We start from the raw sequence: 130,803 nt of genomic DNA on the forward strand, positions 1-130,803 counted from the left end.
CCCAAATACGATTGCAGCAGAGGAATAGTATTAATCTTATATAACATCTCTTCTTCACAGGATTGATGGATGCCTTACAGGGAATACACTCAGATACTAGGTAGTTTGGAGTCCATTCATCAACCAGTTCCAGTTCCTTCCCAAAGAAATGGGGCCCAAAGTCTTTTGGGGTATAGGGCAATGATCTCATCTTCTGAAACTACTTCCCTCGGAGAATGGACCAAGGTCATCCTATAGATCCCATTTGAAAGCTTGAACTGATTGAAGATCCAGTGGGTTAAGTCAGACCCTTGAAGCTGGTCAATACACCTGTCTAGTGCTGGTCATTTGATGGTGAATTGCTGAAATCCTAGAGGAAAATAAACCTAAAAGAATTAGAGAGAAAGAGCAAGGACAAAGAGCAGAACTCATTCTTGGGAAGTGTGTTTCTACATTCCCTGAAAATTCTGTAAATAGTTGGGTATCGTTTCTTTTTTAGAGACTACATTATATTCCAAAAGCAATTTTCAGAAAGGGAGAATCCTATCAAAATAACAGAAGTATTCACAAAATCTTTCATTAGCAGGTTTCATTTACCTAATTATAAGATATGACTACATATTTTCAGATCAAAAACAACAAAATATTACATAATTCATCTGTGTTTATAGTTTCTATTGACCACTTACTCTGATTATAGAAATTTGCTATAAGAAAAAAAAGAGCAAGGGCATAATAACATCAAAACTGATCCTTCAGGGTCTCAGCCTGACTGCACAGTTGACAACCAGTCATATAGTAATAATCCCACTTTAACCAATTCAGCCCTCAAATGGTGAGTTACTAATTTATTAATTCATCAGATAATCATTTCCAAATTCAAAACTCAAAACAATAACATTTATAATCCCAAGAGATTTCATCTCAAAATCAAATTTTACTAACCAGGTTTTAAATCCTAAACTATCTATCCCATGTGCCTGTACAGCAAGAAATCTATAGATCATATTTATTAAACAATGAGACCATTATGCATTTAATAAATATTAGATCATTTGCTGAATGGGTTTTTAAATAACCACTTTCATTTGCAGTTAACCAGAAATTTAACAAACTTCTCTTAGAAGTTCCTTGCATTGCTAAATAGTAGAGCCTTTGATATAGTATCACAAATGATTTGCCTTAAAACAACTACAGATTTGAAAAATAAAAACATTCAGTTGTTAACACCAAGCAAATATAAGCTAGTCCTTTAAACAATAGAAGCAATTAATGTTAAATAATTTCATTTAACCAGTAGGGAGAGTGGCAAAAGTTGGGGATGGGGGGGTGGAGCTCTAGTGTTTTCTCACTTCTAAGGAGCAGCTTCACTCTCTGAGGGAAGGGTGAAGCCTTCATCTTCCCAAGGCAATACATCTTTCTCTTTGCCCTTTCCCCATGCTACTCAGTGTCTCTCCTAATTCCACTATGCTTTCCAACCCGACTTCTTACACCTAACTCTTTTAGGGTGCTAAGTCCCTTTCAAAATTTAGCTTGCCAACTAAGGGCATGTTTCATCCTCATGGGATGTTTCCTTTCTCCTGGCAAATGTCAAGTTCCACTAAAGAATTTGTTTTTTCCATCATAAATCTACCTTTGCCAAAGATAATGACCAATGTGAATTCTTCATATTGACAAGGGAGTCCGAAAACTCTTTAAAACTCCTTTAAGGAGAAAGTCTCCTTGAATCAGGCTTCTGTAGGGGACCCTGCCCGAGGGAAACATCCTAACAGCTTTATTCTGTTTTCCTGAGAGGCTCCCACCACCCCATTGATAGCACTCACTACTGATTAAGCTTTCCATTGAATTAAAGATCAAGCCCCTAGAAAGACTCATTCAATTCTATTGAAATTCCAGCTCAAGCTGATCAGCCCCCATCAGGAGCAGGCCTAGGCTTGTAGCTAAGGCTTCTATTATAAAAAGAGACAATTTTATATTCCTTGCAGAGGACCATCTCTGGCATAGCAGCAATATCTGCCTGCTGAAATGATATTCTCTTTCAGCCTTACCCTTTATCTCCCTCAACTATTTCTTTAACAAGACTTGATACCTCTCTGGTGGGATTTCTGCTAAACTTCACATCTCTGTCAGGACCTTGCCATAAGGAATTCAGTCTTTCTAATCAGCAAAGGCTGACTTCCCAATGCCAATAATAAACCTCTTTTTATCAGTCCAGCTTTTCAGGTTTGTAAATTACTTTACAAAAGACCTTTGTGCCGCCAGAAGGCGGTTCCCACAACTCCCTACCTCACGCAAATTCTAAAGGAGATTTAGGGGAGCCAAACCTTTTCATCTGGTTCCCTGAACCCAAAACCTACCACTAATCTCATCATTTAATGCCCTGACCACCAGGAACCCTAATCTCATCATTTTGATTTCCTGAATCTAATCTCATCAAAATGACTAAACCCCAACTTTTGGTGTCTATCAGCATTTGGTGTCTACATAACCCACATAATACCTAACACTTTTAGGTTTCAATATTATGACAATCACCTCAATTAACTTAATTAGCAATTTTACAATTTTCATAAGTGATAGCCAAATAGACATAACATAGGCTATGACAAAAATGGATAGGAATCTCATAAATTTACAGATAAGTTTCTAATTTTAAGATACATACCAACTGAGAAAAAAATTATTTAAAAAATCAGTACTTTAGCTTGTGAGATTCTAACTGGATGTTTCATTCAAACTATCAATTGCTTTTGCAAATCAATCTTTCTTGTCCCTTTTTTTTTAAACAACCTTTTTTTTAAACTTTTAAAGATTCACACTATAAGTAATATCTAAAAACTTTGGACCAATTTTCATAAAACTTAAAACTTAAATCCAGCAGAGCTGACTAAATTTTAAAGCATAGCTCTTAATTTTTAAATTGCCCAATATATAATTTAGAAAGCAACATATTTCATCTAATTAGGAGACACAAATGTTATTTCTTTAGATAATTTACCACTTAGCCATTTTTAAACTTCAAGTCAAATACAGATTTAGACTTCTAGTAGCAATACTACGATGTTAATACACACATATTTCTAAAATCTTCTCAAATGCATCAATTGAAAGTAATTCTATCACATGTATTTCAATTTAATTTCAATTTAAATACAGTAATTTAGGTCACATTTTTGGGAGAAAACTTTTCTTCCCCTGCAAAAATTCCATTCTCCTAAACTGCCCAAAATTTCTGAAATGGCAGTAAATTATGTGAGATCTGAGATGGCCCCTGGGAGAAAAATGGCAATAGCTCCTATCTTCCCCCCTAAGTTTTGTACTCTTTCCTATGTGGATTGCTATCCCCAAATCACATGGAACCACCCTTTTACAGAATCCAGAGTCCCCTTAGAAGTTGGGATTATGGAGGTTGAGGAACATAGGAACCCATCTAGAAAGAGAGTGAGACTGACTCCTGAGCATTGGATTTTGGAAGAGTTTACCATTCTTTAGAGAGATTAGACTGGACATAAGTCCACATGACAACAGCTCTGGTCATTCCCAGTCTTGTGTAGAAGGAGAAACTTTAAAGCTTAAGAAAAATGCAGGTTACTTTGCACCAAAATGCACAAAATAAGTGCTTTTAAATCCCCAAATGGCCATTTACTTTGTAATTCATCTGAGAAAAACATAGAAGGCAAAACACAGGCTCACACTTACACACAAATACAAACTGCTTTTAAACTTCTTTTCTTTCTGTCTGGTACAGACAGTTATTTTAATTCCCTTCTGAGGGAATGATGGAGAGGTTCCTTCAAGGTTATTAAATATTTTCCTTCCTCTGGAAGCACCAAAAGGCAGGAGCTGCTGCAGTAGGAGGAGGGAGTGCATATGGAGGTGAGAGAGATAGAAACAGATCCCACGGATAGGTCTTCAGTTCCTCTTCTTTCTACCTTCTTTTTTTCATTAGTAGCTGTTGTTTTCCTAGCAACCAAAGTGCTGCATAGAGGTTTCTTCCAGATTGAAAGGCTCCTTAGCATTTACACATGAATTTAACTTTTTACATGCCCAATCCTTGGAGGATACTTGGGCCAAATAGGACTTCCTCCTAGATCATGTCCTCCCTATATAGAGCAACAATATTTTATCATTTTCCTTTTATCTCTCCTTTTATTTTTAGGGAATCAGTCCCAATTCTGAGGATTTTTCAAGGGGCTTTCTACTGGTATCTCAGGTTTAGACTCTGACTTAATGGACTTAGATTGCCCATTTTACTGAATTTGGTAAGGAACCTCTTCCTTTCAGGCCAATTACAGAGGGTCTCCCTCTTACTCGAGTCACTTGGAGGCACTTCCCCTTTTGTTCAATGATAATTCTCCCAAGGCCTTGCTCAACATACCTGCAGGTTATATAGATATATCTTATGTGGCTGTTTCCCTTACTGGCTACTGGGCTATTCTTCTCTTAGTTTGTTGAAGCTTCTTTTTGGTTTCTGCTTTGACGAATCCATCTCTTTAGGATTCTACTTCCCCACAGAGTGATCTCCCCTGTCAAATTCAAAGACTATTAGGACTCTGACAGGGTTTGCCTTTGGGAGTGACAAGAGAAAGTCACTGGTGAGAGAGCACAAATCCCGGACGAGCCCCCCCCCAAAAAAAACTGTGTAGGACAGTGACCACCAATCCAAAATAATTCAAGTAAATGTTTCTTAGAGCCAGAGCAGAAATCAGTTCATTTACTTCCTGCAGGAATATAGTCCTCCAGTATAATCTAGTGGAGGAAGGCAAAGCACTGCCAGCAAAGCAGGAATTTTTATACCCTGAAACAACTTTACTACATTGTGGGCCCCAGCTGTCTCTGACTTAGTATCAGGGCTCACAATTTGTGACTGAAACCCAATCCACCCAAAGCAGTTTGTGTAAGATTAAGCAAGGACATAAGGGAGGATTTTCCTGGAACTGTAGCCCTAAATTATGGCACTCTTCCAGAGGTCAATTTTCTGAGAAGGCCTCACATCCATTCCACTTAAATTATATGGTCTTTATATAGAGATGGCAGAAACTGTGTTTTATTATTATTATTATTATTGCTGAGGCAATTGGGGTTAAGTGACTTGCCCAGGGTCACACAGTTAGGCAGTATTAAGTGTCTGAGACCAGATTTGAACTCAGGTCCTTCTGACCTCAGAGCTGGTGCTCTATCCACTGCACAACCTAGTTGCCCTTAATTTTTTTTATTTATATTCCCTAAGACTGTCTCACAACAATAGGTGGTTGGTTTTGTTCAACTGATCTAGCATTGGGAAAATAGTATTTAGATCTCTAGCAGTCAAGAAATAATTATGCTTTCAAAGAATAACAGAAGAAAATAACATGAGGGTATGAAACATAAAAACAAAATTAAAGCAGTAAAAACATTTGCACTCCTAGTTATTTTATTATTATAAAACAGTTCACTTGAAAAATAAAGATTAGGTGAAGTCATGTGATAAAGGCTGAGTTTCCTCGTGGGTAGATGGGTGGGATGCTGTAGATTATATGACAGCAATTACTCCTTTATGTCAATTATTGTCCCCCTGGTAATATGGGGTGTTGCCATAGTAGTTAACCATAGGACTTGGTACATGTTTGAGGAGAGCAGAAATTATTCCAGGACCTCTGCCCTTTCTTCCTCTTCTTCCTTCCTTATTCAAATATGGCTCAAACACCTGTCTGGAGTCAGGAAGACATCTTCAAGAGTTTAAATCCAGTCTCAGATATTAGCTGTGTGACTCTGGGCAAGTCACTCAACCCTCTTCTCAGTTCTAGATGGAGTCATCAAGAGTTGGACAGAACTAAACAGTAACTAATAGGATACCACTGGGTATTGAGAGAAAGATCTAGAAAGATAGGAAATTGGATATAACTCTTTAGCAATTTCTGGGGGTGGAGGAGGAAGAAGGGAGTAGAGATTCGAACCTGACATCTGACATTGTAATGCTGGAGAAACTGAGGCAAGATAGAGATTAGAGAGTTTTTAATATTTTATTTGAGAGGAAGAGATTGTCTGGGGCCAAAATAGGATCTACATTGACCCCAGCAGACTGAATGGGACTCAAGTCTCAAGGCATTCAGCAATAAGTGAAGAATTTCAGAGATTCTTTATAGGGCTCCAGAGATCAGGAGAAACAGAGGGAGGAGGGGGGATAGAGCACTAGAGAGTGGGAATTATCAGAAATGGACTATAAATTCGGTTCTGACAGATTGGGGGTGAGGACCATAAATTCTTGGTAAACTAGGAGCCAGGATGTCTGAAATAAAAGATATGCTTATCTATCTCTAAATAACCTATCTACAATTTATGGTTCTATGGAATACTAATGATCAGAGCTAGTTATCTCTGTTCTAATTTATATCAGTTCTAATGGTCAGAAAGGGGGATTGGAACCAGGGGGATTAAGGCAGAACAATTTAGGGAAACTGAGGTAAAATGACTAAAAAAAGCTGTGGCATAAACATTACCCTTCCAAATTGAGACCCATGGTGTTGTTGAGGGACTGGGAACTGAATTGATGGTTTCTATTTCTTATACCCATTTTTTGTTGTTGTTTTTTGGTTTTTTTTTTGTTTGTTTGTTTTTAACATATATAAGCCTTTACTTTTATTTTGGCTTGCTACCCTCCATAAAAGACAGCTATCAAAAAGAAAAAGAAAATGGAGTTCTTAAAATCATTATCTCATACTTTGTCATCTGTTTGGTTTTCCCAGTAACTTATTTGCTTGCTTGGCAAATATATTTGTTTATTCTCTGATTGCCTTTATTTAATTACAAGCTTCTTTCAGGTTTGGGCTGGAACAATTCCCCTACATCCAGAAATCAGGGAAAATAGGTTTTATCCTAAATCTCAAAAGAATACCCCTTTGCCTTCAAATGTCAGCTGTGTAAAAGATATAATTCCAGGTAAGAACCTTTTTTGAAGGTGAGTGGGAAGGAGTGATTGTTCAGCCAAAATCATTCTGATGAGATCCTGGGTAGCCAGGTAGGCATTGGCAGAGAAAGACAATCTCTAGAAGCCTAACTATCCCAGAGGCAAGCTGGAAAGTGCACAGTCTTAGTGGATCTTTTGTTCTTAAATAGGCCTTTTGTTCAAGTGGACTTTTGATTATAATCCCATCTCAGGTGGAGGTCTATATCCAATCAGTCAAGTTATAATGTCAACATTCCCTCCCTTTTATTTTCATTATAAAAGGTCTGCTCATACTGTAAATTCCCTGCTAAACTACTCTGTGAATTTAGCCCAATGGGTATTCTATTCCTTATTAAGACTAACTCCTTTTTAGGGCTAGTCCTCCATGGTGTACTTTCATTGTCTCTCTCCTTGTTATAGCTAATTCCAATTGTTAAATGTCACAATTGCTAAGGTCTATTAGGACCCTAAATTCCTTTCAGGGTTAGTCCCCCACTTGCCATGTTTTAGTCTTCCTTTAGATTGTTAGTTCCCCTATGGAACTTGTTTTTCCCCTTGTTGATTGCTAAAAACCCCTTTCCATTCTGTTGTGGATACTCTTAAGAGCTTAATAAAATATTTACTTCTTAATTTGGAGGTCTGTGACTACAAATTATTTTGGGACAACTCAACACGGACCTGTAGCTCCTATGTACCTTTGGGGGGGTCTCACTCCATCATTTTAGTGGGAAACCCCATCATTTTGGTGACCTGGTAGAGAAAGACTCTGGCTGCATTCTGTAATTCAACATTCTACTAACTATCCATAAAAGTGGAAACTGTGGCTTCCCTTGGGAACTTAGATTGAAGTATTCCATATTTCAATATCTTTTGCCACTTCTTAGGAACACTTATCAAGGATTACAATATGTATATATCCTTGTTACATAGATAAAATTGAGCAATTGTTTATGAAGCTTCTGATTACTATTAGATATTCCTTGAAGGCAGTACACTAGTCTAGTTTCTCTCTACATCTCTCCAGTTACCTAGGATACAACTTTGCACATGATAGATATTTGTTGAATGATTATAATTCTACTAGAAAGAAAAAAAAAAATTACTATTAATCTTGTTTGAATTCAAGGGGAATCGATTCCAGATGGTAATGATGAGGTAACAGGGAGCCAAATAATTGAAGTAAATACCTAATGATGAGGTATATACCTCAATAGGATTACCTGACAGGTACAGGGAGTCACATGGAGCTCCCGTGCAACCCCTTAGGATTCGGCGCAAAGATTCAAAATTAAATCAGGTCTAGTGGCGGTGAGAGTCCCCTGTAAATGAATTTACAGGCCCGAAACCTAGATGGGTAAAAAGGTTTGGAAGTAAGGTTAAAGTCTGGTTAGTAAAAGGCATTAGATAGAGGAAGATATATGCCGAAAGCTGCAGGACAGAGTCTCCGATGCAAAGCATCTTGGCTGGCATCTTTCAACTCTCTGACAAAAGATGATTCTACGTTTGCAGTTTTTATCTGCTTGAAGGAGCATATGGGCAGAGCTCAGGTTGATTCCTGGAAGGCCAGATTTTTGGCGGGCTATTCATATAAGGAAGAAACTGTTTTGGGGAAACCTGAGCAGATAGTTGGGGGTTGGCTATTTAGGCCCAAACTGGCTCAGATATTGATCTTGTAAATCAAAAGTCAGTACCAAAGGAAGTTGTAGAACAAGGAACCTTAAAGGGGGCTACACTCGCATCAGTCTCTCAAAAAAAAAATAGGCAATCTCAGACCCATCTCCAATTCAAGGAGCAAAATTTATTATAATTGTAATGCCAATTAAAGCAGGCTAAATTCCAAAAGAAGTTAGCAAAGAAAAAGGAGCAAACAGGTAAATTTGTAGGGGAAAAATGAGAGAACCCAGCTGCTTCTTGTAACTGATATGCTAATATATGGCTTAGAGGTGAGAGTTGAGGAGTGATCAGATTCTTAACTTTGTACACAGTGCCCTACCCATAGTTCCCTGGGCAGAGCGCACCTGGGGGAGGAGGAAACATCTTGGAATGTCTTTAGGCTTGAATGCTGGGGATATTCCACATTAATGCAGAGCATTAACTTTAAGCACCTCATTATTAAAGTTCAAGAGATTCAAACATTGTCATAGTCCCTCCTACCTCCCCAGGCTGTTATCTAACAAAACAGCAATCTTTAGGACTCAGTATCCTGGATAAATAAACTAAGGTAAGATGGCCTAAGGGAAGAAATACAACATTCCTAAATCAAAATAGCTGTGGATTGTACTACAGCATTCCTAAAGCCAGGTAGCCAGGGAGTTATTACATCATTCCTAAGGGCTCTATCACATTGATCTGATTAAGCCAATGGCAAAAAAAAAAAAACAAAAAACCCAGCTAGACAATCACCGTGGTTGGCTAAAGAAAAGGATAAAGTCCTTTGCACAAAGGCTAGTTTTTCTCCAAAAAGTCATTGGGACTAAGGAACCAGTCACCTAAACCCAGTACATGAATAGTCAGGGCTCCTGATAGTTGATTTCTCACTGTCAGTACTTTGTTAATTAGGATGCTATAGTGACAAAGGTGGAAGGCAAGAAGAGCTGCATCCACAGTTTTTGTAGATTATTCTTTCCACACTATCACATAATAAATATCTTTTGGCTAAAGATTGCCTGGTTTTCATGTATCTCATTTTGTTCCATCCCAAGTCCAAATCACTGTATTAGCTTAAATATGATGAACTAGGCAATGAAAAAAAAAATACATTTTTAAAAACCTTTGAAATTTGATACCTCCAATGAAAATAGAAAAGAAAAAGACAAAAAACTTCTATTTGCATTAATTTAAACATATATGTAAAACTAATTTATAATTGCAACAATGATTTTTGTTGGTACTCTAAATAATGATGTAAACTGCCAAATCCTGTTCATACAATAGAATATGTGAATATGTGAAATAAGATTCTATTGTTGATTTTTCCATTGTCTCTAATGTAGTTAGCATCTTTAAAGACATTCATAACATCATTTGAGATAATCTTGATGAAACTTAGTTTTCTCAGTCTGTCTTATTACAATATAATGTAAATTCTCAATCATAATTGCATGGAAAGGAAGTTAACTTTTCTAGATTATCTTGATTGACAAATCTTTGGACATGTCTGAGATGTGGTTTGCCAGGTGCAGACCACCTAATTATCTTACTCTCCCTCTTGAATTCCTTGGTTCCTGAGAAACCCCCAAGGCTAAGTTTCTCTATAAAAAAATTGCTTCCGATGATCTGATGATCTTTGCTAAGTTCTCTTTAGGCCTAAGCCCATTATGAAGTACTCTCTTTCTCTCCCTCACCCCTTTCCTTTAATGACACCTTTTCCCATATTCTAGCTAACTCTGGTTAGTCTAACCTTCCAGACAATGGCTTTCTTCTACCTCATAGAGTATTTCCTTTCTCCTGGTTGTGAGCTCCCCTGGGGAACTTGTCTTTTTCCTTAGTCCAAATATAGGCTCTTCTCATTTTATTTCACATTTACCATTCTTGGTATCTATTGTATCCCTTCATTTTGTTTGTAACCCATTCCCCTAAACAAACCTTCCTTTGGCAAAAAGAATGGCTATTGCGAATTTGTCATATGTTTATTTGGAACTAGGTATTGCTTCTTCAACCTCATTAATAGATTATATTTATATACTATTTCTAAGTTACTATTTCATTTGATCTTCTGAATAACTCTGCAGGGTGGGTAAAATGCATTAGATAAATTTTGCAGTTAAGAAAACAGGTTCAGAGATAGGAATTATTTTATTCAAGGTTACAGGACTGGTAAGCAGGATTCAAATGCAAGTTTTCCCCACAAATCTGGTGTCTTTATCACTATATCACTCCATCTTCCCAAGTAGACTGAGTTCAGCCAGACCTCTAAAGAGAGGTCAGTCTCTTTGTTATGATTCATGACGTTTTGGCTCCACCTTGGATTATAAGGAAAATCAGATACCTGCAAAAAACTAAAAAACTGCCTATCTGTAATGTGCCAGAACTCTGGAGAACTATACTTGAGGCAAAGATTATTACAAGGTGTTAACTCAGTGGAATACATAAGACAATCCTTATCTAGTTTAGCATGCAAGTTCTCTAGTTCAGTAAAATTGATTTAATCTTACAACAAATAATGGTTCCCTAGAGATATAATGATTGGCTTATACTCAGTATGATGAATGGATTTAATTGTAATAAGAGTATTTGAGAGATCAGAGTCAGACCTAGAAGACAGACTCTCAAATAGAGAAGATTTTACCAGCCTTCTGGTGGCTCTCCTGCCTTCATCATTTCTCCACTAAGAACTCAGGCTGGTCCTGAGATCCTCCAGAGAACTAGTCTGGACACTATTATTTTAATCCACCCCGGTGTGGGGCTCTAGAAAGCAATGGTATATTTTGTCACCCCAACTGGGGAACTCTAGAAAGCCAGACATTACATTGAGATATGCAGATTTTTGACTGGCTGACTGACAGACTGCTGATGCAGACTGGGAATCTGAAGAAGACAATAAAGACTTTGGACTTTATCCCTGACTATTCTCGTGATGATTATTCTGCTGAGACCAAGGCTGGTCTAAAGCCCCTTGAGAAAGCTAGTCAGAACATTACACATATGCTTTTGACCCCAGTAATACTATCATTTATATCACAAAGAGATCAGAGGGGAAAAAGATCTATTTGTACAAAAATGTTTATAGCATTTATATATTATATAGCATAAAGTTTTTGTGTGGTGGTGGCAAAAAATTGGAAATTAAAGGGATGCTTATTAGTCGCATAATCCCTGAAGAAACTGTGGTATATGATTCTGAATAATACTGAACTATATGAAATGACAAGCACATTGGTTTCACAAAAATCTAGGAAGATTTATATGAACTGATACAAAGTGAAGCGAGCAGAAGCAGGAGAACATTATACACAGTTACAGCAACATCACAAGGATAATCAACTGTGAAAGACTTGGTTACTTTGATAAAGATAATGATCCAAGACAATTCCAAAGAATCCATGATGAAAATGTTATCTACTTCCAAAGAGTGAAATAATGAACTCTTTTTTTTGGGGGGGGTATTTACTAATATTTTGTTAATTATTAGGCACTGCTAAATGTTGTGGATACAACAAAAGGTAAGAACATAACTTTGCTAATAAGGTCCTAACATTCTAATGAATGTTGTAATGAATTAGTGTAAAAAAAAATTAAATCCAAAAAACATCTAGTGTAAATATATTATTATCAGAGACTGAGAGACATAGCATTACCAATGTAGAAGAAAGGGATGAAAAAAACCCTCTCACAGTGTTGTGCCAGAGTTTCCTTTTATTGTCCTGCCTCAGTTTCCCTAAATTGTTCTTCTTCAGTTCGTTGCATTGTTCTGCCTAAATCCCCCTAGTGGCAATTTCCCCCCCTCTCCCCACTTTCTATTAGGACTGATATAATTTAGGACTGGCTACTCTAAAGTCATAAATTGTAAATGTTTCATCTCAGATAAGGAGAGTTCAGAAATCTGGGTCCTAAGTCTGCCCAGTTTTATCAGAATTTATAGTTCTACCCCCAACCTGTCAGAACCGAATTGATGAGTCCATGCCTGAAAATTCCCACCGTTTACCAATATTCAGACTTCAACTTTTGCCTTTGTCTCCCCTAATCTTAGAGCCATACATAAAAATCATTGGAATCTCACATTTGCTGCTGGATTCTTTGAGAGGAAAGTCCAATTCAGCCCTGGAGGCAGAATGGATTCTCTCTCCGAAAACCAAATAAAATATTAAAACCTCTCTAATCTCTATCTTGCCTCAGTTTCTCTGGCATTACAACAAAAGGTAGAATTTGAGCTGAATCTTGAATAGTCATGGAAACTAGGAGTTGATAAGGGGAGAAATATTACATGCATGGGGGAGAGCCAGTGAAAGTGCAAAGACGTAGAAGATGAAGTATCATGATTAAAGCTATAATTTGTAGCTTCCCAATAAATATTGCACATCAGTCTCATGCTTAAAAAGACACACAGTATTTTCGAATGGGCCTATCACTTCTACCGGAACCTTGCTAGTAATGAGAAATTCATATCTTTGTGATGGAGTTGATTCACTTTTGGTGATTAACTTTTTTTTTTTTTAATGAAAGCTTTTTATTTTCAAAACATATACAAGGATAATTTTTCACTATTGACCCTTGCAAAACCTTGTGTTTCAATTTCCTCTCCTCGATGGCAAGTAATCCAATATATGTTAAACAGAATAAAAGTATATGTAATTGAATATAGGCATATATATTTATACAATTATCTTGCTGCACAGGAAAAATCAGATCAAAAAGAAAAAAAAAAAAAAAGAAAAAATTCAATAAAACAAAAAAACTAGTGAAAATGCTATGTTGTGATCCACACTCAGTTCCCACAGACCTCTTTCCGGGTATAGATGGCTCTCACCATCATAAGATCATTGGAACTGGTCTGAATGATCTCACTATTGAGAAGAGCCAAATAATAAATTCTTGAGTAAGTATTGAAGCATACATTTTTAACTTTATTTTTCTTTTTTTTTTTGAGGTGTTTTCTTTTACAACATGGCTAATATGAAAATATGGTTTGCATGACTTCACATGTATAATTGATATATTCTTCCTCAAGGGTTGAGGAAAAGAAAGAACAAAATTTGGAACTTAAAATTTTAAAAAGGTTATGTGCATGTAATTGGGAAATATTTAACAAAATATATATTTTTTTAAATTTAGGATTTGTGCAGTTGATGGGAATAACACTTTAAAAAAATGTATGATTGGCTCATGTCTAAGTCTCCTCCAAAAGAGGATCAGATATTCATTATACCATTCATACCAAAGAAATGTTAAAAGTACTAAAGACTTATGAACATATATTCATAAAGTCTTAAAATATGATATAGTATTCTACTATTATGCTCATCCAAGAAATTGATTATTAAAATATGGCACATTTAGTGGGACTATCCAATTTCCTTGATTCTAGACAACCATCTTGAAGTTCATTTCTTCTGGCAAGTCAGATTTTGTCTTGGGCAAAACCTTCTGTTAGTGGTTATCACCTATAAATACTCTAGTAGTTGTAGAGAGTTTATCTTACTATATAAACAGCACCTACCTACAAGGAACATGGTAGCATCCAATTTGTTGAACTCATGAGGCTTCTAAGATTAGAAATATCCATATATGGACATTGTTCAATCATCAATGCTCATGCAAAAAAACAAAACAAAACAACAACAACCAGAAAAACACAAAGCAGAGGATGTAGTCAGATCTTTAAAATTCTAATTTAGGTTTACCTAGATAAGCACATGCTCAAGCTGCTTTTTGGAAAAATCTACAGCAGCTGCAATTGCTGAGGAAAGCCTAAAACTCTAAAAACCACCTTGGACTCTGCCTCAGGGAAGGGACCCCACCCCAAGCACAAACAGTTTCCTCCTTATCTAAAAACCCACTGACTTCTATTCAAATTCTAACCCTGGCTGAAACTCAAGCAGGAAGCCAACCTGGTACTCCACCCACGAGCCCCTTCAGATAGTCCAAAGCCCTTCTATTATAAAAAGAGCCAAACTGGAGCCAAACTTTTTGCAGAGGCATCCTTACGCTGGCCATGTCAAGGATTTCTGCCCACCAGAACCACCCTAGCTCTGGTGTCTTCCTTTTAACCTTACTTCTAAACCTCATAATAAACCTCCTTTATCAATCTAGGTTTTCGGAGGACTCTTGTGCTGCTACTAGACCTCATTTATCTCTGTATCCTTGCACCGAATCCAAAGTGGTTGCAGGGAGCTCTATTTGACTTCCTGTACCTTGACCTCTAAAACCTAATTTCATTTAGGTACTCCTTATCTAGTTCTAATCACAATGGGGTATGGAGAAGGGAATTTCACTATCCCTTCACAAAAAGTCCCAAAGACACTTTTATGCCATATATTTATAGAGGGGAAGAAGAGATTAATAATAGAAGTCATATCTCCTTTTAAATCACACTTAGTGGGCTTGTCTTGAATAAAAAAATGACTGCATTATTTTAAAGGATGGATCTTTCAGTCCTGAACCACAAACACCAGAAAAGGCCAGAGGTGGTTCAGAGGTGGTTAGTTGGGTTCTATGCATGTTCTTATAGGAGCTACAGTAGATGGAGGAAAACAGAACTGATTATTCCCATTATATATAAATACAAACTATCTAATTGTGGTTTAGAAATATCTATAAATGATCATGTCCCAACTCTTTTTCAATCATGACCAACTCATCATGACCCCATTTGGGGCTTTCTTGGCAAAGATAATAAGAGTGGAGTAGTTTGCCATTTCCTTCTCCATAACATTTTATGGTGAGGAAACAGAGTTAAGTGACCTGCCTAGGGTCACACAGGTAGCATTTGAGACAAGATCTGAACACAAAAGGAAAGCCAGGGTGCTCTATCCTCTGCACCCAGCTGTCCTAGAACAACTGGGTCAATATGAAATAACCTGGGAAGGAAAGAGCACAATTGGGATGGTGGGGATAGTAAAAAATAGTCCTGTATTCTATGATCCAGAAAAATTTACTTTCTTTTTCTTCATATAGGACACTATTTCCTTCTTCCGTGCCTTTCTTTTGACCATTTCCCATACTTGGAATACACATCCTCCTCACCTGTGGCTCAAAAATCTTTCTCTTCTTTTTAAGATGCAACTCAGTTACCCTCTAAATGGAATCTTTCCTCATTCCCTAGCTGCTGGTATCCTCCCTCCCAAACTACCTATTCTTTAACTACTTTGTAATAATTTTTTGTTGGTTCTCTTTATATTTATTCGGTATATAATTATGAATGTAGTTGTCTCCTAAGAATGTGAGCTCCTTAATAGTAAGGACAATCCTTGTTTTTGTTAAAAAAGCATCAATGTTAAATTATTATAACTTTTTAGAACTCATGTACATAGTCAAGTAGCTACAGAAAGTAGCAAATATATACTAAATTCTATAATCTGAATGAACATAAATATTTAATACTTTTTGAACCTTTACCTTCCAATCTATTGTTTATTGGGCATATTAGCAGTTCTATTATTGGCTCTTATGCTTAGTAGCCAATAAATAACTTCATCTCAAAGCTCTAAACCTTTGTATTTAACATGTAATTGCATATATCTGTAGAGTCTCTGAAAATTTCCAAGAAAACCCTAGCATATACTTCATGGGATGACCCATTATAGGCCCCTTCTCTATCTATATGAAATATATCCCTTATTAAAGTTTTCCTGAGATAAACTATTGCTATCCCAGTTAAATGGACTGAAGAGCAACTGTTCTTATCCCCATTTATGGAAACTTTTCTGTATCCCTAGGGAGGCCCAGATGTTCTTTCAAGTGTCCTCATCCTTTTACCCATCTTGTCTTGTACTAAAGAATCTCAAAAGGTATAATTCAGTTCTAAAATAATACCAAACATACAGTTTTTAAGGAGGGCCCAAGCTTTCCACAACTTCATTGAGTTATAAGATCATAGATCAGGGTAAGAAGGGTCATTAAATCCAACTGCTTCATTTTACAGATGAGGTAGCTGAAGCACAGAGTTACTGGGCATAAAGATTACAATTCCCCCCCATGTATATACATATTCAACAAGTAAATGACACTTTACAAAAGTTTTAAGTACTATAATGTCAAATGCTATAGTGCTATCATGAAGGGCTCTAGTGCCTATAGGAGACATAGGAGATGTTTCCTGTAATGCAATAGACCAGCCCACTAGAACTCACAAGATTACTACCCTCAAAGGCTAGTCACATCCATCTTATGATTGCTGTTCAATGCTCATGAAAGAAAACACAAAGACAGAAAATGAAGCCAGGAAGTTCAAGTCCTGAGCTCAATTCACCTAGTACAACCCATGTGACAAGAACTCACTAGGATGGACAAAAAAGCAAATCCTTCCTCTTCCCTGGTTTTTTATACTTAAGAAGAGCCTGTATTATCAGAATAGAACATATAGACTCTTTCTATAGGGATTAGGGATGGAATCAACTGGAAGTCCCTTTAAAATTCCTCTGGATTTCTGTAACAAATAGAATACCTAGCATTTCCCCACAGTGTTTCAGTTAATGCGTGGGGTCATTCAAATTAAGTTCCAATTCTTATCCCAGAGTAGGACAAAAGGAGCTAACTCATAAAGAAAGCAAAGTGGAACACAAAAGAGGTTATCAGAAAGAATTAAGCAAAGGGATTTAGAGGAGTTGGCCCTTCAAATATCAGTTTCTCAAATATGACAATAAGACTCACTATTGGGTTCAAAGAAGGTAGGAAGCTAGGCCCTCTCCTATTCTGCAAAGGAATTCTCTCAGTGTTGAACCCATTTACGGGGACCAGTTTCAGTTCTAAAGAAGCCTGACCTCTAAAGAACAGGGTTAGGATCTTTTTTCTCACTTAAAACTGAAGTTTGATTTGTCTAGGGTTTAGGGTTTCCCATTTTAAAGTTTAATGCAGTCCTCTTTAGCCGTTATAAGGGAGAAACCAAATATCTGTGCAAGTTTCTTGTGTCATCTCTAATGTATAAATTGTTCAGAGGCATATGCTTCCTCAAAAGTGACCAGAGCAACAAAATGAACTCTTCATGGATAGACCTAGCAAATAGCTTCCCACATATGGTCTATGAGGTATAACCCCTATTACGCATGAAACAAATTTTCATTTATTATGTGTTTTATTTAAATCATATAAGCCATTACATGAATTTCTCCTCAAGAAATTTACAATTATTTCATGTATATAAGTTAGACTCCTACTCTATAGATACTGAAGTATATAAAAAAAAAATTCTAGTAAAGGTTAATTATGTTTGATTTATTTTGAATTAAAAGTATGTTATCAATTAAGAAATATATATATTTAAGGCCACTGATGCTTAGGTTATTAAAAAACCCAAGCAAAGAAATCTATCAGTTCACCTACACAATTTAAAACTAATTTGGTTTTTCTTCATACTATAAATTAATACTATCTGTAATCACTGATATGTAAAATATTTAGTGACAATCTAAGAGCAAAACTAACAAGATATGAGATCTACATTTTATTATGTGAACTACCAATAAGTACTCCATCTATATCCCTTCCAAATTTTACTTTGCTTGTATTGATCATTTGCAGAAACAAAGCCTGAGAGAAAGCTGGCCTTGGTGTCAGGAAGATCTGAATTTATATGTTGCTTCTAACACAAACTGGTTATATGAGTTAACATCTCACTTAATATTTCAGTTTCCCAGGCAATTCTAATATTATACATTGCAGAACAGCTGTTGATCTGCATTGGTAGAGGAAACTTACTCATAAAGAGTTCCCTGTACTCATAAAATTATAATCTAGGCCAAAGAAAAAGTCATTACCATGTGGCTTAGAATAATGGTTTTACTAAATAAATAGAACATTTGTTTGAAGGGAAATAAAACTGTTTGCCCAAAATACGAAAAAAGAATTTTTTTAAAGCTATTTTTTCAGATTACTATGTTAAATTTCTCTCTAGTTTTTCAAAAACATGAGATATTTTCAATTTCACTCCATTTCAGGGTTGTTCTTGAAGAGATACTCTGCCTATAATAGAAGTAGAAATAAAATATTAGCCATTTTCAAAAAAAATTTTATGAGACACATTTTTATACAATTAAATTTTGGAATTTTATGACATAAACAAAATTTTTTAATATTCTACACAAGTGTTAGATATATTTAAGACTCTAAACCAAATTATAACCAACATTTCTCCATATTAATTAATTTAGATTTTTTGTTTTCAATCAAAATACCTTCAGTGTGTGAGCTACATGTTCTATGGAGAACATTTCTATCACAAAAACTGACAAAGTGAATGGGTTAGAGACATCCATAATGGAAGGGTACCTACATAAACAAAATCAGAGATCTTTTTTCTATCATCTATTTTCTTCTTCTTTTTTTTTTTTACTTAATTTTTTTTATTTTTTCCAATTACATGTAAAGATAATTTAAAACATTCATCTTTATAAGAGGTTGAGCTCCAATTTTTTTCTTGCCATCCCCTGCCCCCTTCCTAAGACAGCAAGTAATCTGATGTTATATATGTGCAATTATTCTAAAATCCATTTTCAAGAGGGTATTTTTTGAAAGTTGACTTTTTCCTTACCAGAAAATCAACAGGATCATCTGGTCTGACCTTGCAACATTCATTCAGGCCTCTCATGAGTGTCGGCATCACATTGGTCATTAAATAGTTTCTAAGTGGAACAGACTGTGCCTCCAATAATTCTCTTTCTTCTCTTTTTACTTCCTCTAGTCGTTTACTCTGTAAGGAGAATATTTGAGAAAAAAAAATCAACAAAGTATCAAATATCAATGAATACAAATTACCCTTCTAGACCTTGGAGGGTGTGGGAGATGATGGCGCCTGTTTTAGACTGTGTACTGGGAAGGGGAGGAAAGAAGGAGGAGACAGAGCTTGGCTTCTCTCTCTTCTTGGGAGCAGCATTCCTTTTTCTCCTCCTATCCATACTTGAGAAGTGCTCCAAAGCACAATGATGTAATGAATAGAATACTGAAGTTGAAGTCAGGAAGTCTGAGGTTCAAATATGGCCTTAAATACTGGCTAGCCATGAGGTAAAGAAATAATAAGCCACTGTATCTAGAATCCGATGACCTAGTTTCAAAATCTAACTTGGTTACTTATCTGTGTGACCTTGTACAAAGCACTTACAATCTCTTGGCCTCAGTTTCCTTATCTATAAAATAGGATAACCACAGCACATTACCTCACAGGGCCATTATGAGCATCTGTAAGCCTTACTGAATGATGTAAATGTTTGCTAGTGTCTTCTGCAATGATTATTGTAATTATCTACCTTCCTTAGAGGCTCCCATGCTCTGCAGACTCCTCTAAGACTAATGCAAATTGTCAGATCTTTTCACTGCTTTCCCTCCATTTAATACTGTCATTCACCCCAATTTTATACCGAGCCACAGTTAAAATGATCATGAATCCCAGATATTCTGTAATAATACAAACTTCAAGGTTGATTGACTTATATATGAGTTTATAATAATAATGACAAATCTATCAATCAACAAGCATTTATCAAGTGCCTATTATGTACCAGGCACTGTGGGGATATAAAGTCAAAAATGAAAAAAAAAAAAAATCCTGCCTTTAGGGAGAATATATTCTATCAGAAAAGACCATATGTACATCTGTAAATAAATATGTACAATTTTGGTACAAATTGGTATTTTGATGTGGGAAGTTATTATCAGCTTGAGTTAGGGTAGAATAAGGTGGGAATTTTTTTTAAAAAACTTCATTGATAAAGAGATACTTTTAAATATCAATGGCATTAAACTTAAGTGTGGTAGAGAACAATAAAGAAAAGACAATTTCTGAATGATACAGGGCCGGAACTCTGAAAATGTATACTTAAGGCTCAGTATGATTAATTTAACCTTACAAGATATTAACTCAGTGGAATTGATGAGATAATTGGTTCCCTAGTGTAATAAAGTATTTAAGAGGTCAGAGTCAGACCTAAATCAGAGCAGAGACTGAGGTGTACAGACTGCTGACTGGCTGACTGATGACGCAGACTGGGAGACTTAAAGGAGACAATAAAGACTTTGGACTTTATCCTGACTATTCTTGTGATGATTATTCTGCTGAGATCAAGGCTAGTCCGAAGGCCTTCCAGAAAGCTAGTCAGAACATTACACTGAATGTTCATCTTCTTTAGGCATTTATCCTTATGCTACCTAAAAAAAAATTCCTGAGGGAGAAATTAAAATTCATAAGCATCAATAGCTTTGATTATGGATCCACAATTCAATTCACAAAATGTTTCTTTATCATTGTACCTCTCAAACTTTTGTTTGACTCTTCTTAAAGTTTTCCATATAAACTGATTCTAAAATAGACTAGATCTCCAACATTATATTTCACTATTTCTCAACACATACATATCTTTTTCTCTAATTAGGGTCGTTTCTCTGCTGGTCCCTTCACATTATGCTAAATTCCAGCTCCTTGTCTTTGTTCATACTATTCTCCCACACCTGAAAAGATTTCTATTTGTTTAGCGGTAGCACAATAAAAATGTTTGTAGCAGCACTTTTTGTAGTGGCAAAGAACTGGAAAGTGAGTGGATGCTCATCGGCTGAATAAGTTATGATATATGAATGTAATAGAATATTATTATTTTATAAGAAACTATCACTAGGATGATTTCAGAGAGGCCTGGAGAGACTTACATGAATGATGCTAAGAACCAAGAGAATATTGTACACAGTAATAACAAGATTATGCAATGATCAATTCTGATGAATGTGGCTCTTTTCAACAATGAGGTGATTCTGGCCAATACCAATAGACTTGTGATGGAGAGAGCCATCTGTACCCAGAGAGAGAGGACTATAGGGGTTGAATGTGGATCATAATATGGTATTTTCACCTCTTTTGTTGTTGTTTGCTTGCTTTTTGTTTTCTTTCTCATTTTTCCCCTCCTTTTTGATTTGATTTTTCTTGTGCAACATGATATATGTGGAAATGTGCATAGAAGAATTGCATATGTTTGACATAGTTTAGATTATTTGCTGCCTAGAAAAGGAGATTGGATGAAAGGAGGGAGAAAAATTTGGAACACAAGGTTTTGTCAAGGGCAAATGTTGAAAAATATCTTTGCATATATTTTGAAAATAAAAAGCTATTACTAAATTAAAAAAAAAAAACACAGTATCCTGGAAAAAGGAATAGGCTTGGCTTTAGGAGTAACCTAGTTTTGAATTCTGATCCTGGTACATATAAGGTGGATATCCTGGGTACTTCATCTAACTTTTCTGAATCTCATTTTTTCTCATTTGTAAAACAGGGATAATAATTCCTCTGTCACCTAACTTAGAGGAGCTGCTATGAAGATCAAATGAGAGAATCTTTGCAAAGTGGTTTGCAAAACTTAAAGCAATATATGTTAACTATTAATGTTATTATTCTTCTTTGCTTATCCAAATACTATCTACCTTTCAAGGTTTACCTTCCACATGCCGCTGATAGCTCCAGGTGATAATGATTTTATATCTTTTTTTCTGCAAATTCCTACTACAATTATACTCGGCAATTAAGTCAGGGGATCATAGATCAGAAGCTGAACATTTCACAGGCCACTCACTCCAACCCCTACTTATTTTATAGGTGAAGAAAATAAGACCAAGGAGACAAATGGCCATTCTGGGCAACCCTCTTGAGTGTCTAAGGCCAGCACTCTCTTTGATCTGTCCTGGGGAGATAAATGGAGAAACTTAAGAGAAGCCAAGTTTGAATCCTTCTCCCATTACACTGTTACATACAGCTCTTGGGGTCTTTAATGATCAGGCTGTAGCCACAAGGAGAAAGGTCATGGAATTAAAGCGAGCTTTGGAAACATTTCTCCACCCTTGGCTGCTAGAAAATCCTGGGAACTATAGGGGTTGGGCAATTTCCTTCATGTCTTGCTCTCCCAGCAAGATTTTGGAGTTTGGTTAGCTCCCCCTCCCTCAAGTTCCAATGAGGAATCAACAGAGAAACCCTCACTATTCGGGAAGCAGCGGAGTAAGAACATAACATTGCATTTCTTTCTCCCTCACTCTACTGGCACCTCTGGTCTTTCCTCCCCCTACCCCATGGAGTGCCGATCCCAGAAGAACTCAAGGCCTGTTTCAGACCTCTTCCACATGGCTTGGTAACCTGTCATTTAAATGCTCCTATCCTGACCCCATATTGGGATACTGTACAGTGGGGAGATTGAGGACTCAATCTTATCTTCTCAAATCTCCTGAAAAGTTTTCCACCAACTTTTGAATAGAAATTTACTTGCAATCTGGACAAGTGAGCCATGCCCCTCCCAGAATCTTTGCCTGGCTCTTAAAGGAGCTGCAGCTTTCAGCCCTCTCAGGAAGCATGTTTGTCCCATACATTTTAAAACTGGACTTAGTTTCCCTGATTTGGTTATTCTGCCTTAGAGCAGTGCCTTCTGTCACAGCCTTTTAATTCTGCAAGCCTCAAAACTATGCTTTTGCATGCTCACAGGGCTGTCTACCAAAACAGGGGGTTCCAAACTGCCCTTGGTTTTTTCTTAGCCTCAGAGTACTTACTTAAACTTTCCTTAGCTCCTTGTGGAGAGATGAATAGCCTAGCTTTCAAAATGAACACATTGGGGAAAGCAGGCTACCTTTCTCTCACTCTCCTACCCAACTTTAGAGGTGGGAACTCTTCCCCCTTAACTCCTAATTTTCTCAGTCCCAAGAACTTTTGCTCTTAGCATATTCTCTATTTTTCTGGATTGGCATTCTATACACCTGCCAGCAATTAAAGGTTTCTTTCCTATAGGGTCCAACCCTGGCCAAAGTTGTAGCTTTAGGAAAGTCCTTTGGAATGATGGGAGGAATAAAATTCCAAAACAATTCAATTAAATTATTAAGAAAGTGAAGATAGCTTCTTTCTTTCTTTTCTCTTTTCTTTCCCTGACTGCAGCAGGGAAATGAGGAGTTAGAAGGAGAGACTGAAAACTCCTTAACTACTTTAAATTTGAAAACATCTTTAGGCTGCCTCTTAAAAAGGAAAAAAAAAAAAATCTTCCTTGTTGCCTTTTCTCTAGCTTGCAGAATTCCCTTCTGGGAATTCCTCACTCTCTAGCCTTGTTCTCTATTCTATAGCTTGTTTCTGACAAATTCTCCCTTGCTCAGAGAGCATTTTGTTGCTCTCTTTCTCTAGAGAAGGACAAGGGCTATAGAATCTGGACACTGTCTAGAGTCAGGTGAGGAACTACTGAATGGAAAACACTAAAGCTTTTTTTCCCCTAGAAGTCAAAGATTTCAGTCTTTCTAGTGACGGCTGACCATTTGGTGACTGTTCACGAGTTTTTTCCGGTAAGCCAACACCCCACTCTTTCTATAGCAGGAAGGTACAGCTCAACACCCTGGGCATGGTCGAAGCTGTCTGGAGCAGTGGTCCTCAAACTTTTTAATAGGGCGCCAGTTCACTGTCCCTCAGACTGTGGGAGGGCCGGACTATAGTAAAAACAAAAGCTCACACTCTGTCTCCGCCTCTCAGCCCATTTGCCATAACTCAGTGGGCGCATAAACGTCTTCAGTGGGCCACATCTGGCCCTCGGGCTGTAGTTTGAGAACCCCAGATCTGGAGCTTCTAAGCTCAGCAGAGTTTTTGCCTGGGGGCACTCATGGTATAAAACTCCTTGGAATTGACAAAAAAATTTTTTTTTGGTCATAGCTTTCTCTCTCTTAGAGACACCTATAGAGAAGGGAAAAAGCTAAGACTTTGGAAAGCTTAGAGCCAGTTTCTACCTTTAGGCTGTCTCTTAATGAAGAGACACTCAGCTTGAAAAATACCTCAACCTCAAAATTTGAAAACTTGAACTCTGATTAGATTAGCTGAAAGGGAATCTCCCTCTACCCACCAACTCTCTGGAGTCAAAGGAGCCCTGGAAAGAGCCTTCTTTGCATCTTAAAAGTGCACTCTTAAAGTGCCTTCTTTTTTTCTTTCAAATCCTGGAACTGACACTGACTTTTGCCCTCAGGCAGAAGTAGCTGGCCCAGACATGCCCAGTAGAAGTATCTCCTCTGAAGCCAAAACCCTCCCAGCCTATGGAGAAACCTGGGACCCCCCCCAACTTTTTCAGGAGTCCAAAGCAATATACTAAGGCCAAAACTGCAGGAACCCATTTTGAGCCCTCGCTGTTTCTCCCACTCTGCTGTTACAAACAGCTGTTTGTTTGTTTGTTTGTTTTTAACTCTCACCGGAACTAAAACCTGAGACTCCCCAGCTCCTTTCTTTTCCTCAGGGCAACTTCTGCCTTCTGGGAAAGACACTCAAAGCTGAGGTTCCTTTTTAATGCAAATCCCTCCCAGATTTAGGCTGGGAACCCCAGAGGTTTGAGATGTAGGTGTCACAGAAACTGTCCAGAGACCCCAGTCCCTGTCCTGAGTTTGAGCAGGAGGATCACTGGAGGAACTGCCTTTCTACCACAACAGCAAATACCACAGGAGTTGACCTGCACCTCCCAGTGTCCTGCTCTCTGGTAGGAATTTGGGATTTGGCCCAGTTCCCTCTTCACCACCTTGAGGCCCATAAGCTGGGCAGAACTGCTCTTTGGCCCTCTGGTCTCTTCCCTCCTTCCCCCCCTAAGAGTGGGGATAGTAGGGGGAAGGCTCAAGATCTTTTGCCTAAATTATCTTGGTGATTTTATGGTGAGATTGAGGAACCAACTCTCTTTTCTCAAACCCCCAATAGGTTTCTTTAAAAAAAAAACACAAACCTTTAGCACAGACATTTAAGAGATTTGAAAAAGCTTAAACTGCATCCTTCTCTTGATCTGTAGCCCTGACAGGCAGGGACATGCCCATCCCCCAGACCCTGCCTCACAAAAAAGAGAAGTGGCTATTTTTAATTGAAAAAGCCTCCTAACTGAAGAGGTCTAAAAATTAACCCTGGGATATCCATTAACCCCAGGGATGCAGAGATTTAAAAAAAAGCCAATGGCCATCAATGGCTTATTAAACCTAATAGGTATCAAGGCCCCCTGCCTGGCCTGACTCTCAGAGTCCATCACACCCTTAATCCCTGCCACCCTGAATCCACCCCAGGAGAAATTAGCTTTCCTGGAAATTGGAGTGAAAGGGCTAAACATTTTTACTATAGACCAAGAACTTTTTGCTCCTAGCATTTTCTCTTGTACTTTTCTTTGGTATTCGGTATTGTTAGATGGGCTATCAGCTTTCTTACAGGCAGCCCGCAGAAGGAACCTGATGCATTTCCTGCAAAAAGGCCCCATTCCTAAAGGTCCTCATTTCAACCCTGGAGGTCACCCCACTTTTAATCTGCTCCTGAAATCTGTTTCTCTCTAGGTTTCAAGCTTTGGATTTTCCACTGCCCTTCAGCTGGGAGAACTAGGGACGACTGACTGGGACAAACACCCCTTAGATACCCTGCTGCTGTTTTCAGACCCCATACCTCACACCTCACCTCCTGGCATGAACCCCCCAAAATCTCTACGACCCTTGCCAGCTTGAAGCAGTTACATGAAGAAGAGATCTCCCCTTTATTCCAAATGCTTTTGGAGGTGACTGCTTGAGGGAATAATGAAAAAGGAATCCCAAAACTCTAAAACTCCTTGAAGGAGAAAATCTCTTTCAACTCTTCCTCAGTGAGGGACCCAGCCTGAAGGAAACAAGACAGTTTCACTCTGTTATCTAGCAAAAGAATTCCAACTCTATTCAAGAAACTCATTCTATTAAAATTCCAGCTCGAGCTGAAACCAAGCTAGCAGATGAGCCAATTTAGGACTCCATCCACAAGCCCCCTGCAGCTAGTAGCCAAAGCTCCTATTAAAAAAGAGCCAATCTAAAATCCTCTCTTTGCAGAGGTTCTAAACATGCCATGCTATGCCATGCCATGCCATGCCAAAGAAACCTGCCCGCTGGAATAATATTGTTTTCCAGTGTTATCCTCTCTTTACCCTCACCTATTTCCCTAACTTGACCTTATGCCTCTCTGTCAGGACTTCTAACCTTACTTTCCAATCTCTATAATAAACCTTTTATCAATCTACGTTTTCAGGTCTGTAAATTTCTTTACAGAGAATCTCTGAGTTGCCAGAAGGGAGTTCCTCAAAACTCCCTATCCTTGCGCTGAATCCCAAGAGGGTGTAGGGGAGCCAAACCTCTCCATTTGGTTCCCTGAACCCCAAGCCTGCCACTAGACCTTATCATTTAACTCTCTGACCACCAGAAACCCTAATCTCATTTTGGTTCCCTAAATCTAAAGCTTATCATTTGGTTCCCTACGAGAGTGAACCCCAAAATCTAAACCTTATCACAATTACATGCCAATAGCAATGTGGTTACAAAAATATAAATATCTCAATTAACAAAATGGAAAATAAAATATTCAAAACAATGTGATCTCAGAGAGTTAAACTGAGCAAATTACAAAAAGTAATATTCATAAAATTAAGAAAAAAGACCACTAATCAAATTCTTTCTATGAGACAAATGTGATCCTGAGACCTCCAAACTAGGGAGGAAAAAAAAAGTAAAAAAAAAAACAAATAAACTAGACACCATTATACTTAAGGACTACAGATATAAACATGTAAAATAAAATACCAATAAGGAGGTTAGAGTAATATGTTTTTTTTAAATGTTTTCACTATGTCCTGTTTGGATTTATATAAAAAATACTGAGATGATTTTGAAGGGGGAGGAGAACTGTTCCCTTTAAGATTATCACTCTGAGATTGTGTCTCCTTTGATCAGGATCTCCCAGGCTCTAAGGAATCCAGACAGAGCCCAAACCTTTCAGGATAAGAGAATCAACTCCCATAGAAATTCTAAATTCTCATTTTCAATTGAGGAATCCTGATCTGATCTGTCCCAGTCCCCAACCTGGTCTGATCTGCTTGGGCTGTCCCAGCCCCCATTAAAGATACCCAGTATAACAACTTCCCTCCACCAAAGCCTTTGCAAATGGACCTAAATAGCTCACTCAGCTGTCAGGGTCCTTCGGCCCACTGAGAAAGCATTCTCTTAGCGCCAAAACTCCATTTTCCTATAGATCTGCTTGGTAAACTGATTTCTATTCAACAATAAACTTTCATTTTGCAACTAATAATTTGGGAATAAGCGAATTCTTTCATTCATAAAACCTGTGGCCGATTTAAAAGAAATTCTTAACAACTCTCTTATTGCCACTTGTAAAGGACTGGAACTGAGCAAATGCACTTAGATAACAGCACTTAAAAGCTAATTACTATTTGGACAATACTCTATTAGCAAGTGGTTGGAGAATGATCTTGCCCAACTATTCTGTGCTGGTTGGATCTGTGGGTGTAGACAGAGAAGTGTAAGAGAGATCAGAGGGTGGAGTAGGATCATTCTTGGGAAGTGGAGAGAGAGAAAGGAGGTATGGAGATTCCCACATCTAATCCCCTGACAGGGACCCCAAAAGACCAAAAATAAAGACTTTTGCTTATCCTGACTCTGGCTGACTCTAAAGTATCTAGGGTACTAATGCGGTCAATACAGCCACTAACTTCTCGACCACCAGAAATTGAGACTACTCAAGCCATATCAATTTCACTTTGGCAAAATTATAAATTGAATATATCATATGAATACTACAATTAATAAAATTGATTAGATAAATAGATGTAGAAGATTCTAACCACCATAGCATTCATTTATGATAAAATGGCTAAAAAGACAGGAATTAAGTACCTTTCACTAAAATGATAATCTTAAAATGCATAATGTTTAAATTTAACAATTCTAATGATTAACAATAGATTTTGTAAAGTTACCAGGAAAAAAAACCCCTCCAAATATAAAGAAAAGGAAATTTCAATCACATAAGACTTTCTATACCTTCTGGAAAAAACAGAAAATGATGGAAAAAATTATTTGAAAAGTAAAGGAATTAAGGATGTAATACAATACATACTCTAAAAATATGAACCTACTCATCAATAAAAAAAGATGGATATTCCATAAAAGAGAGGCATTTGAAAAAAATGTGAGCAAATTATTTGATTTTCAAATACCCCATGAAAAAGAAACACAAAAAGATAATACAGTTGCCAAAGAAAGCAACAAAATAAGTTATTTCATTTTTAAAGACTATTCAAAAGGAGATGGATACCTATGGAGAGAAAAAGACACGTAAGAGAAATGACAATAGTGTTTAAAAAAAAAATCTATTAAAGTATTTGTTAAATAAAACAACTTACCCATTCCTCCCAACGAGCTATTTTTTCTGCTGTTTCAACAGCCTCCTTATGCTCTCGCTCTGCTTCCTCTGCAACCTCCTTTGCTAAGCGTTCCTCTGCAGCTTTACGTTCTTGTTCTGCTTTTTCTTCATCTGTTAAGCCATAATTTCGAGGCTTTCCAATAGCTTTGATAATCTGTCCAATGGCAAGTTTATTCTCAGGGTGGTCAAATCTTCCTACATCTTTAAATTTTAGAGGCAAGAAAGAAATGGGTGAAATCATATTTCTGTCTATTATATGCATACTCAGATGTTGCTTGGCTTTGGGCAATATATTATAGAAGAATGACTGGCCTTCACTTATTTTTTAGCTCCTGAAACATTTCCTGTTTCATGGTCCAAGCTATGGCACTTCATTTCTCTCTTCCTTTCTCCAAGCTATGGCAGGGGGACATCTTAAACCCTAAGATGTCATAAAAGTTTGTTAATATTGCATATAGTTAGTCCATATTTGTCAATATTTGTGAAAATAAGTAGTTTCTTTCAATTCTAGCTGTTATAATTCTTAATGGAGTTTCTCTTTTTTTGTGACCATGAAAATTCCAGTTCCTTTTCAGTTTTATTTCTATACAATTTTTTATCACAATTTGAGCACTTAGTATTGATTCAATAATAATGATTATGATGAAAATAATAATTTAAAAAGTCTACAAACTCTTTAGCTAATGGGTTTGAGGAGAGTAAAGAGACACTTTCATACCATCTAGGTAATGTTAATATCAACTAAAATAAGGAATAAATAAGAGCACGTTCATTGCTATTATTAAAGCAAAACTTCTAGAACTTCTTATTTTAAAATCATCTGGGTAAGTGTAGTAAGTATAGAGTTTATTTCAAATAAGGCAGATCACAAGATTTTGTGGACAAAGCTAGAAAATGTCACTCCCTTAAACTCATCAAACAAAAGTCTATATAAAATAGGTGTAGCTGTAGACATCTATAGTTTAGCCACCATTCATCCTGAGTTTGTAATGGAAATTTGTAAATGGGTTGATGGAACTCAAATCCAGTCAAATAGAACTGGGTGTTTTCGAATTTTTAAAGCTACTGGCTACTCCCACCAATCTAAGATATAACTAATATAAAGTGAGTTAATTAATTAATTACAACATGCAAGAAATGTAGATAAGTAAAAAGTAAAAAATTAAAACTTATTTTTGTATCTCTAGTGTTGTCAAGAAGAAAAAGTCCCTAATTCTAATTGTAACACTTCATAGAATCAGATTTTTTTCTTTTTTAAAGTTTGAAGGGTCCTTAATAACAATTTACCCTACTATCTTCATTTAAGATAGCAATAAAGGGGGCCAGGGAGAGTTAGTCAGTTAAGCCAAGGATTAGATTGGATCTGTACATAATGATTAATCTGGCAAGAGTGTGCAAAATGGTTTAGGGGAAGGGAGAACAGAGGTAGTTGTAACTCATTACAAGTCCCTTCAAATAATCCATTATGTTCCAGGAAGAAGAAATAGTTATAGGAAGTGGATGTGTGGTTTCATTGATATGATATGAGGAACTCCCAGATAAGGAAATTCTCTCTACCAGTGCAGTTGGGCATGTTCCCATAAACCTAAAGTACTGAGTTATGAAGTGATTTCTCCATGATGATCTAGTTTGTGTTAGAGGTAGTATTTAAACACTGGCTTCTGGTTTTTCTAGGCTTCCTAAATATTCAAGCTGCATTCCATTAATGGAGACAACATGCACACATTTAAGTATAAACATACTTAATATAAATATAAATAAAAAGAATAATTTTGATGAGGATCTCCATATCAGACATCATTCAAATATTACAAATGGCTCCTAATTGTTCATCCCAATAACTTTTTCTCAGCCCTCATTCTCCTTGACTAAAGCATAATATACTGTTGACTATTCTCTCCAAGACACTGGTTTGGTTCTCTCCTAGTTTTCTTTCTGTCTGTCTGTAATATCATCTTCTTTGTAACATCCTTATCCACATTCCACTGTCTATGACAGGGCTCAATCCTAGGTCCTCTAATCTTTTCTCTATATGAATCTCAGTGATTTCAGCAGTTTCCATGGGTTCCATTGTTATCTCTCTACAGAGAACTACCAAATCTATATTCATCCCCACTATCTCCTGAACATTATCAGCAAATAGATATTGGATATATGTCTTACAGGCATCTCCAATTAAACATATCAAAACAGAATACATTATTTTCCTCCCAAACCCATCTTTTCTCCTAGCCTTCTTATTTCTTTAGAAGTACCATCTTCCTTCTGGTCACTCAGATTCACAATTTAAGAAGCACTCACAATCCTTTACTTTCTTTTACTTCACTACCTCTACATCCAATCAGTTGCCAAATCTCATTGATTCTACCTGAAATACTGGTCATATTTGTTCCCTTCTTATTACTCACATAGACCCACCCTAGTACAGGCTGTCATTACTTCTTATACAGATAATATCAAAAGCATCCTAAATAATCTCCCTGCCTCAAATATAGCTATATCTATATCTGTATCTGTATCTATATATCTATATGAGGCAGGGAGACTATTTAAGAAGCTTTTGCATATAATCCACCTTCCATGTAGCTGTCAAGGTGCTTTTTCTAAAGAATAGATCTTACTATGCCATTCCCTGGCTCAAAAAACTGTAATGTAATACCTCTCTTTGGCGGGTAAAGCCCTTTCAACCTGGCATCAATCCACTATCCAAGACATATTGGGGATTATGCCCCCTCATGCACTCTATAATGGAACCAAACTGGCCTCTTTACTTTTTCTGGTATGTAGCTTTATCAATCTTCTTTCTCCAGGCCTTTGCCCAGATAATTCTCCTCATCTGCAATTCATTCCCACCTCATCTCTGACTCTTCAAATCTTTTTTTTTTTTTTTTTTTAACCTGAGGCTGGGGTTAAGTGACTTGCCCAGGGTCACACAGCTAGGAAGTGTTAAGTGTCTGAGACCAGATTTAAACTCGGGTTCTCCTGAATTCAAGGCTGGTGCTCTATCCACTGGGCCACCTAGCTGCTCAGACTCTTCAAATCTTTAACTCTGTTAGAGTTCAACACAAGGGCTATTTCCTATGGGAAGTCTATCTTGATCATTTCATCTACCAGTGAAAGTCAATTTCCTTACTCCTATTAATTCCTTCACTTTTATTTTGTATATATTTTTATTTTTTAGTACACATGAAAGTACAGTATAATGTAAGCTTCCAAAAATATTCTTATTGTGGGCCCCCAAGTGATTCAGGTACTGAAGTTTGCATAGGAATTTATATTTCATGCATTAATTAAATAGTTTCCCTAAATTTTATATATGAATTTAATTTCATTCCTTACCAATGTGGAATGGATGGATTTCAAGTTCATCAAAATAGTTGTAAACAGTTTCATCTTCAGTATTTAAATCACGATAGTTACTAAGTGATCTCAAAAATCTATCCTGGACATAGTGGGTTCCAGCCACAATGGCTTCAGGAAGATTCATGACTCTCTCCTTTAAGAACTCATCAGATGCATCCAAAGCAAAAACAAATTCTGTGAAGAAGAAAAAATTCCCATGTTTACTGTATCAAAAAGTCTATTACAAATATGGTGACCTCATATTTTCCACAACAAAATTTGGGTCATATAGTCATATGAAAACTTCCTGTTGTAAAATTACATTAAATTTTTTTCTTACTTTTCCTGAAATTACTTGGACTGTCCTCAAAAATTCAAGACATATCATGAAGGAAAGGGAAATAAGAAGGATTTGGTTCTTACTTCTCATCCACCATAATATTTTTGTAGTATTTGATACAATTTACCATCACCTATTTTCAGGATGGTCTTTTTGGTTTCCATGACATTGAAATTTGCTAGTTTTCTTCTATACTTTAAGAACTCTATATCCTTGGCTGGCTCTTTCTCTTTCTGAATTCCCTAAAGCTCTGAACTTGCATTCATATTTCTTTTGCGTACAGTATTCTTTGACAAGTTCATTTATTCTCATTGCTTTCAACCATCACTTTTATGCAAATAGTGCCCAAATTTGTATTTCTACCTTTGATTTCTTTCTTCATATCTGTGTCCACTTGCCTACTGGGTATCTCTACTGGGGTGTCCTACTATCATCTCAAGTTCAATATTTCCAAAATCGAATTTAGTATCTTTCTCCAAAATTACTTCTCTTGGTTTTCCTATTTCTAACATTTTTCACTATTCATCAGGTTCAAAAACTTGGTATTTCTTTTCTCTCACCTCCAGATCTAATCAGTTGCATGTTCTATTTTGCATGATTGTGTGTGTATGTTATTTTTTGTGTTCCTCTAAATAAAATATAAGCTACTTGAGGGCTGAATGTTTGGAATTATAAAGCCATCCGTATTTGAAATTTAATTTTTCTATTTTTATTCCCTTAAGGTCATATATTTTTAAGTAGCAGTTGTGAAAAGAATCATACTGAAAACAGTAAATAACAGTAGTACAATAAAATGATTTGAAAATAATATGGAATGCTACAAGGCAGCAGATGATAACAGATTTAAATGTTTTGTTGCTTAAACTGGTTCATGCTTATTAGTTTCATAAGATAGATAAATAACAATTAAAAAAGGGTTGTTATGAAGAAATCATTTTGTAAACTTAAAAGTACTACATAAACGTGCATTATTATTTCCTCTGTGTATTTTGAATATTTTGTCTGAAAAATAGTTTGTCTATTTGATAGATACCATCCTTCATCTGACTCACAGAGCTCATTCATTCATAATGAATGAAAAGTGTTGAGAAATTCTATTTAATTTTATTTTTTTCAGGATCTACATTTTGTAGGAATTTTGGATGAAAAGCAGAATTCTTATACATCTCTCTAGATGCTTTTTTTTTTTTTTTTTCCTGAGGCTGGGGTTAAGTGACTTGCCCAGGGTCACATAGCTAGGAAGTATTAAGTGTCTGAGACCAGATTTGAATTCGGGTCCTCCTGAATTCAAGGCTGGTGCTCTATCCACTGCACCACCTAGCTTCCTCCCACCCCAAGATGCTTTAAAAAAAAAAAAAAACCAAAAAACAACCCAAACCAAACCATTATGGATGATAGCATAGACTACCCATGTCTGTTCATTTGCAAATGTGAAGAGTTGTGTCAGCAACTACAAACACATACAAGCCTATTTTCTCATTCTTCTCCTTTTGAAAATACAAAAAAGGAACAACTTTGGCTTCTGCAGATGATTTTCTAAAATACATATATACATATAAGAATAAAATTCTTACAAGTAAGTTAAAAATATAAAATCCTACTGTTAAATATTGTTCAGTTATTTTATGATTTCATCAAATAAAATAAATTTTCATTAAAAATGAAAACTTTCCTTACACAAGGTTTATCCTATGCAAATGTTAAAACTATACAAGATTTATTTATTTATAAGATGGAATTATAGTGATGCTTATTTCCTTAGTACTGACAAAATATATGATATGAAACATAAAGGTATAAGGGCTATGAATGATATAATGACATCCTGCATGATGATTAAAAGGAATCCTTTTGAAGAATATAGGAGAAAAACAAGAACTACAACCACTTTGCAACATTTTGATGGATTAACAATATAGAGGAACCCATCCCCAAAGCTGGTGGCCCAAAATGGAAAGTTCTTGACCCCTAATTAAGAAAAAAAAAAAGCAATATAATTATGTAAGGACACAGTGAAAATGGATGGTTCAATCCACAGTAGTAAAACCCATTTGATTTTTGGAGAAGAGACACACCATTCTGGTCTGAATTCCAACCCTGCAATTTTGTCTAAAGGATCCTCTTTCACAATTGTAGAAGTATTTGCTTACTGCTCCCTGCTTCCAGCCCTTAAATAACATCTTCCCAATGAGATAACAAATCCTGCCAGTTATGTCCCTTTTCTCATTCCAGCGATTCCCCTTTTCTCTACCCTTCCCTCTCCTGTGAAAGATGTTAAACTAAGTTGCCACAAAATTTTGCTGATTGAATACTATAAACAGATCTAAAAATAATGAAAACTAAATCAGCATTGTAGAAAGTTAAAACTACTCCCTGTAGTTTCCTTTGCATACTCATATTTCTTTGCTTTGTTGGCCATTCTATCTTTGACCCAAGTCATCAGATTCCCCACTGATGGGTATGTTTCTCCCAAGAGACCCCATTTCTCTGAGTACAGAAACTTCTGCAACAACAGTAAAGTTCTTCAAATACTAATCACAGATGACATTATATTCCTGGCATTGAGGCTACAAAGCCTTCTCATTGAAATCCCTAGCAACTGGATAAAGTAAGATTGGAACACACTTGGAAACTGTGCAGTCCTTGTTTGCTATCACAGATTTCAGCCTTGTATATTATCTATTTGTTCTCTATGTTAACAAACCAATATGGTCCTAGACCGAATATGTTTTCCTCTCTCCTTACTTTGAGTCACACCATTAATATCAAAAGCTTGGACACATTTTCCTAAATTGGTTTATTGATACAGAGAACTTCCTAAAACTCTGCTGTTTATGCTTACGCATTCCCTAGTTTTTAATTATTTCCCCCTGAACTATTGGAGTGCTTTTAAAAGTCAAGGTTACTCTTTTGTTGTGAAAAATATGTTAAATAGTACACCTTTAAAAATAATCCTTTAGAAATATTGTAAACTTACCAGGTATGGTTATTTTATCAAATGGAGGAATTTTGCCTCTAGATTCTTCTTCTTCTTCCTCTTCTTCTTCTAATAACAGAAAATCCATAATTTGCATTATGATTATTGAAAAATGAGCATACTACTAATAATATATACTTTTAAATTGCAAATACTAATGAAAATATATTCAAAGTAGACCACATATTTAAGAAATATTTTCTCTTATTTGCTTTGGTTGAAATATTGTTTTTGTAGTGAACTATTTACCTAACAAAGAAAACACTGACACTTACGATTAAACAAGTCTTTTGCTTGCTCATAGGTCTTTGGGAATCCATCCAAAATGTACCCTTGGTTTTTGCATGGCATAGATTTTAGTTTATCTTTCATGAATCTAATTACATACTGATCTTCCAAGCGACCTAAATATAAACAGAAAATATGTTGTATATAAAATACTCAGGTGTCTAATATACAAAATTACAGTATCAAGATTAACTTATTTAAGGAATAGATTTCTGAAGACTCCCAGCTTATTTTTTCAGGAATTATAAAGTTTCAAATTAGCAGGTTCTTAGTCATACTCTTTATTTCATTCTATAAGCAATTAAAAAATGGTACATTTCATTTTTTTATACTTAAATTTCATACATATGTATATTCATATTATGAATGTATCTTTTAGAAAATTATCATATCTTTCAATAATTTAAATTTTATGTCAAAGACAAAATTATTAACATATGATTTTATTTAAATTTATGGAAATATGTTTCTATCATCTCTCTAAAAAGCTTTTTTTAGTTTTAAAGAAAAAAGAACCAGAAAGATTCAAATTGATTTGAGTTTTTGTTTATTAAATGTTTCAAGATTATTTTTATTAAACAAATTTTATTTTTTAAATGTTTGTGTTCAAATGAAGTGAAAATATTCAGGATGTTAAAAATAATCCTGGCACTCAGATTTGCTTTTTATGTTTTTTCAACAAATATTAAGTGGTACAAAAAAAAAAAAAAGTATGATGTATTGAGTTATCGGTGTTTACTTTACATTTTAGTAATATAGTCATATTTTTAGGAATGGATTCACTGGTCTTATTTTCAAATGCCTTTATTCTGTCAAAATACTAGTCTCTTCAGAAATACACCTAATACACATTAGTCAATATCAAACTTTGTGAGAGGGAGCTTTAAATTCTTGCTTCAAAACCAATAAACACAAACCCAATTGGGTGACTTACAAAAATTCATATAATCATTTTATTATACAAATTATTATGCAAATACAAATATCATATAAATTCCAAATGAAAAAATTACTAATAAAATCAACCTATCACCTATCGTGCTTTTATAGCTCAGCATGAACTGAAAGCCAACAGATTTGTCTCTAAAGAGAAATTTAGATGATAACCTAAAAGGAAGTAAGCACTTGAGTAATCTAGAGATAGATAATTTGGTGATGGTATATAAATTTTAGGGATGACCTTGGTCTCAAGAATCCATCTAAGTGGGGGCAGCTAGGTGGCACCACTTAACCCCAGCCTCAGGGGAAAAAAAAAAAAAGAATCCATCTAAGAATCATTCCCTTATTTATTTATTTATTTTTTGGCCCAATGAAAATAACATCTTTTTTCTCCTTTTGAAGCATAGATGTATATATATAATGAACAATATATATATGTATATATATGTATATATATATATACATATATATATTGTTTATATATATTATGAAAGCTTACTGAACTGTATTAAGTAAGAAAATGTGTCCAAGCCTTTGATATTAATGGCATAACTCAGTTTTTCCCTTGATTCTCTGTTCAGTACCAAAGTGAAGTGGAGGAGTTCTCTACATGTAGACAGTAGTGGGAGTGTATCTGCCTGTATGTGCACTCTTGCCTCCCACCAACAGGGAGGCTACCTAAGCATGTCTGCAGTGGCTTAATAGGAAATAATATTGGAAGTTACAAGCTGCTGTTATCCTTCTCAAAGAGCACCCACAGCATCAGCAGAGTAATGTCTTGACTTGCAAGAGAATTGGACTAAAGTGAGGCAGAGCTGTGCAGTCATCAGCCTCAAAAAACAAAACACAAAACACACACACACACACACACACACACACACACACACACACACACACACACACACACAGACAGTCATCAGCTTCACGCTCTTCTCCACAGTGGCTAGACAAAGGTGAGGCAAGTGGCAACTCGCCAGAGGCAGTGGGAGACCTTAGCCTTTTTTAAACTAAGATTTCCCCCAGGTCTCAGTTTTTTCTGAGGCAACATTCAAGAATTCAAGATTAAGTAAGAATTGAAGCATAAGATGGCCAAGTTTGCTTAGCAAGAATCCATCTGGGAAAAGGAGACCCTCAGTTCTGACCAGAATAGAAACAATATTTATTTACTTTCACTCTCAGTCGTTCAACCTAAACAATGAGCTAATGAGGCTTGGGTTGGGACCTGTTATTGGCCAGTCAATGAGAGCCAGTGTGATCTGGGTTACATGCTTGGGGAATATGGTAGACACTGACTAACTACAATCTGAGATGGAGAATGAGGAATGGCAGACTCTCCAACTAGAGGCTAACTGCTTGGGATAGTTATAAAGAGGGAGGGTAAAAGGAAAAACTTTTCTCTGGATCACCAGTCATGAGCTGTGTGGCTGTAAGATTTCAGCTCCTCCTGTGAGACATTGAAGGCAGGGTGCTGGGGAGTGCTTCCTTTCATAAAGCTATGCTTGTGAGGATCATGCATAAACAATTGGGGAGAGAGAATGAAAAATACAGATTTTTAATAGGAGCTGTTGTGTACAGTTTCTAGAGAGTTTTAATGCTGTACCTTCAACTAGCAATTTCATTCAAAAACCACTCTCTTGTCTACATATGAGTGAATAGCTGCATAGTCAGGGAGATCAGAATCTCAGGGAGATAGGAGCAGGTAGATGGTACAGTGGATAGAGTACTGGTTCTGGAGTCAGGAAAATTTCAACTTTGGCCTTAAATACTTACTAGTTTTGTGATCCTGGATAAGTAACTTAACCCCAATTGCCTCTCCCTCCCCTAAAAAAAGAATCTCAGTAGGATGAGGACGACTACAGATCATATAGATTATGAATTATTGTTGGGAATATATCCCTATCTTTAGACTATAGCAAACCCTCACCAAATCAATGAGATGAAAAATCAGAACCTGGGCCCTATCTTCACATGTGCAGAAGATTTGAAAGAACTTTGGATCTGAACAATGAGTCCTTGCTCACTTCTGTGTAAAGAGCAAAGGAGTTGATTCTGCTTGAGCTTGAAACACTATCTGTTGATTTTCTGCAGATTACATGGACCCTGAGCAGCTGCTCCAGCCTTAGGTCCCCCCCCCCCCTTTTAATGTCAGTAAAAAGAAAATACTCTTATGCATGGGAATGTTCTTGCCTCCCTATCACACATGCTTTACATGATAATTTGAAAAGAAGGCAGTGGGTATTAAAAACCAAAGGGGTAAAAAAAGACAAACAATTGCAGGAGTTATGATGGATCTTTATTTGGTTACTATATCATCACAGAGGTGCATTTTAACTCAAGAAATTGTGCTTTTCCTATGACTTCCTAATGAATGATTTCAGCAATTGTTTTCTAATTAGGCTAGATTTTCAGATAAGTATTATGTATATATCTTGGTTCAATTATAGTTTATGGCATATGTTGTTTCTGGTAGATGTGGTATTTAATTTCCACTCCCTTAATAGTATTTTATTTTTTCCAATTACATTGTAGAGATCGTCTTCAACATTTACTTTGATTTCCATTCTTTTTCTCTCTCCCTACTTTTTTTCTCTCTTTCCTCCCCCTTTCTCAACATAGCAAGCAATTTTTATAAATTATATAATATACATAGTATTTAACACAGGTTTTGTAGACCCAAAGATCATGGAAAGAAGAACAGTACATGTAAGCAGACTGGAGAATAGGACTAAACAATATAAAATATCTATTATTATTATGACTACGGCAATGGTTCATATAAACAAGTTATATCCTATTACCAAAATGATTTGTACATAAAAGGAGACATAATTGAAGATATATGATCATCATTATCATCATTAAAATAACAGATATTAATGATGTTTTAAAGTTTTACAAAGATTGTCTCATTTGAGCAGATTTATAAAATTGTGCATAGAAATGCAAGTGAGCTAACTCTGCAATGAATTTAGACTCAGATGTAAAACACAAGAAGTATATAGTTATCCCTGTATTATAAAAAGACCAAAGAGGAGAACCGCTGGACAAGAATCGGTTTGGATTTACTGAGAAAGTGATGCTTAAATATGAACAAAATTCACAAATGATGAGAAGGTAAAAATGGCTACTACCTATACTGGTAGAGGTAATACCCATTCCAGTGAAATAACTCAAAGTATCAGATTTCGTAGTTTGAGAAGGCAAGAAGGGAAGAAATAAGTTAAAATTCAGGGAAACTATTTTTCATATGCTTTCAAAAAGTTGGTTTATACTCTTTCAAAATTTATTTATAGATCTAAAACTTCTTGTTTTTAAGGAATATTTTTTAGTAAAGAAGTTATCTGGCTAAGATGACAGGAAAGGATAATGACAAATGTTGGTGGGATTGTGGGAAAACTGGGACACTAAGGCATTGCTGGTGCAGTTGTAAAATGGTCCAACTATTCTGGAGAACAATTTGAATTTTTAATTTTTTTTTTCCTAGCTTTTTTAGTTGCATGCCCAATTCACTGATCTCCTCTTTCTCTATTCATTTGGCTCATCTCACATAGGTTTTCGTAAGTTGTCTCATTATTGTCATTCTCTTAGATGAAATTAGTATGATTTGTTACTTGACCCACTCATTCTTTAGAATTAGATTATTTAATTTCCAATTGGTTTCTAGACTATCTTTCCCTGGATTATTGATTATTGAATCTAATTTTTATTGCATTGTGACCTGAAAAGGAAGCATTTACTATTTCTGCCTTTCTTCATTTGACTGTAAAGTTTTTATGCCCTAATACATAATTCTACCTTCCGTGTAAGTACCATGCACTACTGAGAAAATGGTGTATTTCTTCCTATCCTATTTGATTTTCTCCAGAGTGTATCATATATAAGTTTTCTAAAATTCTATTAATCTAGTTTCTTTCTTACTTGTTTTGTGATTAATTTAATTATGAATATGAGAGGTTGCAGTTTCCCACAAATATAGTTTTCCTGTCTATTTCTTCCTGTAACTAACAACTTCTCTAAGAATTTGGATGCTGAACCACTTGGTGCATATACATTTAGTATTGATATTACTTCTTTGCCTATGTTATTCTTTAACAAGATATAGTTTCCTTTCTTATTTCATTTAGTTAGATATATTTTTACTTTTGCTTGATCTGATCTGGATCAGAATTGCTAATCCTGATTTTTTTTTGCTTCAGCTGAAGCAGAATAAATTCTGCTCCAGGCTCTTACCCTTACTCTATATTATCTCTCTATTTCAAATTTTTTTTTTCCTTGTAAACAAATATTATAGGATTCTGTTTTTTAATCTACTCTGTCATTCACTTTCTATTTTATGGGAGGGTTCATCCCATTCACATTCATAGTTATGATTACCAGCTGTATTTCTCTCTATCCTATTTTCTCCCCTTTATATACTTTTGTTCTCTTTCCACCCTCTACTTTCATAATAGTGTTTTGTTTCTAACCCAACCCACCCTCAACCTGCTCTCCCTTCTATCATCCCTTCCTCTTTTCCCACTTTCTCCTAATGTTTCTACCCTTCCTTCTATTTAGCCTCTCCCTTTTCTTTCCCCTTTCTCCTCCTACTTTAAATTTCTATACCAAATTGAGAGAATGTTATTCCCTCTTTGAGCCAAAACTGCTATGACTAAACTTCAGACAATCCTCATCCCCCTCTGTTCTTTTTCTTTATTGTAATAGGTCTTTTGTGCTTCTTCAGGTGATCTAATTTATTCCATTTTATCTCCCTTTCCTTTTCTCCCAGTAAAACCTTTTTCCCACCCCTTAATGTCTTTTACTTTGATATCATCACATCACACATAGACATACCCTCTTATCTATGTATGCCTGCTCTAACTGCCCCAATAAATGAATACAGTTTTTTTTTTTTTTAATGGCAATTGGGGTTAAGTGACTTGCCCAGGGTCACACAGCCAGGAAGTGTTAAGTGTCTGAGACCAGATTTGAACTCTGGTCCTCCTGAATTCAGGGTTGGTGCTCTATCCACTACACCACCTGGCTGCCCTTTGAATACAGTTCTTAAGAGTTACAAGGATCATTTTCCCATCTAGTCTTGTAAATAGTTTAACCTTTAAACATCTTTTTTCCTATTCTATTTGCCTTTCTATGCTTCTCTTGACTTGTTTTGAAGATAAAAATTTCTGTTTAGTTTTTTCAGTAGAAATTATTGAAAATTTCTTACATCATTGAAAATTCATTTCCTCCCCTAAAAATGATGCTAACTCTTCCCCTGAAAGATGATGCTCAGTCTTACTGGGTAGTTGATTGTGGGTTGTAATTCCAGGTCCTTTGCCTTCCAGAATATGGAATTGTAGGGCCTCTGATCCTTTATTATAGAGGCTGCCAGATTCTGGGCAATCCTGACTCTTGCTCTTTGTCCAGATCTGCTCACTGGAGGATTTCGGTACCAGCCAAAATCCTGAGTGAGGAGTAAAGGGGCAGAACTCATGAGGATGGTCAAACAGGAGCTTGTTTATTGCAAATTCTCTTGGTCTTATATACCTAATACCCTTACCTAACTATAGAACAGTGTGCATGGGCTAATTATAAACTGCGCATGCAGGACCACACAAACAACTTGGTATTGTGTGTAGATGTCCCTTTGCCACTTAGTATCCCTCTGCTTTAATTAGTAAATAAGTTGTTATGCTCCCTGATTTCTAGGGAAGACTGAGATAACCTTGGGGGATGGGGAGCCAAACCAGACACATCAGCAGGTTCCCTGGCAGGACTGGAGGGTCTTGAATCTCACCCAGAGTTCCCTCACTATCTGTGACCCTTTATACTCCTTGATACTTAAAATTGTCTTTTTCTGGCAGCTTGTGGTATTTTTTTCTTGAGATTATAGTTCTGGAGTTGTCCAACAATATTTTGGGGGTTTTTCCTTGTGGGATCTTTTTCTTGAGGTGATCAATGGATTCTTTTGATGAGTATTTTGCCTTCTGGTTCTAGTATATCAGGGCAGTTTTCCTTGATGATCTCTTGAAGAATGATATCCAGACTCTTTTTGATTTTGATCTTCAGGTAGACCATGATTTTAAAATTTTCTCTCCTAGCTCTATTTCCTAGGTTGGCCATTTTTCCAATGAGATATTTTACATTTTCTTCCATTTTTTTCATTGCTTTGAGTTTGTTTGATTTGATGTCTCATAGACTCATTAGCTTCCATTTTTCCAGTTCTAGTTTTTAATGTATGATCTTCGTTTAGTTTTTGTATTTCTTTCTATTTGATTAAATCCACTTTTGAAGGTATTGTTATCTTCAATGATTTTTGTTGTTGTTGTTGTTTTTTGCATTTCACCAACTATATTTTTTAAGGAATTGTTTTCCTTTCCCATGCTGTTGACTCTCACTTGCATATTTCTTGTTTCTTTTTTCCAATTTTTCCTTCTACCTCTCTTATTTGCCTTTTACAATCTTTTATTGACACTTCCAAGACGACTCTTTGGGCTTGAGACCAATTCATATCATCCTTTGAGATTTTCTATGTGAGCATTTTGTTTTTGTCTGAGTTGGTATTTGGTCTTCCCTGTCACTGTACTAGCTCTCTATGGTTTCTTTTTTTTTTTTTTTCTTGCTCGCTTTTTTCTTTTTTCCTATTTTGTGACTTTAAGGTTGAACTCTAAATATATGAGGTACAGAAAGTGCTGTCCCAAGCTTCTTGTGCTTGTGTGAGCCTTGGTTTTGAACACAAGGGGGTAATCCTATATGCTTTGTTCAAGCAACAACCTGATTTTCTAGCTAGGAATTTGCCTTCTGTGCTGGGACTGGGGGCTGCCCTACTAGTCTATCCTGCTACTAAGCTACAACCGTGGGTATCAGTTATTGATCTGCTGTGATCAATACTCTCTCACTGGCTTTCCAAACATTATCTGAGATGGGCTGAACACCGTTTTTGCTCCAGTGAAACTGACCTTTCTTGAAGTCCTTGCCATCAATCTTGAGTTGGAAAGTAGTTTCATTTTGTCAGACTCTAGAAGTTCAGAGGCTGGATTTCATGTGATTTCAAGGAAAACTGGGAAAGCTTGAGCAGCTTCCTGACTTCACTTTGCCATTTTGGCTCCACCCCCCAAAAACCCACATGGAGAAAGTATGCATAATCTTTGATCCAACAGTCTCATTAGTGGGATCTGTATTCCAAAGAGAACACAAAAGAGGGAAAAGGGCTCAAATATGTAGAAATATTTATAGTAGCTATTTTTATAGTGGAGAGGAATTGGAAATTGATTGGATGCTCATCTGTTGGGGAATGACTGAATAAGTTATGGTATATGAATGTTATGGAATATTATTGTTCTATAAGAAATGATGAGCAGGCTTAGAAAAGCCTGGAAAAACTTACATGAACTGATGCTAAGTGAAGTGAGCAGAGCCAAGAGAACATTGTAAACAGTACTAACAAGATTATGTGATAACCAACTACAATGGACTTAGCTCTTTTCAACAATGCAGTGATTCAAGGCAAAAGCATTATATTTTCATTTTTTGCTTATTTTTTCTTTCTCATGATTTTTGCCTTTTGGCCTGATTTTTCTTGTACAACATGACAAAGATAGAAATATGTTTAAAAGAATTGCACATACTTAACCTATATCAGAGTACTTGTTGTCTTGATAATGGGGGGAAGTAAAAGAGAGAGGGAGAAAAATTTGGAACACAGAGTCTTTCAAAAATGAATGTTGAGGGGCAGCTAGGTGGCACAATGGATAGAGCACCAGCCTTGAATTCAGGAGGATCTGAGTTCAAATCTGATCTCAGACACTTAACACTTCCTAGTTGTGTGACCCTGGGCAAGTCACTTAACCCCAGCCTCAGGAAAAAACAAACCACAAAAACACAAAAATGAATGTTGAAAACTATCTTTACATGTATTTAAAACATAAAATACTATCAAAAAAAATTTTTTTTTAAAAAGAGGTAATCTAGGGTAGAGGGCTAGAATTGGAGTCAGGAAAACCTGGGTTTGAATATCATCATCATTTGCTTGCTGTGTGACCATAGACTAGTTGTTTAATCTTTGAGTCTAAGGTCCCTCATATGATAAAAATACCTCAGTATTCTATGAGGCTTGGAGGAAATAATGTATACAAAGTGATTTGCAAACGCCAGCTATCATTCTTATTATTGTTTTTGTTATCTTTTAAAATTGTTACATGTTGTTATTATACATTCTGGGGAGAGATACATAGTTAAAAGATAAAACACTAAGGTCAGCTAGATGAGGCAGTGGATAGAGCACCAGTCCTCAAATCAGGAGGACCTGAGTTCCAATTCGGTCTCAGACACTTAACAGTTATTAGCAGAGTGACCCCTGGGCAAGTCACTTAACACCAATTACCTTGTTCCCACCCAAAAAAAAGGAACACTACAAATTATAAGAGAAAAATGAATGATCTACTCGATATTTTGCTAATTTTAAAAGTACAGTGCAACTTGGACACAGATTTACATTGTTCAAAAAGAGAATTATTTTTGGAAAATTTTCCTATAATCTTGGCACAATTTTCCTGCTTAAAAAAAAACAAAACCCAAAACTTAACTTCAAATGCTTACACATTACCTCCATTCTGTTCCATGCTTTCTTTGACTCCATCTAAGAGTTCTTGAATCTCTTCTAAGTTTTCTTCTTCCTCTTCATCATCATCGGTATCTTCTTGTTCTTCTACTTCTCCTTCTTTTGGGGCAATAAGAAGCTCCTAGATACAAAATGAGGATTCAAATTGAATAAGATCAAAAATTCATTTTCTCTGAAAAAGTTATCTGAGACATGTTTTAATCCTCTATCAATTACTAAGCGTATCTGTCTACCCAAGTATTCTTCTTGCCTTCTTCTAAAGGCATTTCTTCTAAATGCCTTTCTCTGTTGGCATTTTCACTCACTTCCTGGTTTTTAATTATCATCTCTATTTGATGACTTCCAAATTTGTACCTCTAGCTTCTCCTTCTCCTTCAAAAATTTTAGCTCCTCATTTCCAATAACCTGCTGGGTCTATCTCCCTGAATATTCCTACTATAACCACTAGCTTCATCCCTTTTATCATTTCTTACCCTGGACTACCATAACAGCCTTTTAACTAGTCTATTTGCCAACAATCTCTCTCCTTTTTCATTCATCCTTCAATATATTGTTAGGGTAATCTTCCTAAAGCACTAATCTGAACACATCATTCTTCTAACTTGAAAATATTCATTTATAAAGCTGAATTAAAGAACTGCCAAAATCTGATTTTTACTACCTTTTAAGTTTCCTATTCTATTTCTACTTTATACATTTTTATTATAATAGAGAAATCATCTCCCATTCTTGTCCTATCTTATTTCACTTTGATATCTTAACTCACATTGTTACCCATACTTAAAAAATAATCTCTCCAGCATATCTGCCTATTGAAATTCCTCCCTTACTTTAAGATACAGTTTAAGTGTTGTCTTCTCCTCAGTTTAATGTTATTTCAATGACTTCCAGGTTATAAGCCATAGATTATCATCTACCATTAGAACAATAAAGGATTTTTAGAGTCCATCTAGTCCAACCCATTCATTATACATACAAGAAAATGGGTCTAAAGAGATAAATAGATTAATGGGTTCAAGGTGTGAGGGATAGAAAATCCTATCCAAAAATGACTACTCAGAGATCACTCATAGAAAAGCAGAATTATTTATTAGAATCTCAAGAAGTGGACCCCATCCTGGTTTGTGAGCCAGATTCACAGCAGGAGAGAGCCACTCCCTTGAAGATGCTCATGATTTTTATACATTTCAGACAAAGAACATTCAAAATCCCACCCTCCATAGATTGTGATTGGTCTATTTGGTCAGTGGAATGCAATTGGCAATGTAATTTATAGCTTCTTCAGCCACATATAGGTTAATCCCTATTTGGGCAAAGGAATGCAGCCTAGGCCTTCATGTGACTGGGGCCTATAGGCCTGATTTTACATTAGCTAGCAGTCTCTGATCAACATGTGCTTAATCTGTAAGTTCTTCACCATACCTTACTTCACACAAAGGTAAGCTAATAGTCCAAAACTAGTCCAAAGATCTTTTGCTAATAAGGACTTTGGAGACCATCTTTCAACCCCCTCTTTTATATGTAAACCTTGACTCAAAGGGCCAATTGCATGGACTATCTCTTGTATGTTACAAAATGAAATCTCTAATTTTCTACCAAAACTCACCCTATTTACTGATTTTTCAATTTCTATTGATGTTCATCTTTCTATTCATTTCATTTGACAACTTTGGAGTCAGTCATGCTTCACCTCTCCCTTTCTAACTACTCATCCAATCAGTTGTGAAATCTTGGAGTTTTTGCCTCTGCAACATCTCTCATTCTGATTCTCTTCTTTCTACTCAAAGAGCCATCTCCTAATTTTCACTCTCATCAAGAGAGTTTTCAAAAGATTTCTGATTTTCTCCCATTATTCAAGTCTTGCCTCTCTCCAATTAATCCTCTACCTGGCTGCCCCAGTGATATTTCCAACTCATATCTGACCATACTAGTCCCCTGCTCAATAGATTCTAGTGGTTTCCTCTTCAAAGATCAAATACAAACTCATCTTCTGCTATTTCAAACCCTTTACAATCTTTGTAGATTTACTATACATAACTTCCCTTCATGAAATTTATAATTCAGCCAATTCATCTTTCTTGTTTTTTCTCAAATACAACATGCTATCTCCCATCTCTGTGTCTTTGCAAAGATTGAACCCATGGCTAGAATACATGCTTTCATCACTTGCCTAATTTTCTTAATCAGCTCCAAGACTTTCTACATAAGGGTTTTCCTGATCTACATGCCCTACCTCCTAATCCTTCTCTTTACTGGTAACAAATAACCCTGTAATTACTTTGTTCACACTCTCTTCTAAAATGTAAGCTTCTTGAGGGCAGAAATGATTTCATTTTTGTTTTTGTATTCTCAGCACTTAGCATAGTGCTTGTTCATTGATTGACTTGACTAAAGTCTCACAGGCTGACTCCAAGATCAATGCTTAATCATACTGAAAATCATTTTGATCATCATACCTACATCATTTATGTTTTCAACAAGTCCTTAAATACAGGGGTACTCCGCTATCTTTTCAAAAACTTTTTAAAAACTTGAGTCAATTCAAAACATTTTGATAAGTGTTCAGAAAAACAAAATTAATTTTGTTTTCCTTTTTGCTGAAGCAATTGGGGTTAAGTGACTTGCCCAAGGTCATACAGCTAGGAAGTGTTAAGTGTGTGAGGTCAAATTTGAACTCAGGTCCTCCTGACTTCACGGCTGATGCTCTATCCACTGTACCACCTAGCTGTCCCCAAAATCAAATTTTTAATAGGTTCATTTTAAAAAAATCAAATAAATTCTTAGGATAAAATAAGATAAAATGGTTCGTTTCTTCCTTTTTCACTTTTTGTAAGCCAGTAGGTCACAGAATATTTAGAATGTATATATATTACTTTAACTTTCAGTTTAAGACACATAGTAGGCACTTAATAAACACTTGTACAACACATCTAGGTCTTTTAAGATAAGCCTTCTCTTCCTCCTCATTTTTCTTTAAGTTCAGAGTTAGAAGAAAAACAGATTTGCATAGAACTCTTAAGGGTGATTTTTAAATTAATGGTTGGTCCCAATTTTTAAATTATTAGAGCTGAAAGAGAATCACAGAATGATAGGATATCAGGATTGGAAAGGTTCTAGATGTCACCTAATTCAGAGCTTCTTAAATTTTTTCTACTACTGCCCCTTTTTTGCCCAAGACATTTTTACATGATCTTGGGTATATAGGTATATAAGAGATATACAAATCAAACATTTCACAACCTCTACTTTTAGTTATGTGACCCTGCATGGGTCACATGTTGATTTTTTAAAAAATTGGAAATGAAAATTCAAAGGAGGGTCTAAATGAACAAATATGAATTTACCAGCCTTGCTATGGCTTCAGTAATCACATCCTTTATTTTAATATGGTGTAATTTGTAGTGCTTGCACACTTCTTCTGCAATAGATGACTTCCCCACAGCAGGAGGACCAAGAATACAAATTTTAACAGGCTAAAAAATAAAAGAAAAAAAATACAGAGATTAGGATGACAGATTTAGGTTTGGAAATTGCTTTATAAATCATCTGTTCAAGCCTCTGTCACAGAGGAGAAAACTGAGGTTTAGCAGTGATTTGTTCTTTTCCAAAGGTATTAAGTATAAAAATTGGGAAGTGGGTTCATGTCCTAACTTCAGAATCAACCACTCTTTTCACAGTAATGTTGGTAACAGTGCATTCAAGGATTGCTCATTGATACCTCATTTTCTAAGGAAGATAAGTTTTATCTTCTAAGGAAGATAAGTTTTATTTATGTCAATATTTCTTTTAAAATTATAAACCTCACTGTCTGTCTCCAGAGAAAGAAGTAGTGGAGTCTAAATAAAGATTGAAGCACCTTGGTAAATTTATAATAATACCATAGAGTCCTGGAAATGTATATATAGATTCCATAGTTCTTTAATTTTTTTTTTTCTTTTTTGCTGAGGCAATTGGGGTTAAGTGACTTTCCCGGGGTCACACAGCTAGGAAGTATTAAGTATCCTGACTTCAGAGCTGGAGCTCTATCCATTACACCACCTAGCTGCCTCATTTCTTTAATTTTTCAGTAATAACCCCAACACTGGTTCACAGAGAGCACTTTATAGCTTATATGTTCTCCTTTGAATAAGGAGATAAGTTGTAGAAGCTTGATCTTTTTTTTACACAGAGGAAGAAAATGAGTCTCAAGAAGTGATTAATCCAGCTATAAAACTGTTAAATGTCAGAGCTCTATTCAGGTCTTATTCGAAATGTGACATTCCTGATATAATATCAAGAAAGTAGAAGAGCATCTTACACAAAACAATAACAACTTGGTATGCTGGTTAGAATTTTCAAAGGGCTAGATTGAAACCTACATGTAAATGTTAAAACCTTCAAATTCTAGTGTAATTTAACAACTATCCAGTCTCTAAAAATCAGACAGTATCTAGTGACAAAAAAATGCCAACTTTTCCCAACCCCTCCTAAGCTTCTCTTATGCAGACAGACAAAAAGCAGTCATTTTCAATTTGTGACAGACTGATGGATGTTAGTGATTCTTATTTTTTATGTTTGATCTCAATTCTTGTTACTGTTTATGTTTTCAAATATATCAATTCTCCTGGATTATTAGAATTGAAAATATATCTTTATCTTAGCACTTTAAATTTTAAAACATTTATTTTTTATAAGTCAGAAGTTTAAACAACATTTAGGAAATAATTACCAATAATCCTCTACTTTGCTTGTATTCTTTGAGGACATTCGCTATATTTTCCACAAATCCTGCTTGGGCAACCCACCTAATATTAAAATTTTCTTTCACAAATAAAGCTTCCATTCTCAAGTTGACTAACAAATGGTCAAGCTGTCCTTGCTAAAAGATAAAGAATAAGTAAATAATTAATAAGAAAATAATTAAAATGTTTCATTTAATTTGGTAAATAGTAATCATTCAGTTAATATAACTCCTTAATAATAGTTTATCTAGTATTTTCTTACAACAGCATGAGATAGTTAATAAAATAAGAAGAAAATTAATGAAGCAATTAATATTTACTATTATATCAATTATAAATTATATTTCTAAAAGTTCTATCTATATTTACTATCTATACTATATTTCCCCCCCTAAGGTAATTGGGATTAAATGACTTGCCCAGGGTCACACAGCCAGGAAGTATTAAGTGTCTGAGATCAAATTTGAACTCAGGTCTTCCTGAATTCAGGGCTGGTGCTCTATCCACTGTACCACCTAGATGCCCCCAATATTTGGTTTTTACAGGTAATGAAATAGCATGAAAATAGGAGACATGCTTAAAGACTAACTATGATATTCTTAAATATACCACAGTCATGCAATTCATTCCTTAAAACAAATTAAATTATAACTTATCCAGTAGAGGAATAGGATACAAACACAGCTAATTATAATAAGCCATACTGTTTTCTAAGTGTATTAAAAATTAGAAAGCAATTTCCTCTAAAGAGGAAGATTATTACCAACTTCAGAAGATAAGTGAAGAATTTTGAGGAAGCTGAAAAATCAACAGTGAAGTAGAAGGAAAGAGGACATTCAAGACAAAGGGAATAACATAGTCAAAAAGGCAAAAGAGTATGTGTGTTGGGTAGATTGGAGGGAGTGAGGAGAGGTCCAGGAGCTGGAGGTAGAAGTGGGGGACAGAGAAAGAGAGAGAAAGTCAGAACTGCTTGAAGGTTAGCAGGGAGGAATTGCATTAAGAAGAGTAATAGGAAAAAACTAGTATTTTAGAAAATAGAATAGTGCTAGATTGTAAAGGGTCTTGAATTCTAGGTAAAAGAGTTTGAACTTTACTTAGCATGTAAAAGTGAAATTTTCTGAGCAGAGAGATGAAATGACAAGAGTATATGGATTAATATAGCAGCTTAGCCAGTGATGACCAAAATCCAGTAATGACTGGTCATTTAATTATCTTTTCCAATACCTAGTAGAACACTTAATTAGAGTTTAACAAATGATGTTTAATGAATGTTAGGAGATTTACATGGCAGCAAATTAATGAAATATCAACTGATATTACCTTAACAATTTCTATTTGTATTACTTGAACTCAAATGAATATGATTTTGTTACTTCAGGAGTTCCCTTCAATGATGCACAGAACCACCCATTCTTGGCTGGTCTTATCCATGTACTCCTAAAACTCCTCATACAAGTTCCTCACCCCCTACTTGCTGGAAATCTTCCTTACTTTCTGGTGCCATCAAGAGTTTATCATTGAAGCACAAATAACAGTCCTGTTATCCTTGCATTTATGCAATAACATAACATAACCCATTATGCCATTCTTATCTATCTCAATTATATTATAATTTATGATAATGTAGAATATACAGTATAGCATATTTACTCCAAATGCTGCCCCTTGAACTATAACTAGCTTTTAAAAGTTTTTTCCTCAGAGGATTTAAGTCAATACATATCCTGCGTAATTTGTCTTCATTTTGCATTTCCTGTTCTATCTGATTTCAACTTCATGAAACAAGACTGGTACCCTGAGCATCACTTTCCCCCTTTTTCTGTCTCCTTTTGTGTATCAATCTATTTCCCCTTATCCCCATTAGATCATAAGCTCCTTGATGGCAGAGATTGTCTTTTTTAAAAAAAATCATATCCCCAGCATTTAAGACAGTACCTGGCATATATATAGTAGATGCTTAATACTGTTTATTGGATTGGAGTGGATAATCTGGAATTTATTTGGTGATAGTTTATCTTTGACATAGATGTTAAAAAACTTCATATTTAGCATTTTTTCAATAATCCTATTTTAACAAAGTATAAGGAAGCTAGTAACTTTATACTCACTGTTAATTCTTTGCTTAAAAATGCATTTTCTTTTGCATATTTTTGGATTTTTCCTGGACCAACATTTTTACTGATGCACTATTAAAGAAAAACAGTAATATTTATATGAAGATATGATTTCATATTATATTCAAGTAAGTGGAGATATAATTGAAAATTTCAAGAAATACACCTTAGTATGCTAAATGAAAAGGAATGTATCTTGGACAAAGCAGGTATGGCCAAGGGAAAGAGTACTGGCAGTTTGTCTCCCAGTATCCTTGAAAGTATTATTTTAGCTTTAGTGAATCTGGGTCATGATACAGCCACAATTTCAACATATGCCTATAGATACATCCTAATTTTTCAAAAGTGTCACCTGTGCATGTTGGGGTAAGAAACTAGTCATTTCTTAACATGGCAGTTTTATTTTTGAAACACCTATTTCTAGCCCCCATCCCATCATATATTTTTGGTTTTGCTTCCATCTAGGTAAAAACCAATTTAAGATTAAACATCTGCAGAGGATGATTCAAAAAGTAAACCCACATATGGATATTTACTAATTGATTAAATTTATATTTGCCTTAAGACAAAGACAGAAGAAACCCTTAGTCTCTATATCTCCACCATCCTCCAGTCCAGCTTCCTCCTGGAGTTGCCATCCCTTTTAGAATAAGCAAAGCAAAAATAACTTTTCCTTAGTTCTAGTAAGGGGTATTCATTTTGGTTAGCTGACTTCATCCATCTACTTAATATAACATTCCTCAGGGCATTTTTGCCCCCTCTCCCCCACTTCTACTAGTGCAACAGTCTAAGACCTTCAGAGAATGCGTCCCTCTTCACTACCTCCTCTGTGCTTCTTTGTATAAGCACTCCTTGCTCTCCCCCATCCTGTTGTCCATATTCATTTCAACTTTCTGTCCACCCCTTCTTCCCATTTCCCTACTGAGCTGTTATCAAGCAAAGCTGTAAACATTACTGTATGTATGCTCCACAGAAACTCTCTCCCTCTCCCTAAAAAAAGAAAAAAAAAAAAAAAAAGCCTTAAATTACAGACAAGATTTCATGACTGTTCCATTTTATAATTTGCATATTTAATTTCTTAATGGAAAAAAAAGAATATTATCAAAATATGGTCTCCCATAAAAAAGTTCTATTTGATTGTCTAGTTTCCTAGCATAAAGATGACCCAGAATCCCTGAAGGTTATCTTAATGAAACATAAGCTCCGGAAGTCAGAAATGCAAATACCAGACTAGTTACTAAGGTGTAAAGAGGTTACAATCTGCTTTAGTGGAGGGAGTACCTACATTCATAAAACCACAGGTTTTTAAAGTAAGTATCAACTGAAGTATTTTACCTTTAATATATCTTCTTGTGTATGTAAAGCTTCATCCATTGCAATTAGGTAGTGAACCTTTGGCACATGGTCGACTATATTTTGTAAGATCCTGCAATTCAGTAAGAACAATGATCATAACAGATGTGCATTCCCTTGAAACCTAAAACTGAAAAATTCCAAAAGAAAATACTAGCAAATTCAGATCTCACTCTATTTAAGAGATTCAATTTTATTTTATTATTTCAATAATGAAATTTCTAAAATGAAGATATGTTCAAATGAATTGTCAAGACTTTAGATATGTGGTAAATTTTTTATTAAAAGCCTTTCATGGACAATTTTTCATCATTGACCCTTGCAAAATGTTGTGTTCCAATTCCCCCACCCTCTACTTCCTCCTCAACATGGCAAGTAAGTCAAGTTATGTTAAACATGGTAAAAAATATGTGTTAAATCCAATATATGCATACAAATTTATACAATTATCTTCCTACACACACAAAAAAAAATCAGATCAAAAAGGAAAATAAATAGGAAAAAAATAAAATGCAAGCAAACAACAACAAAAAGAGTGAAAATGCTAAGTTGTGATCCATATTCAGTTCCCACAGTACTCTCTGGGTGTAGATTGTTCTCTTCATCACAAAATCATTGTAACTGGTCTGGATTATCTCACTGTTACAAAGAGCCTCATCATATAATCTTGTTGTTGCTGTGTATAATGATCTCCCGGTTCTACTCATTTTATTTAGCATCAGTTCATGTAAGTCTTTCCAGGCCTTTCTGAAATCATCGTGCTAGTCATTTCTTACAGAACAATAATATAATATAACATATAATATTATAATAATAATATAATATTCCATAACATTCATATACCATAATTTAGTCAGCTACTCAGTTTCCAGTCTCTTGTCACTATGAAAAGGGATGACACAAACATTTTTGCACATGTGGGTTCCTTTCCCTCTTTTAAGATCTCTTTGGGATACAAACCCAGTAAAGACACAGCTGAGTTAAAGGGTATAAACAGTTTGATTGGCCTTTGGGCATGGTTCCAAATTGCTCTCCATAATGATTGGATCCATTCACAACTCCATCAACAATGTCCCAGTTTTTCCACATCCCCCCCAACATTCATCATTATCTTTTCCTGTCATCTTAACCAATCTTACAGGTGTGTAGTGATATCTCAGAGTTGTCTTAATTTGCATTTCTCTGATCAATAGTGATTTGGAACACTCTTTCATATGAGTAGAAATAGTTTCAATTTCATCATCCAAAAATTGTTTATTCATATCCTTTGACCATTTATCAATTGGAGAATGGCTTGATTTCTTTAAATTAGAGTCAATTCTCTATATATTTTGGAAATGAGGTCTTTATTAGAACCTTTGAATGTAAAAATGTTTTCCCAATTTATTGCTTCCATTTCTAATCTTGTCTGCATTAGTTTTGTTTGTACAATACCTTTTTAACTTAATATAATCAAAATTACCTATTTTGTGTTCAATATTATCTCTAGTTCTACTTTGGCCACAAATTCCTTCCTTCTCCATAGATCTGAGAGGTAAACTATCCTTTGTTCTTCTAATTTGCATATAATATCACTCTTCATGTCTAAATCATGAACCTATTTCAATCTTAACTTGATATATGGTGTTAGTTGTCAATGCCTAATTTCTGCCACACTGGTTTCCAATTTTCCCAGCAGTTTTTGTCAAACAGTGAGTTATCCCAAAAGCTGGGGTTTTTGGGTTTGTCAAACACTAGATTACTATTGTCATTGACTATTTTGTCCTGTGAACCTAACCTATTCCCCTGACCAGCTATTTATTTCTTAGCCAGTAGCAAAGGGTTTTGGTGAATGGTGCTTTATAATATAGTTTTATATCTGGTACAGCTAGGCCACTTTCATTTGCTTTTTTTTTTTTCATTAATTATCTTGAAATTCTTGACCTTTTGGTTTCCCAGATGAACTTTGCTATTTCTTTCTAGTTCTGTAAAATACTATCTTGGGAGTTTGATTGGTACAGCACTGAATAAGTAAATTAATTTAGGGAGTATTGTCATTTTTATTATATTTGCTCAGCCTCTCAATGAGCACTTGATATTTTTCCAGTTGATTAGATCGGACTTTATTTGTGTGGAAAGTGTTTTGCAGTTGTGTTCATGTAGTTTGTGACTTTGCCTTGGCAGATAAGACTCAAAAATATTCTATATCATCAATAGTTATTTTATATGGAATTTCTCTTTGTATCTCTTGCTGTTGAACTTGCTGTTGGTAAAATATAAAAATGCTTATGATTTATGTGGATTTGTTTTGTATCCTGCAACTTTGCTGAAGTTGTGAATTGTTTCTAGTAGTTTTTTAGTTGATTCTCTAGGGTTCTTTAAATATACCATCATAGCATCTGCAAAGAGTGATAATTTGGTTTTCTCATTACCTATTCTAATTCCTTTAATCTCTTTTTCTTCTCTTATTGCCAAAACTAACATTTCTAATACATTATTGAATAGTAATGGTGATAGTGGGCAACCTTGTTTCACCTCTGATCTTAGTGGGAATGGTTCCAGTTTATCCCCATTACATATAATGCTTGTTGATGGTTTTAAATAGATGTTACTGATCTTTTTTTTTCCAACATTTTTTTTATTTATAATTTTTTTCACAGTATATATGCATGAGTAATTTTTTTTATAATATTATCCCCTGTATTCATTTTTCCAAATTATCCCCTCCCTCCCTCTACTCCCTCCCCTTGATGACAGGCAATCCCATACATTTTGCATATGTTACAATATAACCTAGATACAATATATGTGTGTAAATAACATTTTCTTGTTGCACATTAAGTATTAGATTCCAAAGGTATAAGTAACCTGGGGAGATAGACAGTAGTGCTAACAATTTACATTCACTTCCCAGTGTTCCTTCTCTGGGTGTAGTTATTTCTGTCCATCATTGATCAACTGGAAGTGAGTTGGATCTTCTTTATGTTGAAGATATCCACTTCCATCAGAATACATATTCATACAACATTGAAGTGTACAGCGATCTTCTGGTTCTATTCATTTCACTCAGCATCAGTTGATGCAAGTCTCTCCAAGCCTCTCTGTATTCCTCCTGGTGGTCATTTCTTATAGAACAATAATATTCCATAACCTTCATATACCATAATTTACCCAACCATTCTCCAATTGATGGGCATCCATTCATCTTCCAGTTTCTAGCTACTACAAAAAGAGCTTCCACAAACATTTTGGCACATACAGGTCCCTTTCCGCTCTTTAGTATTTCTTTGGGATATAAGCCCAATAGCAGCAATGCTGGGTCAAAGGGTATGCACAGTTTGATAACTTTTTGGGCATAGTTCCAAATTGCTCTCCAGAATGGCTGGATTCTTTCACAACTCCACCAACAATGTATTAGTGTCCCAGTTTTCCCACATCCCCTCCAACATTCATCATTATTTGTTCCTGTCATCTTAGCCAATCTGACAGGTGTGTAGTAGTATCTCAGAGTTGTCTTAATTTGAATTTCTCTGATCAGTAGTGATTTGGAACACTCTTTCATATGAGTGGATATAGTTTCAATTTCATCATCTGAGAATTGTCTGTTACTGATCATTTAAAGGAAAACTCCATTTATTCCTATACTCTGTAGTGTTTTTAAGGGAATGGGTGTTGTGTTTTATCAAATCTTTTTTGTGACTCTATTGAGATAATTTGATGCTTTTTGTTAATTTGGTTATTGATATGGTCAAATATGCTGATAGTTTTCCTAATATTGAACCAGCTCTCCTGCTATAAATCCTACTTGGTTATGGTGTATTATCCTATGGATAATTTTCTGTAATCTCATTGCTAATATTTTATTTAAAATTTTTGCATCAATATTCATTAGGGAAATTGATCTATAATTTTCTTTCTCTGTTTTTACCCTACCTGATTTAGGTATCAGCTATGTTGTAAATTTTAAGGGACCAAAAGAATCTCTAGAGCCATGGAAATTTCCAGAGGCTATTCACAATGTGAATAGAATAACCTTCTATCTTCTCTCAGCATTTTTTTTTGTCCTTTCTCCTTTTCTTTTCCTCCTCTTCCTAAACTCTGGTCCCTTATCCTCTTCTTTCCTCTACCTACCCTCTAACATATACAAATACACAAATATTTGTTTTGATACCTGGAAGGAGATTACATTTTAGAAAAATATTTAACAGCTGTTCTGTTGTCAGCAAAATTAGTGGAGGTTATATGAATAAATGACGTGGGGGAGCAGTGTCTGTGTGTGTGTGTGTGTGTGTGTGTGTGTGTGTGTGTGTGTATGTGAAGAGAGAAAGAGAGAGAAAGTGTGAGAGAGAGACAGAGACAGAGAGAAAGAGAGAGAGAGGAAGAGAGATAGAGATAAGAGATATATAGATAGATTAATTATCATTGCTCTACTTCATAGAATTCTGTGGACAGATGAATGAGAATATAGAATTCTGTGGACAGATGAATAAATATACTGACTTCAAGGACTACATCTACTTAATTTCTTAACAGCAATGTAGTCTACAAACACACATGAAAATTCCCCTCAACATGGCTACCCTCCAGCTCCCTCTCAGAAGTCTGTTGGGTTCAAAGTCAAGGAAACTTAGGGAACAGTATGTAAATGTTTATGAGGAGATATTTCTATTCTCCAGTTTCCATGGTGATGCCTTTGGGAAAAAGTGAGCCTGAAATTATGCCTATATTTTTATTGTGTATTCCCATATCTATTTCTAAAACCTACACATAAGATTCTTTTATAGAATTTTGCCTAAGCCAGCCTAATGTCCTCTCTGGGAGCACAACTGATGAGGAAAGTAGCTCAAAGAAAGGTTCAATACTTTGAGAGGTGGAAAATTATAAGCATAACTTACAATTTGTAAAGAAGGTCAAAGATTTACACACCATTTTTAATCTTTATAGGACCCTGATGGCTGCGAATAAGAAGAATGGTTCATTTCTCTTTAAAAATTGCAGCTCGAGCTGCTCATCTGGCAATTTGGAATAAACAAAAATCTCAGGGCTTGGAAAGAGCAGGCATAATAATAATAATAGGTTATTTATTAGTAATGCTTACCCTGCTAAATCAACGACATGAATTGCTGGAATTATATTTGTGCCCTCACCAAAGACTGGTAATGTAGTAGTTTCACCTAACCATGCCATCTGTAAAAAAAAATAAAAGTAACAAATGTCATCCATGCCATTCCTTATCTGTTTGTCCTGGATAAATGGTAATTTATTCTAAGCAGCAAGTGCTACATGATGACGCGATACCTAGAACAAATGCTTTGGGATCATAAAACTGCTCAATCTTTAACATCTAGTCCAATGATATCAAACTCAGAAACAGATCCCCTTGTGGGCCATATAATAACTTAGAAAAACACAAATTAATATGACCTATGTTTTATTTTTTCATTTTATCTGGTTCTGGCCAGACTGCGGAGCCTGTGAATTTGACACCTCTGATATAGTCCACCTTTTACATGAAATATAACTATGTTTTATATATTGTTTAATAAAACATATTTATCACTAATTTTTGTTCTCATGTTATATTAGTACTATGTATTATATGGACGTTAAAGATGGTTTGGATATAAGAAATAGAGTAAAAATAACAGCAAAAATGTGAGCCTGAAAAAAAGAGGTAAGCTTAACATGTGAAAAAAGGGATGGTAACAGAAATCTGTCAGCAACTTTCACCGCAATTAGTGCCCAGTAGTGGCATCCACTAAAATAAAAGTACCAGAGGACGGTCTCCAGCACTTTGATATATCCTTCGTGGAAGATTTATAGAAATACATTAAAAAAAATACATAGGATAAGAAGATATGAATAGGTTGTGATATATACCACTGGAAAGAATATTCATATCAACAAGATCAGTAATAGTTTTTCATATATAATATTTTTCAACATATCTGGAAAAGCCTTTATAGAAATTCTATTAAGTCTTAGTGAGTACTGCTGTCCCTCTGCCTTTCTCATGGTATACTGCTTAAGTTTGGTTCTCTAGGCAGTTTTAGCATGATTCCTTCTATCCAGGAGCTCAGAACTATATTATCGGGATCCTTGGAAAGGATGAAGTAAGATGGGGCACAGTCGCTATCTGATGTGATGGAAAGTCCAGGAGGCTCTGACATTCACTTACTATATGATCCTGAATAAGTCATAACCTCTTTGAGCCTTTTTCCTCATTCATAAACTGGAGTATATCAAATTGCATTGTTGATCTCAAAGGGTGGGTCTGAGGAAGGCAAATAGTATATCCTAAAATTCCATAGGAATGAGTTACTATGATTATTTATCCACATTCTCTTCTTCTCTCCCCCTCCCAATTTTATTTAACCAAAATAAATGATCTGATTAAGATACCTAACCAAAGACTTCGATCCACCCTCTAATATTCATCTAAAAGTCATGTTTTCCCTGTTTTCAAGGACCTAAGAGAAATAAAACATTCATTCTATACCTAACTATTAAGATGATGATGTCCAGGTGGTTTGGAGGGGGGAGAGCAAATTGGTAAAGTAGTCTAGGATTCTAGGGTTACAGAAAGAAATACATCATCTATATCAAGCGTATGCAGAATGAAAAAGCTAATGTCATAAATGTGCATAGCATGGGTGGTTATTACTAGTCTAAATCTGAACAAGGGTCACAAAAAAATTCTTTTTTTTTTTTTTTTTTCCTGAAGCTGGGGTTAAGTGATTTGCCCAGGGTCACACAGCTAGAAAGTGTAGAAAGTGTTAAGTATCTGAGAACAGATTTGAACTCAGGTCCTCCTGAATTCAGGGCTGGTGCTCTATCCACTGCGCCATCTAGCTGCCACCCACAAAAAAAGATTCTTAATCATAAACCCGTCTTGACAAGATGGAAAGTAGAAGTGTTAATATAAAGAAGAGACCATTAAGAAGATGCCAAAATAAAATTGTCTGTTGTGCAACAGTAATTAAAGAATGAAAAAAATTTTTAAAGAAGTATTAAACAAAAACATATGAAGCACTTACTATAGGTGCTAGAAATACAAAGATGAATAAGCAGTCTTTAAAGGGAATAGAATCTAGTAGGGGCCAGGCAGTTTTCAGTTTTAAAAAAAATGAGGAAATCTTGGAATATAATATTCCAAAAGGCAAAAAATTTAGCCTTATTACCAAACATAGTTTAGACTGCAAAGCTGAGTATAACCCTATAGGGAAAAAATTGGACTTTATAGAAGAGAAGACTTTTATTTTTTTTTAATTTTTTTTTTCCTGAGGCTGGGGTTAAGTGACTTGCCCAGGGTCACACAGCTAGGAAGTTTTAAGTGTCTGAGATCAGATTCGAACCCCGTTCCTCCTAAATTCAGGGCTGGTGCTCTATTCACTGCACCACCTAGCTGCCCCAGAGAAGACTTTTAAATATCTGATAAAAATATACAACCTGCTAGGAACTTTGAAATGTAAATCCAAGAATCCAGAAATATCTAGAGAAAGATATTTGAGAAACTGGAAGGAGCTCCACAATGCTATAATGCTAATACCAGTAGAGAGAGAAGAAATGAGTATGTCTTCAGAATCATAATATCTTCAACTTGTATTGAGGAAGAAAAATGGAAGTCCACTTGTGTGAGTGAATTAGTTCTGTTTTGAGAGTTTTAAGAAAATAAAGAAAAGGGAGAGTAAAAAGATTAGAAGGTGATGGAAATTTGTTATTTCTCATAAATGGGTAGGGAATATACTAATATGGAAGAAGGAATGAAAGGAGTTTTAGAAGCACACTCACTTTCATCTGAAATGGTCAAAGGAAGTTTGAAAACACAGACACACACACACAGAGTTTAATGAAGAAAAATATCAAAGAAACAAAATGATAGTCTTGGGTTAAGAGAGAAGATAACACCAGGGAAGAAGTAAGCAGAACAAATTCACTGATCCTGAAGATGGTGATTAAAAGGAGTAATGGTAGGATAATAGAGAAAAAGAACTAATCAGCCAGTCCATCATCTCACTGTCAACCTCACCCCCTCCATCAATTGCCAGGTCTTCATGATTTTACCTTCACGGCTGTCATACATGTCCTCTTCTCTTCACTCAGGCAGTTACTACTCTAGTTCAGCTTTTATCACCTCTCTCTTGAACTATTACAAGACCGTTTCAATTGTTTTTCTTCTAACTCAAATCTTTTATACTTCACTAAAACCCCCCACTTAGCTGCCAAAAGTGGTTTTCCTAAAAAATAAGTTTGAATGTTTCACCATCCCAATCAGTGGACTCCAGTAGCTCCTATTACCTCTAAGATACTAACTTTGAGATATAAAAGTTCCTCATAATCTGGCTTCTTTCTTTATTGTATAAATAAAATTGTTGTATGTTCTCAAGATCTATGGACCTCAGAAATTATAACAGGTGCTGGCAGCTACCCTAAAGAAGAATGCCCAATGTCCTTCTGGGTGGGTATAATGTACCTACATAAGTAAAAGGTACTCAAAATGTGCTTCAATTTTCTGTGTTACAAAGGAGCCTCTGAGACAAAAGTTATAGGTAAAAATATTGAAATATATTTAAGTATAATTCAAATGTTGCTTTATTGAGTCCCCTTGGTCAGTAGAGAGAGAGAGCTCTATTTCTTTGTATCTCACATGGTGCTTTATTGGACAGCTCTACTATGATCTAATTATGAAATGTTGAAAAAGGGAAATAGAAAAGAAAGAATGAAAATATGAACACTTCTTGAAGCAAGTTATTTAACATCATCTACAAGCAATTTTTTTTGACAAGTCTTGTTTTTCTGTCTAGTCCTGATATTTTATTTGCATAGAGATCTCTACAGTCAGTCACTAAGTTAATAAACACTAAATGCTAACTATGGGTCACTTATTGTGCTAAGCATGGAGGGGTGTCAAAGAAAAACAAAAGGCAATACCTGCCTTCAAAGAAGCTCACAGTCTGATAGGGAAGATAAAGAGCAAGTTGTTTTAAAACAATCTACATACGGGATAAATAGCAACAATCAACAGAGGGAGGCACTAGAATTAGGAAAGGTTCCTGTGGAAGGTGGGATTTTAGCTAGGTGAAGCAAGAAGGCAGAGATAAAGAGGGCATGGAAGATAACCAGTAAAATTCCCATAGCCAAGAGATAGTGTTTGTTTGAAGAACAAGAAGGCCAATGTCACAGGACTGAAGAATGTATGTGTGTGAGGAGAGAGGAAGTATAAAGAAAAAGAAGACTGGAAAGGTACAGATTCTGTGTAATAAGGGCCTCTGAGTGCCAGACAGATGATTTTATATTTAATCCTGGAGATCAGAGGGAAATACTGTCTAGTGGAATAGGAGGATAATGGGATGAGACCCTTATTTTAGGAGTGGACTGGAATGGGGAGAAATGTGGCAGGCACAGATATGGTCATGCACGAGAATGGTGTTAGTTTCTGAGGAGAGAAGAGGGAATATTTGAGAGATAACTGCAAAGGTAGAATTGATAGGTCTTGGCAACAGATTGAATATAGGAGGTAAGAGAAAAGGAGTTGAGGATGACACCTTGCAGGACTTAGGACTTGGGAGGATGCTGCTGCCTTTGACAATAATAGGGAAGTTTGGAAGAGGGGAAGATTTTAGGGAAAAGATAATAGGTTTAGTTTTAAACATACTGAGTTTGAGATGTTTACAGGATATCCAGTTCAAAATGTCTAATTGGCAGCTGAAGATGTAAAACTGGAGGTTGGCTGAGAGGTTATGGATGGATAAATCGATGTGGGATTCATCAGCATAGAGATGATAATGTAATCCATGGGAGTTGATAAGATCATGAAGCTAAACAGTATAGAATGAAAAGAAAAAAGAGCCTAAGACAAAAAACAGAGTTCTGGTGGGATACCCAGGGTTATCAGTCATGACCCAGATGAAGATCCAGTAGAAGAACCTGAGAAGGAATGATAAGACAGGTAGGAGGAGAACCAGGAGAGAACAGTATCCTGAAAATCTTAAGGGAAGAGATTATCAAGCAGAAAAGAATGGTCAACAGAGAGGCCAAAAAAGATGAAGACTGAGAAAAGGTCATTGGATTTGGCAATTAAGAGATCATTGCTATATCTTTAGAGGCTTATTTGAAGAAAATAGAGAAAGAGAAGATTAATGAATTGGGCTTGCAACTTAAAAGGCTAGAAAAAGACCAAATTAAAACCCCCCAACCAAAAATTAAACTTGAAATACAAACATTAAAAGGAGAAATCAATAATATTGAAAGTAAAAAAACTATTGAATTAATAAATAAAACCAAGAGTTGGTTTTATGAAAAAGCCAATAAAATAGATAAACCTTTGGTAAATCTGATCAGAAAAAAGAAAGAGGAAAATCAAATTGTTAGTCTTACAAATGAAAAGGGGGATCTTTCCACCAATGAAGAGGAAATTAGAGAAATAATAAGGAGTTACTTTGCCCAACTTTATGCCAATAAATTTGATAACTTAAGTGAAATGGATGACTTCTTCCAAAAATATAGGCTTCCGAGATTAACAGAGGAGGAAATAAATTGCTTAAATAGTCCCATTTCAGAAAAAGAAATAGAACAAGCTATTAATCAACTCCCCAGGAAAAAATCCCCTGGACCAGATGGATTTACATGTGAATTCTACCAAACATTTAAAGAACAATTAGCCCCAATGCTATATAAACTATTTGAAAAAATAGGGAATGAAGGAGTCCTACCAAACTCCTTTTATGACACAGACATGGTACTGATACCTAAACCAGGTCGATCGAAAACTGAGAAAGAAAATTATAGACCAATTTCCTTAATGAATATTGATGCTAAAATCTTAAATAAGATATTAGCAAAAAGACTTCAGAAAATCATCTCCAGGATAATACACTATGATCAAGTAGGATTCATACCAGGAATGCAGGGCTGGTTTAATATTAGGAAAACTATTAGTATAATTGACCATATTAATAATCAAATTAATAAAAACCATATGATCATCTCAATAGATGCAGAAAAAGCATTTGACAAAATCCAACATCCATTCCTACTAAAAACTCTTGAGAGTATAGGAATAAATGGATTATTTCTTAGAATAATCAGGAGCATATATTTAAGACCTTCAGTAAGCATAATATGCAATAGAAATAAACTGCAACCTTTCCCAGTAAGATCAGGAGTGAAACAAGGTTGCCCACTATCACCATTACTATTCAATATAGTACTAGAAACGCTAGCCTCGGCAATAAGAGCCGAGAAAGAGATTCAAGGAATTAGAGTAGGAAATGAGGAAATCAAACTATCACTCTTTGCAGATGACATGATGGTATACTTAGAGAACCCCAAAGACTCTGCTAAAAAGCTATTAGAAATAATTCAGAATTTTAGCAAAGTGGCAGGATACAAAATAAATCCACATAAATCCTCAGCATTCTTATATATCACCAACAAAATGCAACAGCAAGAGATACAAAGAGAAATTCCATTCCAAACAAATGTTGAGAGTATAAAGTATTTGGGAATCCATCTACCAAAGAATAGTCAGGAATTATATGAGAAAAATTACAAAACACTTGCCACAAAAATAAAGTCAGATTTAAATAATTGGAAAGACATTCAGTGCTCTTGGATAGGTCGAGCGAATATAATAAAGATGACAATACTCCCTAAACTAATCTATTTATTTAGTGCTATACCAATCAGACTCCGAAGAAATTATTTTAATGACCTAGAAAAAATAACAACAAAATTCATATGGAAGAATAAAAGGTCGAGAATTGCAAGGGAACTAATGAAAAAAAACTCAGAGGAAGGTGGTCTAAGTGTACCTGATCTAAAGCTATATTATATAGCAGCAGTCACCAAAACCATTTGGTACTGGCTAAGAAATAGAACGGTAGATCAGTGGAACAGATTAGATACAAAGGACAAAAAAGGGTTCATCTATAGCAATCTAATCTTTGACAAACCCAAAGATACCAACATTAGGGACAAAAATTCATTATTCGGAAGAAACTGTTGGGAAAACTGGAAATTAGTATGGCAGAAATTAGATATGGACCCACACTTAACACCATATACCAAGATAAGATCAAAATGGGTCCATGATTTAGGCATAAAGAATGAGATCATAAATAGATTAGAGGAACAGAGAATAGTCTACCTCTCAGACCTGTGGAGGAGGAAGGAATTTATGACCAGAGGAGAATTAGAGATCATTATTGATCACAAAATAGAAGATTTTGATTACATCAAACTAAAAAGTTTCTGTACAAACAATACTAATGCAAACAAGATTAGAAGGGAAGTAACAAATTGGGAAAATATTTTTAAAAGTAAAGGTTCTGACAAAGGTCTCATTTCCAAAATATATAGAGAACTGACCCTGATTTATAGGAAACCAAACCATTCTCCAATTGATAAATGGTCAAGGGATATGAACAGACAATTCTCAGATGATGAAATTGAAACTATTTCCACTCATATGAAAAGGTGTTCCAAATCACTACTGATCAGAGAAATGCAAATTAAGACAACTCTGAGATACCACTACCACCTGTCAGATTGGATAAAATGACAGGAACAAATAATGATGAGTGTTGGAGGGGATGTGGGAAGGCTGGGACACTGATGCATTGTTGGTGGAGTTGTGAAAGAATCCGGCCATTCTGGAGAGCAATTTGGAACTATGCCCAAAAAGTTGTCAAATTGTGCATACCCTTTGACCCAGCATTGCTGTTATTGGGATTATATCCCAAAAAATACTAAAGAGTGGAAAGGGACCTGTATGTGCCAAAATGTTTGTGGAAGCTCTTTTTGTTGTAGCTAGAAACTGGAAGTGGAATGGATGTCCATCAATTGGAGAATGGTTGGGTAAATTGTGGTATATGAATGTTATGGAATATTATTGCTCTGTAAGAAATGACCAGTAGGAGGAATACAGAGAGGCTTGGAGAGACTTAAATCAACTGTTGCTGAGTGAAATGAGCAGAACCAGAAGATCACTATACACTTCAACAACAATACTGTATGAGGATGTATTCTGATGGAAGTGGAAATCTTCAACATAAAGAAGATCCAACTCACTTCCAGTTGATCAATGATGGACAGAAATAATTATACCCAGAGAAGGAACACAGGGAAGCGAATGTAAATTGTTAGCACTACTGTCTATGTACTCAGGTTACTTATACCTTCGGAAGCTAATAATTAATGTGCAACAAGAAAAAGGTATTTACACACATATATTGTATCTAGGTTATATTGTAAAACATGTAAAATGTATGGGATTACCTGCCATCGGGGGAGGGAGTGGAGGGAGGGAGGGGATAATTTGAAAAAATGAATTAAAAAAAAAAGATTTTAAAATTATAAAGTCAGAGTTAATATATGACAAATAAATGTTTTATATCTCAAAGCTAAAAAATATATTTTGATAAATTAACAAAATTATAAAAGATCATACCTTAAAAAATAAATGTAAGATGCCTTCTTCTGCTCCATAAATTAGTCCAGAAGCAACTACATAGGTTGAAAATTTTTTGTTCTATTAAATAAAGTACAAATGAAAGTTAGGAAAGTATTATATATTATATAAAAGATATAATATAATACACAGATTCTATAGTACAAAAAATTTGGCACTTTAGAAGCTTACATAACTCTATTAGGATATAATCTTATGAATTAAGATAGAAATAAAGTATACTAACAAAATGCTTAGAGAAAAGGGATAGAGAAAAATGTGAAGAGGGAAGGAGTTAATAATTGCAACTTACATTTACATAATATTTATTTACAAAGTACATGGTTACAGAGTGTTTTGCATCTGATTCTGAGAGCAATCTTTAAGAAAGATTACATTATCCTGTTTTTAACAGATGAATGGTTATATAGTCACATATTTGGTAAATGGCAGAAGTGGAATTGGAATACATGTTTTCTGACTTTGAGTAGCACTTTTTTTGGAGTAGGAGAAAGAAAAAGGAGGGAAAGTACCTAGGCATATATACAGCATCAATCAATTCAAGATGTATGTTTTGTATTTCCTAGTTTTCATAACCTTTAAATCAGGAACGTTTAATGAACAGTAATTACTGGCATAGCTATAGTCAATGAATAGAAAGAGTCCAATAGTACTGAACTACTACTTTTTTTTCCCCCCCCTGAGGCTGGGGTTAAGTGACTTGCCCAGGGTCACACAGCTAGGAAGTGTCTGAGACCAGATTTGAACTTGAGTCTTCCTGAATTCAGGGCTGGTGCTCTATCCAGTGCGCCACCTAGCTAGCCCTGAACTTAGTACTTCTAAGTACCAGTTGAGGCATTATGGGATTCTGTTTCAGTACTTAATCACTTGGAAGCCAAGTAACTGAATGTAACATAGAATTGAATCTTTTTTCATGAATTCAACAAAACTTAAAAACACATTTTGAGTATTATTGATTCATTTATAATGCAAAATGTTATTTGGTTTGTATTTGTTGAGGGATATATCTAACAGAAACCAAATATGATATAATTAATCCTCTAAAATTCTTTGGTAATAATTCTTTTTTTTTTTTTTTTCTATTTTTTCAGGTCTGTATTCCCTCCCTTCTACCTACCTTTTATTCCTTTTCCACATTGAATAAGTAATAAAAACAAAACTCATTAAAAAAAAAATATATATATATATATGTAAACCAAAATAAATTCCTAAATGTCATGGTAAGAAAAAGTTTCCATAGTAATTTTAAATCCATCATGTTTTTATCTCAAGTTGGAGATTATCTTTCATCATGAGTCCATTAGAATTGTGGCTGTTAGATTGATCAGAGTTCTTAAGTCTTTCAAAGTTTCTTGTCTTTATAATATATAAATTGTTCTCTTAGATCTGCACACTTCACTTTGTATCAGTTTCATTAAGTCTCCTCTGAGAGAAATGATCTCTATTCTTTCTTATATCACAGTAGTATTATATCACATTCATATACCATAGCTTATTCAACTATTCCCCAATTAATGGACTGTCCCTCATTTTTCAATTCTTTTCAAATTTTTTTTCACTTTGAAATTTCACATTGAATTTTCAATTCAATTCAGAATTAAATATGCTGTTATGTATGTTTTTGCATATTTAAGTCCTTTTTCCATTTCTCTTTGATCTCTTTGAGTCATCAACTTTGTAATAATTCTTAAAATCTCATTAATTTTTCAGGAGACTACATATATTTTATTTTCTCGTATTTTCCTATGATTTACTAGCAAAAAGTTTTAGGACAGGCATTCAATGAACATTTATAAAATTTAACATGATTTATTTATTTATTTTTATAGCTTTTTATTTACCAGATATATGCATGGGTAATTTTACAGTATTGACAATTGCCAAACCTTTTGTTCCAATTTTTCCCCTCCTCCAGATGGCAGGTTGACCAATACATGTTAAATATATTAAAGTATAAATTAAATACAATATATGTATACGTGTTCAAACAGTTATTTTGCTGTACAAAAAGAATCGGACTTTGAAATAGTGTACAATTAGCCTGTGAAGGAAATAAAAAATGCAGGCAGACAAAAATAGAGAAATTAACATGATTTATTTAAGACATTTATCTATTCAAACTGACTTAGTAATGAAAATAAATTCCAAATAGTAATTACAGGTGAGTAAGACATTACATCTGAATTAAAGTAACAACAAGGACAGCCTACTTGAAGGCTTGGCCCAGAGTCAAAAGAAGTATATAGAGGACGGTATAAAACTATTAAGAAATAAATCCATCTGGGCCAGAGGTTCCAAACATGCCAGCCTTATGCCTGACTTGCCAAGGATCTCTGCCCACTGGAACACTGTTTCCAGTGCCTTCTTATCTCTACCTTCACCTTTTACTAACTAGACTTTACTTCTAAACCCCATAATAAACCTCTTTTATCAATCTAAAAAAAATAATAAATCCACCTGGGCAATTTATTCAGTAATTAAGGAAAAAGTAATTTTGATGAAGTATACCAATAAATTATATGAATGAGTGTCACAATGGAAATGATGTTTTTAAACATCATTTACAGGCTTACAGGATCAAAGCTTTTTTTTTTTTTTTTTTTTTTGGAGCTAGAAGAAATCATAATGGTCATCTAATAAAGCTTGCCAAAGAGAAACCTGAGGCTCAGGAGACTCCCTATAATTACTCATATTTAAAGATGATGTTTTCTATGCATACCTTTTGATCCAGCATGCTACTACTGGGTCATTATATCCCAAGGAAGTCATAAAGGAGTGAAAAGGACCCACATGTGCAAAAATGTAGCAGCTTTTTTTTTTTTTTTTTTTTTATGGAATCAAAAATTGGAAAATGAGTAGATGGTCATTAATTGGGGAAGTTATGATATAAGAAAGTAATGAAATATTATTGTTCTATTAAAAGATGATGAACAAGCTAATTTTATAATAAAGGCCTGGAAAGATTCATATGGACTGCTACTGAGTGAAAAAGCTGAATCAGGAATACATTATACACAGTAACAGCAAGATTGTGCAATGATCAACTATTAAAGACTCGGTTCTTCTCAGCAGTTCAGTGATCCAAGGCAATCCCAATAAATTTTGAATGGACAAAGAAAAATCTATGGAGACTTTAATGTAAATCAACACATGCTATGTTCATTTTCTTTCCTTTTTCTTCTGTTTTTTTTCCCCTCTTGTGGTTTTTCTTTTTTGTTCTCACTTTTCTCTCAAATTCATAAGGTAACGTGTTTAAAAAAAATGTACAACCAGAAAAAAGTAAAACAATAAAAAAGATGATGTTCTTAATTACATTAAATCATAGATTACTAAAGATCTCCTAAATGAAATCCTTAATTACATGAAATAGTTCAACTTAATTATGTACACAGGAATAACAACTGGAATGTCTTTTATCTATACTATGTCAATTGTATTTGCAACTCTCAAAGCTGGTCTCTCAATTCAGATATATTAGATATTAGGTTAAAGGCCAAGATATGTGCTCTCAGTGGGGTGATATTGCCTATAGAGATATAGATTTCAATCCATCTATGCCTGCCCATTCATTGTGTGATTCTCAAAGTTTATTTCTTCTCATAAAGTGACCACAAGTGGTCTATTCAACAGGCTGCAGGTCTTTGTCCCTTCTTCATGACACTGCAAAAACACCAACAGAGTAAATGGACTTTCAAATTCTCCTAATTATTCTCTTTAGCTAGATTATTATCCATCTTCTATTCCCTACAGATATTCATTGTGAGGAAAACTATGTAAGCACCTCAAGTCAGCCATGTTTTCTGATCACATTAAGTAAAGATGAGGGATTTTGACATTAGATACTTTAACTTCTTTGCTTGCCAAATGGTTAAAAAAAATTTGTGTGTATATACATTGTAACTTATCCTAAGCTTCCTGCTTGTTTGTTAAAAGTTCAGAGTTTTTTTTTTTTTCATTTCTGTCTGAAATTCCTGAAATCCATGGGAAGCAATCTCCAAGGTCACTAAAATAATAGTTGCCATCTCCAAAGCTATTCCCTAAGACAGTAGTAAGAAACTGTACTGGGCAGGCTGCCTATCCTGAGATAACAGTTGACTCCTCACATTGCTGAATGTATGCCAATGGATGGGCTGCCTAAAAGTACAAACATTTATCACTCACAATTATAAGCAGAAAATGTATTTTTGAACAAATAAGGGATAGAAAAGCTCACAGTTGATAAAACAGATACATTTAATTATATAAAATTGAAAAGGTTTTGCACAAACAGAACCAATGCTCCTGGAATAAGAAGAAATAACAGTTAATGGGGGAAAAATCTTTACAGCATATTTCTCTGATAAAAATCTGACATTCAAGACATGTAGGGAATTATATAAATGTAAGAATAACAGTCATTCCCCAAAAGACAAATGGTCAAATGATATTGACAAGCATTTCTTAAAAGAAGAAATGAATACCATTAATAAACCATATGAAAAAATACACTAAGTCATTCAAAATAAAATGTGAATTAAAATGACTTTCTGCCCATCAGACTAGCAAAGATTAAATGAAAGGAAAATTACAATTGTTTGTAAAATATGAGGGGACAGGCACATTAATGCACTATTAATTCAGCTATGAATTAATGCTTCTAGGCCAATTGGTTTCCTCTGCAAATTTCTAAAGCTACATAAAAAGTGGGATATTAACACTTTCATGAGGCCACTGAGGTTAAATGCTAATGTACATAAAGTAGTTTAGAAACTTTAAAGTGCTAGATAATTGTAGTTCTACTGATCATATTTAGAGCCTATTATCTTTTCTAAGTACCAGATGGAAGTTGAGAGGAAATGGAAGCCTTCATGGAAAATTATATCACAAGCATTGAGATCTGACCAAATATATACAAAAAAGATTTGTGCAGAAAGTGACAAGTTTTGAAAACATTTAAGGACATTTCTCAAAGAAGATTCTCCAAAACTGGAAAATTGTATATAGTTGATGTTATTCCCAAAAGGAGACAATCAAGACATTAGCAGTAGTAACCAATATACTTCAACTTTCCTACAACAAACTACATCTTTATTTTCATACAACTAATTAAGAAATGTAGAGAATATAAGATTCTATTGTTTATTGTTTATTGAGTACAAAAATGCATTTTACTTATTAGGAGAAATTACAAAATTAAACGTCTTTTTCCAAATAAGGTACATATGTGAAGATCAAATAAGATTCCATTATAATGTCACCAAGAAGGCAACTATTCAGTGACCCATTGAGTGTCAACCTCAAATGAGGCATATACTTACCATATGGCTCTTTATTTCAGAATACTCAGTATTCATCAATGTTATGGAGATAGCCTGGTACAAGATCAAAACAGAAGACTGATCCACTGTTAATGGAAAATTTCCACACATGCTTCTGTTTATAGTTGGCCCTTTGACAATGTCCTGGGTAGCCTTTGTATTGACCAAAGATTTATGTGACTGCTATGATCTGGTTCATATTTAAAGGTATAATTGCTTTATTAATTTCTACTTACATAAATAAAGATAAGTGAGTATGCAATTCCCTGCCTGGAATTGGATCCATTTATGACTTACTATATATTGAAATTTTGAGTATCATGCCCAGTTCAAGAAATTCCTGCTGTTGCATTAGAAATATTCTTATTAAGCAGAGTTCATTTTTTACTTTTTTCTGTTTGCATTTTGAATTAAAGGTTTTTTTGTGATGTATAATTGCTTGTAATTTTACCTATTAAAAATTAAACAAGAAAAAAGTGAAATGCTGGTCATCTATCAGAAGCAGGGCATTTTCTATAAAGGCAAAGAAACAAAACCTGTGTTAAGCAACTTCTACCTCAGACAGATGTGGGAATTTGCCAGTGCTGTGGAAATATTTGGACTCATTCATCATAGGCTTTAGAGCAATGTTGGAGACAATAGTAATATTCCAGTATCTTTCTTCACTCCTAGTGGTTTAATGGAAGACCACAGTATCCAACAGTTTCTCTATGTTGAGGCACAATCTGTACAGAAAAATTCCCAGGAGTTTTTACTCAAGTGTTATTGTAGGGTGATAATATCTTCTGGCAAATCTCAACCCTCCACAAAACTGATTCCCTTGATTTTTTGCATCATGAAGGTTACTCTGCACTCTCAAAGGCAAAAGGTCTGGCAGATTTTACTATGCTTGAAGGGCTTTGGTTACAATCCCATTCATGCAGTAAAATTGTTGCTAAGTAAGAGCCATTCTAATAGAGCTACTACAGCAATAGACTGGCCACTATGTAGGGGAAGAATTCTTTGGTCATTGCAAGTAATGAAACAAAGAGAAATACAAAATTACTCTGTTTTTGAGGCCTTCTTTGGTTTTTGCAATGGTGATGGAAGAATGGAAGAAAAAGAAAAATGAAAATGTGGAAATTTTCTATAAACATTAACTGCTGGACCTCTAAATGTGAGATCCTTGCCTAATGATGAGTGAGTAGACCTATTATAGGAATAACTATCAAATCTTGGTATTCTTCTTATAAAGGATACCAAAAGACAAGATGAAGCTGCAATTAAGAAGGAACGTGAAACACTGAAAATAACATTGAGTTTGAGGTAAGAGTACCAAGTTTAAAAACCTAGCTCTGCCATTTGCTACTTGTATAATCTTGGGCAAGTCATTTAACTACCCTGAGCTCTCATTTTCTTATCTATTAAGGTGCAAAGATGTCTTTCAGAGGTCCTTCCAGTTCTAAGTCATATGACCAATCACACCCAGACCTGGCTTGTTGTCCTATAACCTTAAATGAATCTCCTATTGATATAAGAATTGTTATTTAGGTTCTGATTTAATTTTAGTGATAGTGGAAATGATGACAATATAACCACTTGATTTCAGAGAAAAACAGGGATAGAAATGATCATCTTTGTAGTTCCAGATAGTTTGATGCAGCAGAATAGAATCCTCTAATCTTTCTCTTCACTCTCTATGATCTCATCAATTCATTATGGGTTCAGTGATCATATCTAGCCAAATACCTCCAAAATTCATCTATAAAGATCTAATATCAAGAGGCAGAGCCAAGATGGTAGAGTAGCAAGAAGTACAATAAACTCCCCACCAAAAGTTCTTCATAAAGATTTAGAAAATACACTCAGATTGAATTCTAAATAGGAAATCCGAGGTAAAAAAAAGTAGAGTGAGTAATTTTTTGGGTCCAGGTCACACAGAAAAATAAATAAAATAAAGGTCAAGGTTAGAAAGTTAGATTGGAAGAATAATCCCATTTTAAAAAGCTGATGACAGGAATGTTAAAAACAGAAACCCAGAAGAAGCAAAGCTTTAAGGAAAAACACAACTCATCTACAAAATTCAACTAAAATTATTAGAAGAGATGAAGCAAGAATTTTAAATTATTTTTATAAGAGCACTAGTGGAAAAAATTGGAAAATATGAAAACTATGAAAGAAATAATTGGAAAAGGATTTAACAGTTTGGCATAAGATTTAACTTATCCAAGCAACAAGTGCTCTGAAAACTAGAGTGGACGAAATAAAGACTACATGAGACAACAAGAAATTTTAAAATAAAGTCAAAAGAATGGAAAAATAGGAGAAAATATAAAATATCTTATAACAAATTGTAGCATGCTGTCGTCTCTAGAAGCTGCCGGATCGCTCTCTGGGAAGAGATCTGCTGTGTCTTCTACTCAAATCTCTCCAACAGATTCTTCTTCCTGTAACGAACCGTTGTCTCCAGGCAGTTGCTGTTAACTCTTGTCCTTAGAAGTGACTTCCCTTCCTGCAGAGAGCCCCGTCAAGCCTGATGCAATTCAGAGTCTTTTTCTTGAATCCTGGCTCTGAATCTCCTCCAGCTCTTATCCTTCTCCAGGTTGATCTGCTCTCTGGGCCCAGTGCTATCTCTTTTATCCTCCCAGAGAATGGGCGTGGGATAATGCAAGGGCTTCTGGGAAGAACCACCCCAGCCAATGAGCTTGCCCCCTCTATCAAGTCAACCTGAGTTCTCACCTTGTAATTGTCCAACCTGAATTCTCACCTCGTCACTATCCAGACAACCCGAGTTCTCACTTAGTAATCCTAACATCTCCCCCTTTCTTTTGATTTAGAACATAGGACAGTCATGACCTTGAAACATAAATCCATCAATATGGGAAGTATTACAGATAATTACATAAATGACCTTGAAACATAAATCCATCAATATGGGAAGTATTACAGATAATTACATAAATTACATAAGCACATAGTAACATAGTAATGTAACACATGCTAGAAGTATATAACATAATCATAATCAAATAATCATAAATTGAAAATTTATAAATGTCCATAAGTCCATTGTCCATTAGTCTCATCTTGTGTGAGGAAGTCCAATGATTCCTGCTGGTTTTAAAGTTCTTTAACAGTCTTCTTATTATCCATGCTCTTTCAGTGTCAGATGTTTCTTAGATCTTCTCCTTTATTTTGAGGTCTTTCTCTTTTTCTGTCTCTCTCTGATGGATAAGGCGAATATGACTCGTTGGCACCCATCTGATTCCTTCTCCTGCTGAAGAAATACAAGCAAACCCTCTCCCCCAGGCAGTTAACCTATCTAATTACTTTCTATTTACTACTTTCTAAATCTCTTTTCATCATCTGGCAATTACATTGGAATTGTTTGCACTGGATACAGCCCTGTTGGTTTAAAAGGCCTGTATTCTCCCCAAGTGTAATCCATTTTTGCAATCTGATTGCCTTTTGATTCACTTATTAGGTAATCCCTTTCTGCCATGTGATTGCTTTTCTGCTGGTTGATTAAATCAGAGTTCTGGCCTTCTAAAGGTTCTTTGGGTGTAACATCAGCTGCCACCATGCCCCAAGTCTTTTTTGCCTGGGGCCCTGGACCTGGGCCCCTCATCCCATTTCCCTGAATTATTCTACACTCTGATGCCCAATGGAGTCCTCTGTTGCATTTTGGACATGGGGTTTTAGGTCTTCTTTCACCCTGTCTTCTTACTGTATCTCCATACCTACACTGAGCTCTTAGATGTCCAATTTTTCCACATTGAAAACATCGCCGAGTTTCTCTAGAAGGCCCTTGCCAGGAGGGACCCTGTCTTTCCACATTCATCATTGTCTGGGTGTAAAAAGCATTTGTTCCCACTGTAGCACAGCGTCTTATGATCTCCTCTAAAGGAGCATCTTTGTCTAATCCCCATATAATTCTTCTGCAAATCTCATTGGCATTTTCCTTAGCCAGATGTCTGGTCATTATTTCTGTAGCTGAATTTTCTCCAATAGTTCTTTTGACAGCAGTTTGCAAACATCCCACAAAATCTGCAAAAGGTTCATTGGGACCTTGCTGTATTTTAGTGAAAGCCTCTCCACGATCTTTCTGTCCAGGAAGGACACCCCAAGCTTTTATTGCAGCCTTAGCAATTTGTTCATATATTGTCATGGTATAATTAATCTGTTCCGAATTCTCTCCATACTGACCTTCACCAGCTAAGTGCTCAAAAGTGAATTGTGTGTTAACTCCTATTTCCAAATTGCATCTGACTTGAATTTTACATAATTCATGAAATTCCGCAAGCCATAATAAATTTTCTCCAGGTTCCAGACATGTCCTTGCTATGGATTTCCAATCATTCGGGGTTAGGACTTCATAAGACAAACCATCTAGTAACATTTTGACATAAGCTGATGTAGCCCCATAAAGGGTACAACCTTTTTTCAAATCCTTAATTTTATTCAAATCTAAAGGTGCATATCTTCTCCTTTTTTTACCTACAGAGTCAGTATTTTCAATCACAGGATATGCATGTATAAAATCACTTATATCCTGTCCTTCTCTCTTAGCTTTAACCAATGCTTTTTCTAATCTTGTCATAGGCTTAGGCTGCTTCACAGGCAATTCTGTTTGTGTTTCTGCCTCTTCCCCTCTTTCTTCCTCCACCTCTGAAGGTGGGGTTGATGTGGGCCTGCCAATAATCTGTTCTCTAGGCAGGGTTGAAGCTTCTTCAAGAGAATCATACCATAATTCCTCATTTAAATCTTCTTGCTCTAGGGCAAGATCTTGATCTTTCCTTTTTTCCTCACACTTCCTCCTCTGTTGATTTTTAAAACTTTTCCTTCTCCTACAACTTGCTTGATAGTTTAAGGCTAATTGAACTATGTTGTAGATATAAAATACTTCTGCAGAAATTGAACGAGGCCCATTTTTTTGCTTGAAATTCTTTCATTTCAAATCCCACTAGCTTCCATTTATCTACATCTATCTTTTCTTCCTCTAAGAACCAAGGGGATGTGCGTCTTAATGCAGCCAAGAGTTTAGCAATCTGTACCCAGGTTACAAGTAAACTCTGCTCCTCAATTATCTTGATTATACTCTCTATAGTACCACTCCTGAATGGGGGTGGAGCTGAGGTTGCTTCTGGGGCTGGGGATGAGTCGGCTGAGGTCCAGGGATTGAATATAGCTAACATCTGCCCCATTTCAGCTATAAGAGATTCCTGGTTTAGCCCTTAACAAGTTAAGTTCCTTATTTATCTATTAGCACGCTCACTTAATCTTTAACAAAGTTTCCTCGTTACTCACGGTTCTGGGTCAGAGAGACTGAGATCTAGATCGGAAGCTTTTCCACTGGAATCAGGACCGTGTCTGTCCCTGTTCGGGCGCCAAATTGCGAAGGTCTGGTCTAGCTCCTCTTGTCAGGATAAGCAAAAGTCCTTGCCCCACGTGTGGACGCCAATTGTAGCATGCTGTCGTCTCTAGAAGCTGCCGGATCGCTCTCTGGGAAGAGATCTGCTGTGTCTTCTACTCAAATCTCTCCAACAGATTCTTCTTCCTGTAACGAACCGTTGTCTCCAGGCAGTTGCTGTTAACTCTTGTCCTTAGAAGTGACTTCCCTTCCTGCAGAGAGCCCCGTCAAGCCTGATGCAATTCAGAGTCTTTTTCTTGAATCCTGGCTCTGAATCTCCTCCAGCTCTTATCCTTCTCCAGGCTGATCTGCTCTCTGGGCCCAGTGCTATCTCTTTTATCCTCCCAGAGAATGGGCGTGGGATAATGCAAGGGCTTCTGGGAAGAACCACCCCAGCCAATGAGCTTGCCCCCTCTATCAAGTCAACCTGAGTTCTCACCTTGTAATTGTCCAACCTGAATTCTCACCTCGTCACTATCCAGACAACCCGAGTTCTCACTTAGTAATCCTAACAACAAATGACCTAGAAAATTGGGCAAGGAGAAAAAAATGTAAGCATCAGTGGACTATCTGAGTGCTATAGCTAAAAATAGAACCTGGAAATCCTACTTCAAGAAATTTTTTTAAATGGCCAGATTTTTTAGAACCAGAGAGCAAAGTGGAATAGATTCTACCAGTTATTGCTTTTAAAAAATCCTCAAGAGAAAATTCCCAGGAACATTATAAATAAAATTTAGTTTCTAAGTCAAAGAAAAAATGCTGCAAAAAGCCAGAAAGAAAGAAGTTAAGTACCAAGGGGGTATTGGTCGGGATCACATACAATTTAGCAGTCACCATTATAACAAAGCAGGGAAATTAGATATGATTTTTCAGAAGGCAAAAAATAATTTATGCAGCAAAAGTGAATATAGTCCTGTAGAGGAAATATAGATCTTGGATAAAACAGAGGACTTCAAAACATTCCTGATAAAAAGACCACAGTTGTGTAGAAACTCCAAAATGCAAAATTAGGAGAAATTTAAGAAAATTAAGAGAAAACTAAGGAATTATATCAGGATAAATTGCTTACATTCTAATTAGGGAAATGCCCAGATGTCTCTTTCTCATCAGGAGTCACAGAAGGAGGCTAATGAGACAAAATTCCCGGGAGTGCTTCTGTTAATACTTTTATGAACTTAAAAGAAGAATGGAAAAAAAAAAAGGAAGAGGAATACTTTGGGAGGAGAAGATAAAGAAAATGAAAGTTAGGGAGGATAATAATATAGGCAAGATAATTGAAGCATATAACTAAAAGTCTATTCAAACAAGGAGGAAGGTTTGGTGAGTGGCTAACACTTTTTATCTGAACTGGTCAAAGGAAGGAATAGAAAAACACCCAGCTGGGTTCATTCAAAAGGAAAATAGCAAAAAAAGAGGAGAAGGAGAAAGGGGGAATAAAAGGGAAGGTAGGGATCACAAAGGAAAATAAATTCTAAGGATGTACAAAAATATTTATAGTTCTTTTGAAAGTGGTAAAGAAAGGGGCAGCTATGTGGGGCAGTGGATAGAGCACCAGCCCTGAATTCAGGAGGACCCGAGTTCAAATGTGGTCTCAGATACTTAACACTTCCTAGCTGTGTGACCCTGGGCAAGTCACTTAACCCCAGCCTCATAAAAAAAAAAAAAAAAAAAAAAAAGTGATAAAGAAGGAAAATGAAGAAACAATGTGGTAAAGAATTGGCATTTGAGAAGGTACCCATCAATTGGGGAATATCTGAATAAGCTATAGTATATAATGGAATTCTATTGTACTATATGAAATAATGAAGGGAATGTTTCTCTGTCCATATATTGTATTTTTCCTTCATCATTAGTTGTATTCCTAGTACCTAGTACAGTGCCTTGAAAAGTGCAGATATACTTAAAATATATTCATTAAGTTGAAATGCCTGATGGCAGAAATAAGTTAAAGAGAAACAAAATTGAGAGATTATGGACAAAATATTTGACTCTTCTATAGGTAAAGGAGAATTTTAAAGTTGGAAGGGACCCAGCAAGTCATCTTATCCAATGCCCCCACACCATCCATGGCAACTCTTTTGTCCAGCTTAATCATCTAGGAAACCAAGTACTCAGGAACATAGAAGGAAGATTCTGAAAAGCAATAATAATGTGAAATCAAAAGAGATCTGATAAGATACTAGGAGTTAATCTTATATCTTTGTGTCATATGTGCATTTTTTTTCAGCTTTGGTTTGCTAAAATAAACTTTACCTCCAGTTGGCATCAGTTCTGTCTCTCCAGAAGTCACTTGGACTTGGAGCAGGAACTGAGGCCAGTGAAATTACTAAAGATCTCACAAAGAATAAAACTAAGCACAAATAGACAAATCAACAGTAAAGCTATTAATAACAAAAAGAATGATGACATTCAAGGCACAGAGATGAGTCTAGACATCTCTGAAAAAATACTGTGAAAAAAGACAATTTAAAGCCATCTATAATCATATTAAAAAAAAAAAAAGTTCTAAACTACGATTGACTAGAGAAATGCAAATCAAAACAATTCTGAGGTTCCACCTCATACCTCTCAGATTGGCTAAGATGACAGGAAAATAAATGTTGGAAGGGATGACTGCATTGTTGGCGGAGTTGTAAAATGATTCAATCATTGTGGAGAGCAATCTGGAACTATGCCCAAAGGACTAGAAAACTGCATACCCTTTGACTCAGCAGTGCCATTAGTAGTTCTTTATTTTTAAGGAAATCATAAAGAGGGAAAAGGACCCACATGTGAAAAAATGTTTGTAGCAGCTCTTTTTGTGGCAATAAAGAATTGGAAAATGAATAGATGCCCATCAAGTGAAGAATGATTGAATAAGATGTAGTTAGTATATGAAGGTAATGGAATATTATTGTTCTATAAAAAATGATGAACAAGCTGATTTTAGAAAGGCCTGGGAACATTTACATGAACTGGTGCTGAGTGAAACAAGCAGAATCAGGAATACATTGTACACAATAACAGTAAAAATGTGCAATGATCAACTATGAAAGACTTAGTTCTCTTAGTAGTACAGTAATCAAAAGCAATCTCAAAAAACTTTGGACATAAAATGCCATCTGCATCTAGAAAAAGAACTATGGAGAGTGAATGTAAATCTATACATGCTATGTTCACTTGTTTTTTTTTTCTCTTCTCCCATGGTTTTCTCCTTTTATTCTGATTTTTCTCTCCCAATATGATTCATAAAGCAATGTGTATTAAAAACAAATTAATTAATTTTAAGAAGACTTTTAAAAAGGGAAAAGAAATAGCAATATCACAAATCTATAATTAAAACATATTGATCTTGAAGACAGGATATGTAGATACAATTTAAGGATCGATAGGCCTCGCAAAAGACAAAAAAGTAAAAAAACAAAAACAAAAAAATTTAAAATGCCATGTTTATTAAAAAATGAGAAAATTGCCCAGAATTTCTGAACATATGCAAAATATAAAATGGCAATAGAAAGAATCCACAAATTGAGAACAGAAAAAAAACCCAACTAATCTATGTTGCAAACTATAATATAAGCAGTGATTAAATTGAACAATTCCAATAACAAATAACAAATTCTTTGAGTAACCAGGAGAAACACTTTCAAATATAAAGATAAAAGAAACTCAAATAATACAAGAGCGTTCTGCACTCACCAGAAGGGAACGGAATGTATTTTGAAGAGCAGAGGCTGAAGCTACAACTCAAAATGACATCCTTACAAACCTGAGTCTCATCATAAATGGGAAAAAAAAAAGAGCGACATTTGAAACATTAAAAAAGAAACCCAGAAGTGAGATTATTTGCTTCACCAGACAACTCACACAAGAATGGTGAACCATTACAAATGTAACAACCAAGGGATCAACAAGTAATGAAATAAATTACTTCAGGGGGAAAAAAGGGGAATATCCAAGAAAGATAACTCTTGGTTTGATTAAATAAATGAAATGAATCTTTGTGTTATATGTTAAATCTATCATAGATTTTTAAGGCAATACTACTGTAGGCTGCATTGAGAAGCTTTATTTTTTTTCAAATGAAGGAGGAAATACCTTTGCTACAGTCTAACTTAAAGTACTATTTTTAGTTCTGGGAATCAATTTAGGAAAGACATTGACAAGCTGATATTCAGAAAAAAAGGAGAGGCCTGGAAAATATAACTTAAGTCTGAGATACCACTACACATCTCTCAGATTGGCTAAGATGACAGGAAAAGATAATGACAAATGTTGAAGGAGATGTGGGAAAACTGGGACACTGATGCATTGTTGGTGGAGTTATAGATTGAGTCAACCATTCTGGAGAGCAATTTGGAATTATATTCAAAGAGCTATCAAACTGTGCATTCCTTTTGATCCAGCAGTGTTTCTATTGGGCCTATATCCCAAAGAGATCTTAAAGGAAGGAAAGGGACCCACATATGCAAAACTGCTTGTGGCAGCTCTTTCTGTAGTGGCAAGAAACTGGAAACTGAATGGATGCCCATCAATTGGAGAATGGCTGAGTAAGCTATGATATATGAGTGTTATGGAACATTGTTGTTCTGTAATAAGTGACCAGCAGGATGATTTCAGAGAGGCCTGGAGTGACTTACATGAACTGATGCTGAGTGAAATGAGCAGAACCAGGAGATCATTGTACATGGCAATAAGATTATACGAAGATCAATTCTGATGAACGTTACTCTTTCCAATAGTGAGATGATTCAGGCCAGTTGCAATTCTTCAATGATGAAGAGAGACATCTACACCCACAGAGAGGCCTGTGGGAACTAAGTGTGGATCACAAAATAACATTCTCACTCTTTATTATTGTTTGTTTGAATTTTGTTTTTTTAGTTGTTTACTTTCCTTTTTCATCTGATTTTTCTTGTGCAGTAAGAAAATTGTATAAATGTTTACATATATTGGATTTAATATATATTTTAACATGTATAACATATATTGGATTGTTTGCCATCTAGGGGAGGAGGTGGGAAAAGGAGAGGAAAATCTGAAACACAACGTTATGCAAGAGCCAGTGCTGAAAAATTATCTGCATATGTTTTGAAAATAAAAAGCTTTATGGGGCAGCTAGGTAGCATAGTGGACAGAGCACCAGCCCTGAAGTCAGGAGGACTTGAATTCAAATCTAGCCTCAGACACTCAACACTTCCTAGCTGTGTGACCTTGAGCAAGTCACTTAATCTCAATTGCCTCAGCAAAAAAAAAAAAAAAAAAAAAGAAAGAAAATAAAAAACTTTAAAGAGCGAGAATATGACTTAGGAGCAATGTTTGAAAGACCTAGGAAAGTTTAGCCCAAATAAGAGAAAACTTAGAAATGGTGATGTAGATAAAGTTGACCACATAATATGGAAAACTTGAATTCAAGTCCTGCCTCTGACATATGTTGGCTGCAAGGAAGCTGGGCAAAGCATTAAACCTGTTAGTACCCCCAGCCAAATCTCTAAGACAGTAAGTTATAAGTGACTTGTTGAAACTCCCATGAAGTGACAGAGTTCACTGGGAACTGGGAAGAAGAAAGAAGAGAAGGTTTAAAGGAAACATGATAGCTGTCTTCAAACATCCAAAGAGCTGAATGCTGAGTGATGAATTCTGGGTAGAAGATGCAGACAGAGATATGGATTTGATGTAAAGAAAAAATGTCAACCATCATAACTATTTTTTTTTTTCCCTGAGACTGGGGTTAAGTGACTTGCCCAGGGTCACACATCTAGGAAGTGTTAAGTGTCTGAGACCAGATTGAACTCTGGTCCTCCTGAATTCAGGGCTGGTGCTCTATCCACTGCGCCACCTCGCTGCCCCTATCATAACTATCTATAGTACTTATGTGGTAACAAAGAATTGAAAACAAAGTAGAAGCTTTTTTTATTTTGGAAGATACATAGATTATGGGGCTATGTATATGAACCTCAAATCCAGTTTCTGTGTTGGCTAATTTTGCTGAACTGCTTTTCTTTTTTTCGTTTCTTTTCTTTACTTTTATTTTATTTTGCTTCCAGAGAGCCTAAGCTTTTTAATTCTTTATGTAGAAGGTGCTAAATCCTGTATAGTCTTGACTGTTCCTCTTGGTATTTTGACTATTTCTTTCTGGCTGCTTGTGCTATTTTCATCTTTTTTTTTATAACTTTTTATTGACAGAACATATGCATGGGTAATTTTTTTACAACATTATCCCTTGCACTCACTTCTATTCCAACTTTTCCCTTCTCTTTTAAGTATGCCATCATATCATTTGTAAAGAGTGATAATTTGGTTTTCTCATTAACTACTCTAATTCCTTTAATCTCTTTCTCAACTCTTATTGCTGAGGCTAGCATTTATTTTTTGTTTGTTTGTTTGTTTTGTTTTGTTTGCTTTTTTAAAAAATTAATTTTATAATTATAACATTTTTTTTTGACAGTACACATGCATAGGTAATTTTTTTTTTACAACATTATCCCTTGTACTCCCTTCTGTTCTGAATTTTTCCCCTCCTTCCCTCCACCCCCTCCCCTAGATGGCAGGCATTCCCATACATATTAAATATCTTATAGTATATCCTAGGTACAATATATATGTGCAGAACCGAATTTTGTTGTTGTTGCAAAGGAAGAATTGTATTTGGAAGGTAAAAATAATCTGGGAAGAAAAAAAAAAAAACAAAAATGCTCACAGTTTACACTCATTTCCCAGTGTTCCTTTTCTGGGTGTAGCTGATTCTGTCCATCATTGATCAATTGGAATTGGATTAGCTCTTCTCTATGTTGAAGATATCCACTTCCATCAGAATACATCTTCATACAGTATCATTGTTGAAGTGTATAATGATCTCCTAGTTCTGCTCATTTCACTCAGCATCAGTTGATATAAGTCTCTCCAAGCCTCTCTGTATTCCTCCTGTTGGTCATTTCTTAGAGAACAATAATATTCCATAACATTCATATACCATAATTTACCCAACCATTCTCCAATTGATGAACATCCATTCATTTTCCAGTTTCTAAGAGGCTAGCATTTCTAATAGAATATTGAATAATAATGGTGATAGTGGGCAAACTTGTTTCACTCCTAATATTACTGGGAATAATTCCAGTTTATCCCCATTACATATGATGCTTACTGACAGTTTTAAATATATGTTCCTGACTATTTTAAGGAAAAGTCCATTTATTCCTATACTTTCAAATGTTTTTATTAGGAATGGATGTTGGATTTTATCAAATGCTTTTTCTGCATCTATTGAGATGATCATATGGTTTTTGTTAATTTGGTTATTGATATAGTCAATTATGCTAATAGTTTTCCTAATATTGAACCAGCCCTGCATTCCTGGTATAAATTCTCCTGGGGATGATTTTCTGTAATCTTTTTGCTAATATTTTATTTAAGATTTTAGCACCAACATTCATGAAGGAGATTGGTCTATAATTTTCTTTCTCTGTTTTCAATGGACCTGGTTTAGGTATCAATATCATGTCTGTGTCATAAAAGGAATTTGGTAGGACTTCTTCAATCCCTATTTTTTTTTCAAATAGTTTATATAGCATTGGAGTTAATTGTTTTTTAAATGTTTGGTAGAATTGAAATGTAAATCTATCTGGTCCTGGGGATTTTTTCTTAGTGAGTTGATTAATAGCTTGTTCTATTTCTTTTTCTAAGATGGGACTGTTTAATCAATTTGCTTCTTTCTCTGTTAATCTAGGCAAACTATATTTTTGAAGGTATTCTTCCATTTCATTTAAGTTATTGAATTTATTGGCATAAAGTTGGGCAAAGTAACTGTAATTATTGCTCTAATGTCCTCTTCATTTAGTGGAAAGTTCTCCCTTTTCATTTTTAAGACTAACAATTTTATTTTCCTCTTTCCTTTTTTAAATCAGATTTACTAAGGGTTTATCTATTTTGTTGGTTTTTTTTCCATAGAACCAATTCCTAGTTTTATTAATTCAACAGTTTTTTTGTTTTTTTTTTTACTTTCAATTTTATTAATCTCTCCTTTTATTTTTAGAATTTCAAGTTTAGTGTTTGACTGGGGGGGTTAATTTGTTCCTTTTCTAGCATTTTTAGTTGCAAGCCCAATTCATTGACCTTCTCTTTCTCTTATTTTATGCAAGTAGGGCTCTAGAGATAGAAAATTTCCCCTTATTACCACTTTGGCTGCATCCCACACATTTTGGTATGACATCTCATTATTGTCATTTTCTTGGGTGAAGTTATTAATTACATCTATGATTTGCTGTTTCACCCAATCATTCTTTAGTAGGAGATTATTTTGTTTCCAATTATTTTTTGGTTAATTTTCCTCTGGCTTTTTATTGAATGTAATTTTCATTGCATTGTGATCTGAACAGGATGTATTTACTATTTCTGCCTTTCTGCATTTGAATTTGAAGTTTTTATGTCCTAATATATGGTCAGTTTTTGTATAGGTTCCATGAACTGCTGAGAAGAAAGTGTACTCCTTTCTGTCTCCATTTACTTTTCTCCAAAGATCATACCTAACTTTTCTAGTATTCTATATACCTGTTTGACTTCATATTTTGTGGTTTGATTTATCTAATTCTGAGAGTGCAAGGTTGAGATCTCCCACTATTATAGTTTTGCTATGTATTTCTTCTTGCAGCTCTCTTAATTTCTCTTTTAAAAATTAAAATACTACACCACTTGGTGCATATATGTTTAATATTGATATTGATTCATTATCTATGCTACCCTTTAGCAAGATATAGTGCCCTTCCTTATCTCTTTTAATTAGATCAATTTTTGCTTTTGCTTGATCTAAGGATGGCTACCCCTTTTTTGACTTCACCTGAAGCATAATAGATTCTGCTCCAACCTTTTACTTTTACTCTGTATGTATCACCATGCTTCAAGTATGTTTCCTGATTTTGTGGCTGCTGCCCCCTGCAGTCTGTAGAGGAAGCCCCCTCCCCCATCCAAAAAAAGCAAACAGCATTTACTTTTTTAAAATGAGTTTTTCCTTTGATTCTTCTTTGACAAAATGAGCAAAAAATTAAAGCATGCTGTAACAATAGAGAGCTTCTATATGGATAGAGAGCAGAGCAACTCTGAGGAGATTAAAAACAGAGTGTCTCCAAATGAATCCCCAAAGGGGGATATGATCTGCTCTCCACCATGCATGACTCTCATAAAAGAAATTAAAAAGGGTCTCACAAGAGGGCTAGAAGAAAAATGGGAAAATGAAAGGGAATCTTGGAAAGAGCCTGGATAAGTCATCCCACTCATTTAAAGATAGAGTAGATAAAGAAATCAAATACTTAAAAAAACAGAATTAGTGAGTTGGAAAAAGAAAATAGCTCTCTAAAAAATAAAATTGGTGAAATGGGAAAAAAAATCCATAGAACAAAACAACTCACTTAAAAACTCAATTAGAAAAAGATATTAAAAAGTGAGTAAAGAAAATAATTCATTAAAAATCAGAATTGAATAAATGGAATTGAATGACTCGAGACACCAAGAATCAGTCAAGAAAAAACAAACAAAAAAAATATGTCAAATACCTTCTTGGGAAAACCTATAGGCAGCTGTTGAGAGGTCAGTGGTTAGAGGAGAAACCTCCAGCCTCCTTATACGGAAATTGGCAGGGGAGAATGCTAATACTAACTGCCAGAAGCCCATGATCACTGTACATGGGGAGGTTGGCCTGGAAGAGATTATCGGCTCCAGTGCCTTTCAAAGGGATGCTCTCCTAGCTGCTATATCTAAAGGAGTTGCAGCAGAAGACCTGCCCTGGCAGTTTGTAGACAAACAGGAGTATTCCGACCCCTGGTGGTCGCAAGTCTCAGGTACAATCTATGAGACGAGGACATATTGAAGGCTTGTAGGTCCTCAGTTTATATACTACCTCCACAGGATTTTTAATTGGGGTCATTGGGGGTTTGGGCACCACCATTCATATCACGCCTACACCAATAACATGGAAACCTAACACCCCTGTTTGGGTACCTCAATGGCCTTTCTCAGTTTATAAAGCCTGAACCTTATGTGAAATTGTACAACAGTTGGAGGCTGGACATATGGGACCAAAGTCCAGCCCATGGAATAGCCCTGTATTTATTATAAAGAAAAAAATCTGGAAAATTCAGAATGCTAGGTGGACCTTAGGGCCGTTAATGCTACTATTGAACATATGGGAGCCCTACAGCCTGACATGCCACCTCCGAGTCTAGTATCCACCGGCTGGCCAGTTACAGTAATAGACATACAAGATTGTTTCTTCTCCAGCCCTCTCGCCCCAAAAGATAAGAAAATATTTCCTTTTACCACTCCCTCTATAAACAATGCAGGGCCTGATATGCACTACCAATGGAAAGTTCTCCCCCAAGAGATATGTTGTAGGCCCACTTTGTGTCAGGTGTACATAGCACAAGTGCTAGAACCAATTAGGAGTGCATGACTTCATGCCATGATACTGCACTATATGGATGATATACTGTTATCAGTGAAAAGTGGGAAAGAGCTCTCTGCCCTGCTGCAGGAGACTATAAGTGTTCACGCTCCACATGTACAGTGGTAGCCCCAGAAAAGAACCAACATAACTATCCCATCATTTACCTGGGACTCTGCATGGGGACTTCTACAGTTACTAATCAGATACCTAACTTACAAGAAGACAAGGTGAATACTCTGAACCTATTTCAGAAACTAGTTGGACAAATTCAATGGTTAAGGGCTCATGCCCCTATTCCTATTTCTTTGATGCACCCTTTATATGACATCTTAAAAGGATGTAAGAGATACCCAGAGCCCATTAACATCATATCAGATAGCTTATATGCTGTCCAAATGCTCAGAGGCATTGAGGATTCTGTCCTACAGCCTCAGAATCCTTCAATTGCTAACCTTCTTGCTGAATTGCAGCTGATTTTACAGACATTTACTTTCTGCATGGATTCTCTCACCAATGCTGTGCAGGAGGCATATTTGCGGGTAATGATGTGGTGGACCGTGCTTTACAATGCTCCCTTCTCACGGTCACCACCCCCTGAATGTGCCCATGATTTTCTCCATTTACCCTCGAATTTTCTACATAGTCTTTATGGCTTCACCCAGGAACCAGCCCAACAAATAGGGAAGCAGTGTGTTCAGTGTGCTCAGTTTCTCCCTCCTCCACTTAGTAAAGGAATTAATCCCCAGGGTTTATTCCCCAATGATTTGTGGCAAATGGACGTGACACATGTAGGCCATGTGGCCATCCATGTCTATATTGACACCTTTTGTAGATTCCTATGGACCACAGTAGCCTCCTGTGAGAACACTCCTTTGGTCATTAAACATTTGTATAGTTGCTGCTACTCTCACAGAGTTCCTAATACCATAAAGACCAACAATGGACCAGCTTATACCTCTAAGCAGATGGCCACATTCTTCGCCACGTTCCCCATTAAACATGTTACAGAGATTCCCTATAATCCACAGGGCCAGGCCCTAGTGGAATGGGCCCATCATGCTCTGAAGGCCACCCTTATTAAACAGAAAGGTGGACAAAGTAGACAGAATCCCTGATGGCCCACACTGGTGGATGTGGATAAGACCTTATATGCTTACAATTTTTTGTGCCTGGATAGGGATACCAGCCTCTCTCCAGGAATGATAATTTGGCATAATCTTATAGACAGGACAGAAAACTAAGCTCCATAAAAACAGAGCTTCAAGCACCAGAGAACATTCAAAAGATCCTTTGGAAGTATGTGGAAGGACATTGGCAAGGTCCATCCTTAGTACTTTGGAGAAGACCTGGATATTTATGTCTTGCAGATCCTGATGGGGAAGGCTTCTGGATTCCAGAAAGAACAAGGAAAGTTGCCCATATTAAAACAGGGGCTGAAGAAGAGGAGATGACCCAAGAGATGCCCGAAAAAACGCCATAGCAGAGAGGTAAATACCCTTGCTGAACTGGCTTAGTGATTGGATCCAACATACTTCCCTTCCCAACCCCTTCTATTGTATCCCATGGGCTCTATGTAGCCATTTTTGTATTGTTGCTTCTTTTGCTTTTGCCTACTTTGCTAGGATGCTTTATACGTATTCTTATTTAAAAATTCTTTAGAGATGCTTATGGAAGAGCTTCTCATTCATCAATATGAGAACACTCAGTCTTATTAATAAAAGAGGGGGAGATGTAAATGTTAAAAAGCCTCTAGAAGCAAGGAATTCAGTTCAAAGCATATGGGAGGACCTGAGGGATGAGAGGTTCTGAGGCATTGGTGAGTCCTATGTGGAAGTGGGGCACAGCCCCAGGAGGCAGTGTCTGACCCAAGGTACCATATCTTTCTCCTTAGTGCTCTCAAAGCCTAGCATGCCTCCCTCCCTCTTCTCAGGCCAATCCCATTATGCTAGGTTCCTAGAGGACCTTCCCTTCACCTGGATCCTCAGGGAGATATAAATATGTGCTATCTAAGAATAAAGTTCTCTTTTGCTTCACCCCTACCTCCTGGTGGTCTGTCTTTGTGGGATCTGGGTTGGTGCCCAAAGACAGGTAAGTGTGGTTTAGCCGTGCTGTCAATGGACGGGCTTAAGAATTGCTTAAAGGGAAGGTACAAGGTTAGGATAGTGTTAAGAGACATTACAAAATTGATTTTGTTTGTAAAAGATAGGAAAAAATGGTTATCTTTATTGGAATCATTTGAAAATTAGCTATATATATATATATATAATTAGGCTTTTGACTTACTAAAAGCATAAAACCAAAATTAATACTAAGTCAGGGGACAGAAAAAAATAGGACATCACATGAAATTAACGTAATTCTAACTTGACCAATTTATGGTGCCAATGACCAAAAAATTAAAATGAACAAAAAGCTGGCATGTGTGAAGTTATTTCCATTTCTTCAAGAAGTATAATTAATATAAATCAGATACCTTGGTGAGGAAATCAAAACAGCCTAAAAACCTCCTTTGTCATTGAACCTTTGATTTTCTAAGTGTCAACTCAAGTAGAGTGACAAGTCATATGCTTCAATATTTCAATAGATGTATGGTTTATTAATGTGGCTATTTTCTCTAATGGCAAAGATCATAATACAGATATGCCTTTTCAATTTTTACAACTCTTATCCATAATTTTCTATAATTCTTCAAGAGGGCTAAACATCTCAGAGGACTTTCTTTATATGTTTTGATATCATGAGAATATTGGTGCAACACTCAAAACTGTCCATCCGTAATACTTCGTTTTCAATTGATGACAACAGATGACTTTCCTACATTTTCATTTCCTAGAGGCTGAATAATACTTTAAAAAAAGTTTGGGGATGAGAGGAATAGGGGTTCACATCACTCCTCTGACTCTTAACATCTGTGTGATCTTGAAAGATCACTTGACCTCCTTGGGTCTTAATTTCCTCATTAGTAAAATGAAAGGGTTGAATTATAGAGGGTTTATGAGTCCCTTTCAGGTCTAGATTTTTTAATCTTATGATCTGCTACATTACTTCCTATAGGTGAATCATTGTCAACAATGTGTTGTAGCTAAAACTTTTTATCTCTAGATTGTTTTTTGGGTCACATAAAATTCTGCTTCTTTAGAGACTGATCTGTCATAATCTGAAGACATATAGCTTCACCGGCAAAATAACAGTGTTAAAAAACATTTTTTGGTTTGTTTCCTGAGACAGGAATCCATAATATGAATTTATTAAATAAGGGTTTTTTTAATCAATTTTATTAAGTCATCTAGGTTTTTTTCTTACTTGCAATGTCCCCTAAAACCACTTGGTGTCACCTAGCTACTGTTCTAAATTTGTAGCTTCATTCTCCCTTAATATGGGAGGAAAAAAAGATCTGTCTGTCTAGAAATGACTGTTTTATTAACTGTTTTATTCTAAAATGTTTTATTAACTTTTAAACTGTCTTACCATGCTATATTCGGCACAAAAGAATGGTGTCTTGTTAAAAGTGAAATTATTTAATAATTATAGTTGACATTTATATAGGGCTTTAAATTTTGCAAAACATTTTACATATGGTATCTCATTTAAGCCTTCTCACATAATTCCTGTAAATTAGGTGCTGTTTTTTAAACTAGGAAACTGAGGTTCAGAGAAGTTGCCCAGAATCACACTAGGCATGTCACTATGGCAAATGAGGATATAGGGGAGCTGAGTTCAAATGAATCAATGCTATATTCTTACAATAATCCTTTTTGATAATAATAAAATGTTGGAGTGGATGTAGGAAAATTATAATATGAATGTTTACATGGCGGAGTTGTGGATTGATCCAACCATTCTGTAGAACAGTTTGGAACTATATTCAAAAAGTTGTCAAACTGTGCATACCCTTTGATCCAGTGATGTCTCTACTGGGTCTATATCCCAAAGAGATCATAAAAAATGGAAAAGGACACAAATGTGCAAAAATGTTTGTGGCAACCCTTTTTGTAGTGGCAAGAAACTGGACACTGAATAGATGCCCATCAATTGGAGAATGGAGAAATAAGTTATGGTACATGAATGTTATGGAATATTATTGTTCTGTAAGAAACAATCAGCAGGATGATTTCAGAGATGCCTGGAGAGACTTACATAAACTTACACTTTTTTGTCGTTGTTGTTTGTTTGCTTGGGATTTTGTTTCATGTTTTTTTTTTTCACTTTTTGATCTGATTTTTCTTGTGCAGCATTGACCAATATGGAAATATGTTTAGAAAAATTGCACATTTTAATCTCTAATAGATTGCTTGCTGTCTGTGGGAGGGGATAGAGAAAAGAGGTAGAAAAATTTAGAACATAAAAGTTTTGCACAGGTGAATGTTGAAAAGTATCTTTGCATGTATTTAAAAAAATAAAAAGCTTTATTAAAAAAACAAAAAATACATCCTTTTCAAGTTCCTGCTAAGTAAACCTCCTTTGTTAAATGTTAAATGATCAATGAGTATCTCATTTCATTCTAGACTTGAGTCTTAGTCAGGCTTGGATCAGAACTGTGGAGGACATGTCGAGTCTTACCCAATATCATAACTCAATTGCTGCTCTCTAAAGACTACCAGGTCTTTCCATTCTTCCTATAACTTAACTCTTATAAATATGTTATTTCCTTTTATAACAATGTGAACTCTCTGAAAACAGGTAGTCTCACTTTTTCTATTTGTAGTACCAGCAATTAGCACAGTACTTGGCTCATGTTATTTAATTAATAAATTATTTTCCATTTTATTCTGACTCACCATGTACTATTGATGCTTTGCTGCTATGTTCATTTTGAATTAATCAGCATGCATATTTGATAAAAGAAAAAAATTAAATACATGCTTAGCATCTATGGTCTGAGAAGTAGGTGGCAGAGGGAGTTGGTTGATCTATTGATCTGCCAGTGACAGGTGATACAATAAGCTTAAAATGACTTATATGTTTTGAAAAATGAAACCCCCCCAGGTGGATTCTTCTTGGGGATTGAAAAAATGAAAAATAACCAGGATAAAGGTAGAAATGACTAATGGTAAGTTAGGATTTAAGGACAGTGTATGTATAGTTATATACTAAGCTTTTGGAGTTTGGAAATGAATTGGGGAAGACGAGAAAGTCCTATGTTTATAGTTAACATATATTCGTTTATATATGAGTTTTATATAATACCCAATCAGATTAAGATGTGAACTAGTAATAATTTTGTTAAGCAATTCTAAATTATTCTTAGAGGATAGCCTTTGATATATTGGGTGGTCTTTCCATGCATGTTATCAGGATCAACAAATCTTTAAATTGCTATATGGCACTGATTTCTTTAGGTCTTTCTTATGCATACACAATATATTTACTTTAAAAATTTTATAATTGCAAGTTCTAACGTTCTGTACTCTGAGAATAAAAATAAATTTATATTGTTTGCTAAATAATATACACATTTTTCTTATGCAACAAGATAACTGTATATATATATATATATATATATATATATATATATATATATATATATATATATATATAGTATTTAACATATACTTTAACATATTTAACATGTATGGGACTACCTGCCATCTAAGAGAGGGGAGTGGAGGGAAGGAGGGGAAAAGTTGGAACAAAGGGTCAAAGTTGAAAAATTACCCATGCATATGTTTTGTCAATAAAAAGCTTATAATTAAAAAAAAAAGAAAGAAAGAAACTAGACCTCTTGAGAAAGAAAGCATTTTAGAGTAGCTATTAAATATTTTTAATTAATTGTTAATTAAATAAGCTATGGAATATTAAAAAAAAGATTCAGTTGCAGAGAAGGAGTCAATTTGAATTAATAGGAGCAGCTCACTCAGGAGTTTCTGAAACCAAAGAAATAGTAAGTCCAATTCCTAACCCTATGTTAAAATTATGTTTCACTGAAAATTATATTACAGAAATATATTATTTTCTAACTATATCTTTCTTTGACATTAAAAAAGTTAGATAATAAGAAAATATGCATCCCTTGATGTAGGATTTAAGTTGCTATGTCAAATTTAGTAATAAATAAAGCAATGAATAAAATGAATGACTGAATGAATAAAATAAATAACAAAAAACCAAAGAAACTTAAAAATTGAAATAGTTGAAGTTGGGGGAAAATATCCAACAACATTTAAAATGACTGACCAGAAAGAATTTTTCTTCTACTCCATAGTACTCTTGATTTTAAACTTACATTTTTTCCAGTTTTTAGGACCAATTTTTCAGCATTTATGTGGTCTAAAAAATTAGGATGAGGTTTTCTCCTACGATAATCCTCTTCACTAAAGGGAATTTCAAGATCTTCCTGTAAAATAAAAAGCAGATTTTGTAAATTAGAACCATTTACATTTTCTATGCTAAATATTTATAGCTATATATAGTGTTTTATAGTTTACAAACTGCTCTTCTTAAAACAATCCAGGAAGGTAGTATTATAATTTCCATTTTAAATGACTTTCCTAAGGTCACACAACTCTTCAGGTAACAAAGTTATGATTTAAACCTACTTTTTGAATGATTCTAAGACTAAAGTTTGTTTCCTTAAATACAACTATTCTATCCTAATTAGTTAACATAGGCCCACACAAAGCTTTAAATTCTATTTTTCACTTCAAAATTCTTCAAATTATCTTATTAAAAATGATCTAATCATGTTTTTGTCAAAACATGCAAAATATTTCTTAAATTATTTTATATAAAATTTCACATTTTGTAGAAAATGTTTTCTATTTCATATATATATATATATATATATATATATATATATATATATAGATATATATAGATATATATCTATATATATATATATATTTTTTTTTTTCCCCCTGAGGCTGGGTTTAAGTAACTTGCCCAGGGTCACACAGCTAGGAAGTGTTAAGTGTCTGAGACCAGATTTGAACTTGGGTCCTCCTGAATTCAGGGCTGGTGCTCTATCCACGGCGCCACTAGCTGCCCCTTCATATTCATACTTTAACAAAATTCTCAAGTAGCAAAATTATGCTCTTTTCCTCTCAATACAAATTTGCAGATCCAGTGTTAGAAGGATATACTAACTTTTTTATTGTGTCTATTACTGTCATCGTATTTGGTAATGAATGGAATTTAAAAACTTTATGATAAAAGCATTTAATACAGCTTCTCAGTGGGAGCATCAACTAGAAAGAAAGGGTATGTTCCAAGTCCCCCTCCTTTCTATACTCCTTGATTTATCTATTATTTGGCCCCTAATTGGTACTCAACCCTTCTTTTATAAGTAAATTCCTAAACTGGGAGGTAAAATTCCTTCTCCATCATTCATTATGTCCCTTGCATACTAGTCTCATTTCCACTTATTATTTGCTCAGAGTCAGTTCTCCAAAGTGTGACTTCAAGATTCTTTTCTTTTGGCAATGTGAGATTTTCAAAGAATCAGAAGGCTGATCCTTAAAATTAGTGTGGGATTCAGCAAAGAGCACAGGATCTGGAGTCACAGAGCTAGATATGATTTCTAACTCTGCAACTAATTTAATATCTTAAGAAAAATCACTTCACTTCCCTATGTCTCAGTTTCCTCATCTAAAACACTGAAAGACTGATGACTTTAAGATACTTTCTACTCTAAATATATGACCCTATATAGCTAAGTTTCTGCAAGCAGATAGTTCTCAAACAATCAAGGCATACCACTTCATCACCTTATTGTCTTTAACCTATTTCCCATCAGTCAAAATAAACATTTAATAAGCATCTATTATGTGCCAGGCACTATTAAAAAAAAGGCAAAAAATATTTCCTGCCCTCAAGAAGATTAAAATCTAATGTGGTAGACAACATTCAAACAAATATATACAAAGTAAGCTATATTCTGGATAAATGAGGCATAATTAAGAAAAGGAAGACACTAGAATTAAGAAGGGTTGAAAAAGACTTCTTATAAGAGATGGGATTTTAGTTGGGATTTAAAGGAAGCCAGGAAAGTCAGTAGAGGCAGAGATGAAGAGAGAGAGTGTTCTAGGCATGTAAGACAGAGAAAATGCCCAGAGACGAGAGGGGTGGTATTTAGTAAAGTGTTAGCATAATGTTAGGTGAAATGTTAGCAAAAAGGTTAGTGTCATTGAATCAAAAGTATCCAGTTATAGAAAGGAGGTGAGTGACTATGGTGGAAAATAAGATATAAGAAGGCTGAAAAAAATAGGAGGAAACTAGGTTATGATTTTGATACAAATGATTTTGTATTTGATCGTAGAGTTGATAGGGAGACATGAGAATTTATTGAGAGGTGGGTATGTAGTTGACATGGTTATTAGGCCCATGCTTTAGGAAAACATTTTGATGCTAAATGGAGAATGGATTGGAGTGGGGAGAGACCTTAGGTAAACTTACTAGTATGTAACTGCAATAGTCTAGGTGGAAAGGGATGAGGATCTGCACCTAGAGTGATGATAGTGTCAAATGAGAGAAGGAAGCATATTTGAGAGATGTTACAAAGGTAAGATCAATAGGCCATGGTGAGAGATTGGAAATGAGAGATAATGAGGAGTTGAGGGATAACACCCAGACTACTAGTCTGAGAGACTAGGAGAATGGGATTGCTTTCTCCTAGGAAAGGTAGGAGAAGAGAGGGGTTTAGAGGTAAAGATAACGTGTTCAGTTATGGATAATTTTAGTTTAAGATGTCTACTGGACATTTGGTTTGTGATGTCTAAAAGTTGTTTGGAGGTATAAGATTAAAGTTCCTCAATCGATCTGCAAATCATCAGCATAAAGATGGTAATTAAATCCATGAGAGATGATGAGATCACTCAAGGAAGAAGGAGAGAGAGGAATAAGAGGAACCAGGACAGAACCTTGAGAGACATTTATAGTTAGAGGGAGATATGGATGAGAATCCAGAAAAGAAGCCTGAGGAGGAGTAGTTAGGTAGGCAGGAAAACCGAGAGAGTGATATGGTGAAAACCTAGAGAGAAGAGATCATCAAGGAAAAGGTAATCAAGTGTAATGGCTAGAGAGCAGTTAAGGAGAATGAGAACTGAGAAAAGACCATTGGATTTGGCAACAAAGAGCTCATTATCAACTTTGGAGAAAGCAATTTTCTTAATATTGTCAGAAGCTGGACTGTAAAGGGAAAAAGAGAGTTAGAGAAGTAGAATCATCTATTGTAGATGGTCTTTTCAAAGAGTTTAGCCACAAAGCACTTAAGAGATATGGGATGATAGTGGGGACGAAAGCATCAAGTGAGGGATGGGAGAGACATGGACATATCTGTTTGGAAGAGAATGGGATAGTGAGTTAAAGAGTGAGATGTGGTAAAATTGTCTAGCAGCAGTGAGGGTCCAATTGAGGTTATGTAAAATAAATCTGAGTGATGTCAGAAGAAACAGCCACAGCTGTCCAAAAGTGGAATTAGCTATACAAGAATATCTGAGGATCTTGTTCATAGAGGATCAACTCTGATGGATTTGGCTTTTTTCAACAATAAGGTGATTGAGGCCAATTCCAATAGACTTGTGATAGAAATCACCATCTGCATCCAGAAAGAGAAAAAAGGACTAAATATGGCTCATAACATAGTATTTTCATCTTTTTTGGTATTTGCTCACTTTTGTTTCCTTTCTCATTTTTTTTTTCTTTTTAATCTGTTTTTTTCTTGTGCAGCATGATAAATGTGGAAATATGTATAGAAGAACTGCACATGTTTGGCATATATTGGATTGCTTGCTGTATAGGAGAAGTGGTGGGGAAAAGGAAGGAAGGAAAAATTTGGAACACGGGGTTTTGCAGAGGTGAATGTTGAAAACTATCTTTGCAAATATTTTGAAAGTAAAAAAACTATTATTAAAAAAGAAGAAAAAAACAAAAATAAATGGAATTAGCCTGCTTAGAGAGATGATTGAGTTTCCCATTCTAGGAGGTAAAACATCAATTATTTTCTGCCTTCTCCTTGCCAGATGGTGGTATGCTTTTAAGTAGCTTTCCATTATGCAAGTTGATACATTCTCAAGGAAATACAAACTAATTTGAATATCAGTCAAATTATTAGGGATATAAATCTGTAGTAAGAAAAAGCTTATATGACATTCTAAAACATCATTTACTCATTTTGATGAGGTGGGCCATTGCTTTCATCTACTAGTGTAAAAGCAATCAAGGTTAAAGTATGCTCACAAAAAATTCCTTCTGGTGTTTAATTTTGTACGATGGGTTAATTAATTAATAACTTATAGAGAATACCTTTAGGACAATGAATTAAAGCTTCAAGATACCTGAACTTCCTTTTTATTTCTCAGTTCAAATAAATCAATATATGGAAGGGGGAAGATTGGAAAGTCTTCTTGGAAGTGGTGGCACCTAAGCTAATCCTGGAAGGAAGAGGAAGATTCTAAAAAGAACAAAGGAGGAGAGAACCCATTTCAGGAAAGAATTACAGAGAGGAAGAGAATGAAGTTTGGTTGGAATCATGGCTAGTCATCCAGTTTGACCTGTAACAGAATTCAAGAATGGGAATAATAGGAAATAAAGCCAGAAAATTATCTTAAAAGTCAGATTGTAGAAAATCTTATTATTGTTGTTGTTATGTGTCCTTCATTCTTTTTTCTTTCTTTTATGGCAGTAAGTTTACTTATTTTTAATATACATTACTTTATGAATCATATTGGGAGAGAAAAATCAGAGAAAAAGGGAAAAACCACGGGAGATATAAAAAAACACATAAAAAAGAAATGAACATAGCATGTGTTGATTTATATTCAGTTTCTTTAAATTTTTTTTCTGGATGCAGATGGCATTTTCTATCTAAAGTCTATTGAGAATAATTCAGATCACTGAACCTCTGAGAAGAATCAAGTTGGCATCCACTCCTTTTCCAATTCTTTGCCACCACAAAAAGAGCTGCTACAAACATTTTTGTGCATGTGAGTCCTTTCCCCTCCTTAATGATTTCCTTGGGATAAAGAAAGACTCAGTAATGGCACTGCTGGATCAAAGTGAATGTACAGTTTTATAACCCTTTGGGTATAGTTCCAGATTGCTCTCCAGAATGGATGGATCATTTCACAACTCCCCCAACAATGCATTAGTGTTCTCTAGTTCTTCTTTGGTCATAAATTCCTTCCTTCTCCAAAGATCTGATAGGTAAATTATCCCTTGTTCACCTAATTTGTTTATGGTATCATCCTTTATGTAACCATATAACATGTAACCATTTTGACCTTATTTTGGTATAGGGTGTGAGATGTATGCCGATTTTCTGACATATTATTTTCCAGTTTTTCCAATTTTTGTCATATAGTGAGTTCTTATTCCAGAAGCTGGAGTTTGGGTTTTTATCAAATACTAGATTGCCATAGGCTTTGATTATTGTGTTGTGTATATCTAATCTATTCCACTGATCCATCAATCTATTTCTTAGCCAGTATCAAATGGTTTTAATTACTGCTGCTTTATAATATAGTTTTAGGTTGGGTACTGCTAAGCTACCCTCCTTTGTATTTTTTTTCCATTAATTCCCTTAATATTCTTGACCTATTAGGGGCAGCTAGGTGGCGCAGTGGATAGAGCACCAGCCTTGAATTCAGGAGGATCCGAGTTCAAATTTGGTCTCAGACACTTAACACTTACTAGCTGTGTGACCCTGGGCAAGTCACTTAACCCCAGCCTCCAAAAAAAAAAAAAAATTCTTGACCTATTGTCCTTCCAGATAAATTTTGCTATTTTTTTTTTCTAGTTCTATAAAATAATGTTTTGGCAGTTTGATTGTTATGGCACTGAACAAGTAGACCAACTTAGGCAGAATTGTCATTTTTATTATATTATCTTGGCCATAGTTCGGCTTCGGTTCATGGTTACCATGAATAACTGATATTTTTCCAATTATTTAGATCTGATTTTATTTGTGTGAGAAATGTTTTATAATTATGTTCATATAGTTCCTGGGTTTGTCTTGGCAAGTAGATCTTGTCTACAGTAATTTTAAATGGAATTTCTCTTTCTATCACCTGCTGATGGACTTGTCAATAACATGCTGATGATTTGTGTGGATTTATTTTATATTCTGCAACTTTACTAAAGTTATGAATTATTTCCAGTAGGTTTTTGTATGATTTTCTAGGATTTTTTTAAAAGCATATCATCATATCATCTGCAAAGAGTGATAGTTTTATTTCCTCATTTTGTATTCTCTTTTTCTTTTCTTATTGCTAAAATCAACATTTCTAGTACAATATTAAATAATAGTGGTGATAATAGGTGTCTTTTTTTTTCTTTAAACCCTGATCTTACTGAGAATGTGTCCAGCTTCTCTCCATTACAAATAATGCTTGTTTTAGATTTTAGATAGATATTGCTTATTATTTTAAGGAAGGCTCCCTTTATCACTATGCTCTCTTAGTGTTTTTAATAGGAATGGGTGTTGCATTTTGCCAAAAGCTTTTTCTGCATCTATTGAGACTGTCATATGATTTCTATTGGTTTTGTTATTGATATAGTCAATTATGGTAATAGTTTTACTGATATTGAGCCAGCCCTGCATTCCTGGTACAAATCCTACATGGTCACATTGTATTATCCCACTGATAATCTCTTTGCTAATATTTTATTTAAAATTTTTTGCATCATTTATTAGGGAAATTGATTTGTAATTTTCTTTCTCTGTTTTGGCTCTTCCTGGTTTAGGTATCAGTACCACATTTGTGTCATAGAAGGAATTTGACAGTACTCCTCTTTTACCTATTTTTTCCAAATAGTTAACATAATATTGGAATTAATTGTTCTTTAAATGTTTGGTAGAATTCACTTGTGAATACATCTGGCCCTAGAAATTTTTTCTTAGGGAGTTCATTAATGAGTTGTTCAATTTCTTTTTCTAAAATGGGACTATTTTAGTATTTTATTTCCTCTTTTGTTAACCTGAGCAATTTATATTTTTGAAAATATTTATCCATTTTGATTAGATTGCCAGATTTGCGATAAAGTTGAGCAAAATAACTCCTAATTATTGTTATAATTTTTTTTTTTGTTGGTGGTGAGTTTACCCCTTTCATTTTTGATGCTGGTGATTTAGTTTTTTTCTTTCCTTTTTCTGATCAAATTAACCAAAGGTTTATCTATTTTGTTAAGTTTTTTTATAAAACCAACTCTTAGTTTTATAAGTTCAATAGTTTTCTTAATTTCTATTTTATCTCTCCTTTGAATTTCAAAATTTCTAATTTGGTATTTAATAGGAGGGGGGTTTAATTTGTTCTTTTTCTAGCTTTTTTATTGCATACCTAATTCATTGGTTTCTTCTTTCTCCATTTTATTTATGTAACTATTTAGAAATATAAAATTTCCCCTAAGAACTATTTTGGTTGCATCCCATAGGTTTGGCATGTTATCTCATTGTCATTTTCTTGGATAAAATTATGGATTGTTTCTGTGACTTACTGTTTGATTCACTCATTTTTTAGATTTAGTTTATTTGACTTCCAATTTGTTTTTAGTCTGTTTCCTTGGGCCTTTATTGAATATAATTTTTATTGCATTGTGATCTGAAATATATTATTTCTGCCTTTTTGCAAGTGATTCTGAGTTTTTAATGTCCTAAAACATGGTCAATTTTTGAGTGTCATGTACTGCCGAGAAAAAGTTATATTTCCTTCTGTCCCTATTCAATTTTCTCCAGAGATCTATCACATCTAGGTTTTCTAGGATCCTATGAACCTCCCTAATTTCTTTCTGATATATTTTGTGATTAGATTTGTCTGATTCTGAAAGGAGAAGATGGAGGTCACCTACTAGAATAGTTTTGTTGTCTATTTCTGCCTATAACTGGCTTAAAATCTTCTCTAGGAATTTGCCTACTCTACCACTTGGTGCAAAAACATTTAATATTGCTACTACTTCATTATTTACTGTACCCTTTATCAAGATGTACTTTTCCTCTTTATCTCTTTTAATAAGATGTATTTTTACTTTTGCTTTATCTGAGATCAGAATTGCTACCTCTGCATTTTTTCTTCAGCTGACATAATAAATTTTGTTCCAGCCTTTTACCTTTACTCTGTATGTATCTGTCAAATGTGTTTCTTGTAAACAACATATTTAGGATTCTGCTTTTTAATCTCTATTTGCTTCAGTTTTATGGGATAGTTCATCCCATTCATATTAAGAGTGATATTAACAGCTTTCTATTTCCCTCCATCTTATTTTCTCCCCATGTATATACTTTTGTTCTCTCATTCCACTCTACCCCACTTACTACCTTATCTTTCCTCCCTTCTCTTGCTTTTTTTTTGCTGAGGCAATTGGGGTTAAGTGACTTGCCTGGTGTCACACAGCTAGCAAGTGTTAAGTGTCTGAGACCAGATTTGAAATCAGCTCCTCTCGACTTCAGGGCTGGTGCTCTATCCACTGTGCCACCTAGCTGCCCCTTCTTCTCTTACCTTTTTTACTAGTGTTTCTGCCCTCACTTCTATCCTTTTTCTTTTCCTCTTTCTCCTCCTACTTCTTTATAGGATTAAATAAATTTCTATACCCAACTGAATGATTAAGTTATTCCCTCTTAGAGCTAAAACTGATAGGTCAAGCATCAGACAATGCTCATGATCCTCCCTTTTTTCCCTCATTGTAACAGGTCTTTTGCACCTCTTCATGTGATCTAATTGTCCCATTATACCTCCCCTTTTCTCTTTTTCTACTTTGGACTGTCTCCCACCCCTTAATTTCTTTTTCTTTGATGTCATCACAACAGAATCCATTCACAACCATACCTTCTGTCTATGTGATGCTCTCCTTTGTCTGCCCCAGTGACAGATACAGTTCTCAAGAGTTACACATATTGTTTTCCTTTTTAGGGATGGACACAGTTTAATCTTTAAATATATATTTCCCCCTGTTTACCTTTCTGTGTTTCTCTTGAGTCCTGTATTTGTAGATTAAATTTTCTGTTTAGTTCTGTTTTTTTCAATAGAAATGATTGAAAATCTCTTTATTTCATTGAAGCACCATCTCCTTCCCTGAAAAATGATGCTGAATCTGGCTGGGAAGTTTGTTCTTGGTTGTAACCTTAGATCCTTTGCCTTCTGGAATATGGTATTCCAGCCCTTCTCCTCTGATCCTTTGTTATAGAAGTTGCCAGATCCTGGGTAATTCTGACTCTTGGTCCTTGATATTTGAATTATTTTTATCTGACAACTTGCAGATTATAGTTTTGGAGTTTCACAACAATATTCCTTATGGGATCTCTTAGCAGAGATGATTGATGTATTCTTTCAATGAGTATTTCCCGCTTTATTTCTAGAATATCAGGGCAGTTTTCCTTAATCATTTCTTCTAAAATGCTATCCAGGTGGTGTTATTTTTTTTTTTATTTTTTTTTTTTATCAAAGACTTCAGGTAGACCAATAAATTTAAAATTGTCTCTCCTAGATCTATTTTCCAGCCTGGCTGTTTTGCCAATGAGGTATATCATGTTTTGTTCCATTTTTTCATTCTTTTTAGTTTATTTGACTGATTCTTAGTGTCTCATGTGTCCTTCATTCTTGAAGAGGACCATGACATCAAGGAGGTGATGCCATGACATGCCAATGAGTTAGATGCAAGTGAGGGGGGCCTTTGCAAAGTTACCAGCCTCACATTCTGATACAGAACCATCTGGGTCCAATAGTAAAAAACAGATGAAGATGCCTGGAGATGACCCTGCATGCAGTGGGGGACCTTGGCCTTTTTAAGCTAAGATTTTAAAAAGTCTCAATTCAACTGAGGCAATATCCATTCAGTGATTAAGGCTAGGTAAGAATTGAGGCAAAAAAATGGCCTTTTTAACCTCTTCAAAAAAATTAATAATAATCCAATTTGGGAGGGGAAGACTTTCTAGATTTCTGGCCAAAACAGAAATAATGCTATTTACCTTAACTCTGAGTCAAGCAGAGCCCAAACAATGACCAATCAGAGCGTGGCTTGGGACTTATTATTGGCCAATCAATGAAAGTCAGAGAGATTTGGGTTTAAGGTATTATATTGAAGAAAGAAATCTAACTGGTAAATAAACCCTAAGATATCTTGGGAGATTTCAGTGATCCATAAAAAATGTTTTTTTAAATTATATTCATTTAGACAGTACCTGCAGGTAAGGGTATGATTCATTTATATTAAACTGTGTATAGAACTTGTTGTTAGTCATAGAAAAGTAAAAATTTTTATAGCATAATTAGTTTGTTCATTTTTTTTACTGGTTAAGTATTTAAAATTAAAGAATTAATTTCTATTCCTCAGCAACAGAGCTTATAAAATTGTCCTACCATTTCCTACCATACATATGATAAGCAAGCATTTTCATTTTATTCTTTCTGGGGCAACTGGGTATGTAAAGGTCCTGTCTTTGCTTCAATCAGAATCCTTCTCTGGGAGGAGATTTCTTTTCTCTGTGAATCCTTTTCTCTGTATGCAGGTTTCTTGGGAGCTCTGAATCTTCTCCAGCTCTTGTCCTTCCAGACTACTCTCCTTCCAGCCTGCCATCCCAACTCTGTCCCAGACTAGACTCACTCCTTGCCCTCCTGCCCTCCTCTTTTATCCTAGCAGAGATTATATTGAGAACTGAACGGGGCTTGTGAGAAAATACTTCAACCAATGAACTTGCTCCTTTTAAAGGTTGTGTAAACTCCTTTTCAGAACTCCTTTTAAAGGTGTAAACTCCTTTAAATATGTAAACTCCTCCTCAGAAGTTCAAAGGTGTAAACTCCCCCTAAAGGCCGGAACTAAAGGTGTGAATTCTGAGCTAGAGAATTGTCCAGACAACCTGAGTTCTCACTTTGTAATCCCAACATGGGTAGTACAAGGAATGGTGTCTAGAGTTTAGGAAACCTGGAATTCAAATTTGACCTCAGACACTGCTAGGGTATGGGACCCTGATGAGAGGGAGTAGAGAGACCACCTTGACAACTGATGCACAATACATTTTCTGCCATGTTGTAGAAACGCCCTTTTTGAGCAAGGAGCTGTGATTTGTGACCATGGGAATAGGTTTCAGTTTGAGGGTCACAGTTTTGTTGCTTGTTAGCAGGGATGCCTTAACAGGGCCTCTCGCCTATACGCGGGTTGCCGGAATGGCTAGATTGGCTCTCCTCTCATTGGCAGATACCATACATACGCAAAGCCCACAAGCTGCTTCTTTGAATGGTGATTTGAGTATTGCTTACTGTTCAGGTGCTGATCACGCTTGCAAAAACGTGTATCAACATGAGTATACAGCATAATAAACTGGAGCTCTTTTCACACTCTGTGAGTCTCCCACCTCATTCATCTCTCCTCTCAGATCAAGGACTCATAGACTTTGAGCTCTCAATCAAGAGGGTCACAAAAAGACACTTATTAGTTGTGTGACACCAGGCAAATCACTTACTGAGCAAATCACAGTTTACCTCAGTTTCTTTGTCTATAAATGGGTATAATTCATATTATAAATTATAAGTTATTTATATTATAAATATAATATGCCCTGCAAGATTATAATAAGGATCAACTGAGATAATTGTAAAGACATGAGTAAAAGTGCCTGGAAAATTGCGTAATCATTATATAAATGTTAGCTCTTGTTATTAGCTATTATTTTAAATAAAAATACAAATAAATCAAGACAAAAATCAGACTTAAGGGTTGTTGAATTTCAAATCTTCGTAGAAATATAGACTAAGATCAAAATTAAGCTTCTATATGATTATTATAAATTAAAATTTTTCTTATTTGCAACTTATCTCACTTAAAATGTTATTTATATTCAACAAAATTTGTAAAATAAATATTGAGGTCTTGCAGATAATAGTAAGTATATAATTATGCTGAATTACTTTTAATTCTTACAGAAAATTCCATGTGAAATATTCATAGTTCTCCTATAACTTGTTTTGTAATTTTAGATTTAGAATTTCACAATTATGGTAGAATAAAAGCTTTTATTTTAAAATTATATAATGCTAGTGAATGCCTGATGTGAGATTTGAACTTGGGCCTTCCTGATTTTGCAAATCAATGGTTAATTCACTCAGATACCTAGTCACCCCATGGTAAAGTTAAAACAAACAGTTTTACCTAAATACTGACAACGAACAACATTCATTTATGCAAAATAAATAAATAAATAAAAATAAACACAAAAAAACCCTACTAAGGATAGACAAGGAGGAATCTTTTTTAATATGATAAAAAGTGACTGAATCAATTATGCAGTAAAGATACAGCATCAGGCCTGAAGTCAGAAGAACCTGGGTTCAAATCTGGCTTCAGACACCTAACACTAGCTGTGTGGCTCTTGGCAAGTCACTTAACCCCAACTGCCTCAGCAAAAAAAAAAAAAAAAAAAAAAAAAAAAAAATATATATATATATATATATATATATATATGTGAGAGTAAAGCAAGGTGTCCCCTCTCTTTATTATTTGACATAGTTCTAGAAATACTAGCAATAATGGAGAGGCAAAGGAATAAAAAATAGCAAATAGGACACAAAGCAATCTCTTGTGGTTGATAACGATGCATTACCTAAAAAAATTCTTAAGAGAATCAACAAAGAGACTAAATGAGGCAACTAAAAGCTTCAGTCAAATTGTACACTATAAATTAAATCAAGAAAAATTAGCATTTTTATATAACATCACCAAAATCCCAGAGGCAATAGGAAGTTGCATTTTATTTCAGAGGCAACGGAGAGTCATGTAGACCTCTTGAACAAGGGATTATCATGGACTGATCTGCATATTAAAAGAATTAATTTTTAGAACCTGTAGAGTGAAGACTAGAGAGAGGGAAAGCCTGGAAATAAGAAAAGCAATTAGAAAATTATTATAATAGCCCAGGTAGGGAGTAATAACTAGAATAATAAGCATATGAGTGGAGAGAAGGGAATAGAAAGATTTTGAGGAGGTAAAATTGAAAGGATTTAGAAAATTATTGGTTACAAAGTAATAGTGAGTTTGGGGGAAGGGTAAAATAGGGAAAATTTCAAGAAGACTATAATTTTACAAAAATGGGTGATATGAGAATGCTAGTGCCCTCAACAGAAACAGAATTTTGGAGATTGAGAAAATTTAGAGAAAATGGCAATGATTTTCCTTTTGAATATGTTCAGCTTGAGATTCTTGAGACACATTCAAGTATAAAATTTTAGCAAGCAGAGATATAAGGAATTTAAGAGTAAGCTTATTGTTGTTGCTCATTTGTTTTCAGTCATGTTCAATTCTTCATGACCCCATTTGGGTTTTTTTGAAAGAGGTATTGAAATTGTTTTGCCATTTCCTTCTCCAGTTCATTTTACAGATGAGGAAACTTGTCCAGGATCATACATCTAGGAACTATCTGAGCCCAGATTTGAACTTAGGAATATGAGTCTTCCTGATTTCAGCCTCAGTGCTCTATTCACTGATCCATCTAGCCCCTTAGCACATTTATAATGTGGGCCCAGTAGAGTTTTTAATATTATAACTTTGTTGTTGATGAAATAAGATTAATTTTGTTATATTCTCCAGGGATGCTCAATAGTAAAAGAAAATATCACGAGAAGAATGGTAATAGAGAGGTTATTCATAATTGAAGAAGTCTTTCAGATAGGAAATTCTAGGATAATACCTAGCAAACTATTAATGTGGAAGACCACAGGGTAAATACTAGGTATATAGACAGTAGAATGGGGGAGATTAATTTGAAGAATATAGTGTGATAAAGGAATTAAGAGATCTTGATGAAGGAAAAGTATTGATTTAGTGTGAGAGTATGTAAAAAAGGTGATAGGAGATTTTTGTGGGAGAGTGAAACTTCAAAGTACAAAACCATAGAGATGTTATAGCTCCAAGCATAGCATGGAAAAAATATACTAAACATCAGCCTTTGGAAAACAAGTTTGGATCATTTTCCTCAGTCAGCCAACCAGTCAATCCTTTTCTTGAAGTGCTAGATAAATATCCCAATATGGCCTATGGGAGGATACAGAAGATAGTGGGATTCTATCCTTTGAGAAATGTTTAGTCAAATGGAGAGGAAAGAATAAATACATTTTAAAAGGACATTAAAAATATTTACAAAATAAATATATAGACAAGTTCAAAGTCATATATACTGAATATATATTGGTGTGCAAAAAAGAATAAAATAGCTATATAAGCAAAGAAATATAGAGAAAGCAGCACTATACTTTTATTTATTCAATAAGAAAGCTTACAATTGCATGAGAGTTATATCCAATAGAGTTTCAAAAATTGTTAAAGAAAATTCTCTCAAGTGCTTAAGATCTTACTATAAATACTTAAATGCAGAAAAATTTATTCTAAAAACCAGAATTTAAAAGGAAGCTTTCAAATGTACACAAATTTTTAGGCTGAGAAAATTTGGTATAGCAAATTATTTTTAGGTTGTCCAAAATTATTAAGAACTTCAAAGAAACAAGTATATGTGCAAGAAAATTCCATATAAACCAGCTACAACTTTGGCACATTATTTCTGATTCTCAGGTCTCATAGCATTTTCTTCACCTCTTTTCTACATATTTTCTGTTTTACTTTATTGATGCTTATCTACATGTCTTCTCTGTCTTATTAAACTTCAGGGTAGAGATATCTTATTTTTTTCTTAGACCTTTAGCATTCAGAATTGGACTTAGGTAAATATTGGCAATATTAAATAAATGCTTCCTAAAAGAATAGATGGCTAGATAAAAAAAATAAATTCATAGATGGATGAGAAAATGAAGGTTTGTTACTCACAGGATCAAGGGGTTTGGATCTTGCCCAGGTCATCATGGTTGATAATAAGATAAATATCTTTCGTTTCTCAAAATGGTTTGTTTCTTCACTTAGTGCTGTAATGCAAAAAAAAAAAAAAAAAAAAAAGGTTATTACAAGCACCTTTTATGTACAATTATTTGTAGTTATTATCAAAACTGTTTCACAAGAAAGGGAAGTCCTTTTTACCAAGACAGGGAGAACCTTCCTATATATTCAAATGATATCATTCCATCCTGTCCTCTAGAGCAGATTGCCCTTTATTATACCTACTCTTTTACCAGTTTTCAGTTTCTTCCTGTCTACTGGAGGTAGATACTTCATACATACCAATGCCTTCCTCATCCTTACAAAAAACAAAACAAAACAACTCTTACTTGATCCATCCATTCCCACCATCTATTGTCCTCTCTTAAAGTCTTTGAGAAAACAGTCTATAATCACTGCCTCCACTTCCTTTCCTCTCATTCTCTGCAGTCTAGCTTCCAACATCATCAATCAACTGAAATTGCTGCCTCCAAAGTCACCATTGATTTAATGGCCTTTTCTCAGTTCTCATCCTTTTAAACCTCTCTGCAGTTTTTGACATTGTCAATAAACCACTCCTACTGCATACTCTCTCTTCTATAGGTTTTTAACAACACTCCTCCTTCCTGGTTCTCATACTGTATTAATGCTCAGTCATTAATTTTCTCAATCATCTTTGCTAGATCTTCAAACAAGTTGCACCCATTATCTACTAGTATCCCATAAGGCTCTGTCCTGGGTTCTCTTCTCTTTTCCCTCTATACTTTATCACTTTGTGACCTTAGTAAGCTGTCATGGATCACTTTTCGTCTCTATACACATAATTCTCAGATCTATTAAATTGTAATTAAATATTTTATTTTTTCAATTACATATAAAAAAATTTTAATATTCATTTTAAAAAATTTTGAGTTTCAAATTCTCTTCCTCTTTGCCTCCTCTCCTTCCTCATTGAGAAAGCAAGCAATTTGATATAGGTTATACATGTGCAGTCATGCAAAACATATTTCTGTGGCAACTGCGTTAGCACCCTGGGTACCTTAGAATCAGCCAGAGTCAGGGTAAGCAAAAGTCTTTATTCTTGTTCTTTAGCGTTAGATGTGAAGAGAGTGGACGCATGGGATCTCTGCGACCTCACCTCTTGGTCTCTCTTGCAGAAGTGACTCTGGCTAGTCTCCCTGCACATATTCTCATAGAGTACTGTTCAATCAGTAATTAGCCTCAAGTGCTCAATTGTCCAACCCCAGTGCATTGACTCAAGAGTTTCAGCCCTTTACATATTTCCATGTTACTTATGTTGGGAAAGAACCAGACCAAAATTTTTAAAAAATAAAGCTTAAAATTCCATCAGTTCTTTCTCTGAAGATAGCATGTTTCATTATTAGTACTTCAGAATTGTCCTGGATCATTCCACTGATGAGAACAGCTTTCCTCCAGTTGATCATTTTATAATTTTTTTTTTTTACTGTTCTGGTTCTGCTCACTTTTCTTTGTACCATATTTTATGTAAATCTTTCCAGGTTTTTTTGAAAGCATCTTACTTATCATTTTCTTAAAGTACAAATTTCCATTTGCCACCAAAAAAACCTGCCATCAATTTTTATTTATTTATTTATTTATTTTTATGTATAGATCTTTTTCCTCTTAAAAAAAAATCTTTGAGTTACAGACCTAGAAGTGGAATTGCTAGATCATAGAGTATGTACACTGCAATAACCCTTTGGGCATAATATCAAATTACTTTCCATAATGGCTTGATCAGTTCACAACTCCAGCAACATTACATAAGCATACCAGTTTTCCCATACCCTTTTCAATATTAATCATTTTCCTTGTTTTCATATCAGCCAATCTGACAGGTATGAGGTAGGGTCACAGAACTGTTTTAATTTGCATTTCTTTAATCAATAGTGATTTAGAGAAGTTTTTCTTATGACTATAGATAGCTTTGATTACTCTGTCTGAAAACTACCTGTTCATATCTTTTAACCATTTTTCAATTGAGGAATAATTTGTATTCTTATTGAATTCAGTTTAGATTTCAGCTGGCCTGAAATGGGTTAAGTTCAGAAATCTAATTCTCTTGCTAATTAATCACTATGCTATATTTGCCCCAAGAAATTCTGCTAACCTTGGAAATGCAGGAGTAAGACCTAATATCTTTATACCAAGTGATTCTTTAAGAACTTCTAGATCATGTATGTGCAAAAATGTTTATGGCAGCCCTCTTTGTAGTGGTCAGAAACTGGAAACTAAGTGGATGCCCATCAATTGGAGATTGGCTGAGTGAATTGTGGTACATGAATATTATGGAATATTATTGTTCTGTAAGAAATGACCAACAGGATGATTTCAGAAAAGCCTGGAGAGACTTGCATGGACTGATGCTGAGTGAAATGAGTAGGATCAGGCAATCGTTGTATACTTCAACAACAATACTGTGTGATGATCAATTCTGATGGATGTAGCCATTTTCAACAGTAAGATGAACCAAATCAGTTCCAACAGATCAGTAATGAACTGAACCAGCTGCACCCAGCAAAGGAACTCTGAAAGATGACTATGAACCACTACATAGAATTCCCAATCCCTCTAATTTTGTCCGCCTGCATTTTGGATTTCCTTCACAGGCTAATTGTACACTATTTCAAAGTCCGATTCTTTTTGTACAGCAAAACAACTGTTTGGACATGTATACATATATTGTATTTAATTTATACTTTGGCATGTTTGACATGTATTGGTCAACCTGCCATCTGGGGGGAAGGAAGGAAGGGAAAAATTAGAGCAAAAGGTTTGGCAATTGTCAATGCATATATCTAGTAAATAAAAACTATTATTATTAAAAAATAAAATGAAATAAAATATTTCTATTAAAAAAAAAGAATTTCTAGGTCATTATTATGCAGATGGACTCCAATTATGAATACTTCTTAGCCACAGAAAGAAAGGAAAAAATTGTTACTAGCTCCCATTCCCAATTTCCGACCAATAATATTATTCTTAATGCTTCAGTTATATAACAATTGGGTTTTCATCAACCCCATGTTACTTATCCTCTTCTGTCCTTTATTGTGTGCTCCCCAAAACCTAAAAAAAAAAGAAGCTGGTCTTTTTCTTGGTGTCTTTGGCTATAAATTGAGGCAGCTACTGACTCTTTTATTGACAGGTATCATGCCATTCTTCATTTTATCTTCTAGCTCCAGGATATCAGGGCAGTTTTCTTTAGTAATTTCTTGAAAGATGATACCTAGGCTCTTTTTTTGATCATGGATTCCAGGTAGTCCAATAATTTTAAAATTCTATCTCCTCAATCAGTTTTCCAGGTCAGTTGTTTTCCAATGACATATTTCACATTATCTTCTATTTTTTCATCCTTTTTAAAATTATTTTCTTGTTTCTTGCCATTCATGGTGGCATGAGCTTTCACCTGCACAATTCCAATTTTTAGAAAATTTTTTCTTCAGTGAATTTCTGAGTCTTTTTTTGCCACCCGGCCTATCCTATTTTTAAGGTTAAATCAGCAACATAGATAAAATACTAAGCATTGTTCTGTTAATAATGAATTTAGTATTTATTGAAATTATATTTTCTAATAAATTTTAAAAGTTTACCTTCTGTTTTGATGATCAAAAATTTCCTATCCTTGAAGTACACATACAAAAAGATATTCTTCTTTTTTTTTTTTTTTTTTTTTAGGCATTGCCTTTTTATGTATTTTTTTTCTTTTTTTTTTTTTTTAAATTTTTTATTTTATTTTATAATTATAACATTTTTTGACAGTACATATGCATGGGTAATTTTTTACAACATTATCCCTTGCACTTACTTCTATTCAGATTTTTTCCCTTCCTCCCCCAACCCCCTCCCCCAGATGGCAAGCAGTCTTATATAAGTTAAATATATTACAGTATAATTTAGATACAATATATGTGTGTAGAACCGAATTTTTTGTTGCACAGGAAGAATTGGATTCAGAAGGTAAAAATAACAGTTTACATTCATTTCCCAGTGTTCCTTTTCTGGATGTAGCTGGTTCTGTCCATCATTAATCAATTGGAATTGGATTAGCTCTTCTCTATGTTGAAGAAATCCACTTCCATCAGCATACATCCTCGTACAGTATCATTGTTGAAGTGTATAATGATCTTCTGGTTCTGCTCGTTTCACTCAGCATCAGTTGATGTAAGTCTCTCCAAGCCTCTCTGCATTTCTCCTGTTGGTCATTTCTTATAGAACAATAATATTCCATAACATTCATATACCATAGTTTACCCAACCATTCTCCAATTGATGGACATCCATTCATCTTCTAGCTTCTAGCCACTATGAAAAGGGCTGCCACAAACATTTTGGCACATACAGGACCCTTTCCCTTCTCTAGTAGTTCCTTGGGGTATAAGCCCAGTAGTAGTATGGCTGGGTCAAAGGGTATGCACATTTTGATAACTTACAAAAAGATATTCTAATGAGTATTCAATTTTGAATTTAGAATAATCCAGTTCTTTTCTTTTATGATCCTGATTTATACAATATTTATTTAGACCATTATCAAGCCAAATACAATATACATGATTTTTGTAAGTATTAATGAAAGAAAACACTTCACTAACCAGAAACAGCCCACATAGCTTCATCAACTTGTGGTATATTTTCTGTAATGTTATAAATGATAATATCACATTCAAGCAGGTGTAACAGCAGCTCTTCTCGGGAAAGTTTCTAAAAGGAGAAGACCACCAAAACTAAGTCATTTGTAGGAAGAAGCAAATAGAGAACAGTCTTAAAATATTTAGATTAAAATTTCTAAAATAGTATTATAGGACAGGGCCATATGAAATATATCTACAAAGGAATTTCTACTTAAAATTATACTTCTAGTAATACCATATGCTGTTTTGATGGGACAAAGAAGTTTAACAAAAGTAGTTCAGGCAATTAAGATAAGTCAAAATAGTTTTTAGTATAAATAGTTGATTTTAAGTAAACTTCCACATGTTATGTTTCATTCATAATTAGAAGGAAAATTTAGAAAATACTAGAACAAAATACATTTAAATGTTATTTATAACTATCTCTAAATTTATTCAGCATTATTTTAGCCATTTTTTAGTTCATTCAAGAATGACTATAAAGTATATTAATCTATTCTGTTTTAATTGGGTAGTACATATTGCTTGGATTCTTCTGTAATTCCAATACCTCTCATAATAAATCAATACTCTAGTTGTTATTAAAGTATAAAGTTTATCTTTAACAGGACCTGAGGCTATAATATATTTGGTCTAACATCATACCACATATATCATAGTAGCAAGTTTCAAATGGATAAGTGCCCTAAATATAGTATATCACATAATTTCTTAAGTGGAGGAAAATATATGAAGATACCTTTCACAGTTATAGTTAGGAGTATAATTTTTAACCATATAAAGGATAACACAAAGGAGATCACAGAAAATAAAATAATTTGATTCTATGAAATTTAAAAGCTTTTATATGAACAAAATTCAATGCAGTTAGGGACAAAGAAAGCTGTCAATTGGGGGGGTTATTTGTATTAAGTATCTCTGATAAAGGTATCTCTAATATCTAAAATATTCAAGTAATTAACATAATTAGGCTTTAAGGACCTAAAATGGTCATCCAAGTTGGATTTTGCCTGTCAAAACATGAGGTATCCATTGTTTAGGGGTTCATAACTTCTTTGTGTTTATGGACCCTTTTGGCAGCATGGGGGGAAGTCTGGACCCCTTCTCATAATAAGGTTGTTTTTTTTTTGTGTTTTTTTTTAGGCAATTGGGGTTAAGTGACTTGTCCAGGGTCACACAGCCAGGAAGTATTAAGTGTCTGAGACCAAATTTGAACTCGGGTCCTCCTGACTTCAGGGCTAGTGCTCTATTCCATAATAAGTTTTTAAATGCATAAAAGTATACAAAATCACAAAGGAAACCAAATTAATTTGAAATAAAATCAAAATATTAAAAAAAATAAATTTAGAGCCCCCCAGGTTAAAAACATTTGAATAAGTGAACTTGTAACTTTTCTAGGGCAAAGAAACATTAACAAAGGTTTAAAAAAAAAAAAAAAGCAGAAAGCATGCAGTACTAACCAGGGCACTAGGCTAAGATTTAAATCCTAGCCATCCCTCTTACCTAGCTTATGATCTTAAGCAAGTTACCTAACTACTAAACTTGGTTGAATCTGTTTCCTTATCTCTAAAATGTAGGGAGTAAGACCACTGAAATCCTTCATAATCTCCTATAATGCTCTGGAATTCAGGGGTAATCTTTATAGAAACAAGAGAAAAGATGAAGCATCTATTGAAATATAATAAAAATCCATATAATTGTTAAATTATTAAAGAGTTTTAATGAAGTCTTTGAGAGCTTAAATGACTGTAAAGGAGACAAGTGCTACAATAGCATGCATGCAAGTTTAAAAGAATCAGAAAAAGACTGCTAGTGTTTTGGATAAATTCTCTTTGGAAAGAAATAGCTTTATCATTACTCCAATGGGATAATATCTTTTTCAAGTATGAAAAAAAAATCTATTTATTTTCATGGAAAACATGAATATAGCCTAAATAATAAACCTGTTCAAAAAAACATTTTTCCCCCGAAGGCAAAGACTCAATAGAATTACTAAGAATGAGTAAAGATTGTTGGCTAAATTATTATAACTGAGGCATCACATTCTTAGCTAACATTAATAAAGGGTATCATGTAATTTAAGCCCCTTATTTTATAGGTAAAGAAACTGCAGCCTAAATAGTAAAGAAGCAGGGATGTGACTAGAATCATGGGTTCCTGATTCACAGTATAATGCTTTTTTTCTAATCTAACATACTTTTTTTTATTAAAAACAATAATCAAGAGACTTGTGTATGAAACCATGGCTTTCTATTATGTAATTTGGTTTTTAAAAGTACAAATCAGGCTTAATATAGTAACACCAAAATCTTTTGATTTTAATGTTCTGTGTATTTTAATGTTCTGTTGATGTTTTTTTTTTCTTTTATTCTCTATTACTTCCCACTAAAATCTATGCACAACTAGAGTCTTTCCTTACAACAAGTATAATCAAACAAAATAAATCTATATAACTGTTAGGTTGAAAAAATATATCTTGGTCTGCACCTCATTCCATTACCTCTGCCCAAAGGCAAGAAGCATGCTTCATAATCAAGTCTTTTGGTCATAATTGGCTATTGTCCATCAGAGTTCTGAAACTCTGAAAGTTGTTTTCCTTTTACATTGCTATGGGTGGGAATCACTACACTTTCTATTCATTTCAATCCCAGTTTATATTATTAGACTTATTCATTATGTGTTATTGCCTACTGTGTAGTTTGAAAGTACTATGAAGGCCTTTCTGTCTACAAATATTTTTTCCTATAGGCCTGTTTCATTTATTGAAATTCCAAGAACCTTTATTTATGGCTTTAATAAGTTGGAAAATACCAGTTTTAGACTAAATATATTAATAGACTAAAATATACTGAAAGCACAAGCTAAAGGACAAGGAATTTCTGAGTTTGAAATCCAGAAATAACATGTCCTTTTTCTATTGTTTAATCATTTAACTTGCAATGATCTCTTCACCTATAAAACAGAGATGACTTATTAGCTGTAATCCATGTAGACTTGATTTCTTTTCCCTGCTTTTAGCAATAAGAGGGCATGAAAAGTAAAGAATAGCCTATTATAAAGGTGTACATATTGACATTAATATTAATAATATTCCCTTTCCCCTAGACCTGACAAAATAGCCCAGACTTACTGTGTATGTTTCCATGGCAAATTCTGGAGGCTCACTTTCAGGACTGGAAAGAGTTCCTACTATCTGAAAAGTACCTTCCTTTGATTTAGTTGTTAAGCCTTCTGGACCAGCTGATTTGCTTTCAAGATCTTCTTCTTCTTCTTCTGTAATTTCTTCAAGTGAAGCCCCAACTATACAGTTAGACAAGTACTACAAGAAAACCAGAAACTATTTTAAGTACAAATAACAATTTTAGAAAAAGATTACCTTTCCCATGATGTCCCCCCCCCCCCCCCCGCCCCTGGAGGGAGGCATTTCTGGAGGAAGAGTGATGGAGATGAGAATTTATTTTGTAGGGACAATTGATTTAAGTCAGCAACCATGAAAACTAGTTTTTGTGTTTGTTTTTTTTTGTTTGTTTGTTTTTGTTTTGGTTTGGTTTGGTTTGGTTTTTTTTGCTGAGGCAATTGGGGTTAAGTGACTTACCCAGGGTCACATAGCCAGACAGTGTTTGAGATCAGATTTGGAAATGAGGTCCTCCTGACTTCAGGGCTGGTACTCTATCCACTGCATTACCTATCTGGCCCACTGAAAACTAGTTTTAAAACCCTTGTGCCTTGACACATAGGCATTTAATAAAAGTTAATAATTAACTTTAGTACTGAGAGATTATGTGAATTTCTCATTGACTAAGATGCTGAGAGGTTAAATGATTTGCCCAAGTTCATACAGAAGTTTGTGTTACTATAATACTTTAAACATTGTAAGTGAAATGATTAGTTTAATCTGTACCTCTCTTATTACACTTATCAAGTCTCTCTTGTACCAACATTTAAAAATACATTTTTATCTCCAGCTTACGTCTACCCTTTCCCAAATCTTAAGAGCTGGAAAGGATTTCAAATATCATTCGGTCAAAACCCTTTCTTTTATAGAAGAGAAAACTAAAAACCTCAGAGATAGGTGATGCGATCTACCTAAAGTTTCTTGGCTACATAGCAGCTGAATTGAGCTTAGACACCAAGTATCCTGACTGCAGACCAAATTTTTTGGGTCTACACTGTGCTGGAATACTGGCTTTGAGTACTGTACAAATGAGGGATTATTGCCGGCTGGGCAAGGAAGAATCTGAATCTTCTACCACTGAGCTGTTACTAAGTGATGAATTCTTTGACCATAGCGAACCATGAAACAAATTTGGCCCTCAGTCTTGTTCAGCCATCTTCAGCAACTATAATTATAGCAACAGAATAGCAGTAGGGAAAGAGTGCTAAGAATCGTAGTTTTGAATACATCTATAAATATTCATTTAAGTGTAAATATTCTTAATATGAGATCCTCATCCACAAGTAAAGAATACTGATATATTCATGTTATAAATAAAACTAAAAACATAAAGACATTATGGCTATATGGAAGGATGACAGCAGATTCTCTCTGTAGAATCAAATAAATTAATAAAAACAGCATTTCATTAGATATTTGCTTATCTGCTTTGCAGTACTTATTAAGTCTATTGGACATTTAGAATAGGATGTCCTAGGCACATCTCAAACTAATCTTCTTAAACTGAACTTATATAATACATCTCCTCTCTAAATCTCCCCTCTTCCAAACTCCCCATTTCTGTTGAAAAGGCCATAAACTTCCAGTCTCTAGAGTTTAGAGCCTTGGCATTATATTTGATACCTTACTTTCTTCACACCTCTCCCATCCCTTCATCCAGCTCTCCAGTTCCATTCTATATCTTGTTTGTTTGTATTTGCATCCTCAAACTTAGTACATATTAAGCACCTAAGAAATGCCCACTCTTTCCTTCTTTCTCCCTTCCCCAAATCTTTTGCACTGGGCTCCATCTCTTTCCTTACCTTTCTCCTAAATAATTGCAACACTCCCATAAGTGGTTCATTTGCCTCAACTCTCTCCCTTCTCCAATCCAACATTCAGGTAATGATTTTCCACTGGAGTTCAGGATATTATTTCATCTTTATCTCATCTTTTTTCAGTATCTGTTTCTGTGTAAATTTTATATATGCATAATTATTAGTAGAATGGTAAGATACATTAATTAAAAATAAGTATTTATACACATATTGGGGGTGCTTGCTCAAGAGTTTTTTATTGACAAGAAGTGCACGATAAAAAAACATAATTGGCTACCAATGGCCTAGAATATTAGGCTAAATTTGAGAAGATAAATTCAACAAGAATAAATATAAACTCTTATACTTTGGATTTTAAAAATCAACCTGACAAGTATAAGATGTTAGAACTAAAATTAGATACCAATTTGTCTAAAAAAAGATCTGAGGTTTTTAATGGAGAGAGAGCTCAATCAAAAAAGCAAATGTGATCTTGGGCTACGTTAAGAAAGCCACAGCTTCCGAGAATAAGATAATAGTTATCTGTTCTGACTTATACTATATCTGTTCAACTGTGAGGTCCAAGTTTGGGAAGGATATTGAAAAGCTAGAAGGCTTCTAGACAAAGGCAGCTAAAATGGTGAAGGGATATAAATCCAGACCATAGGAGGAGTACCTGAAAGAATAGGTAATTGCCTACAGAAGAAAGGATGGGGGGAACATGATAACTATGCTCAAGTATTTGAAGGGTTGGTCTGTGGAAAAGTGACTAAATCATTCTTTTTGATCCCAGAGAAAAACTGGGAGAAGAAAAACTGCTGGAATAAAATAAAGAAGTAAATTTAGGTTTGATATCAAGAAAACTTTTCTGATAATTAGGGCTATTCACAAGTAGAATGGACTCTATGTGGAGGTAATTGGTTTCTTCTCATTGTGAGTCTTTAAACAGAGGCTAATGGTCAGGGGTGCAGATGTGGAAGTTCATTTTTAGGCAGATAGAGTAAGTCTGGATAGCTGCTGAGCTCCCTTTCACCTCTGAAATTCTGTGATTCCATTTTTTTCAAAGAAATTAAAGATGAAACTGCCAGGAAAACAGGCAGATAAAAAAAAAATTAGGGTAGCTTTTATACATTTCCATAACAAACTATTCTCATCAATGACCACCACATTTGGACTCAATCTTTGGCTATATAAGGAAATGAATATAAGAGAAGCTGAGCCAGACTAAGCACACACAGAGAAAATACATTTACAAGTATGCACAATTGAGAGCATTGAGACAAAGATTCTAAAGACATTTGAAAAGAAGATATTAAATGATTGAAAAATCATGGGTGGTATTTCTATCATTTGGGATGATCTTAATATGCATTTAGACAAATCTCAAAAGATTTTTATCTAGTTGAAAAGGTAATGGATAGTTTTCAACATTCTGTCACTTGCCCTTTTAAAATAGAAATATTCCACAGTTCCAAAAGCTAGAGGAGTCAAAGAAGAGGAAAAAAAAGGGGGTGAGATTTAATGATAAGGAGCTAAATCCTTAAGTCAGTTAATCGATTTATTTATGAGCACCTACTGTGTTTCAGGCAGCCTACACCTTCAAGGAGTTTACAATCTAATAGGGAAAACAGATCTATCTATCTATCTATCTATCTATCTATCTATCTATCTATCTATCTATCTATCAATCTATCTACCTATCTATCTATCTATGGATGTATGCATGTATGTATGTATGTATGTATGTATGTATCTATCTATCTATCTATCTATCTATCTATCTATCTATCTATCTATCTGTCAGTCTCTCTATGATAAATAGGAAATCGCTAAAGGAGAGAAGGCACTAGAATTAAAAGGAGGTGAAAAAAACTTCCTGTAAAATGTTGGATTTTAGCAGGAACTTGAAAGTCAGGAGGAGGGAATGAAGGAAGATAGCATTCCAGGCTAGAGAGACAGCCTAAAAAAATCCATGTTCATGGAACAGCAAAGCAGATTTCAGTTGATCAAAGAATACATGGGGGCAGAGAAGTGCATGGTGTATCAAAAAGTATGAGCGTGTGTGTGTGTGTGTGTGTGTGTGTGTGTGTGTGTGAGAGAGAGAGAGAGAGAGAGAGAGAGAGAGAGAGAGAGAGAGAGAGAGAGAAAGAGAGAAAGAGAGAGAGAGAGAGAGAGAGAGAGAGAGAGAGAGAGAGAGAGAGAGAGAGAGAGAGAGAGAGAGAGAGAGAGATGGGGTTGGAGGTGTAAGGGGGAGAGAGAAGGGTAGTGATGATGAGGAATGGAGGTCAAAATCTAATCTAAACTCTGTATATCCTATAAAGCCCAGCAAGTGCAATGGGGTCAAATCTAATCTAAACTCTGTATATCCTATAAAGCCCAGCAAGTGCAATTCATTTCAATAAGCATTGATTAATTTTTAAAAATGTACTACATGGCACAGTGAATGGACAATTGACCCTGAAGCTAGGAGCTTGGGTTCAACTGCTATCTACATACTATGTACTTATATACTAAGTACTTCCACACTTGATAGATCTGTTTCTTATCCTGTATCCCCTATCCTTCTGTAAATCCACCCGGGAAGAGCAGCTCAAAGCACTGGAGGCCTTCACCCAGAGGTCAGTATGTAGTGGTTGTTTAGTGATTTCACATAACTAGTAAATTAATGCTTGCAGATAATCTTTTGTGATACTCTGTATCTTCTGCCTCTTCTGTACAATTTCATTCCTGCAAAAGTAGAGGAGGGAGGGAGGATTTGCCTAGGACTGCCATTAGCAACAACAATTGGGCTAGTATGGTCAAATAATTCATTGCCCACAGGGCCAAGCTATTGATGGTAAGACTTGTCTATCCAGGCTGGCCCAAGGAAAGCAGTGTTATCACCTGTCATCAGTGGAAATCTGCAACAATTTAAGTAACGTTGCTAAGACAGGAGCTGTTTGTGGCCTTTCTGGCACAGCCGTGGGAGACGTGACCCTCCAAAAATCTTAAGAGTTTGGGGGCAGGTTCTTGCCTATGACTCCTCCTATCCTTTTCAAAATTATATGCGGAGTGTTTTTCGAGAAGGTGTAGGGATGGCCCATGCACAATTCTGAGGGACCACGAGTGTATGAATATGGGGGGAGAGGGCCCGGGCTGCCCCCCGCTGCTCACCTTTCCGATATTCTTGCTGCTGTATGTGTCTAGCAGGTTCAGAAACACTAATTGGCTTCTAATGATTTTATCAGTCGGAGCAACGCTCTCCTCCTCCTCTTCCGCCATGGTGAGGTCCAGTTTCGTTGCGAAGGTAAAAGAGACTCTTTCGTCAGTTGCTAAGGAACAGAATACGATGGAGGAGGCGGGGACGGGAGGGGAGCAGATTTGTGAGAAGTCGCGTGTCTCTGAACAGGAAGTACCTGAGGCACCAATGGAGAAGCGGCGGAACCCCTTCGGGGGCGGGGATTTCGGATCTCTGGGGATCCTTCTTTACGGTTTCTTCCTCCCTCTGAGTGAGGATTGGAAGTCCTGCGTATTTTGAGCTAGAAATTAATAATAATACTGAAGATGATGACAATGATAATAAAGAAGAATTAGAGCCGGAAATAACAGATAATGATGAGTTAGATCTGTAAATAATAAGGAATTAGAACTGGAAATAAAGTTGATAATGATGAATTAGAGCTGAAAATAAGGGGGGATTAAAGGGAAGAAAAATAATTGCTAACATTTTTACAATTATTATCTCATCTGATCTCACAACAACCCTGGGAAGTAGGGGGCTATTATTCCCATTTTAGAAATAGGAGTTAAGTGATTTGTGGAGGATTCCACAAGTGGCTGAGGCTAAATGAAAAATCAGGTTTTCCTGACTCTGGGTGCAGAATCTCATAAATTAATTTATATTTACAGTATAAATCACCTAGTATAGACTTCATTGTACAGATGAGGAAACTAAAGCCAAAATAGGTGAATTGACCTCTTCAAGGTTAGAGTACTGTGAAAAATAATACTCCGAACACCCCAAAAGGGCGCAGTGAGTGAACAGAATCAGGATGAGTGAAGCAGTTTAAACTTTTTAATACACTCCTGCAGCATCGGTTGTGAAAACTTCATAGTTTACTCACATACTCAAAGGTATGGGAGCCCACAAATATACCTTGTAATCCACCCTGCACTTCCTTCCCATAGTTTCTACTGGAGGAGATTTTTCAGAAATCTGACAAGTCATTCTATTGCCACTACATACACTCCTTAATATGTTCCCCCCTCCTAATCATACATCCCTTATTCAAAGATGGTTATTAATCCCACCCTCAGGGTGTGCCAGTTAATATGTACGAGGTTCTTTAAGCATGGGTGCTTAGAAAAAGCTTCTGCCCAGTCACTGACTCCAGCTGGTTTTAGCCAGTTTTAGGTCTGAGCCTCCTTATCAGAAACTCATGTTTAGCTAGTTCCTTCACTCACAAGGTGATTGATTGGAAATATTTTAACAGGAAGTTTTATCCCTTCCCTTCACCAGACTTTGTTTGAATAAATTCTTTTGTGACCACTCCTCCAATTCCTTATCTTTATAGCCATCTGTAGAAATAAAACACTGCCCTCCCACTATTTCTCACGTGGCTGAGTTGGGATTTGAACCCTGGTTGTATAACTCCAGATTCAACATTTGGCACTTTAGCTTTTTGTTTTTCTCTATGCTTGTCATGGAATGTGCAATTGTTCTTTATCTTTCCAATCTCTGGCTGAAACTCAGTTCCTTAAATAGAAAATAAAATTCCCCCCAGGGAAAAACCTTTCTTTAGCATTTCTATTCAGGCTCCCAGTCCTGTTATATTTTATGTCTCAGAAATAGCTTTTAGAAGAAACTATTTAAAGAAAGGCAGTGGATAGAGTACCAGCCCTGAAAGTCAGTAGGACCTGAGTTCAAATTTGACTTCAGACACTTAACTCATCCTAGCAGTGTGACCCTGGGCAAGCCACTTAACCCCAAATGCCTCAGGAAAAAAAAAAGAATTGACAATGGCCTTTCTCATCAGCAAAAAGTAGATTTAGAAGAGGTTACAGACAAAAAGAAGAGGTACAATAGACACCAGGAGGGTTAAATATGAAGTAGATGTGGGAAAATATATAGTAAATACTAGTTTTAATAATGAAAAAGTTAAGTTCCTAAGTAAAACTTACAGTTAACTAGAAGAAAGGGTATATACTCCATAATGTGAAAACATTCCCTTAACTGACAAGCTAAACTCATAAAAGAGTTTAGCACCCTAAAAGAGTTAGAAGGAGAAAGACACTATGAGGCAAGGAGAGAGTTGAGAGGAATGAGAGCAAGAGATGTTGTGCCACAGTTCCCTTTTAATGTCCTGATCCAGTTTCCCTAATTGTCCTATTCATTACTGTCTCAGGTTATAACTATTCTCTCTTAATGTTTGATAGGCTAAAGGTCTTATATCTTAGACTCAGGCTATACTTATTTCCTCTTAATGTTTGATGTGATAAAGGCCTTTATCCATTTTAGACATCGTTAGAATATCTGGAGCCTCTACAGTACTGTGTGGTACGGAAATGGTGAGGGGTCACCATTTAATAAAAAAGCTGGAGAGAGCTCTAGAGAAAAGCAAAGTTTATTGTACATTCTCGCGAGAAGGGCGTCCCACTCTTCGAGTAGACTATCGAAGAGAGGAAGCGCCTCCTGTGGGCAGGACAGCACCTTTAATCCCTAACGCAAAATGCCCCCTCCCACCACTGACCCTCATCCTCATTGGCTGAGAGTCTTACATTCTAAACGCGAGATCTACCCATGAAATTGAACTTGACCAATAAGTACATAGTTACCCATATTTGGATGAAATAGGGAGATGTCATAGGAGGGGAAGGCAATGCCCTTTGCTCGAACTTCAGAGTCCTTCAGGCCTACTCGAACTCTGAAGTAGATGAAGCCTTACTCGATTTTCACAACTCTTGAAAGATCTCACCTCATCTCATTCAGTACCTTCCTCCATTATGCCTGCCTCCATTAGGTCATCCTCATCCTAGGTTCCTCCCCCCATTAGATCATCCTCATCCAGGTACCTTCCTCATTATGTCATTGTTCTTGTAACCTTATAAAAGAATCTTGTATCTGACATTTCACTGCTGGATTCTTGGAGACAATAGTCTCATTCAACCCTGAGACCAAATCATGGATCCATTTGGTTCCAGTAAATTTCTCCTATTTAATAAATTATTAAATACTCTCTAATTTCTAATCTTGCTCAGTTTCTCTGGCATTACAGGATAAAAACTCATTTTCAAAAAAGAAATTCTGTTTGTCTTATTTGTGCAGTATGGAAAATGTAACAATATAAAATGAAGATATCAAAAGAAATTTGGTAGCAGGTTGTAAGGGGCTTTTAAAATGGAATAAAAGACTTCTGAACAAGATGGCTCCTTGAACAGAGGCATTAATACCAGTTCCCACATCCTACTCCCACAAAATCTGCCAGATAAGCTGGTGCTAGCAGAGGAAAACAAGAAGGAAGCTTCCTAATAAGAACAGACTAGAGGTGAACCAATGACACTTGTAGTCTTCTAGGCTTCAGAGACATGCAGCGTGAAAGGTTCTCAGGAAAAGGTTAGAGAATAATTGTAACCCATAGCATTAATATTTGAAAGCAAATGGTAACAGCAACATTTATGATGGGTCAGAGCTGAGAGTACTCAGAATTGCACACCTAGCTAAGAAATGTGGAACAATAAAACCTTTCTGTTGTTCTTTTTTTGTCCTCTGCCAAAAAACCCACTGTCTGATTGAGAATACCTTGCTAAAATTTATCCTTTCTCCTTACCTAGTTCTCTTACAACTTTGAAAGCTGTTAATCTGTTAGCTAAATTTTCAAAATTTCAGTATGTATAGTCCTACTGAACTATTTCTGTAATGTTCTGTTTAGCTTTCTGGAGGTCTTTGGACCAGTCTTCGCTTCAGTTTAGTAATCACCACAAGATTAGCCAGAGATAAAGTCCAAATTCTTTATTGTCTCTTTCACAGTCTGTCTCCTTGCCTGGGGTCTGAGCTAGCTTTCTGGAGACCCTTCAGATGGGCCTTGGTCTCAGGGGGGAAGCAGGAGGCTAGGCCAGCTACCATGAGGCTGATGAAAATGGAATGAAGATAGCCAAGTCTGAGGGTCTTCTCAGAGTCTGAGTCCTCTTAAATACTCTATTACAATTAAATCCATTCATCATATTGAGTATAAGCCAATCATTATATCACTAGGGAACCATTATTTGTTGTAAGATTAATTCAATCATACTGAATTAGAGAACTATTAATCACCATGCTAAACTAGATAACCATTGTCTTATCAATTCCACTGAGTTAACACCTCGTAAGAATCCTTGTTGGGGCAGCTAGGTGGCGCAGTGGATAGAGCACCAGCCTTGAATTCAGGAGGACCCAAGTTCAAATCTGATTTCAGACACTTAATACTTCCTAGCTATGTGACGCTGGGCAAGTCACTTAACCCTAATTGCCTCTAGAATATTACAAGATCTAAGAGAAATTAATAAAATAGTTCTGCCTACTGTACCAGACCCATATACTATCCTGGAAAATATCCCCAGTTCCAATAAATGGTTTAGTTTCTGGATCTTAAAGTTGCATTCTGGAGCTGCCCCTTAGAGGAGGACAACAGAAAGATTGTTTGGAGGACCTACATACTTATAGGAAGGGACAATTTCATTAATGGTGCATCCTAAACAGTGCTACACAGAATCCCCAAATTTGTTTGGCCAGGTATTGAAAAATTCCTAGAAAGCTCCATTCCAATTACAGGAACTAAAGTATTACAATATGTAGATTGTTGATTACTGGGGATAAGAAGGAGAACACCAGTAAAAGTACTCTCAACTTACTGAACTTCCTAGGGGAATCAGGATTTAGAGTTTCAAAGGAAAAACTTCAATTTGTGGAGAGGGAGGTTAAATACTTAGGGATCCTGATCAGTGAAGGGAGTAAGAAATTGGATCCAGCTAGAATCCAGGATATTATACATACTCCATTACCAAAGACTAAAAAAGGAGTTGAGGAAGTTCCTGGGCTTAATAGGATTCTGTAGAGCCTAGATCGACTCCTATGCTTCCATCACTAAGCCTCTATATCAACATTTGTTGTATCATTTGGGATTCTGAGGGGGTGCACAGTTTTGAAAAATTGAAACAAATGCTTATGTCTCCCCCAGTACTAGCTCTCCCAATATTAGAAAAAGCATTCAATCGTTTTGTGAATGTGGCCGATGGTGGAATTGCATTAGGGATTCTGGCCCAGATAGGAGGAGACCAAAGGAGACCTGTGGCTTTTCTATCTAAAATATTAGATTCTGTAGCAAGGGGTTGGCCCACATGTGTACAGGTATTTGCAGCCACAGCTGTTCTAGTTGAATTAAGTAGAAAACTCACTTTTGGCAAAAGTCTCATTGTTAGTGCTTTCCAAGAGGTTAAAAGTATATTAAATCAGAAGGCAGGCAGGTGGCTGAGTGATTCCAGGATTCTGAAATATGAGACTATATTATTAGAAAGGGATGATTTAGTGATATCCCAAGATCATAACTTAAATCTAGCACCATTCCTGATTTCAAACCCAAATTATAGCCTGGATAGAGGATATTGCTATATGGAATTAGTAGAATACCAACCTAGGGTAAGGACAAATCTGTAAGAGTTCCCATTGCTGAGAGGGCTTAATTGGTTCATTGATGGATCATCTAGAATAGTAAATGGAAGAGAAAGAATGGATTTGCAATTATTGATGGGGATATGAGCTTTGTTGTGAGATTTGGAAGGTTACCAGCTACCTGGTCAGCACAGACCTGTGAGTTATATGCACTCAATCAGGCCTTGGGACTATTTAACAAAAAGGATGGAAATATTTATATGGATTCCAAATGTGCATGGGGAGTGTTTCATGTATTTGGAAAAATTTGGGAGGAGAGAGGGTTAGTGAATAGTAAAGGGAGAGAACTACATACATTAATCATACATTGATCTGAGAAGTATTGGAAAGCATATTAAAACCCAGGAATACAGCCTTATTACATGTGAGAAGGCACTCTTTTGAAACTCAAGGCAACTAATTAGCAGATGAAGAGGCACAAGAGGCTGATGAAAACCCAGGTATGTTTGCACTGATTCCAGTACTTCCCCGAGTCTGTTCTCTCCTACTTTCACAGAGGAAGAAACTGAAAAAGTTCTGTCCCTTGGAGCAGTGAATGGACAGATGGACACTGGTTCCTACAGATGGCAGAGGGGGTACTGACCAAAGCAGGTATGAGACAGGTCCTATAATACACCAAGGGAGTCACTGGGATGTTCCAAACCTGTGTAATACCATACTAAGTATGTAACTCCTGGGTTACATACCTTGGCTCGTCAAATGGTAGATAGCTGTCTGCTTTGTAAAGGACAAACAAGGCTGCTCAGTGCCATGCACCTCAAGGTGGCCAGCCGCCTGGTATAAGACCTTTTTAGGGTATACAGGTGGACCTTAAAGAACTTCTCCCTGTAGGGTGTCTAAAATATTTGCTGGTTATAGTGGATCATCTGACTTCTGGGTAGAGGCCTTCCCCTTGTCCAAAGCAACCACCTCAATAGTGATTATTACAGCAAATCATCCCTAGATATGAAATAGTGGAAAGGATACACTTGGACCAGGGAACTCATTTCATTGCCAAGATTCTGAGAGATTTAGACAAAGCACTAGAAATCACTAGGGATTTTCATACCCCTAGCACCCTCCATCCTCTGACAAGGTTGAGTGGATGTATCAGGAAATCAAAAGACAATTAACTAAATTGGCAATGGAGACCTACTTAATCATGGACTAATGTCTGTCTCTGACTTTAATAAAAAACAAAACCAAACCCTGATGAGATATTGGGTTATCACCCTATGAGCTATTATACAAACATCCCTTCCTCACTCCTTTTCTCTTTCCACAATAAACTTGGGATCCTATATTTGATAACAAAGATTTATTCCTAAGAAGGTATTTTAAGACCTTAAAAGTTCACCTACAAGAACTACCACAGAAAGGGTTGATTGCCCAAACTCCCCCTTTGGGTTTTCCCATACACAAATTCCAAGTTGGAGACTGGGTATATATAAAAGTATAGAAAGAAGAAAAATTAACTCCGGGCTGTGATGACCCCTTTCAGGTTTTACTGATTTCAGGCATATATGTGTGTGTGTGTGTGTGTGTGTGTGTGTGTGTGTGTGTGTGTGTATGTATAAGTATAAATATTTGCATTTAATTGTAGCCATCTGAAGGGCAGGGTGGGGAGGAATAGAGAAAAAAAAATGCAAAGCAGAGAACAAAAGAAAACTTACAAGCATAAAAAAGCTGGGTAGCTTTAAAAACAACATTTAGTATATATTACATATTATAATATATATCATATACTTTTTAAAAAAGTAAACAATTTGAAATGGAAATTTATTGTCTTATATTAAATCATCTCTTTATATTCTGTTATTTATATGGAAATGCTCTTTCCCCTTCCCCCATTTTGCATTTGTTTAAATTTGTTTTTGTTTAAAATAAATGTTTTCTAAATGAAAGATACATATAAAGTAAAAATAAAGAGCTGGAGGAGAATTTATTATGCTTCAGGTGATGCAAAAAAAAAATAGCAGAGGTAGCATGATCTCAGTTAAAGCTAAAATAGACTTCACTAAAAAGAGATAGAGGAAACTCTATCAGGAAAAAAGGCACCAAGGATAATGAAGTAATATTAATACTAAATCTATATACATCAAATGCTGTAGCATCCAAATTATTTAAAAGAATAGATAAATGAATTAGAAATGGAAATAAATAACAAAACTATAATACTGGGTGATTTCAATCTTCCCCCTCTCAGAACTACACAAATTTAGACAAGAATAAATTAAAAAGAAGTCAAGGAGATGACTCAGATAAAATAGGTGTTTTAAATATCTGGAGAGAAGTGGAAGAAATACATCAGTATTATTACTGATTTATCATCAGTAGATGGCATCTTCATAAAAACTGATCACATATTAGGGCATATTTAAATAAGAAAAGCAGAAATTAAATATACTCCTTTCAGATCATAATGCAACAAAAATTATATTTAGTAAGGGGCCACAGTAACTCATTTTAAAATTAATTTGGAAACTAAATAATGTAATTTTAAAATGAGTGAATTAAAGTTAAGAATGATAATAATGAAGGAACATATCAAAACCTATGGAATGCAGTAAGAACATTAATGAGAGGAAAATTTATTTCTAAATTCTTACAACAGTAACATGAAAGGCAGACCAATTAATTGGGTATACAGTTTTAAAAAACTAGAAAAAAACAATTTTAAATTTCCAGTTAAAATTCAAATTGAAATCTCAAAAACTAAAGGTGAGATTAATAAAATTGAATATAAGAAAACCATTGCATTAATTTTTAAAAAGTTGAAGCTGTTTTTTTTAAAAAGCCCATAAAATAGATAAATCAATTTCATTTTTCATTGAGTCCATCATCTCTTATTAAGAAATGGGTAGACTTGCTTCCTATGTTTATGAAACTAAATTGCGAATACCAAAAATGAAAAGGGTAGATATATCACTAATAAAGATGAAATCAGAACAATTATTAGGAGTTATTTTATACAATTAGAGGCCAATAAGTTTAACAATTTAAGTTAAATGGGAGAATAGTTAGGAAAATATAACTTGCCTAAATTAGTAGAAAGGTTAATATAATATTAAAATAAACCTATTTTAGAAAAAAGAAAGCAAAATGGGAACATGAGCTTTCAAAGAAAAAAGCACCAAGACCAGATGGATTTACAAGTAAATTCTACTAAACATTTAAAGACCAACTAATTCTAATATTAAATAATTTGGGATAATAGAAGAGTACTATTAAACTTTTTTTTTTTTATGAGACAAATATGATGCTAATACCTAAACAAGGGTGGAAAAACCCCACAAAGAAAATTATAGATATCTCATCCTTATCAGAATAGTTAAAATGATAGAAAGAGAAATATGATAAACTAAGGGTACAGAATGAGACATCCTTTAAAAAGTTTTTCCCCTATTTTATATAAAATTAGCATATTCATATACAAAGTGGAAAAAGGATTATGCATGAAACTGTGAATCCCTATTAGAGGATTTGCTTTTCTTTTTATTTGTTTATTAATTTTATAATTATAAAATTTTTTTTGACAGTACATATGCATGAGTAATTTTTAAAAAAATAACATTATCCCTTGTATTCATTTTCCCAAATTTTCCCCTCCCTCCCTCTATTCCCTCCCCTAGATGACAGGCAATCCCATACATATTACATGTGTTACAGTATAACCTAGATGCAATATATGTGTGTAAATCCAATTTTCTTGTTGCATGTTAAGAACTGGATTCCAAAGGTAAAAGTAACTTGGGTAGAAAGACAGTAGTGCTAACAG

The 130,803-nt window shown here is 35.1% G+C and overlaps 1 protein-coding gene across 2 annotated transcripts; it reads right to left on the minus strand.

The window, feature by feature from the left end:
- Positions 1-17,620: 17,620 nt before the first annotated feature.
- On the minus strand, positions 17,621-121,685 carry AK7 (adenylate kinase 7). 2 transcript variants are annotated; one of them, XM_074291357.1, is made up of 19 exons: positions 121,514-121,631; positions 118,367-118,513; positions 116,520-116,708; positions 113,351-113,459; positions 108,693-108,787; positions 94,183-94,293; positions 66,836-66,916; positions 58,484-58,572; positions 53,389-53,479; positions 52,048-52,125; positions 49,927-50,076; positions 48,563-48,691; positions 45,204-45,339; positions 35,671-35,799; positions 35,396-35,464; positions 32,076-32,273; positions 28,717-28,937; positions 19,089-19,247; positions 17,621-18,520 (listed from the first exon to the last, which is right to left on the minus strand). In XM_074291357.1, the coding sequence occupies exons 2-19, from the start codon at positions 118,439-118,441 to the stop codon at positions 18,482-18,484; spliced, it is 2,148 nt and encodes a 715-aa protein (XP_074147458.1). In that variant the 5' UTR covers positions 118,442-118,513; positions 121,514-121,631; the 3' UTR covers positions 17,621-18,481. The 2 variants fall into 2 exon arrangements, with proteins under 2 accessions (XP_074147458.1, XP_074147457.1); XM_074291356.1 differs by lacking the exon at positions 118,367-118,513 and having other exon boundaries at positions 121,514-121,685.
- Positions 121,686-130,803: the final 9,118 nt, after the last annotated feature.

The sequence above is a fragment of the Sminthopsis crassicaudata genome, chromosome 2, assembly GCF_048593235.1.
Source record: "Sminthopsis crassicaudata isolate SCR6 chromosome 2, ASM4859323v1, whole genome shotgun sequence".
Lineage (NCBI taxonomy): Eukaryota > Metazoa > Chordata > Mammalia > Dasyuromorphia > Dasyuridae > Sminthopsis > Sminthopsis crassicaudata.

Coding starts and splice junctions, on each gene's coding strand:
- AK7 (XM_074291356.1), bottom strand. CDS start 121,621: ATGGCGGAAGAGGAGGAGGAGAGCGTTGCTCCGACTGATAAAATCATT. Junction 116,709..121,513: donor GCAGCAAGAATATCGGAAAG/GTGAGCAGCGGG, acceptor GTTTTCTTGTAG/TACTTGTCTAACTGTATAGT. Junction 66,917..94,182: donor TCCTAAAAACTGGAAAAAAT/GTAAGTTTAAAA, acceptor TTTATTTAATAG/AACAAAAAATTTTCAACCTA.